The sequence below is a fragment of the Pongo pygmaeus genome, chromosome 7 (assembly GCF_028885625.2).
Source record: "Pongo pygmaeus isolate AG05252 chromosome 7, NHGRI_mPonPyg2-v2.0_pri, whole genome shotgun sequence".
Taxonomy (NCBI): domain Eukaryota; kingdom Metazoa; phylum Chordata; class Mammalia; order Primates; family Hominidae; genus Pongo; species Pongo pygmaeus.
The window spans coordinates 135,427,994-135,534,737 of NC_072380.2; the positions used below are offsets into that span (position 1 = coordinate 135,427,994).

The following is a 106,744-nucleotide window of genomic DNA, read 5'->3' on the forward strand; positions in this document are numbered from 1 at the left end:
CATGGCCAGTCATTAAAGCCAGTTTTCTCCTGCCCAAGGTGAGGTTTTTCTGATGGGCAACTTTGGCTCAGCAACTGCCCATTGGCCTGGCTAAGAAACTCTCAAGATCATGCGACAATCTTCTTTGGTTTTTTCTACCCAGTCTGGCCTGCTCTCTCTCTCTCTTCACAGGTGTCAGACCAGCATTGAGGTCTGAAGGTCTGGGCTACTCATGCTCTTTTCCCCTTTATCCTTCACAGGCATTCTTCCAACAAATCAATCCCATACCTAATTTCATCTCTGTGTCTGCTTCTTGGAAGACCCAAACTGACACAGAGTCAATCATATAAATGTGGAATTTCAGTTTGGCATGGTGAATACTGTGTGACACAAGTAGCCACAGAGAGATCTGGGAGCATAGACAAGAAGCACCTCAAACGGAATCCAGGGAAGAGGAGCTTCAGGGGACATTAGGGCATGAGACTAGGCTGCTCTGTGAAAGATGCAAGGTTCATTTCATTTGCCTCCACCTTCCTAAAAGCACTTTACACACATATGTGGAGCCTGAATTTTTGTCCCACACACCCACAAACTTATTTTATCATTGGTGGTTCAATTTTCCACACTTGAAGTCCAATTTGAAAAACAGGAATTCTAGGTGGTTCAAAATATCCCCTCTATTACTAAAAGATAGAAGGCTGAGGTTCCTTTTTTGTTTGTTTGTTTGTTTGTTTGAGATGGAGTCTCACTCTGTTCCCCAGTCTGGAGTGCAGTGGCGCAATCTCGGCTCACTGCAAGCTCCGCCTCCCAGGTTTATGCCATTCTCCTGCTTCAGCCTCCAGAGTAGCTGGGACTACAGGTGCCCGCCACCATACCCGGCTAATTTTTTGTATTTTTAGTAGAGACGGGGTTTCACCATTTTAGACAAGATGGTCTCGATCTCCTGACCTCGTGATCCACCCGCCTCAGCCTCCCAAAGTGCTGGGATTACAGGCGTGAGCCACCGCGCCCGGCCAGAAGGCTGAGGTTTCTTGTGACAGCCAAGTGAACTCTCCTCCTTGGGGATCTCCTGAGACCACTGGTGTATAGTTTATATTTTGCTTATAGAAGTCTCTGAAATGGTTTAGAACAAAGCACAGGTGGGCTAAGTAAACTAACTGGACATAACTACCCTGATGCAGGCAGTGGAATTGAATAGGGCAAGCATTCCCCGGAAGAACCAAGAGGAACATGACTTCCTGAGAATAGCACATTCCCACGAGGAAGAAAGGTAGATATGGTTGAAACATGCGCAGTCTGTGCTTCTCACAGATGCCAATCAGGTGAGTCACTCTATCTTACCTGGAGTGGAGAAAGGTCGGAAGTCAAACCGAGTTTCTTTAACACAGAAGAAAACGTAAGATGTAGGGGAGAAATGTTCTCTAACATTCTTTAGCTTTTTGCTGTCAACTCGATCATCTTTATTGTTTAGTCCATGGTCAACCTTAGTGGCCATGGTCCTCACAAGACTTCACCAAAATATGAGTCTGCATCTCCAGTACAAATTACAAATGCCACTCTTGGGACCACTAAAAGGTGGTTTAGACATTACTTCCTGAAGGCTCTGAAATGCATCAGAACAGAATCAAAATTCAAGCAATGACAGGATGACTCCAGACCTAAGGCTGCAAATTCACTCCCTAATACATCTCCCATATCACATTATGTACCACCATATTGTCCAATGTAGTGTAGCAATGAGATTCAGAAATGAGATTAAATGACAACAGTAAAATGATCCAATAATGAACTGCATGGAGACATTTACACAATAGAATGATTATAACCCAGAAACATTCCCTTGTCAAGTTCTTAAAGAAAAATATACAGTATGCCACAAAATTAAATCCTCCGAAAAGTTAAAGTCTAAAGATGTTCAAAGCTGAAGGACTAATGTCCAAAAACAATGTATTTTGTCCTTATGTATTAAAAGCTCAAAATCCACAGTCCTTAAGCGCAATTAAAGCAAATTTCTATGTGACCAGCAAATAAAAGGTGAAACTCTTAAGTTGAATTATGTTTTAATATCATCACCAAAACAGTGCATGAGAAAAATGCATATGTGCAACTAAAGTAAATATTTTGTCTGCCTGGCTAAGAAGGACTAGCTTTTTCCTAGTTAAGTAAATAGTCTAACTAATGGCTAACTGGATGGCTAAAGGGACAGTGGCAGAATTGCCAATGTTTTAAAGACTGAGAATAAAAAAAGAAAACACTTTTGCACTAAACTATACAGACTGTGATTTAATATTGAGTCAGGAGTATCTTCTGGTTGAGCCAGAAGCCGCTCTAGAATCTTGCTGTGATTAGAGAATCATCTTTGTGTCTGTGGCAATAAAAGACCCAGGAGGCAGGGATTGCAGCTGATACGCCCTATGAGCTTTTACATACTGGACTGAGAGTACAGCAAGTTCAGAAGCCTCCTCTTCTCACTTTCCATTACGCAGGGCATGTATATTTCCAGCACCTGACAGAGTGCCAGTCGCTGAAAAGATATTGAATACTATAGTGTTTCATAAATTTATGAAATTAATAGGCATTTGCTGTTAAAGAGCCAAACTAGCCAGCATCACAGCAGCATAAGAACAGTCAACTAAATGGTACATGGTATTTCTGTTTATTCTTCTCTCATTAAAGAGAATTATTCTAGGTACTGTTTCTCCTTTGATTACAACCACTAGCAAATGAAGCCAGGCTGCATGGCTCAGCTCCTGGTATATATGAGACGTGCAGGGTTATTTGGGTTGGATTCTAATTTCATAAATCTCATCACAAGCAATAAGCATGATTAAAAATTTTAGTCATCTAGAAAGCTAAAGCTACTTGTTTTTCTTTTTCTGAAGCTTCTGGGGTGGGGAAAAACAAATGTTTTATATCAACAACCAAGAAAATAAAGTCAGAAGTTTTTGCAATTGTCTGACCCACCCCTCAGGCCACTTATTCAGTTCCTGCCCTTCCCCATCTCTCTTGCCCTGTGGGTAGCTTGCTCCACACTGATTTTCTCTTCTGCCCTGGCACCTGCCAGAGAAGAAGCAGATGCTCATCTTGGCTAGCCCCGCTTGGCCACAGCAGGCATTCTGGTCTCTCTGCTGCCTGCATCCTGTGCACGTCCAGGCGTTGCATCAGAGAACTCCAAGAGCTAAAGCACAGCCTTCCCAAGTCAGTCAGATGCAGCCAGCCCTCCAAAAGATCAGTCATGACATTCTGCCACCTCTGGTCTTCTCCACCCAGGAATCCCCATTCACATTCCACACTGTCCCCTACCCTAGTGCCCTCAGATCACGATGCTCCTCCTTCATCACTTCAGGTAAGCCCTGAGATTGCGGCAACCCAGGGCCAAGGCATCTGTCTTGTGACCTCTCTGGCTGGGCTGCTTGCTTGAAGAGGGCAAGGCAAACTTGCTTGGGGAGGGAAGCTAGTGGGATCATATCCTTTCAGCCATCGCCACCAGTTCCCAGGGTCTCAGGAGCTCCACACACCCCTATAAACTCGAGTTGCCTCTCCTCCTGAACCTCTTCCTTCTCTTTCTTCTCTTGCAAGCCTCCTACCATCCTTTGCGCAGCTGTCCTACCCTCTCCTCCAATCCCAGTGCTGTCTCTACTTCCTCGATGCCCAGCCTTGACTTGGTAACTCTTCCTGATAATCCTACAATAGTTCGGACTTATGTCTTATCAGGTTCCTGCAAACTGAGATTGGGATGGAAATCCACATGCTGGAAGTTTATTGATGGGTCCTCTCAGGATCAATACCCAAAAGACCAAAGAAAGCAGGACTAGGCAGAGGGAGAAGCTGATTGTGATACAGTCACATGGAAATCTCATCCCAATCCTATGGGGAGCTATGGATCTGAGATGGCCATTCAGAGTGCCCCACTTTGAAACACAGACTGCCCTTGAGGAGAGGACATGCTCTTGGGCGAGGCTGCTTTCTTCTAACTAGGGCAATTCCTAGAGAGAAACTCAACTGAGACCCATCAGCAGCCAACACTCCCAGCAACTGGAGGACAGAATGCCTGAATTATAAAGGGAGATCTGGATAGCATGGCACAGCATCCTCTGCACACTGACAGCATTATAATGCAGAATCTTTGTTCTTTCATTTATCAAGAGGACAAAGCCCTGGAGATATATCAGCAGGCAGCTCTCACTACACTGTGAGCCTTTCAAGGACAGAAACCATCGTTTTTCTCTCTGCACCTGATATATAATGATCACACAATAAACAATTGCTGAATGAATTAATGATGCAATTGCAGAGGGCCTGATAAATAACTCTTCTTTCCCCATCCAAGTTCAAAATAACTTGAGAGACAGAAAAATCAGACCTATGGAGGCCAAAATATCACCTTTATTACTGGCAAGAGGTGCTGCTAGAGAATGTGGATTCCATTTGCGGGAATGTTTAAGAAATAAATAATAGGAAATCTCAAAGTTAGAAAGACTTTTCCACCTAGTCCTAAGAAGTACGGGAAAACCACAGACCTGCCCCAAGCACATGGGAGGGCAGAAAAGGGCCATCTTCCCTGGGACTCTAAGTAGAGGAAAAAGCTGAACTGAGAATAATGCTCAGTCTGTTCTCCCACAATTTGCTATGAGAGATAATTCACCCTCCTCCCCTGCAAAGGGAAGGGAAGGGAAAGAGCAGGGCATTAGCCTAGTGGCACCCCCTCCATGAATATGGATGCACCAGGATTAGGGAAGCTTTTTACCCCTAATAAATATGCACTGGCCAGACCCAACTGAGAGCTGTCCAGTCCCTGATTCCAGTTATTACTAAAGCCAGGTCCACCCACAACCCTGTCATTTGCCTGAGCCAATGTTGCCCTCTTGTTCCCCCTTATAGCAAGTGCTAACAGGATTCTCCCACAGCCTTGACTTCTTACCTAATATAAATGTAAGAACCTAAGAAAAAATTAAACATATTAATAGAGACTCACAGTGTAATTTAGACTTAAATCACTGGTGGTAAATTTGGAGCATGTGTGGTTACTATGGAAATAACTCTCCTCTAACTTCCTGTACTGGGTACTAAGAACATTTTCCTTGAAACTCGAGGTAATCTCTGGCATGAGGCCAGTGGCCAAATGCCAGGGAAAGCCACCTTTGGGGTAATGATAATATAATACTCTTGACTAGATTACAAGATTGGGAATTGGCAGCACTCAGATATGAGTTAAACAGAATGAATTCAGTCTATGGCAGTAAAAATAAATCAGATTTCTCCCCAGTACTGTACTGGCCACAAAAGGTGCATAACTCCAGCCCAGAAGAATGAGAAAATTAGGTTTGCATAGGAACTTAGGGCAGAGAGAGGAGGCAACATGTTTTCTGATCAAAGTTCCAAGCCTGAAAAGAATCCCAATTTATGTCCTCTTGACAATGGCTTCTCTCCTTACAATTAAGGTTGGCAAAGGTCTGGCTTAATGTTTGGGCAGACCAGATAGTTTCACAAATTGCTCACTTAAATGGCAAGCTAGAGCTTTCCTTTCCCAGAGATTTGGGAGCATTTGCATTCCTATATATTGAACTGCAGCTGGAAGAGGAACTCCAGAATCTAAACTGCTCCCTTGGCTCAAATCAAAGCAAGGACTATGAGACCTACTAGTTCAAAAGCTCCCAGTGACACACTGCTTTCTAGAGAAATATTGACAGAAGGGAAGGCTACATCCCATACCTCTGGATTGTGAGCAGATAATATTAAGATGCATATTAATGCAAATTAAGATTATTCACATATTCCTGTGCTTGCAGTAAAGGACTACAATGTTGTCTTTCCTAGGCACACCTGTCTCCCTCTGGAACCTGGTTCTAACCCCAGCTCTGTCTTGGATAAGCCCTAAGACTTGGAGTAAATTACTAGCCTATCTGGATTTCTCAATTTCATCATTTGTAGAATCATCTGACAATGATAGCTCAAGTCACTTTCTATTCTAGAATAATATGCCTACAATATGAGAATGTCTACTGCTAAGCATAACTACTTGTTAAATGAAGTAATAAATAAGTAAGAGAAAAAATGATTGATTGAAAAAATACATTAATAAGAGGAAGCTCAGAAACTTAATAGAAATATCTCTGCCCATTCGGCCATTCTCAATCAGGTTCGTGCAAGAGAATTTGCCTTAAAGCTCTAAGGCAGCCACAGTATGGAATGAATTAACTTCTCTCTATGCATCTACAATGGTACTAGCTAAGTAACAACTTTAGGAAAATTGGAAGGTCACTCAAATCATTGTTCATGTTCTGTAGTCCCCGTTGAGAATGACAGTATGTCTATTGAATAGCCAACCAATTTGTCAAGGAGCCAGAATTTGCAGAAATGTCCATGAATTAGCCAAGTCCATCAGCAAGTTCTACATGTGCTGTATGATCTGGAAACTGGTCCATTCACCATCCCCATATTATAGTACATACAGACATGTACATGTGGGCTCAAGAGACAGAAAGTCTAGAGTTCTTATCCCAATCCAATCTTGTTGTGCCACCCACAAGCATGCAGCTTCAAGCAAATTACTTCATCTCTTGGAGTTTTTATATCCACGTTGTCTTAATCTGGGATCCTCCAAGCACAGATTCTAAAATAAGGATTTTGGTACAAGTAGTTTATTTGGGAGCTGGCCCAAAAAAGCATGGGGTTTCTCAGCTTTGGTACTATTGACATTCGGGTCAGATCTTTGTTGTGGGGGACAGTTCAAGCACTGTAGAATGTTGAGCTGCATCCCTATCCTCTACAACTAGATACTAGTAGCAACCTTCCCGCTCCAGTTGTGATAACCAAGAATGTCTCCAGATATTGCCAAATGTCCTCTGGGAGAAAAAAATCGCCCCCAGTTGACAACCACTGATATGGTGGATAGTATTATCTTTGGCCCAGATTTCCTCATCAGGATATACTACCCTAGCATTTGGGAGTGTTGGATGCTGACTGATCACAAAGGAACCCCCTTCTGGAAACTGCCCTTGGTTGAAGAGACCTGCCTCACATCCCAGGTTATGCCTCTTCCCTAGGGGCAGCCTATATCCAATGACTGGTCAGTGCAAGGGACCTAAGGCCCAGCCCCCTTACCTCAAGGCAGGACAACTATGAAAGGCCATCCCAACTCTAGAGCTTGCTGGGGGATCAGCAAATCCTCTATTGCAACTGCATCCTTGTCTTGTTGCAGATCTTAGAGGAAAAGCTTTCCATTATTTCCCATTCAGTGTGATGTTAGCTGTGGGTATGAGATATGTAGCCTTTATTGTTTTGAAGTATGTTCCTTTTATAACCCAGTTTGTTGAGAGTTTTTATTGTAAAGAAATGTTGGATTTTATCAAATGCTTTTTCAGCATCCATTGATATAATCATATGGTTTTTGTTCTTGATTCTGTTCATCTGATATATCACATTTATTGATCTGCATATGTTGAACCATCCTTGTATCTCTGGGATGAGTCTCACTTGATCATGATGAATGATCTTTTTAATGTGCTGTTGAATTTGGTTTGTGTATTTTGTTGAGAATTTTTGCATCTATGCTCATCAGGGGTATTGGCCTGTAATTTGTTGTTGTTGCTGTTGTTCTTGTTGTATCCTTGTCTGGTTTTTGTGTCAAGGTAATGCTAGTGTCATAGGACAAGTTTGCCTTAATATTCCCTCATGTTCAATTTTGTTGAATAGTTTGAGTAGAATTTCTATTAGTTCTCCTTTAAACATTTGGTAGAATTCAGCAGGGAAATGGTCAGGTCCTGGAATTTTCTTTGATGGGAGATGTTTTATTATTGCTACAATCTCAGTACTTATTTTTGGTCTGTTCAGGTTTTCTATGTCTTCATGGTCCAATCTTGGTAGGTTGCATGTCTCCAGGAATTTATTCATTTCTTCTAAGTATTTCAATTTGTTGACATATGTCTTTGTTTATGATAGTCTCTAATTATCTTTTGTAATTCTGTGATATTAGTTGTAATATCTCCTTTTTGTTTCTGATTTTTATCTGTTTGGGTCTTTTCCTTTCTTAGTTTATGTAGGTAAAGCTTTGTCAATTTTGTTTATCTTTTCAAAACACAAATTTTTTATTTCATTAATCTTTTGTGTTGCATTTTTAGTCTCAACTTTATTTCTGTTTTGATCTTTATTATTTCCTTCCTTCTACTAATTTGGGGTTTGATCCATTTTTCTTTCTCTAATTCCTTAAGGTGCATCATTAGGTTGTTTATCTGAAGACTTCCTGCTTTTTAATGTAGGGTTTGTTGCTACAAACTTCTCTCTTAGTGCTGATTTTGCTGTATTGTCTTAGTATGTTGGGTTTCCATTTTCATTTGTTCAAGCAATTTTTTAATTTCCTTTTTAATTCTTCATTTATCTATTCATTGTTCAGGAACATTTTGTTTAATTCCCATGAATGTGTACCATTTTCAACATTCCTTCTGTTATTAAGTTCCAGTTTTATTCAATTGTAACCAGAAAAGATATTTGATATGATTTTGATTTTTTAAAATTTGTTGACTTGTTTGTGACCTAACATATGGTCTACCCCAGAATATGTTCCATATGTTGTTGAGAAAAAGGCATAATCTACAGCTGTTGGATCAAGTATTCTGTAAATGTCTGTTAGGTTCATTTACTCTAGAGTGCAGTTTACTCCACTGTTTCTTTGTTGATTTTCTATCAAGATAATCTGTCTATTGCGATAAGTGAGGTGTTGAAGTTTCCTACTATTAATGTATTGCAGTCAATCTCCCTTTTAGGTCTTTTCAAATGTGTTTTATATATTTGAGTGCTCCAGTATTAGACACATGCATATTTATAATTGTTATATCATCTTACTGTGTTGATCCCTTTATCATTCTATAATGGCATTCTTTGTAGCCTTTTAAAAAATTATTCTTGGTTTAAAGTCTAATTTATCTGAAATAAGTATAGCTCCTCCTGCTCTTTTTTGTTTCCATTTGAATGGACTATCTTTTGCCATCTCTTCATATTCAGTCTGTGTGTGTCTTTACAGGTGAAGTGCATTTCTTACAGACAAAATATAATTGGGACTTGTTTTTATACATTCAGCCACTCTCCCTTTTAATTGGAGAATTTAATCTATTTTCAAGAGTATTATTGATAAGGAAGGATGTATTGTTTCCATTTTGCTGCTTGTTTTCTGCTGGTTTTGTGGGTCCTTTCTTCCTTTTTTTTCCTCTCTTACTTTCTTTGTGGTAAAGTGATTTTCTCTGGTAGGATATTTGGATTTCATGCTATTTATTTTTAGCATATCTATTACTGGTTTTTGCTTTGTGATTACCATGAGGCTTATAAAAAATGTTTATAGTTGTAACAGGTTATTTTAAACTGAGAGTGGCCTAACTTTGATTGCAAAGAAAAGTAACAAAAACAAACTCTATACTTTAATACCACCCGTCCTACACATTTTGACTTATTGATGTTTCAATTTACATCTTTTTTATTGCCTAGCTCCTAATTATTGTAGCTATTATTGATTTTAATAGTTTTGCCTTTTAGTCTTCATACTTAAGATGCAAGTGGTTTACTTACCACAATTACAATAGTAAAGTATTCTGAATTTGTCTATTTTTTCACCAGTGAATTTAGTATCTTCAGATATTTTACATATAATTCTAATATTACACATTATAATCCATTTTTTCTGAATGAAGAACTCTCTTTAGCATTTCTTGTAAGACAGGTGTGGTGTTGATGAATTCCCTCAGCTTTGGTTGGTCTGGGAAAGTGTCTCTCTTGTTTAAAGGATAGCTTTCCTGGGTACAGTATTCTTGGTTGTCAATTTTTTTTTCCTTCAGCATTTTGAGTATAGCATCCCACTCTCTCCTAGTTTTCAGGGTTTCTGCTGAGAAATCTGTTAAAAGCCATGTTGGAGCTCTATTGAGTCCAATATGCATCTTTTCTTTTGCTGATTTGAGTATTCTTTTTTGGTCTTTAATTTTTGCTATTTTGGCTATAATGTGCCTTGGTTGGGTTGAATTTGGTGACCATTGAACATCCTATACCTGGATGATGTCATCTTTTTCCAGATTTGGGAAATGTTCGGCCATTATTTCCTTTAATATGCTTTCTAGGGCTTTTTATCTCTCATGTCCTTTAGGAATATTTATTGCTTGGAAGTTAGTTCACTTGATGGTATCACATAATTCTCATAAGCCATTTTTACCCTTTTTGACTCTTTTTTCTTCTTGCTTCCCTTATTGGGCAATTTCATATATTCTGTCATCAAACTTTCTAATTCTTTCCCCTGTTTGATTAAGTCTGCTGTTGATGCTTTCTAATGAGTTTTTCTTTCTTTCTTTTTTTTTTTTTTTTTTTTTTGACAGAATCTTGCTCTGTCACCCAGGCTGGAGTGCACTGGTGCAATCTTGGCTCACTGCAACCTCTTCCTCCCAAGTTCAAACAATTCCCCTGTCTCAGGCTCCCAAGTAGCTAGGACTACAGGCAAGCATCACCATGCTGGCTAATTTTTGTATTTTTAGTAGTGACAACGTTTCACCATGTTGGCCAGGCTGGTCTCAAACTCCTGACCTCAAGTAATCCACCCACCTCAGCCTCCCAAAGTGCTTGGATTACAGGTGTGACCCACAATGCCCAGCCCAGTTATTGTATTATTTCTAAGATTTCTATATGTTTTATTTTTCATTGTTTCTAATTATTTGTCAAATTTCTCCTTCTGTTCCTGAATTGTTTTCCAAACTTTATTTAGATTTTTATATGTATTTATTTTCTTGTTATTCTCTTAACTTTTATAATTATTCTCAATTATCTGTCCAACATTTCATAAATCTTCCATTTTTCTGAGTCTATTGCTAGAGCTTTGCTGGTTTCTTTTGGTGGTGTCATACTTCCCTGAATTTTCACAATTCTTGTATCTTTACACTGATACCCATGCATTTGAGGTCACAGTCATCTCTTCCACTTTTTACAGGTGTTATTTGGTGGTGTTAGACCCTTACTACCTAGTATCGGAACTTACACATTGCCCTGTTGTTTCTTCTCATTCTGGGGAGGGCTTATGTTGAGCACCAGAACTAAAACATTGCACTGGAACTAACTCACTACACTGCCATTGTTTCCCAGTCTGGGAAGGACTTATAGTGAACAAGAAAAGTTGAATGTTTCCTCAAAATTATATTGCTGTTGTGATGTCATTTCCCAGTCTGCAGAAGATTTAAGTGGGAACTGGAAATTAATCTCAAACTTTTAGTTGTTTCTGGGCCAGGGGAAGGCTCCACATTAGCACCTGGTGATACACCCAAATCTCGTTTTGAAATGTAATCCCCAGTGTTGGAGGGGGGGTCTGGTGGGAAGTGTTTGGATCATGGGGGAGGACCTCTCATGAATGGCATAGGCCATGCCCTTGGTGATAAGTGAGCTCTCACTCTGAGTTCACACAAGATCCAGTTGTTTAGAAGTGTGTGGCACCTCCCCATTCCCCACCACACCTTCTCTGTCTCTCTCTCTCTCTCTGTTTCTCCTGCTATCACCATGTGATGTGCCTGCTCTGCCATAAGTAAGTTTTCTGAGGCCACCCCAGAAGTGAAGGAGATACTGGCGTCATGCTTGTACAGCCTGCAGAACTGTGAACCAATTAAATCTCTTTTCTTTATAAATTACACAGCCTCAGGTATTTCTTTATAGCAATGCAAAAATGGCCTTACCCACCTGGGCTTTGTGAAAAGTCCATACAGAGATTTGGGCCTTCCAATAAATTGTGTCCCTGTAGCACTACAGCACCATTAGTCTCTTAAAAGTGGCATCCCCACTGATCAAAGGGCAAAGTAGCCACCAAGAGCTACATGACAGCTGCTGCTATCAGTACCCTTCTCTCTGTCCCAATTCACCCTCCTGGTAGTTCAGCCCTCCTGGTGCTCCCAATTATCCTAGTGGGATGAGATTGTAGTGGGTCTCCCATAAGATTCCCAGACCAGGGAAGAAATCAAATGTCCACTTCTAATTTCTTCCTCTCACCTTGGAAACTGTGGGTCTAGGGAAAATTTTTGTGAGTGTCATTATGCTGGTTTTGGGGAGGGAGTGGTACAATCTGAAATGACCAAGTCTCTTACTAGTCACAGCTTCTCTCAATTCTGTGGGCCCAAGGGGTTTCTCTGCTTTCTCCATGAGTTCTGGTAAAATCAGGGTGGTATTCTTATATTTGAATAGTTTCTAGTTGTATTTCATGGGAGGGTGATGCTAGAGGCTCTTCTATTCTGCCATCCTGCCAATGTCTGTCCCCTATAATGGAATTTTAGGAGCTGGATCCGCCATCAGTTGGCTGGCAATAAGTACCTCATCACTGGTGGTAGGTGGAGTACTGAGAGCTCTGGCATGTTGACATTGCAATTGTTGAAACTGTCACCTGTTCTGAACCGGATGAGATTCCTATGGAAGGAAATGCACTGGCTGGTGAATAGATAAAGCGTTAAGAGGTGCAGGGCAACTGAAGTAGTAATTAGAAGTACAGTAAAATCAGATGGCTGCTGCTAGGTGTTATAAATTCATTAGAGAAAGACAACGAAATGTTGAGGTTATTTATCATTATTAAAAGGTAAGGAAGGAAAGTCAGAGGGTTTCCTTGTCAGCAAGCAAAGAGACTCTCATCTCCTGCAGCCGGAGGACAGAAAAAACTTAATTATAAGGTCGTGGAACTCCACAGAAGGTTGACATCCAAACTGCAGCAAGGCTGCAGTGTCTAGTTAAAGCTCTGATTGGGAAGGAATGGAACCCTGATACCTGGGTGGAAACAACTGGGTCAATGCACTGAGGAACTTTGAAACATGGGATCCTCCTGAACCTCCTGGACCTGAAGGAATAGCCCATTCCTCCGTGTTACAGGCTAGCACTCCAGCCTATCCCCTACTGCTTTACTTGAAGACAGTTTGAGTGCAGAGGTCCTCAAGTGCAAGACAACAAATGATCCCCTCAGAATCTCACCCCACCTCCTCTCCTGGCCACCAGAACAATTAGGGTCGAGTTACAACATGATAAATCCAGGGAAGCGCTAGGCCTGCTATGAAAGAACCATAGGCGAAAGAAGATGCTAGTCCTCACCAAGATGCATCAACAGGAGCCAGGAAAGTCTGTATGGGACTGGATCCCAAGGGCTTGGATCAAGGGGACAGAATATAAAGTTGGATAAGAAAGCTTATTGATATGGGAAAATGATGTAACACTCTAGCAACAACCACAGGAGATGGTGTTGATATGCATCTTGGATGGCTACTGAAAGCTTGAAGAAATTGATGTCTCACCATAAGTGCGGTACAAATGCCAGAACTTCCTCCAGACAGTGGAGGAAGGGGTCAAAAGGCTCAGAGAAGGAGGTGTGTAGCATTGTTATAGTACCTGTGGTAGGCACACCATTACATGACCCTCAATGAGCCATGCCCTTGTATAATCCCTCCACTTGAGTGCAGACAGAACCTGCGACTTGCTTCTAGCCAACAGTGTCTGGCAAAGGTAATGGGATAGTCATTCTGTGGTTATGTTTCATTATACAATACTCTAGGTTGGCATCCTGGAATGAGAGATTCTCCTGCTGGCTTGAAGAAGTGAGCTGCCATGTTGTGAGAGGCCCTGCAGGAAGGAACTGCAGATCACCTCTAGGAATTGAAAGCAGCACTCAGCTGACCATCAGCAAGAAAACAGGGACCTCAGTCCTACAACCACAAGGAACTGAATGCTGCCAATTAGCCCATGAGTTTGAAAGAGGATCCTGAGCTCCAGTTAGGAGTGCAGCCTGACCAACATTTTGACTGTAGCCTTTTAAGACCCCAAACAAAGGACTTCAGGTAAGCCATGTCCAGACTTCTGACCTCCAGACACTGTGAGAAATAACTGCATGTTATTTTAAACTGCTAATTTTGCAGTAAGTTGTTATGTAGCATAGATAACTAATATAATACTTAAGGCTGGAAAACCCACCAGCCAGTAATGTCCGTGGGATGGCCCAGTGGGTGCCTCATTTACCAAAGTAATGAGAAATATGTCCCTGAGGTGGGGCACCAGCATCACTGGGATGTTCAGTGGTGGTCATCCTCTGTGGGTCACAGCTAATGCTATTGCAGACCCCCTATTAGCAAAGGGACTGATTGGGTTTCAAAATAGTGAAAGCCATGTAGCAATGTTGAAGTATCAAAAGCAAAGTTGTCATAATTACTGTAATGAGTAACAAGGTTAAAATGTCAACCATGTGCTGGGCGTGGTGGCTCACACCTGTAATCCCAGCACTTTGGGAGGCAGAGGCAGGCAGATCACGAAGTCAAGAGATTGAGACCATCCTGGCCAACATGGTGAAACTCCATCTCTACTAAAAATACAAAAATTACCTGGGCGTGGTGGCATGCACCCATAGTCCTAGCTACTCAGGAGGCTGAGGCAGGAGAATCTCTTGAACCCAGGAGGTGGAGGTTGCAGTGAGCTGAGATCATGCTGCTGCACTCCAGCCTGGCTACAGAGCAAGACTCCATCTCAAAAAAAAAAAAAAAAATGTCAGCCATGGGGCCTGATCCACAAAGTTCTAGAGGTATTTGGAGTGAGAAAAAAAAAAATGTGTGTAGTGTTTATGAGAAGATCAAATAAGAAAAATTACTGCATGAAAACTCTAGTGTTCTATGGCAGTGGTCCCCAACCTTTTTAGCACCAGGGACCAGTTTTGTGGAATACAATTTTTCCATGAACAGAGACAGGGGATGGGGGAGGAGTGGGTATGGTTTCAAGATGAGACTGTTCCTCCTCAGATCATCAGGCATTAGATTCTCATAAGGAGTGTGCAACTTAGATCCTCACATGTGCAGTTCACAATAGGATTCATGCTCCTATGAGAGCCTAATGCTGCCACTGATCTGACAGGAGGCAGAGCTCAGGTGGTAATGCTCACTCACCCGTCACTCACCTCCTGCTGGGCAACCCAGTTCCTAACAGGCCATAGACTGGTACAGGTCCATGGCCCAGGGGTTGGCAACCCCTATTCTATGGCAATTCCAGGCTATTCACAGCAAAGAACAACATACCATGCAAAAAAAAAAATCCCTCACATGCTAGTAAAGATGGAGCCTATAACCATGGACATCAAATGATCGTGCAGCCATTATGAGCTGGGCTCCCATCGTGAGCTGGATTCACATCATGAGCTGGGTTCTACCACACCCAAGAAGTCATAAGGCAAGGCAACCCTGCAGCAATCCACTGCCACATGGAGGCAGCACATTCATAATCAGGCACTGACAGGGTCAGAGGGCATAAATAAGCCACACAAGCAGTTGGCCCAGTCCCCAGCTACACAAAGGTGCATTAATAAATGGACTACAGCTGTGGGCAACTGGGGCTCAAGCTTCCTGGGTATCCCCCGAGAGCCTCTATAGAATACACCTCAGAAAGTTTCCATCAGGGGTAAAGAAACTGGGTTATTTATCCACCAATTGCCTGCTTTCTTTGTTTGAAGATTTCTCCCAGAAGTTAACTCCCTGGCACTTCAGATCTCTTCCCCAACCCCAATACATGGGCTGAGCATGATGTTTCCACCAGAGAACACTCTCAGGCAGCGAGACGAAGATGCCTGAGTTAGAATTCCCTTGGCCTGGATGAAAACTGTCCACCAAAGCTTCTGGTGACCTCCTTGGTGGATGAGTGCTGATAACCAAAAAAAAAAAAAACAACCTCTGTAAAATATTTAAGGAGGTTTATTCTGACCACGGCCTGGGAAACAGTCTCAAGAAAGCCTGAGAAAGTGTACGCAAGGTGACTGAATTTACAGTTTAGTTTTATACATTTTAGGAAAACAGAATTTACAGGCAAAGACATAAATCTATACATGTAAAGTATACATTGGTTTAGGCTGGAAAGGCAGGACATCTCGAAGAGGGGGCTTTCAGGTCATAAGTGGGAGATAGATGATAGATAGATAGATAGATAGATAGATAGATAGATAGATAGATAGACAGACAGATAGTCTCCCATATATTATATGTATATTTCCCTCTGCTGTTTTTTTTCATACGGATATATGTGAAAGGAGGGAAAGATTTTTAAATCAAGTAGCAATAGGATATTACAGTCCATAAAAGGTAAAATTTGCCAGTGTATACACTCTTTCAAAATGTTATCAAGATCGCCTCCTCACAAATATTAAAGGGGCACTTAACAAATATCAGTAGGGCAGTGTTTCTTCTTATTTACCCAACATAAATAGCACTTGCTCTTGCTACTGAGCAATCAGCTTGTTGCAAGATTGTATCATAGCAACATTCAGCCAGAGAACTTTCCAGAGCATTGAAACATCCTTCTGGGTGGCTACAGTTGTCCTAGCAGCAAGATGGAACAGAACAAAAACTCCCAGCTGAGTGATTAGTGTACTGGGCCTTAGAGACCCAAATCTGCCACAAACTGGATGCATGACCAAGTAGTTTGGACTATATCCATTCCTTCATTTATTTAACAGATATTTACTGAGCATCTCCTAGGTGTCCAGGCTCAGAGCCACTGTGCAGGGGATGATCTCCAAAGTCTTTTTCAAGTCTAACTGGAGACTCAGAATGGCACATTTGTAGAGATATGGAAACATTTATCAAAATCAGCATCTCCCAACATAGCCAAACCCTTGATCCTCTTGTAAACGACCCCCTTGCACATCATCTTTCTTTGTAAAAAGATAGCAGATGTTCTGAGTCCTCTCCTTGCCCACGGAGAAGAGTTCACAATGGAAATGGGAAAGGATGGGAGTGCGTTTGTCTGGGGCCGCTGAGTCAGCCAGACTCCTCCCAGCAACTAGTCCAGTCTCTCCTCTCTTCTCCAGAGAGGCACGCCCTCTCTGCCACTTTGTGGGCTGTGGAAGCTGATTAGCATTTTGCACACTTCAGCAAACTGAGCTTTGGAATCTCACTTGTCCCCTCAGCAAAATATCAGATGGAAGAGGAACAGATTTGAATGCAAAGGGCAATTGCATAATTTGCCTAAGTCCCAGGACAGAAACGCCACATGACTTTGCTAGTTTGCTTCTTCTCTTTTGCCCTTTTCCCCAGCAAGCCTAGAAAAGTAATCCCACAGCCTAGCAACTAATCCCACATGTGACCTTTTGGCAACTGAGGATGCTTTCTTCACATGCTGGAAAACTGCGACATGGCTCCAAATTAAAATGCCTTTTGCCTCTCATTACCATATTAAAGAGTTTGAGGTTGTGAGATGACAGTGCACTTAAATTGTCCAGGAAAAAGAAAAGGTCATTCTTTTACATTCTGTACCTGACCTACACTTCTTCATGAGCCTCATTTCACAGAGGAGCAAGGGAGAATAATAAACTCACCAACTGAAGGCCTCTCAACCTCTTCCAGTTTAAAACAGCCTCTTTCAAGCTGAGTCGCTGAGAAGCAAATGCTCAGTTTTTCAGGGTTTTTTCATGCCTGGGTGCAAAAGAAAGCTTTTATCTTGCAGTAGCTAGAGACGAGACCTCAGATGTAAGACCTCCTTCATGGAAGGCAAATCTTTCCTAGGAGGCAGCTGAGCGGGGCTGGTCCCTGGGACCCAGCACAGGTATCTTCTCTGGCACAATGAGTGCCTCCCCATCCTTTGGAGCAATAAGCTGGCACCTGCTGCTGAAATGTGTGGTTCTTGCCCTTTCTTCCAGTTGAGATGTCTCTGTACAATCGGTACTGAGCCAGGCCTCTGCTAACCCAGCAGTTATTTCAGGCTCCACATCACCTCTGCTGGATTCTTTTCCCAAGGCTGTCATAACAAATTACCACAAACTACATGGCTGAAAACAGCAGAAATGTATTCTTTCACAGTTCTGGAGGCCAGAAGTCCAAAATCAAGGTGTTGCTAGTGCACTGTTCCTCCAAAGGCCCTGGAGAAGAATCCTTCCTGGTCACTTCTATCTTTGGATAGCTCCTGGCCTTCCCGGGCAGTGGCAGCACCACTCCAATGTCTGCCTCCATCTCCACGTGGCCTTCTTCCCTGTGTCTCTGTGCCTCAAATCTCCCTCTCTCTCTCTCTTTTTTTTTTTTTCCATAAAGACACTACTGAGTGGATACAGGACCCACCCTAAATTCAGAATGATTTGTCTCTGTGCCTCAAATCTCCCTCTCTTTTTTTTCATAAAGACACTACTCATTGGATACAGGACCCACCCTAAATTCAGAATGATTTTATTTCAAGATCCTTAATTACATCTGTAAAGACTTATTTCCAAATAAGGTCACATTCACAGGTACAAAACATTAGGACTTGGACATATCTTGTGGGGGGCCGCAAGTCAACTGAGTACACCCTCCAAGGGCCATCTGGGAACTACTAATTCCATTACCCCTCTTACCCCAAGTTTGCAGGCTGTAGAGAATCAGGAGTGCTGGTTCATCAATTGAGATGTGTCCCTTAGCTATTTCTCACCCACTGCTCAGGTGCCATGGTGAGGCTGGACTTCTCTGTACATCCTGGGAAACCTGGACAAGAGTTGTTTCTGCTCTAAGACGCATTAAAATTTATCTGGAGTTTCAAGCAAACCCTCCAACTCCTTGCTTCTCTATCCTGCCTCACCCACCTTTCTCCCCTACATTCAGCCTCATCTTCCCGCTCCCTTGGAGGAATGTCCTGAAAGTAAAATGAACTCAAACTTTCAAAAGAAAACCTGAGTTTGAACTCCAGGTCAGACATTTATTAACTATCTATCCTTAAGCAAATCATTGCCCCTATTCTGAATTATTCAGTGCCGGGCTCTGACCATGACAGAGACACCCAGACCTTCAATCCCTTGGTTCAAGTCAGTAAGCCCCTTTCCACCAAGGAGAAGTCGGCTGCCACATAATATTCACCGAGCCATGGCTCCAGCTGCCCTGACAACTCCACCTAAGGGGAGACAGGCCATCCTCCAACCCTGCCTGCAAAGACCACAGCTTGTGAGCTGCCTAAAGGTGCCCCTGCCCAATTCTCATCACAGGACTAAGCAGCTTCCCAGTGGCCCCAGCTCAACACTGAGCCATAACCTTAGCTGATTATCCATCCTCTTCTAAGAGACATCCAAAGCCCTTTTCATCACACTTCACATCCTCAATTATCTCAGGCACCATAGGAAGTCCCATCATTATATGTTTTTTGCTTTTGTTTTGTAGAGATGGGGTTTCATCATGTTGCCCGGGCTTGTCTCAAACTCTTGGACTTAAGTGATCCATCCACCTCAGCCTCCCAAAGTGCTGGGATTGCGGATGTGACCCACCATACCTCCATCATCATGTGGACACTTATTTTCATACTGCTGGTGCATCTGCTAATCAAAACCATCTCCCATCCCTCATCTCCCCTCAGAACCTTTCCACAGAGCCCTCTGGACCTCATGCTTTCACCAGCAAACTCCCCTTCCTCCTCAACCTCTTCTCTGAACATTCCAGTCACCTTCCTCCACTAAGTAAAATCGAACCAGTTCCTGACGGTCCCACAGTCTTCTCAAGCAGAAATTATTATTTTTCTCCCCTAACCCTTAAGCCTCAGGGTGTGGAGGTGGGGCAGTGATACACTTTGGGTGTTGTTCCCACCCAAATCCCATATTGAAATGCTATCTCCAATGTTGGAGATGGGACCTGGTGGGAGGTGACTGGATCATGGAGGCGGGTTTCTCATGAATGGGTTAGCACCCTGCCTTTGACACTGCCCTTGTGATAGTGAGTGGATTCCCCGGCGATCTGGTCATTTAAAAGTGTGAGTCACCTCCCGCCTGACTCTTATGCTCCTGCTCTGGCCATCTCATGTGCCTGCTCCTGCCTCACCTTCCGCCATGAGTAAAAGCTCCCTGAGGCCTCCCCAGAAGCTGAGCAGATGTCAGCATCATGCTTCCTGTACAGCCTGCAGAGCTGTGAGCCACTTAAACCTCTTTTCTTTATAAATTACATAGTCTCAGATATTTCTTTAGAGCAATGAGAGAACAAACTAATACAAGCAGGTGTCCTCTTTGCTCCTTATTGTTTCTTCCAACCTATTTTTCCTCCCTGCTCCACCAAAAACAAAAACAAACAAAACCCTCACCTCCTTTGAAGTCTACTTTACCCAGTTTTATCATCACTTCCTCTCATCTTCTCATGCCCGTCTTCATAATTCACTGATGACTTCAGTGCCTGGCTGCTGGTCCGCCACTTCACAACCCCCCTTATCATTCCCAGTGAGTTTAAAATGACATAAATGACACAGCCAACATACATGTTTTCCAATTCCTTGGCTCCTTAACTCCAGCCATTTTTTTCTTCCACCCCATCCCAGCCAACTGTTCAAGTGAAATAAATAAATGGTGGGAGAAGCTCATTTAAAAATGAATTAAACAGCCAGGTATCGTGGCTCACACCCATAATCTCAGCACTTTGGGAGGCTGAGGCAGGTGGATCACCTCAGGCTGGGAGTTTGAGACCACCCTGGCCAACATGGCGAAACCTCATCTCTACTAAAAATACAAAAATTAGCTAGGTGTGTTGGCACATTCCTGTAATCCCAGCTACTTAAGAGGCTGAGGCACAAGAATGGCTTGAACCCAGGAGGCAGAGGTTGCAGTGAGCCGAGATCATGCCACTGCACTCCAGCATGGGCAACACAGAGAGACTCTGTCTCAAAAAAAAAAAAAAAGGAAGGAAGGAAGGAAGGAAAGAAAGGAAAGAAAGAAAGAAAGAAAGAAAGAAAGAAAGAAAGAAAGAAAGAAAGAAAGAAAGAAAGAAAGAAAGAAAGAAAGAAAAAGAAAGAAAGAAAGGAAAGAAAGAAAGAAAGAAAGAATTAAACAATATGGAGAGATGAAGCCTTTGCTTAAGTGAAGTTAGTGCACAGAAGTGAGGCGGAAGCAGAGTCAGGAAGACCTCTCAGAGGAGGCGCCACTAAGGAGAATTTTTCTGTATAAGCCAGAGTTAGAAACAGGCGTATGAAGGAAGGGGATTTTATTTGGAGATAGTAGATATGCAAAGACACAAAGCTGGAATGAATTATGGCAAGAGGTTTATTTGATTACAGTGGAAACTTCAAGGAAGGGAGCACTGAGAAAAGAGGCTTGGAGAAACAGGCAGGGACTAGATAATCATAGGTCTTGAATGCCAAGCCAAAGAATTTGGACGCTAGTCTGAGAATATTTGGAGCCACAAAGGTTTATTTTGGGCACATAGCTTCCAACAATGGTCACCAGTGATTCCTTCCCTCCCTGTACACATATGATGCTCTACCTATCAAGAGGTAGGATCCCTTTCCATTCCCCTTGGACCTTGCCTGGCCTCATGACTTGCCTTGTCCTGTACAGTATGACAGAAATGACACAGTGCCATTTCTGAAATGAAACTTGAAGATATCAGGCAGCTTGCTATAAAGCAGCTCAGATTCCTGAGTGATGTGACACCATGTTGGGAGAAAGGCCATGTAAAGGAGCAGTGAGGTGCCAGACATGTGTGTGAGGTCTTCCCGAACCTCTCAGCCCAGCCAAGCTGCCAGATGGATACAGCCAGATGAGTGACTCCCAGCATATACCAAGCAGAACAGAAGAACTGCCCAGCTGAGCCCTGCCTGCATTCTTGACCCACTGAATCATAAGAATGGTGAATCATTGTTGCTTTCTGGATGATTTGTTATATAGTAGCAATAGACAACTGAAACACATTTCATTTTATCTTCAAAATAGTACAAGGATATAGTATTCCCTCCATTTAGATGTGATGAAAATGAGGCTCAGCAAATCACAAAGCAATAAAGGATTCTAAGAGGCATTCAAGATTGAACTCAACCTTTACCAACTGTAGAACCCATGCTCTTTTCACTAGACATAGGGAATAAGCCTAGTATTTAGCTAAAATTTTGGATACAGTCAGCCTCTATTCTGATTGATCTGGAGTTGCTTCCAATTGCTCAGGCCCTTTTCTTTACTTGTTATTAAATATTTGGAATACTGTGATTGCCTGGGAGCACAGGATTATGAAACAAGAACCACAACCATCTTTGGAAGATGTTGGAAGTCTTTCCAGTTTATAGAAAATATCCCCCAAGTCTTGTTTTCCTGGCCTTACCAACCTGGCTTATTTTGGATACAATCAGTACCTGAGGGTGAGGCTCAGAAGTGCCATCTGGTCCTCCCGTGTCTCCATGGCATATCTCATACACAGCCAGAAATGGCTGTCAGCAGGAATGCCCTACAGGCCAAACAAAAATGCACCCAGTAATAGATGCACCTTTATTTTCTTTTCTATTTCCCACCTTTCTCTCACTTTATTTCAGAGCTTTTGCTGTCTGTTTTACTACTTGGGAAAGCCCCTTGGAGTATCATTCTAAAATAAAATTACTTCATTTAATCCAATGTATTGCTCTTGGAAAAAGGTTTTATATCCTGTACTTGAAGCTGGACAGTAAACAATAAGCTTCCATTTTTCCTAATCCTAATTTCCAACCTTTTCTTGTGTCTTCGTAGTTAAGGGAGCTAACAAATTTGTACCATGCCCCATCATTGAAGGAGATTTTGCCTAGAGCCTGGATGGAAAAACAGATATTTCTGTTCAAATTTTACTCAACACACTCCCAGAAGAAAAGGCAGTGAACCAGTTATGCTCAGGTAGTTGCCTTCACGTTTTTAGGGAGTTGTTCTTCCAGGTTGAGTGGTTCCAAGAATGAGGTACAAATTCTTTAGTTCTACAACATTTTCAGTGACTGCATCCTGCACACGAGAACTTTCCATGCAGCTTAGCAAAACAAGGTAGGCATTGACTTTGGAATCAAAAGAACATTCAGATTCTTCTCAACCCATTTCAATCAGACTTTTACCCCCACCATGTAACAAAGTCACCAATGGCCTGTCAAGGTCACTAGTGCCTGCATCTGACCAAGTCCAACAATGGATTTTAATCCTCATCTTACTCAATAGCAGCAACTGACACTGTTGATCCTTCTTTTCATGAAACACTTTTTTTACTGGGTTTCTAGGCAGTCCCACACTCTTTTTTCCCTCTTCCCAATCTGTTTCTTCCATCTTTCCCTCACTGGATTCCCCTCTTCCTCCTGACCTATATAGACTGACAGGCCCCAGGCTCACTTTCAGCCTTCTTGTTTCCTCTCTCTGCTCTCATTCTCCATGTGAGCTCATCCAGTCCATGGCTTCAAAGTCGGTCTACATGCTGAGGACGCCCACATTTTATCTTTAAATCCATTGTTTCCCTTATTAGAAATGTCCAAAATGGAATTCCTAATTTTTCCCCTTAACCCTGATCCTCCCTCAGACTTCCACAACTCAGCAAATGGTACAAATCCTTCACCAAGGTGTTCAGACCAAAACCCTGGAGTCCGTCTTAACTCTTCCATTTCTCATACCCCACATTTATTCAATCAGCAAGTCCTTTTACCACCTCAACTGTTTCCACTCTAGACCAAGCCAGCTTCATTATTTTTTATTGAGACAAGGTCTTACTCTGTCACCCAGGCGGGAGTGCAGTGGTAAGATCACAGCTCACTGCAGCCTTGAGCTCCCGGGTTCAAGTGATGCTCCTGCCTCAGCCCCACAAGTAGCTGGGACTACAGGTGTGTGCCACCATGCCTGGCTAATTTTTTTTATTATTATTATTTGTAGAGACAGGGTTTCGCCATGTTGCCCAGGCTGGTCTTGAACTCCTAAGCTCAAGTGATCCACCTGCCTTGGCCCTCAAAGTGCTAGGATTACAGACATGAGCCACTGCACCCAGCCACTGGCTTCATTTTTGCCTTATTATTGCAATAAACTCCTGTGGTTTCCAATAACTTGCTTTTCCTTCCCCACCCCACTGATACTAGGCTTACACACATGACTTGCTTTGGTCAGTGAAATGTGATGGAAATGATGTTTGTCACTTCCGGGCAGAAGAGTTCAGAAGCAGCATGTGATTCACTGTGATCTCTTTTGTCTCTTCCATGAGACCATCAATAGCTCCAGATGGAGCTGCTTCATCAACTTGGGTCCTAGAGTGAAGATAATGTGGAACAGACATGCAAAACATGGAGCATTGTTCCTTTGGCATTACTCAGCCCATCCTGATGAATACACCTACCCACTTGGCTTTCTACTTCCATGTCACCGCCCTCCCCAACATCCACCCAGTAAATTCTCCACATAGTAGTCAGAGGGATATTTTGCAAGGGTAAATTAGATCATGTCATTTCCCCACTCCAAGTCCTCCAAAGACTTCCACTTAACTTAGAATAAGATCCAGTTTTCTCATCTTGTCTATAAACCCCTTTATGGCTGAGTTCTAGCTCATCACTCTGACCACATCTCTTGTTCCCTTCCTTTTGCTCTTTTCTGAAAATAAGAAGTCCACACTGGCTTTCTCTCTGTTTCTTGAATACAAAAACCTCATTCCAACATCAGGGATCTTGCATTTGCTGAACCTCTGACTGGGATGTTTGTCCTCCAGATACTTGTATGGCTGACTCCGTCACTTCCAACAGACACCTGCTCAAATGTTGCCCATCTGAGAAGATTTCCTGCATACCTGGTTTAAAATAGTCCATTCCCTCTTCCCACCTGGCCACCTGCTATCTCCTTCCTCTGCTTTATTTTACTTAATAGCACCTGTCGCTACCAATCAATATATTTTACAATTTTTTTTTATTTGTTTTCTGTCTCTCCTTCTAGAACATAAATTTCACAAGGGCAGGAACTTTTTCTTACTTACTATTAAAATTCACAGAACTCTTAACACTGCCAGGTACGTGGTAGACTTCAAAAAATTATATTTGTTTTGAATGAATGAATGAATAAATGATGCCTGAGATTTTCACATTTACTGTCTGTGTGAATATGGGCAAATTATTTTAATTTTTGAGTTCAGTTTCCTTGTCTGTAAAATGGAGACAGCAGTCCCTGAATTTTCTACTTTACAGGGTTATTGTGAGGACCAAATCAGACTGCGACTGCAAGTATGCCTTCCAAACAACAAAGAACTATGGAAATATTGCATAGGATTATTGATACATTATCCTGTTTCAGACACCAGGCAAATTTTTGGCCAAACTCTGAGAGAGAAAACTGTCTCTGGTGGACTTTACCTCTTTTTTCTATTACTATTTCCCCAAAATGTGGTATATGCTTTTCTCCTCTTGTTTCTCCTCTTGAAAACAAGAGGCACTTCCTCTTGTTTGCAGAATAGGAAGAGTAATACAAACCTGGGTCATCTCCAAATCTGCCACAGCTGACCTTGAAGAAGTTCCTTAACCTTCTGAGGCTCAGATTCTTTGTCCATTAAATAGTGATTATGAAGAACTGATTTCATAAAGCTATTATGAGGCTGTAATGAGTCACGCATATAAAGAACTTTGAAGATTGAGTGGGATATAGTAATCTTGTAATAAGTGTTAGTTATTGTTATTTACTTAACTATTGACTGCCTGTGCAAATTATACTTCATACATTTTTGTATGCGAATCAGATGAGGGAAGGTATGCCCATTACTTAGAATTGTGCCAGAAGCCTCATAGGTGCTTAATAAATAGTTGCCATTATAAGTAGTAGCGGTGGTGGTGGTGGTGGTGGTGGTGGTGGTAGTAGTTCAGAGCAGTTGTGAATTTCAACAAAATTTTTTTAATGTTCCATGGTCTCTTGATATAATTTTGTTCTTCTCCTTTTCCAGCATTGTAGTGCTAATTAGGAGACTTTTATATAAACCTTTTCCCTAACCATTTCAGCAAGCCACAATTCATTACACCCGAAAGCATCAGTCCAAATGCTAACATAATAAATCCCATGGCTACAGGCCCTACCCAACCCCACCCCTGAAAAAGAGATCAATGATCTGTGGGTGTTGGTTGCAATGTAAAAGTCAAAACCTGACTACAGTTAAGTTTGTAGGGGCCCTGGCACTGCTACCTGCCTAGGAATTGATGATCTACGGTTTTCAAGCTCTCCTATAAATATGAACTGGGTTCTTGGCATAGAGTCTCCACAAAATCACCAGTGCACTACTTCCTAAATACAGCTATCCCTCATTCTCTTTCTCTAAGTATGAAATGGAATCCAAACTTTGGCCAAGCTTTCAAAAGACATCCTTCTCACTAATTCTTCCCAAGGATCTCTGCCTTAATCTAAAAGAATCATAGGCAGCCATGCCAACTTCCTGCATCTATTATCAATTCTGAAAATGCTGTTCCCATTTCCTTCGAGCCACATGCTAAAACATCTTCTCACCCTCACCATAAAATCATTCAATGCTGTAAGAGGATATTATAGACTTCCACTTAGAAGTGGTGGATGGAACATAAACATTATTTCTGCTCCCTCCCAGAAATTCAGATAAATATTACAGCAAAGGAATTTTTTTTTTTTTTTTGAGATGGAGTCTCACTCTGTTACCCAGGCTGGAGGGCAATGGCCCGATCTCGGCTCACTGCAACCTCCATCTCCTGGGTTCAAGTGATTCTCCCGCCTCAGCTTCTTGAGTAGTGGAGATTACAGGCACCCGCCATCATGCCTAGCTAATTTTCGTATTTTTAGAAGAGACGGGGTTTCCCTATGTTGACCAGGCTGTTCTCGAACTCCTAACTTCAGGTGATGCACCCGCCTTGGCCTCCCAAAGTGCTGGGATTACAGGTGTGAGCCACTGCGCCCGGCTGGAAAATTTTTTTAAAGCATTAAACCTCAATGAAAAAGATAACCAGAAAGAACATAAACAAATAAAATCTGGAGCTCTAGGAAGCAGATGAATCAGTGATAACTCACTTAGCAGACCTGAGGAAGCTGAACCCCAAGCTGACAATAAGAACAAGCCCGATTTTCACTGCAGAATCCCAGGGTACCACTGGACACAGGTGGGAAGTTGAGTCTGTTGACACGATGACTGGCTGGAAGTATGTTTAAGAAGTAGATAGACCCTCCCCAGACCCCTCATCCTGCCCCTTCCCCAACCCAGACAATTGAAGGCTTAATTCCTGGAAAGGATAAAGCATAGTGGGGCATATACGGCATTGTTGAGGGCAGGGACAGTGTACTGAACACAGGAAGATTAAGCAAGAGCTTACACACTGAATATGAGGACCTTAGCTCTCAGAGCATAAGAAGCCAGACTTAACACTCTGCATGCCAGAGACTGAAGCACACCTCTCTAGGAAGTCTATATACTCCAAGAAAAGATATAGCAGCACTAACAACAGAATACCCCTGGAGAAGCAGATTGGCCAAATCACCTCACAAGTAGTGAGTTCAGAGTTAACAAGTTCCACCCCCACACACTGAGTTTCTAATTTGCTTTTAAGTGTCTCATTTCCAAATGTGAGCCTCAGTCAATGACCACCAAAACTCTGAGGAAATTCGTTAACTTGAAAAATACAATTGATTCTCCAAAAACTTAACTACTAATAGCCTACTCTTGACTGGAAGACTTACCAATAACATAAACAATCACTAAACACTTTTTTATCATATATGTATTATATATTGTATTCTTACAATAAAGTAAGCTAGAGAAAAGAAAATCTTATGAAGAAAATCATAAGGAGGAAAAAACATGTATTTTTTATTGAGTGGAAGTGGATCGTCACAAAGGTCCTTACCTTAGTCATCTTCACGTTGAATAGGCTAAGGAAAAGAAGCAAGAGGAAGGGTTGGTCTTGCTGTCTCAGGGGTGGCAGAAGCAGAAGATAATCCACATATTAGCAGACGCAGGCAGTTCAAATTCATGTTGTTCAGGAGTCAACTGTAAAGGCCAAAATATTAGGGGGGAAAAATAGCAACTTATAGAAAACTCTGCAGGAAAATAAAAACTTCAAAAGGAAACTATCATCAACATCCTCAGACAAATAGGAGAAGTTATAGTAATTTATTAAATAAAAACAATATTCTGGCAAAAGGAAAACAATTGTAAAACAGGAGAGTAATTATAAATTCGAATTTGACAGCCAGAATGAAAATTTCAGTCAAATAGTTAGAAGATAAATTTAGGGAAATCTCTTAGAAAGTAGAATGAAAAAAAGATGGAAGATATGATATAAAAGATAAGTAATTAGAAAATCATTCTAGGAGTTCATCAACTGAGTAACTAAAATTTCAGAAAAAGAACTTGAAAAATAGAAGAAAAAAGACACAAGAAATAATCCAAGAAATTTATCAGTACTGAAGGGAATGAGTTTCTAGACTTAAAAGGTACAGTAAGTATTCAGTACAGTAGATAAAAATAAACTCACACTAAGTTCCATCATCTTAAACTTTCAGAACAATAGACATAAAAGAGGGAATTTTAAAACTTTTCAGAAAAAGGTAAAAATGATTGCTCAAAATACCAAAATGACTGTGAATTTCTCAACAGCCCCACTAGAAGCAAAAAGATAATGTAACAATGACTTTAGAATTCTGTAGAAAAAAATTATTTCTAGCCTAGAATTCTACACCTATCAAAGTTAACAATTAAATATTTGGGTGGGATACAAACATTTCAGACATAAGTCTCAAAACAATTACCTGCCGTGAGCCCATACTGGAGATCCTTTTGTAGTTCATAAGCATGATGATCGGGTGGTCATGTCCGAGCATGAGATGTGCCTCCCTCAAACCTTGGTGTGACGTTGGCACATTTCCCATCTGATATGAAAAAGGAAAAAAAAAAAAAAAAAAAGCTACTAGATAAGTCCAAAATTAGGAGGCAAAGCAAGAAAGAGGAAGATATGGAGTCTGGGAAATGAGAACATCAATCCAAGAAAGAGCAAAGGAAATCCCAGAGATAAAGGCAAAGGGAGATCCAAGTACAGCCATGTACTCAGCCTAGAAATAAACTAGTCCAGGCTGGAGCAGCTCTGTAGGTTACAGGAAAGATGATCGAAAGATGGCTTTGTTAGAATACCGGATGTGAGTGAGTGTATTGAGAGGAAATTTAAACAACCGAGGAGAAAGTTTGGAGTGAATTAGTGATAGAAAACAAAACAAAGGAAGAAAAAACAATGTAACTATTAACTCCAGGAAAACCTAAAGATTGTGCAAGAAAATAAAAGTAAGCACATTTCAGCTGTGAAGAGTATTTATAGGGACAGGAAAATATACACACTGAATATTAACCTAAGCAAAATTATGAAATAACAGTAGTGGGATAACGGGAGGATGGGGGTCCAGGGGTTCAGGAACCGTGCATGATGGGGCATGGTAAAAGTGGTAAAAGAGGGCTAAAATAGTGAGAGGCTAACAGTTAATGCTTAAAGCATTAGGCAAAAAAGAAGGAGCACTATAAGCATATACCAGTGACATGGAGGCAATACCAGAATAACCAGCTGCAAGAGCTGAATGTGTTGATTCTAGGAAGTAGGAAATGATGGGTCAAGAGAAGAGTCTATTGTTTTTCACTATGCCTTCTAAAATTATTTAACCCTGAAAATCATGTATGTGTATAAAGTTAATCAAAATTAAAACGAAGTTTTAAAATAATCATGCATCAACGATAAATTAAAAGGATGATTTTAATTTGGCTTCTCTTTTTCATGTGCATACATAGACACACAGTGCCATTTGGGCAATACATTTTGCAAAGCATCTAAATGCGTGAAAATATTCCAGAAAAGTGTTAATGATGGCCTAGGCCAATCTGTCTTTTGTAAATAATTTCTCAGGCAAGTATACTAATTAGAGCTAAGATAGGCAAATGATACAACAACCCACCAATCAAGAGCATTTGCTGCTCATCTATTGAATACATAGCAATAAATATTCAACATTCTGTGGGGTAAACAACCAAGTGTAAGATATGGTTTCTGGCATTATGGATTTTATGATCCAATTAAAGACATGAAACATAAACTTTTGTAAAGTTAAATGACAGTACAAAATGTATAAATAAGGTTTTATTTAAAAAGTAAAAGATGTTGCAAGATAATACATGACTTTTGCTAAGTCAATGCCACAAACTACGGAAGTGTTATTGTTTAGAACAAAGAAAAGTCAGGATGCAGGGAAGGGATCTCAGAGAAAAGAGATTAGAAATAGGTCTTGAAAAAAATGGGCTGGATTTGAATGAATGGAGGAATGGGGGAATTCCAAATGAGGATCCAGGAAAGGAAGATGTCGTCTTGGCACCGTGAAGAGATTACAGGTTTCAGAGCCTAGGCGTTTGAGTGACAGCCTGCTCACCAGAATGGGACAGCAATTAGCCTTTGGCCTGAGGAAAGCAACTTGTTCAGAATAAAGTATTTTTATTACCCACAGTGAGGCCAAGAATCCAGTCAGATGTCCTGTTGGGATGTGTATCCATCATTTTATGAGCTCAAAAAAACCCAGGAATGGCTTCGAATTCATGTTACAGGTCCGAGTTCCCTGGAAACAGCAATTACCTCTTAGCAAAATCATTAATTAGGACATTGCCTTAATTCCACTGTGAATAATAAAAATATGTGCACAGACTTCTGTACTTTGATGAAAGCATCAGGGTGTGATTTATGGGGGAAGATGCTCTCCGGGGAATATAAATATGTAAGCCTTACACACTTATAAAGTTCAAGCACATTACCTCTTCAATGGCTTTCAAAACTAAAGTGACCTCAGTTCAGTCAAATAAATAGGACAGACATGTAAATTAGCAAAAGAAGTGCTCTGACATTTATGCAAGGCTTAGATCCCACGATGAACAATATCTAGATCAGTGGGAAGTCGGAAGCATTCTATATGTAGCTATTGCCAGACAAATCTAAACACTTGGTAGGCACTCAAAAAAAATCTTGCTGATTTTAAGTAATTAAAGGGGATCTGGTGGGCAGATACAAAAAGACAGAAGTCGCAACATGAGGCAAGGCTGCGACGGGGAGTCTTTCTAGCCAGTTCCAGAAGAGCAGGTGGTTATATCCACCAGTGCCCAGAAGAGGGCAGCAAAGAGCTGCTCAAATGGAACCTTCCTGGGAAGGACACCCACTTGGCACCAGCCAGGGTAAACTGTGCTCTCCCCGGCACAGAGAACAGAATCAGCCCAGAACTGATTGGTGAAGAAGTCTGGGGAGAAAAAAATCAGGGGTGGGAAACACGGACTAAAGGTGTTCAAGACAGATGAAGAACCAGACCAAGAAGAAACATGGAGAAGCTAGAGAATGGAAAAGAAAGACAGCAGCCAGGGGTCAAAGGAACAAGGCACAGGAGTGCAGCAGCACTGACCTTGCCACTCTCCTGCTCAAAAGAGTTCAATGGCTCCCTACTGTCCATCGCACAAACTTCATAGCCTGACATTCAGGGTCCCACTCTAATCTAACCCTAACCCACCTTAAGAATCTTGGGATTTGCTAGGTTTTTAATCATACACTCAAGGTTCCAAGCAAACCAAAGTCTTTCTTGTGACTTTCTTCCTCTGTATCTTTGTTCCTCCTGTCCCTTCACTCATTGCTGTAAACAATGAGTGGCCGCCACATACTAGTAATGGGAGGAAGGGATACAGGATCAACCAGAAGAAGTGCCCACCTTCAAAGCTGCCAGGAAGAGACAGTGCCATGTACTACCGTGAGGGAAGCAAGAGTGGATGGGGTGGAGAGAGAAGTGGCTAAGTCAGGCTGTCCGGAAAGGCTTCTTGGAGGAGGTGACCATCCCCCTGAAATCACCTTGCCTTTCCTCTCCACTCATCTAAACCTTCAGCGCCTGCTGAAGGACCATCTGTTGTTTTCATCTGTCTGCCTGCCTTTTCCCACTCCTGGTAAAATATTCCATCTCCTCCTTTAGGAAACTGCTCCCTACTCCATCTGCCAGGTAGGCCAATCTGGTAATGTGGTTGATCATATTACCCCATCCTCTGATCCACAGTTGTTGGTTCAAGGAAGATCCTTCAAGACAGACTAATCAGATGTCTTCCCTGGAGTTTTCCTCTCCATTTTGGAATCGAAGGAATAGCTAGCATTCTCTTTCCCCTGGATTGGAAGCTGACAAGATAGATTCCAGAGTTGCTAATGTCATGTCCCTTGCCTCATGGAGGATTCTGAGAGAATAAACTGGAAAGAGATGGAGAGAATTGACACTATACAAATGCCAGAATTCAGTTGCCCTGAATGAGGGAAAGGCCTCTGCTCCACTGTGAGCAGCAAAAGCCCAATTCCAGAGCTTAGCCAAAGAAGTTTGTTTTTCTTGGGTAGCAGGTGTTTAAAAGGCCAGTGGACAAGCTCTGCTGCTCTGGCTCCATGATGACATCAAAGACAATTTTCCTCCGCCATCCCCAGCACATGACTCTCCTCATGCTCCAAGATGATTGCTACATCTCTGGGGTTATATCCACATTCCACACTGGAAGGGCAGAAAGCTTGTGCCCATTGAGTGTATCCCTTTTCATCAGAAAAATGATATATTCCCAGAAAACCCAACCTGTATCCTTCTGCTTACATCTCAATGTTCAGAAGTGTCACATGGCCACCCCTCACTGCAAGGAAGTCCGAAGAGCTGAGTATTTTTAACTGGCATACTGAGACAACAGAGGAAATACACATTGTGTAAGTAACTGGTGGTATCTGCTACAAGTCCTAAATGTCTTTGTTTGCCTGCATAAACCCATAAGTTCTCCTTTTTTGCTTAAGCTAGTTGGAGATGGGTGTTTGTAACTTTCAATCAAAAAGCCATGGCTAAGACACCTGCCAAATGCCACCACCACCATAAAGCCTCCCTGATCTCACTACATCAGAATAATCTTGATGTCTTCAACTTCCAACAGGTCCTTTTCCCACCAGCGACCTGAGGAAGGGAAATCACAGGGACAGGGAGATCGCACCTAGGCAGCCAAACCCCACCCCAGCAGCGAAAGCAGGCAGAAGAACCCTGCCAGCAGGATTGCTGGAATCTAGCTCTCTTCTCTCTCTCGCTTCACCTGCGAAGGGCCATGAAAGAGCGCTGTTTCAAAGCCATCAGCATCATGAACCCAGCCACTGCTATTGACCCCATACGCTGAACCCAGCAATAAGTACTATCCAGGGCTTGTTGCTGGCAAGAAAGGGGGAGACAGCAACAGCCCTGATTTGCCACTAAAACACTTAAACATAATAGGATACATCTACAGGATGAAGCACTAGAAAGGAATAAAAAGAGAATGAGGAAGCTCTGGATGCATTAATGTGAAACACTTCTAAAACTGTTACTAAGAAGAAAAAAGCTAATTGCAAAATGGTGCCCATATATATATGAGATATATAGATAGGATATACACATACACATATAAAATAATCATTTGTGATGAAAGAAAGAAAAATAATATCTGCACCAATATTTGTACCTGCAGAAAATATCTCTAGAAGGATATACAATGCAAGAGACTGGTACTTTTGGCTGCCTACAGGGTGAAGAACAGGAAGGCTACAAAATAGGAGGGCAATATTTCTCTGTACGCTCTTTAAACCTTTTGAATTTTGGACCCTAGGAGTGAACCACCTATTTGAAAAAGAATGAAAATATGTTTCTGTAAGTAAACACATTACAGTTTGTGCTGGTATGTCTGGTATGTTTTGTTTAGTTAAGGCAAAACAATAGGAAGGATGAAATTGGCAAACTGGGCTGGGAGGAGAAAAGGAAAACAGAAAAATTAGCATCCATTTAACAATAAAATAGAAATAGCGTTTTGGGTGAAGGGATGATTTTCTCATATCTTGCTTCAAGCATTTACAGACATCAGCTCATTCATCCTGTCTTTTCTACAAGCGCGGAAAAATTGATTCAATTCCTTCCAGCTTAGAGCTGAGGAAAGGCCTAAAGAGCTGAGTCTCCAACACCGCCCCATTTCCCCAACCTGGCCAGGCCACCCCATCCTTGCTCAGTCTGTTTCCTGTGTCTGGAATCGCTCCCCTTTCTACTCTCTCCATTCCAAGGAGCTGCTCCAACACCTACACAGCTTCTCCATTGAAAATAGCTGTTCCAATAAACCAGGCATTGGCCTTTTCTGAAAAGAGTCAGGTGGTAAATAGTTTAGGCTTTTTTTTCATGGCTGTTCTGTCTCTGTCATAACCAGCCAACTCTGCTGTTGTAGCATGAAAGCAGTGATAGATAATACATAAACAAATGGCTGTATTCCAATAAAACTTTATTTACAAAAACAAGCAGGCTGTAATCCAGAACACTGACAACACCAAATGCTGGCAGGGATGTGGAGCAACAGGAACTCTCATTCACGGCTGGTAGAAATGCAACATGGTACAGCCACTATGGAAGACAGCTTGGCGGTTTCTTACAACACTAAACATACTCTTGCCATATGATCCAGCAATTGCTCTCTTTGGTATTTACCCAAAACTGTTGAAAACTTATGTCCACACAAAAACCTGCACATGGATGTTTAGAGCAGCTTTATTCATAATTGCCAACACTTGGAAGCAACCAAGATGCCCTTCAGTAGGTGAATGAATAAATAAACTGTGGTCTATACAGACAATGGAATAGTATTTAGCACTAAAAAGAAATGAGCTATCAAACCATGAAAAGACATGGAGTAAACATAAATGCTATTACAAAATAAAGAAGCCAGTGTGAAAAGACTACATACAGTATGATTCCAGCTACGTGACACTCAAGAAAAGGCAAAACTATGGAGACAGTAAAAAGATCAGTGGTTGCCAGGGGTTGGTGGGGAGAAAGGGATGAAGAGGCAGAGCACAGAGGATTTTTAGGGCAGTGAAACCACTCTGATGAAACCACAATGGTGGATACACATCAGTATACATTTGTCCAAACTCATAGAATGTATACCATGAATGATCCAGAATGTAAACTATAGACTCCATGAGTGATAATGATGTGCCAATCATCAGCTGTAACAAACGTGCCCCTCTGGTGCGGGAAGTTGATAATAGGGGAGGCTGTGCATGTGTGAGGGCAAGGAATAAATGGGAAATCTCTTATTTATTTATGTTCCTCTGGCTCCCAAAAGGGGGAGCAGCTGTTCCCTTTGTCCACTCAAGGGGCCTCCGCACCCTGCAGGCATTCTCTGGGGTCCCGGGACCTAGGAGACTCTCCCCAGAGTACCAGTCCTCCCAGTCTCCCTGGAAAAATCAGTGCTGCCCAAACCTCCCACTCAGTGTTGCTGTGAACCTAAAACTCCTCTAAAAATAAAGTCTGTTAAAAAATATATATATATATAGGTGGTGGCCATATTTGGCCTGTGGGCCATTGTTTGCTGACCCTTCCTTTGGACTCCAGGGCAATTTGCCATCAGTGACCATCATTCTCTGTATTACTTTATAGTAGATGGATTTGTTGCCATTTCTTGCCCTCAGATGCAGACACTTTGAAGATAAAACCTGTCTCTTCTTATCCCATCCACTAGCCTGAATGTTGGTTGGATTAAATTGGCCTAAAGTGATGTAACCCAGCTGCCAAAGACAGAACACAGCTCACAGCTTTCTCTTTCCTGGGGCATGTCTGTCGCATCCAAGACCAGCCCTTTCACCACTTGCCCGCCATAGGCCATGAAAAACAATGTCCCTGCCTGCCCTATTACCCTGGGCACCCTGTTTCCAGAAGCTTCCAGATGAGCACAGTCGGAGTGCCTTCTCTAAGTGTTTGGTAGAGGGTGTGGATTAAATAACTTTTAAAGCAAAATTCAAAAACAACAGCATTCAAAAGCACCAAATTCCAAAGCAGCATTGCTCAACCTGGCTGCCACATCTCCTTTTCTCACACATGGCCCCACTGGTTTGCAGTTTAATCGAATATTTATGTTGCTGTTAGTTTTTTGGTCCACCTACAACATTCTAATGTAGCAAACTAGCATTTATTGAGCAGCTACTACCTGCCAGTTGCTCTGAACATTTTAAAGAGATGTCCAAGGGAGGAGAAGGGGATGTTTACTTTCCATTGTATAACTTACAGTGTGCTTTGAATTTTTTACTATGTACATTATTGTACCATGTACATAATTTCAGCTTATAGAGTAAGTGACTGGAGGATTTGACATGTCATTTCTGAAAATGTATATTTTCACATGTGAGGTCTTTCTGAAGGTGATTGCAGATTCCTAACAAAATCTAGAGAAAAATAAATAATTTTTGTTTTGTACTTGCAAATTGCCAAACTGCATTAAAGAATCTTACTAAGATTCCTTTCTGTACTCATGTAATGGTACTTCCAAAGTCAAGGACCTCTGTGTTCTGAGACTTGGAAATTCAAAAAAGATGCAGCTTTTCCTCAGCCCTTTGTCCACCCGCCTCCACCCCGGAACAGGCTGCCTTCAGCCCTGCCATGATCACCGCGGCCCGGCAGGACTGTTGTTCCTCTGGCTCCCAGGACGGGGAGCAGCTGTTCCCCTTGTCCGCTCAAGGGGCCTCCGCACCCTGCAGGCATTCTCTTGGGTCCCTGAACCTAGGAGACTCTCCCCAAAGTACCAGTCCTCCCAGTCTCCCTGGCAAAATCAATGCTGCCCAAACTTCCCCGTGCTGCTGAAAATGCAGAGACGTGAAATCCCACTGGAGACTGTGCTGGAAGCTAGCCCAGCCTCCACCATGACTACGACCAGCCCTCAATCCCTGAAACTTTGAGGAAAATAAGAGACGTGCATGTTGACACACCAAAACAATAAGCAAAGCTGCCCCCACCCCTGAGGGCCATTGGGCTTTCTCCCCTGATGATATGTGTCCCGTCTAAATCTCATGTTGAGATGTAATCCCCAGTGTTGGAGGTGGGAGCTGGTGGAAGGTGAATGGATCACGGCGGGTGGATCCCTCAAGGCTTGGTGCTGTCCTTGCACCAAGGACAATAATGAGTGAGTTCTCAATAAGATCTGGTTGTCTGAGGGTGTGGCACTCCCCTCAACATACACTGTCTCTTGCTGCCGCTCATGCTATCTGAGACGCCTGCTCCTCCTTTGCCTTCCACCATGATTGAAAGCTTCCCGAGGCCTCCCAGAAGCCAAGCAGATGCAGGCACCATGCTTCCTAAACAGCCTGCAGAACCGCGAGCGAATTAAACCTCTTTCCTTTATAAGTTACCCAGTCTTGTATGGGCACGGTGGCTCATGACTGTAGTCCTAGCACTTTGGGAGGCCGAGGCACGTGGATCACTTGAGGTCAGGAGTTCGAGACCAGTCTGACCATCAAGGCAAAACCCAGTCTCTACTAAAAATACAAAAATTAGCTTGGCGCGGTGGTGCACACCTGTAATTCCAGCTACTCGGGAGGCTGAGGCGTGAGGATCATTTGAACCTGGGAGGCAGAGGTTGCAGTGAGCCAAGATCACGCAACTGAACTCCAGCCTAGGTGACAGAGCAAGACTCTGTCTCAGAAAAAAAAAAAAACAAACAAGCAAACAAAAAAAAAACCCCAGTCTCAGTTATTTCTTTATAGTGGCGCAAGAACAGCCTAACACACCTGATTCAGTCACGTTCTGCCAGAGCTCCCTCTGCACCTTCTAGAGCCTGTGTTTGACCCTCAAAAAGTGACCAATGTGACTGAGGAACTGGCTTTTTAAACTTTTACTTTAATTAATGTAAATGTAAATTTTTAAATAGACAATTCAGTTATTGAAAAAACTTTATGTTTAGAACAATGCGGAGAGATGGCTCTATTGTTTCAATTGTAAATTTTATGAAATTGAAATACAGATCAAATATTTTCTGTGAAAATTTAGAGTTCAGATTGAGATGTGCCATAAGTGTAAAATACATACCAGATTTTGAACACTCAATATCAAAAAATGCAAAGTATCTCATTCATAATTATTTATATTGATTACATGCAGAAATGATGTTTTAGATATCTTAGGTTAAACAGAATATATTATTAAACTCAATTTCACCGGTGTCTTTTTTCTTTGTTTAATGTGGCTACTAGAAAATGTTTAATTAATGTATAGTTTACATTACATTTCTATTGGATGGCACTGTTCTAGGCCATTTCCCAGTTGTCCTTTGCATTGGGAAATGGGCCAGAAATTTTGCTGCTCCTGGCAGGCTGCCCTCCTAGAATGAACAGGATGGTATCCTCAACAGAAACTGCTCAGCTTTCTGAGGCTCGGGAGATGAAAGGAGAGAGAAAGGAGGTGCATTGGCAGGAAGAGCTGGGCCTGACTTCCTTGGAAAAGCCAGCCCTGATGCCAGTGCCCCACCCATCCCGGGATCCCTGTGGGCCCACAATGGGCCCTCTCTTGGTAATCCAGGGATGATAAACACATGGTGCAGGCTCTCCAGGGACACATGGCTCACAGAGGGCTACATGCAGAGGCAGGATGTGAAGAAGCATCTATTATAATTCACCCGAGAAGGCCGGGAGTTCTCCAAAGTTGAGGTGGCACTGAACAAGGTTGGCAGGGATTCAGACCTCTCTCCAGCTGGCCTCTGTAGTGGCTCTGCAGAGTCTAGTGGTGACTGAATCTGCTGCTAAGCCAGATGCATAAACTTGGGCATCAGAACCCCTCTCTGAGCCTTGGTTTCCACCCATAAAATGAGAGGGTTTACAGCCTCTACTTTAAAATGCAGTAACTCAACACAACTGCCTTTTTCTCTGCATAGCATTGGCAGAGTCATGGGGCTCCAATCAGGCCCAAGGCCAGGCCTTTATTTTTCTCCTAGAGAGCTCACTCAGGAGTTCATTTCCATGCCCCATGCCCAAGGCCAGGTCTCCTTGAAACGCAGCCAAAAGCCCATTAAATGTACACAGAAGGGAGGGCCACTGGGATGAGAGGGCCTGCTCTGCTCAGCATGACCAGCGCCGGGTGTGTAGCTTTCTGTGACCCATCTCCTCCGGCTGCATTTTCCCCACCTCTGGGGAGCACCTCCGTTCCAGAACGCTCCGAGTTGGAAACACACAGGATGAATTTGGGCACATGTCCTCAGTCACAAATGCCAACAGAATTGGAATATCCAGCAAAGTGCTTTCCAGCCTCCTGGTGCCCAGAGACCTGGGAAGCCAGAGACTGGAGATTCCAGGGGAGGAGGTAGAAAGAGCTGTGCAGTGGAAACCCAGAAACCCAGCTCCAACCCTGACTCAGCCAACCGCTAACTCAGTGCTGTGGACAAAAGAATAATATCGACGTGCTCATGTGCATGTGCATGTGTGTGTGTGTGCGCGCATGTGCGTATGCATGTGTGCGTGTGCGTATGCATGTGTGCGTGTGCGTGCGTGCATGTGCACACACATGCGTGCGTGCATGTGCACACACATGTGTGTGTGCATGTGCGTGTTTGTGTGTGTGCGTGCATGTGTGTGTCCCCATGTGCCAGGCCCAGAGACGAAATATCACTGTGAGTAAAGAAAGAAGCCCTTGTCCTTCTGAGGCTTCCACTCAATTATAAGACAAGATGCACAAAAGGAGTGTAGGTAAAGTGTAATGGCAAAAAGTAGATGACAGCTTTACCTCCAACTACAGGGACTGGGACTGATTTCCTAGCAAGGAGGCATTTGGGAGAACAAACAAGTGCAAAGTGCCCAGGAGGAGAGGCCAAGGAGGTTTAAAGATGTCCTCTCAGAACACCAAGTTTAGTTGACATCTACCTCCTCTCAGCAACTTTCTATAGCAGTGAGTTGACTCCTCCCTATTCTCTGAGACATAAAGCTCGTTCCAAACGGTTCAAGGCTTGACTGTTCATACTTATTGTTATTGCATTTATATTACCATCAAGAGCATTTGTGATGGTCTGCTACCAGGGTGCTTAGTGCCTGTCTTGTCTCTCTAATAGCACAGTCAGGGAATATGTCCAGTGCTTTCTCTTATTCCCTGCCAGCCTGCCATACAGTCTCTGGGTTGGAAGGAACCCTGGAAATCATGCTATCCAGTTCCCCATCTTCTCTTTCCCGGAGGCCTCTGCAAGACTGATAAGCATACCGTCTGCCTCTTTATTCTGTGTTTGTGCAAAACAGTGTGTTAAAACAGGTTCTGTTTTAGTATCAGCCGAGGCTCCAAGACACCAAGAGTGACTGCACCTCATTTCTAAGGAAAGGTGAAAGACCACAAAGACTTACACAGGAGGTAGTCAGAAACAGGTTTTAGGACCCCAATCTATCCACCACCCGAACTTTAAAGAATTTGGAGGCCGGGCGCGGTGGCTCACGCCTGTAATCCCAGCACTTTGGGAGGCCGAGGCGGGTAGATCACGAGGTCAGGAGATCGAGACCATCCTGGCTAACACAGTGAAACCCTGTCTCTACTAAAAAAAAAATACAAAAATATTAGCCGGGCATGGTGGCGGGCGTCTGTCGTCCCAGCTACTCGGGAGGCTGAGGCAGGAGAATGGCGCGAACCCGGGAGGCGGAGCTTGCAGTGAGCCGAGATCGCACCGCTGCACTCCAGACCCGGTGGCAGAGCAAGACTCTGTCTCAAAAAAAACAAACAAAAAAAAGAATTTGGAGCTGGGCTGGGATTAGACAAGAATTTGGGGAGAGAGCTGCCAATCCTTACACTCCCCACCCTCCTGGGGAGAAGCTGTTTCTTCCCACCTCAAGCCTAGGTGAAGGGGCTTCCATGAGACCTCCTGGAAGGCTCGCAGCATGTTCCCTGGATCATGGGAGACTCCATAGATTGATGTCTGGCTCACCCTGAGAAATCTAAAGGGTGAGAGATGGCGGCAGGCCAGTTGCACTGAAGGTGGAGTGAGACGAGGTGATTGTGTTGAGGGAGACTTGCTTTTCCCGAGTTTGTCAGGGCAAAGCATGTGTGAGTTTCCCATGGAGCAGAACTGGCCTGGGAGGTGTGGCATCAGATGCTAGGGGGTGAGGGAGAAGCAGTGGAGGAACAGTCAGAAGAGATGCATGCTCCCAGTCAAGCAAAGGCAGATAAGAGGCGGTTGCTGCAAATTACCCATGAAGGAACCCATGAGGTGAGTCATCTGTCAACCCCAGATGGCTGGAACACCACCAGCGGAGTGAGTCTCTTCCAACCCGCTTCGCTCCTCTCCTCCCCTCTTGCCCTGGCCAATCCTGGAGAAGCCAACGGGTGGGGGGAGTATGGAGGGAAAATGGAAGCACCAGGTGAAGCAAATAGAGGCGCACAGCCCCACAACCCCTTCTCACTGCAGGCGCCAGCCTAATGCGGCAAAGCTGGGAGAGGGAGGAAATTTTCATTTGCAATGTCGATGGGAGGATTTGGGTCCTTATCCTGGAATGGGCATATTAATTACCAATGGAGACTGGGTTTTTGTGGAAGAAGTAACTGGATCATGTTTTCTTAGATAAGAGCGACAAAAGACGTCGTAGAACTCGCCCCACTTTTATCAAGGAGCAGAATAAGCTTGACAAGACAGTGGGAGACCAAAAATACGATTTGTTTCTGTTGCATCCTACAAGTCCCTGCTTGTTCAATATGATGGTGTAATATATACACAATTTCCAAAATTGGGATCATACACTACATGGTATTCAAATCTTTTTTTTTCTCAAAGAATAATATATCATGAAGTTTTTCCCTTGGAAGAAAATATTCATCTACAAGTCGAACATACCACCATCTGGACATGCTGTAATTTATTTGCCCAATATCGTATTCAATGTTTGCTCTTGCAAATCACACTAAAATCAAATATCCTATGCATAACTCTTTGTTTGATTTGACATATTTGATTCCTTCCTAAGGATAAATTCCAAGAAGTGGAATTGCTAGACTAACGGGTAGAAACCCTTTTAAGGCTTTTTATCTCTATCATCAAAGAGGCGCAAGATCTCGAAACACGTTTTCACTAAGTAGGACTGAGTTGTCCAGAAAAGGCCTGAAGAGGCTGGATACATCCTGCAGTCTGTGTAGCCCCACTCAGGTACACAGGGAAGTACGACAGTGACTATCGAGGTTATTCCACAGCTATGTAAGGGGAGCGAGAATCGCACCTGAACAAGCCCACACTGTTTTTGCTACTATAAGACACACATACAGAATTCAAGTGATACTCACAAGAATAACACTTGTGTCGATGCATCTTTTCCTGACTTGCTCAAGGGGTTAATTTCTGGGGGAGGCAGTATGGAGAGTATGGTCAAGAGCACGAATCCTGGAGTCAGACAGCTTGGCCTTAGCTCCACCGTGGACTAAACACGTTACTGGAGCAAGTTACTTCTCTCTGTCCTGAGCTTCCTTATTCATAAACCTTCCAAATTCAATTAATTCCTGAAAATGCTTAACCAAGTGCCTGGAATTCAGTACATGCTCAATAAGTGGTGTCATTAGTTGTCATTTTCTGGTCTTATCAGAAGAACTGAAGCCAGATCAGCTAAATCTGTGGTTCTCAGTTGGGAGTGATTTTGCCACACGGGGTATATTTGGCAATGTCTGGAGACATTTTTGATTGTCACAGCATAGGAGGGAGGAGGTGCCACTGGTATCTAGTGGGTGGAGGCCGGGGACACTTCTTAACTTCCATGCACCAGACAGACCCCCACAGCAGAATGTCAGTAGTGCTGAGTTTGAGAGTCTCTGAGCTAAACCATCCCTGGTGCTCACCTGAGTGCCAGCTCTCACATGCACATGAGCACTGCATTTCTCTTTTGTGCAATGACATTTCTGTGTGGCATTTCCCTCCCACTATCTCTGAGGTCACCTGGTATACCAAACAGGCAGGACTGGCCACATCCCCTGTCTAGCACTCACAGTGTGAGAGAATAAAGAGGAATCTAGTTACCAGGGGCATTCGCAGGCTTCTGCTACAATGATGCTGTATATCAATTACAAATCTCTGAGGCACACAAAATAAGCATTTATTTGTTGCTCATAGCTTTGAGAGGTGGTTTGGACAGTTTGGCTTCAGGTGATGGGTCAAGTTCAGATCTGCCCCATCTTCATGTTCAGAATGCATCTCATTCTGGAACCCAGGCTGAAAAAGACCCCAAGACTGTGGGTTCTTCCCATGGTGAAAGTCCCAGAAGGGCAAGAAGAAACAGCAGTGCCTCCTGAGGCTCAGAACTGACACAGTCCCTTCAGCCAGAACTGGCACAGTCCCTTCAGCCATGTTCCATTAGCCACAACCCATTTGTGGCCTCTGTTACCTACAGGATAACATGCACATGCCTTAGGCTGTACTCAATCCTTTATTAAAATCAAGTAGACTGTAAATACATATACTTTTTTTTCTTTTTGTCTTTAGCAGAACATAAAAAGCAGAACAAAAAAGCCTCATTGTTCATCTCTGTCAAGTTCTGGCCAGTGATCAATAAGCAGAGATGTTTTATGGAACATGCTGAATGGCATTGTCTCAGGGACAGGACAGGTCTTCTTCCATTTCTCCTTCCTGCTGCCTGGGATCCAGATGTAGTGGCAGGAATTTTAGCAGCCATTTTGGACCTTGAGGATGGAAAGTACACATGGCGGAGCAGAAAGCGTAAGGTTCTTGGATCTCTGATAATGCATGGAGCTGCCTTAGCAGCCCTGTACTTACTACCCATCTCCAAAATATTTTATGTGAGACAACAGACTCTTGTATGTTTAAGGCTTTGGAGTCGAACCTCTCACTTATAAACAAACTTGATTTTAAAATACCTCAAGGATTTCCCGAGTTCACTGGCTGAACACGCCTTCATTTCAGCGTGTTATACATTCACTTCCCTATCAGCAATGCTGATATTCCCTACCCAGCCTAAAAGGACCGAATAAAAAACCTCTCACATCCAGGTCAGTCTTTGCATTATGGCTGCCAGTCTCTTTCTTCTGAAAACTTGGTGAGTGAGGGAGGGAGAGATAAAGTTTTACCACCAAAGAAGTCACTAACGAAGTGCCAGGAAATTTTTATACATTCAGTTACCAATCACCAGTAACAGGTGAATTCTATCATTTTTCTTCTGCGCAATATTAATATTTTACATTTTGAAACTGAAGTCCTTGAGCACAGCTGTTATCCTCCACTGCCTCTGGAAACTCCTCTCTGGTTCACACGGAAGGCTACCCTTTACCTCCCACTCCCTCCCCAAACCTTAGCGCTCACAGCCATCCTTTGTCCATTTCTGTCTATTTGATATATGCCAGTTCCTCTGGCTGCTGTCCAACTGCAGGGCTTCTGAGCTTAGCGTGAAAAGCCCCCAAATGATCCTGCCCCACCCCCTCTACCAGAGTCCATGCATCAAGTCCTTTAATCACTTACTCTAATTCCCCTTATCTACACCTGCCTCACACTAATCCAGTATCTCCGTGGAACAATGAGGCTTCCAAATAGAGGTAATTTCTTCCACTGCCCATTCTCTGCATGGCCAGTGAACTGACAGAGTCATAAAACAGGGCAGAGATTGCAGAGTGCCTCCAGGGCAGTGGTTTCCAGAGTGTTTTTATTTTAAACCTGGAACTCTTTGTTCACATGAAATCTTAGGTAAAGCCAAATATGCAAAGCGGTTAAAGGCAGAGCCCTCCAAATGGAAGGGAGATGGTGGGAGCAAGTTTGGAGGGGACCCAGCCCCACTGCTGTCCCTCAGCACTTTTGAAGGGAACCCGCAGAAACCCAAGTCTCTGAGTGGATGAATGCTCTTCCTTCTTCCGTCTGCTGTAAACGCTCCTCCCCCAGGGGTTTGCTCTGATCATTTCCTCATTCCAATCAAGTCTCTAGACAATGTCACCTTCCCTGGCCACTTATCTAAAGTAGTCCCCACTCCACATCACTCTCTATTCTTGCAGGCTACATTAGTCTGTGTCAGCTCGAGAATGGAAAAAGAAATGTAAACTTTGCTGGGTGCGGTGGCTCACACCTGTAATCTCACCACTTTGGCAGGCGGAGGTGGGTGGATCACCTGACCTCAGGAGTTCGAGACCAGCCTGGTCAACATGGTGAAACTCCGTCTCTATTAAAAACACAAAAAATTAGCCGGGCATGGTGGCAGGTGCCTGTAGTCCCAGCTACTTGGGAGGCTGAGGCAGGAGTATCTCTTGAACCCAGGAAGCAGAGGCTTCAGTGAACCGAGATCATGACACTGCACTCCAGCCTGGGCAGCAGAGTGAAACCCCATCTCAAAAAAAAAAAAAAAAAAAAATGTAAATTTTTATTAGAGGAAACACATATGAGAAAATGAAGGGAGTGAACTGGGACTGGTTGGGAGAGCTGTCAAACTGCAGCGAAGATCTGCCCCTAAGTGGAGGAGAGAGGGAAGGAAAGGAGGGCGGGAGAGATGAAGGATTTTAGACTAGAATACACTTCTACAAAAATTCCAGCAAGGCCTTCAGAGAGTACGCAAGCCAAAGTTTCCCATCAGGAAATCCCAAGTCTGCCTCAGTGTCCCTGCCACACTGGGACATTGAGGGGAACCAGTTCCAGTGCAAACACAGTGGTGCATTCCCAAATGCAGCTGCCGAGGTTCTCAGTCGCTTTCACGCTCTGCAGCATGAGATCCCAGAGGTTCGTTCTCGCGGCCACCACAATTTTCCTTCATAGTGCTTTCACTATCTGACATTATATTTAGTATTTATTTGTTTATTATTGTCCCCAAGCTAAAATGTAAACTCCATGCCAACAGGGATATGCCTGGCTTGTTCCCTACAGTATCCTCAGCTCCTAGAACAATATCTGGCAAATAAAAAGCAAATATCTGTTGGATGAATGGGCAGGTAGAGGGATGTTTTATGGGCTGCAAAGGAGTTATAAGATGAAGAAAATAGTGTAAAGATCTCATAGTTATATTGTTAATCAAAAAGGAAAACGACAGCATCTTTTCACCTTGGGAAACATCTTGGAGAAAGAACAGACTGCTGTTGAGAGGGCTTCAGGAACGCTGCTGCCCGGGGGAAGAGACAGGATTCACAAAAGTGAGGGCAATTCAGCCAAGAGCTTGAGTATATCAGGTAGTTGGTTGGTCAGGGTTGCAATTCATCCAGGCTGAGAGACTAACATTTACTTTCCTGAAGCTAAAGGGAAGCCAGTGGCCATGAAAAACTGCAAATACAATCTAATCTCCTCCTCTTTAGAAAACAGACAGAGACAGAGAGAGACTGGCCTTCTTTTGCATGTGATCATTAGTGATCTAGGTATGATGCTATCCCCATAATATCCTTCACCCCGCCCCGCACAAACCCTCCACCCTGAGAGCACTGTTCTTCCAAACTCTGAGATGTAGATCATTTGAAGACCTGATTCCACTACCTAAATTTCAGAGTCAGAAGATCTGAGAAGACTCAGACTTATGTTAACAAGTGTGTAGAAATGTGAAAGAGGAATGTCTTCTCTGTGAGTCAATATTGGAAGCTCAAGTTATTTTTTCCCCTTTATTAAGAACAAAAAAAGAAGCCAGGCACAGTGACTCATGCCTGTAATCCCAGCATTTGGGGAGGCCGAGGTGGGAGAATGGCTTGAAGCTAGGAATTTGAGACCAGCCTGAGCAACATAGTGAGACCCACCCCCCATCTCCAAAAAAAAAATTTTTTTTAATTAGCTGAGTGTGGTGGTGCACACCTGTAGTCCCAGCTACTCTGGAGGCTGAGGTGGGAGGACTGCTTGAGCCAGGAGGTGAAGGCTACAGTGAGCCATGTTAGCACCACTGCACTCTACCCTAGATGACAGAGCAAGACCCTGTCTCAAAAAAAAAAAAGAACAAAAGAGCCCAAATGCCATATAAGAATGTCTGCTCTTAGTTTACAGAGCTTTCCAAAATACAAACGCTTCTTTGGTATGAAAAATTCAACAAATTTGTGCAACAAACCATAAAATTAAATGTATATACTTGAAGGACTGGGACTGCCAAATAGATTCTTCAAAATGGGTTTGCCTTTTTGATTTGCTGTACCATTTTTAGCCAAAGCTGGTGCAGTGCTCTAAATATCCCAATAAAATTGGAATCTCATAGACCTCCAAAAGGCTAATGGTGACCTCCAACTTTTAATAAAAGAACTGAGGACCAAGGGAAGACCAAGGGGTTTGATGGATTCAAGATCATAGAAGCAGCATTAATTGTCTGCCCACTGACCCAGGGGAGGAGGTCAGAAAAGGGGCTGCAAGGATCACACCAAGAAAGGAGACAGGCCCAGCATGGATGAGGGGTACTGTAAGCACCTCATCATCCCTTCCCTTCTCTAACCAATGCACCACACTTTTATCTGACATACACGCTGGGCTTGGTAGTAAGCTTTCACATAAAGAAAAGTCTGAGTAAACAATTTGGGTAGCACTAGTCGATTCCACTGAGATGATGTAACACTTGTATCAGATTCTTCATTCCCATAAATCCTGGGGTGTTAGTCATGTAACATTCCCTGACATATTTTCCACTCCCCAACACTCAGGGGCTATCTCCAAAATGGGACAGATGTTATCTGGCACTCACCCTTTACTGGAGCTCTCAGTGGAAAAATTATGCAAAAAAAAAGCATTTCCGTGAACATTTACTGACTTCTGACTCTATGCTAGACCAGAGATTATAAGATCATCTATCCCCACAAATAACTTACAGAATAATAGAAGAGAAAGTGCACAGGCAATGTGAACATTGCTGAATGCTAAATCATTTAGAATGTGTTTTCCTGCAAGTAAGAGAATACCACCCCCTCTCCCTGCCCACACCCACACACAAAATGTGACTTAGGCATCAGGGATTATTACTATATCTCACATATCCAAAAATCTGGGGGAGAATGTTCCCAGGTTGGTTCGGCAGTTCAGGAGTGGCAGGGATCCACTTCACCACCTCTATGAGTCTCTTGGCTTTCCCCTCATAGCTTCAAGGTGGCTGCTGTAGCTCCAACCATCACATCCTCACAAAACTACATCTAATGGCAGACATGAAAAAGATCACTCCTTTGTAGTCATGGAGGAAACTTCCCCAAGAATTCCTTGGCAGATTTCCCATCTTCTCTCTTTGAGAATTAAATCACATCCCCAGACTTTAGCTAGAAGGCAGGTTGGGAAAGAGAATATCAGGTGTTTTCAGCTTCGGTTGAGAGAGGCAAATTCTGCCAGCAAGTAAGCAGGCGGAGGAATGGTTGTAGGTGAGTAATCAACATGGTCTGCCGTATATGTCAGGGACAATGACGGAGAGGCATAAAGCAGGCCATGAGAGCGTGGAGGAGGGGCACCTGTCTCATCAAGAGGAGGCTTCCTGAAGCTGGGGCACCTGTCTCATCAAGAGGAGGCTTCCTGAAGCTGGTGACACCTGAGATGAATATTAAAGAACAAATAGGATTTAGTGAGATAAAGATCATGATAGAAAGGATGGAGCGGGCCAAGGTCCCAGGTAAGGGGCCAACATGAGCCAAAGCATAGGACTGTAAAAGAACACGATGTGGGCACCAACTTCGTGTCACTACAGCATCTAATGACAGGAAACGAATATTGTGAAGTGTCAGAGGCCTGATCACAAAGGCCTCCAGGGCTGTCTGCAGGAGCTTAAACTTGCAACATAAGCCAAAGCTTGCAAACTTGGAGGCTGGAGGCCAAATCCAACCTTCAGACATGTTCTGATTGGCAGGCACTTGGGGTTTGCATTCTAAGTATGAATGACTGGAGGCAGGGCATACTCCAGGGCTGAACACTGGGTCTCCCCCTTTCTATTATCTTACACCTGGACTGCTTCCCTCAGTTATGCCATCAGCCTGCTCCCTCAAGGCTTTTGAGTTCACACTCCTGAATAGGCTCCGGAGAGCCATTGAAAGGTCTTACACAGAGCAATGGCACTACCTGTTCTGTATCTCATATCATTCCTTCTGGCAGCATCGAGTTGGAGTTATGAGATTGGAAATAGGAAGACTGAGTAGAGGTATCTTTTTCAGGACTGTTGGTTGCAAGTATCAGAAACCTTACTCAAATCTGCTTAAATTATTTAAAAAGATATGTTAGTTCCATAACTTTAGAGTCCAGGATAAGTTTAAGCCTCAAATATGGCTAGATCCAGCGGTAACATGATGACAATATGTCTCTCCATCCTGCTTTCCCATGTTTTGACTTTATTCTCAGCCAGGCTCTCTGCTAATGGAGAACATGGTCCCTGGCAGCCCCAGACTACTGTGATCCTGAAAGTCAACTGTTGCCAAGAAAGAAGAATGTCTTTCCTGATAATTCTGACAAAAGTCCCAGGTTAAATGAGATGGCATGTGGAAGAATAAATAAATTAATACATAAATAAACAAAAGTCTCATGGAAGACTTTGATTGGCCTAGCTAGGTCATGTGACCATTCATAAGCTAAAACACAATGCTCATAAAAGGAGAATGTATGGAACAGGACAAACAATCACCAGAGGATGGAACTCCAAGGATGTGAAAGGCTGAACAAAGGGAGAGAAATCTACGAAGAAAGGGTGGTCAGAGAATTAGGAATAGAATCAGAATCAAATGATATCCCAGACACAAGGAAAGAAATATTTAACACAAGTGGGCAACTCTTTCAAATTCAACTAAAGTATATTTCTTAACTTTTTTATAAAAAACTGATGTATTGGATTGGTAAAATGTTAGAATTACTTTTGGTGGAGTTGTGGGGATTTGGGGCAGGTTGAGGAGTTGGCAATGGATTGAGGCATGCATAGAAAAAGTAGAAACAAAATTGTAGATGACCTAAGAAATTTGGTTGAAAGAAACAGAAATAGAGAGGTTATAGAGAAAGAAACAGGATCAAGGTAAGATATTTTTGGCTGTAAAGTGTTTGAATTAGCAGGTGGGAAGGAAGCCTGAAAATAAAGAAAAGGGAGTTACTTTTTAATTTTTTTTATTATTTATTTAATTTTTTAGAGACAGGGTCTTGCTCTGTCACCCAGGCTGGAGTGCAGTGATGCAGTCAAAGCTCACTACAGCCCCAATCTCCCAGGCTCAAGCGATCCTCCACCTCAGCCTCTAGAGTAGCTGGGACCACAGGTGTGCACTACCACACCCAGCTAATTTTTTTTTTTTTTTAAGAGATGAGGTCTCACTATGTTGCCCAAGCTGGTCTCAAATTCCTGGGCTCAAGTGATCTTCTGCCTCAGCCTCCCAAAGTGCTGGGACTACAGGCGTGAGCCACCACACTTGGTCAACTATTTAAAAAGAAAGATTGAATTACAAATAAATATAACTACTAGAAGCATCAAGTCAAGATATATGGCAGCTGAAAATTTCTGAGGATTGTCTAAATTCCCGTTTATGATGTCTTTCACCTTTATGGTGATGGAAGAAATAGGAAGCCCTGCTAGCATCTGCTACAGCTGTTCATTCATTCATTCATTGATTCACTCAACAAATGATTATGAAGCCACCACCTGGCCAGGAACCAGTCCAGGTGTTAGTGATCCAGCAGTGAACGGAATTGACAAAAACCTGCTTCCATGGGTAATAAATGCCCCCTGACACCCGATTCCTGGCTCTCTCACCTTCCTAAAGACCTGATCTATGCACTTGGCTTCCAGCTCTTTCTGGGCCCCACAGGCAGATGTACCCAGGATACCAGGTGCCATCTCTGGCAGCTGAAAGTTTGGTTCTCTGGATTGTTCCAAACTTCATTGCTTTTGCAAGCTACTTACTCATCACCCGACAAAGGGTGAATAGTGAATACAGTCACATCTTTCTACACTCATCGTCTTTTTTCCCTTTCTTTTAGAACCTAGAGGAGGATAGAAAATAACAAAATTTTCCCCACCTGAAGCTGCCAGTAGAATTCCCAAAATAAGATTAACTTCTCTAGATGACTCACCTAAAAATCTCTCCACACTTCTCTTGTGCTGCTGAGAAAACAACCAAAACTAGCTATTATTCTGGAATGTAGGTGAAGATCAAAAGTGGACACCAAACTTGCCAGAAGCAGAGAGCAGAAAGACTTGAAAATAGAGATTCTGGACTCAGACTACCCGGGTTCCAATCCTGGTGTCCACACTTACCAGCTTTCGACACCGAAAAGGAGACACAGATGGAAATCCACCCTGCCCAAGAGGCAGCTTCCCACTGGAAAATGGTAATAAGAGTAATAATAGCAGGTGCATCAAATAGCTGTGAAAATGAGATGCAGTCATTCATTAAAGTGCTCAGCAAGGGGACCACATGGGAGGAGGGCTGAGGTGAAGGTGCATTGCCACGTGAAAGTTGGGGGCTACAGCCAGAATGCAAAAGGATAAATCCAGTGTTCACTAAATAATACTGATAAATTGTCTTACCTAATACACTCTTCTTCTGATCCACTCAGCCTGAACATAGAGAGGCAGGAAGGTAAGATTTCCCTGTCCACTTCAGAAACTGAGGTTAGTACAATTAGTTCTTCATTCTTCATGTCTGAGGCCAATTGGCTTCAAGAAAATCTATCTTTCTCTTAAAAACAACTCAGTGTAACCATTAGGTCAAAATTACAGCTAAAGATTGAGTTTCTGCAAAATGTCAAATAAAATGTCTTACCATTTGTGACAAACAGCTGTTGCCTTCTTCTCCACGATGGAATCAAAGGATCTTATTACCTTAAAGGAAAATGACTAAAGCAGAATTATTTTCCTTTTAATCTTTTTTCCTCTCCATGGAAATTTACATAAGAAGGAGCTATAATCCATTCCTTTCTGTGTGTCAGAAAATCTCCACTCTTGTGGTCTCCATGGCAACCTGAGGCAGAGGCTGTTTCACCCGCAGAGTGCATTGGACTTTTATCTGGTGAGTGCAATCAATGTAGACAAGCACATTGGATGACTCAAACTTGGGGTTATTTCTAATTTTGAATTCCGTGTGTGTTTTGGCTCTCTGTGTTGGTCAATGGTGCCAGATGAATTCAAGGCTGCCTGTTACTTTATGTTGTGGTGAAATGGCCTGATAAGCCCCCTGGCGTTTTGAATGCTGGCTCTCACTCTACACCGATGATGATGCATTTTCCAGGTTTCTAAGGGGGTGATGCAACTGACTCACTTTCTGGGTCAGTGGGGACTTGCCCCTCAAGCTGTTCTGGCAGCAGTGGGCCACTCTTTCTCAGCTTATCTTTTTGTGATGTCCTGAAACACACTCACCTGTGGCCACTGAATAGAGTTAAGCCCATGGTGGGTGAACTATTGTGAAGCTGAATTAGCACACCCAAATGGGATTTAAACCCGTGATCTGCCCTCGTGAGCGGGAACTGGTGGAGTGACCGTGTCCGACGCTCTCAAGGCCAGGTCAGGCTTTTCTGAAATGGCCATTTAAAGCCTCCATTTGTTTCGTGCTGTGAAAGACTCTGTTTAGAGGGTGAAAAGACAACCTGCAGACTGGGAGAAAATATTTGCAAACCACATATCTGACAAACATTTTGCATCTTCTAGAATATACAAAGAACTCTCAAAACTCAACAGTAAAAAAAAATCCAATTTAAAAAATGGCTGAAAGACATGAACTGATATTTCACCAAAAAGGATAGGCAGATGGCAAATAAGCAAGAAAAGTTGTTCAATATCATTAGTCATTAGGAAACTGAAAATTAAAACCACAAAAATATATGCCTACACACCACTTAGAATAGCTAAAATTTTAAATAGTGATAATATCAAGTGCTGGTAAGGATGCAGAGAAACTAGATCTCTTATACATTGCCAGTGGACATGTAAAATGGTACAGCCACCATGGAAAACAGTTTGGCAGTTTCTTACAAAATTAAACACTTACCATACAACCCAACGGTCGTACTCCTGGCATTTATCCCAGAGAAATCAAAACTCATATTTACACAAAAACTTGCATATAAATATTTGTAGTGGCTTTATTCATAATGGCAAAATACTCGAGAAAAAAAAATGTCCAATAGGCAAAAGATGGAACAAATTCTGGTACCTCCATACAATGGAAGACTACTTAGCAACAAAAGCAGATGAACTCCTGGTACATGCAACAACCTGGATGGACCTCAGGCATTATGCTTAGTGAAAAAAGCCAGTCTCAAAAGGTTACATACCTTTCGGATCTGTTTCCACTTATCCAACATTCTCAAAACGATAGAAAGAGCACAGATTAGCGGTTGCCGGGGAGCAGGAGGATGAGGGGGGAGGAATACAAACAGATAGAATGAAATTCTTTTTTTTTCAAGACACAGTCGCACTCTGTCACCCATGCTGGATGGAGTGCAGTGGCATGGTCTAGGCTCACTGCAACCTCTGCCTCCCTGGTTCAGGCGATTCTCCTACCTCAGCCTCTGGAGTAGCTGGGATATACACGTGTGTGCCACCACACCTGGCTAATTTTTGTATTTTTAGTAGAGATGGGGTCGGTCTCACCATGTTAGCCAAGCTGGTCTCAAACTCCTGACCTCAAATGGTCCACCCACCTCGGCCTCCCAAAGTGCTGGGATTTTAGGCATGAGCCACCACGCCCGGCCTGAATGGAATTCTTTGACTGTGATGGAACAGTTCTGTATCTTGATTGGGATGGTGGTTACATGAATCTATACATGGGATAACATTACATACACACAAATGAAAGCTTAAAAAATGCTGAGAACAGAATAAAATCTGCAGTGTAGTTCAACACTACCAGTGCCAACTCCCTGGTTTTCCTATTTTACCACAGCTTTATAAGATGTCACTGCTCGGGGAGGCTGAGGGGAGGGTATATGCGACCCTGTACTCATGGTCCCTTTCTGTGAGTCTATAACTATTTAAAAATAAAAAGTTACAGATGGAGGCAGTGGCTCACACCTGTAATCCCAGCACTTTGAGAGGCCGAGACAGGCAGATCACGAGGTCAAGAGATAGAGACCATCCTGGCCAACATGGTGAGACCCCGTCTCTACTAAAAATACAAAAATTAGCTGGGTGTGTTGGCACGTGCCTGTAGTCCCAGCTACTCAGGAGGCTGAGCCAGAAGAATCGCTTGAACCCGGGAGGTGGAGGTTGCAGTGAGCCGAGATCACGCCACTGCACTCCAGCCTGGCGACAGAGCAAGACCATCTCAAAAAAAAAAAGTTACCAAAACCTTCCTACTCATTATCGTCTACTCATTCCTTCATTTATTCCCTTAATTATCCATTTACGATATTAAAGGCTATCCCTGTCAAAAAAAAAAAAACTTAAACATTCAGCAGATCTTCCTTGTTTTATTCTCAAAACATTGCTGAGACCTGTCCTAGACCTGCCCGTGAGCCATCTGGACCCTTGTCTAACACTCGGTCTCCAACAGATGCATCAAAAGTGGGTGTGATTGTTCTCTGTGGGTAGGGCTGTATCAAAAGCATCTTCAAGTCTCTGACCCATCACTCTTGACCTATCACTCATGAACATATCCAAATTCTTAAAGGATTTTATATTTTCAAACAGTGCTACTTCTAAAGGTAATAAATTCCATGCTAGGTACTCAGAGTGCTAATTCTAGCACTCTGAGAAGCTGAGGCGGGAGGATTACTTGAGGCCTGGAGTTCAAGATGAGCTTAGCAACATAGTAAGACCACTGTCTGTACAAAAAAAAAATCATTTTAATTAGCCAAGTGTGATGGTACGCACCTGAAGTCCCAGCTACTTGGGAGGCTCAGACGGGAGGATTCCTTGAGCCCAGGAGTTTGAGGTTACAGTGAGTCACAATCATGCCACTGCACTCCAGCCTTGGCAACAGAGAAAGACCCTGTCTCAAAAATAAATAGATAAACGAGACAAGCCTGGCCAACATGGTGAAACCCCGTCTCTACTAAAAACAAAAATTAGCCGGGTGTGGTGGCGCACACCTGTAATCTCAGCTACTCAGGAAGCTGAGGCAGAAGAATCACTTGAACCGGGGAGGCGAAGGTTGCAGTGAGCTGAAATCGTGCCTGGGCAACAAGACCGAAACTCTGTCTCCAAAAAATAAATAAATAAATAAAGTATAGTATAGTATAGCATAGCATAGCATAGCATAGCATAGCATAGCATAGCATAGCATAGCAAATACTGGACAATAGAAACTTTTCAGCTCCATTATAATCCTATGAGACCACCGTCGAGATATGCAATCCGTTTTTGACTGAAATGTCATTATGCAGCACATGACTGTATTGTGCTACAATTGCTCTGTCATTCTCTCTTATATATTTATAGATTTTTTTCTAATTCATTTGAAAGTCAGCCACAAAATCCAGCCATGTTTCCCCCAACATTTCACCGTGCATTCTTGAATGAATATGGACATTCTCCTAAATAAGAACAACACCACCGTCATACCTAAGAAAGCTAACATTTATTCGGTTAAATGGTGCCATTTAATATGTGACTTACTTGTAAATTTTACCAATTGTCCCCAATACACCTTTTAAAGCTCTTTTTATTAAGTCCAAGATTGTGTCTCTAAAACATAAAAATTAGTTTAAATTTCATGTTTGCCACCATCGTTTAAAGCCACTTACACTTAATATTTGTACAACTTTGACCCTTTTGAAACCCCATGGGTGCCCCATTTATTTGATTCTATTGAAATTTGGTGAATAAGTTTATTTACAGGCATCTTTTCTATGCCCTTCATGAATTCATAGCATGTATTTATTTCTTCTTAAAGCTTTGGTATCTCCATGCTGGAGTCCACCTCCTTTGAGCTCATGCTCAAATGTAGGTTCCTCTTAATAATTTAGTTTGCCTCTTTCTATGTGTCCTTTATAGGTCCTTCCTTAAGCAGTGTAATGACTAAAATTGCATACATCCCTCCAAGTGCCAACCCACATAGGCTTTATACAAGATATACAGAGCCACACTTTTAGGATTTAGGACCAACGAAAAGGCTCTTTTACATGCTAACAATTTTAGGAGCTATAAATTTTCTTCCAGACTTTTTCCTTGCCTTAAACTTTTTTACCAGTTGAGAGCTGCATAAAATGAACATCAAGGGCAGAACATCAAAGGAACTAAGAGGCTATGTCCAAGAACACCAGAAAACGGGGAGAAGTGTTTCCCAGGTGCCCACAGCAGGCTGCAACAGAGACCATGGAGGGCTGAGGGTGGCAGATATTTACATAATGACATCGACATATTTTAGCTGCCAGCTGTGAGCTGTCTCCATTTCTTCTTTCAGTTGCTCCTCAAAGTGTGAGGCCCAGAATGACCCCGGTTTGTTGACACCCCCCAGGGACAACTCTGAAATGAACTGCAACTTCAGATTTTGTGTCTAATGTTTCTCTGAATAATGAGCAGGATTTTCTTGGCCTGATATGAAACACAATGGGCAAATATTTTTAGCAAGCCATCTATAGTGAATATTATGTCTCTTTTTGGATTGGCAACTGAGAGCTAGCATTTCAGTTCGATTTACTTGGATTTGTCCCCTTTCCATGTGTTTTTACACATTTGCCTTTCATGAACTTTCTCTCTCTGTGGTTTATTTACTCAGTTGTTCACTCGTTTGATGTCACTTCTCATGTGCTTATTATGGACAAGCCCTTGGGTTATGCTTTGTGGACACATCACAAACATAACTATGACATAGTCCTGGCACTCAAAAAGAGACCTGCATTCTGTTTTTGAAAGAATGCCCAGGCTGAAATGCAGTGGCGTCATCTTGGTTCACTGCAACATCTGCCTCCTGGGTTCAAGCGATTCTCCTGCCTCAGCCTCCTGAGTAGCTGGGATCACAGGCACCCAGCACCACGCCTGGCTAATGTTTGTATTTTTAATAGAGACAGGGTTTCACCATGTTGGCCAGACTGGTCTCAAACTCCTGACCTCAGGCAATCAGCCTACCTCAGCTTCCCAAACTGCTGGGATTACAGGCGTGAGCCACCATGCCTGGCCTGAGGCTTGCATTCTTTAAGTGGAGCACGTGACCCAGCACATCGCGTACTCCTGGTGACAGTGATTGGCTCACAGATTACACATGGCCAGAAACAGTCACGTCAGAGCCCAAGAAGACTCAAGTAAGCTCCATGATGACAGGAACCTCTTCTCTCTGTCCACTTCAGTATCCCCAGCATGTAGAAGAATGTCTGGTGCATACTAGGACCTCAATAAATATTTTTGCATTAATTAATTCCATGACTTTCATTTGTGTTATTGAGAAACAGGCTACCTCTTTCCTGCTGCACCAGAGAATTCAGAAGCTGAAGCTGCCATCTTGCTACCAAATGGAGTCTGAGACTGGAGTCAACAGACTGCAAAGCAAGCAGAAAGGAGAGACACGTGATTGCATCATGTGAGCCCTGAATCTTGCTATGCCTGCAGCCAGGGCTGCCTTGGTCTTGTTACATGAGCCAGGTTTGCAGTTTGTTTATGCCACATTTGATCAGGTTTGTCCCTGTTTGCTGACCAAGTCCTAACTAAGAACATTAAAAGAAGTATCCTGCCTACCCTTAAACCAGAGCATTTCAACCCCTTGACAAGGAAAACACAGGGCCCAGACACAGACAATCAGAGTTTAATGGGGCTGATTTTCATGATGGTTTGCTCCTGATAGGAAGGAAGAGCAGGCTCAGATAGTGGGGCTGTCCTTAGCCCAGCCTCCAGGGCTGATGGGCTGGGATGAAGTCATGTGGGCCAGTAGAAAGAAAGAAAATGTGAGGCCAAAAAATAGGATCTTTGGACTTAGTTTTCTATTTGAGAGCTCCATAGGCTTGAATAAGTGAGTTGACCTCTCTGGACTTCAGTTTCCTCCAGTACAAAATTAATAACTTGGTCTAAGTGATCAGTTCTACAATGGGTGTGACTGCCTATGTCTCTCTATTGGCATGGGGCTCACTGCTGCTGCAGCTGCTGCCGTTATAGTTGCCCCTGTGATAACTGTGGTGGGAGCAGTCACAATCCTGGAGGCCAGAGATCCAAGTGTTGGCAGTGTTGGTTTCTCTGAGGCCTCCTTCCTTGGCTGGTAAGATGGCTGTCCTCTCCCTGTGTCTATCCCTGGACTGCTGCAGGGATAGAGAAGGCAGGGGTGATGATAAGGCTTGCGATGGTGGTGGTGGGTCCTGTGGTGCTGGTGAGGTTCCTAATGGGAAGAATTGGGGCAATAGGGGAAGGCTTATGAGAAAAGAATATTCAGACATGGACAGTAACAAAGGAAAGACCATCTGAAGACACAGGGAGAGGACGGCCATCTACAAATCAAGGAAAGAGGCCTCAGGAGAAACCAACACTGCCAACACTTTGATCTCTAGCCTCCAGCATTGTGAGAAAATTAATTTATGTTGCTTAAGTCACCGATTCTATGGTACTTTGTTATGGCAGCCTCAATAGATGAATACAGGGTCGCGTTCATATTTCTTAACTCTTGCCAGTTTATTCTAACGTTCAGCTTCAAGAATGATTGCCTTATAAGGTAAACCTACACTGCCCAGCCCCCATTCAAGACTCTGGCCACATTCTACCTATCTAACCAGAGACCCCACTTTCCCATAAAGGTTCCCAATTGCAGTGGGATGCTTCAACCCATGACTCTTTTTTTTTTTTTTTTTTTTTTTTTTTTGAGAGGGAGTCTCGCTGTGTCACCCAGACTGGAGTGCAATGGCACAATCTCGGCTCACTACAAGCTCCGCTTCCTGGGTTCAAGCGATTCTCCTGCCTCAGCCTCTCAGCCTCCTAAGTAGCTGGGATTACAGGCACGTGCCACCACACCTAGCTAATTTTTATATTTTTAGTAGAGGCAGGGTTTCACCATGTTGGCCAGGATGGTCTCTATCTCTTGACCTCGTGATCTGCCCACCTCGGCTTCCCAAAGTGCTGGGATTACAGGCATGAGCCACCGCACCCAGCCCGCATGACTCTTAAGAATGCCATGCTAGTTTCTGACACAACTCACTCATTTGTCCCTCCTGACTTTTCTCACTCCCAAAGTCTACTTTGCCCTTCCACCAAACCAAATGCAATGCAAACCTTTTTCAAGCATTTACTAGGCAAGGTGTTTTGATGTCTAACCAAGTAACATAGTTTTAAAGAAGGGTCTGTCAAGACCATTTACTCTCGAGGAGGGAAGGGAACAGTGGTGGGGAGGTGTATTTTAGCTTCCCACCCCAGCCTTCAAGTTACTCCAACCAGGAACCTATCTAAACCACCTACTAAAAGCTTGGCTCTAAGTTTTCAGAGAGCTAGTGTGGGAATTTCCATGTTAAGGAGGGAGAAGATTCTTTCTGTGGTCCTCTGTTTGGGGGAAGTACCATGAAGGAATTGGTGAATCAAACTGGCAATCTTTTTTTATTTTTTATTTTTCTTTAGAGACAGGGTCTTGCTCTGTCACCCAGGCTAGAGTGCAATCATAGCTCACTATAACCTTGAACACTTGGGCTCACGAAATCCTCCCACCTCCACCTCCTGAGTAGCCAGGACCACAGGCGCACACCACCACACTTGGCTATTTTTTTTTTATTTGTTGTAAAGATGGGGGTCTCACCCTGTTGTGCAGGCTGCTCTCGAACTCCTAGCCTCAAGCAATCCTCCCGCCTCAGTCTCCCAAAACACTGGAATTAAAGGTGTGAGCCACCACGCCCAAACCTGGCAATCTTTAAGCTGTGTTCTCAGTTTCCATGGACAATTTTCTTTGCCACTGATTGTCCTGCTAGTCTATGAAATAATGCTAATAAAAAAATATGTTCCTTAGTGATTAAGAGCACAGATTCTGGACTTAGAAGAGCCTGGTTCAAATCTCAGCGCTTCAACCTCCTAACTGTCCAAAAGAGTATTCTAAACTTGGGAATGTGCAGAAGAGATTATTGAGTGATCTGCCAGTGCAGAGCTGGGCTTTCTACTGACTAGTCAGTTTTCATCTCCATAACGGCAGAGGTTTACTTGTAAATTTTGGTCCCACAAAGAAGCAAATAATTTAACTCTGGTAGAAGAATTAGCTCCGAGGGTTATAGTTGATAGCCCTGTTGGATATTAACTAGCTTTCTGTCTCACCCAGTAATCTTTTGGTGTTAAATTTCTTTTTTTTCTTTTCTTTTTTTTATTATTATACTTTAAGTTTTAGGGTACATGTGCACAATGTGCAGGTTAGTTACACATGTATACATGTGCCATGCTGGTGTGCCGTACCCATTAACTCATCATTTAGCATTAGGTATATCTCCTAATGCTATCCCTCCCTCCTCCCCCCACCCCACAACAGTCCCCAGAGTGTGATGTTCCCCTTCCTGTGTCCATGTGTTCCCATTGTTCAATTCCCATCTATGAGTGAGAACATGCGGTGTTTGGTTTTTTGTCCTTGCGATAGTTTACTGAGAATGATGATTTCCAATTTCATCCACGTCCCTACAAAGGACATGAACTCATCATTTTTTATGGCTGCATAGTATTCCATGGTGTATATGTGCCACATTTTCTTAATCCAGTCTATCATTGTTGGACATTTGGGTTGGTTCCAAGTCTTTGCTATTGTGAATAGTGCCGCAATAAACATACATGTGCATGTGTCTTTATAGCAGCATGATTTATAGTCCTTTGGGTATATACCCAGTAATGGGATGGCTGGGTCAATGGTATTTCTAGTTCTAGATCTCTGAGGAATCGCCACACTGAGCCAAGATGGCCAAATAGGAACAGCTCCAGTCTACAGCTCCCAGTGTGAGCGATGCAGAAGACGGGTGATTTCTGCATTTCCATCTGAGGTACCAGGTTCATCTCACTAGGGAGTGCCAGACAGTGGGCGCAGGACAGTGGGTGCAGCACACCGTGCACAAGCCGAAGCAGGGCAAGGCATTGCCTCACTCGGGAAGCGCAAGGGGTCAAGGAGTTCCCTTTCCTGATCAAGGAAAGGGGTGACAGCTGGCACCTGGAAAATCAGGTCACTCCCACCCAAATACCGCGCTTTTCCGACAGGCTTAGGAAAGGGCACACCAGGAAATTATATCCTGCACCTGGCTCGGAGGGTCCTACGCCCACGGAGTCTCGCTGATTGCTAGCACAGCAGTCTGAGATCAAACTGCAAGGCAGCAGCGAGGCTGGGGGAGGGGCGCCCGCCATTGCCAGGCTCGCTTAGGTAAACAAAGCAGCCCAGAAGCTCAAACTGGGTGGAGCCCACCACAGCTCAAGGAGGCCTGCCTGCCTCTGTAGGCTCCACCTCTGGGGGCAGGGCACAGACAAACAAAAAGACAGCAGTAACCTCTGCAGACTTAAATGTCCCTATCTGACAGCTTTGAAGAGAGCAGTGGTTCTCCCAGCACACAGCTGGAGATCTGAGAATGCACAGACTGCCTCCTCAAGTGGGTCCCTGACCCCTGGCCCCCGAGCAGCCTAACTGGGAGGCACTCCCCAGTAGGGGCAGACTGACACCTCACACGGCCGGGTACTCCTCTGAGACAAAACTTCCAGAGGAACGATCAGACAGCAGCATTCGCGGTTCCCGAAAATCCGTGGTTCTGCAGACACCACTGCTGATACCCAGGCAAACAGGGTCTGGAGTGGACCTCTAGCAAACTCCAACAGACCTGCAGCTGAGGGTCCTGTCTGTTAGAAGGAAAACTAACAAACAGAAAGGACATCCACACCAAAAACCCATCTGTACATCACCATCATCAAAGACCAAAAGTAGATAAAACCACAAAGATGGGGAAAAAACAGAGCAGAAAAACTGGAAACTCTAAAAAGCAAAGTGCCTCTCCTCCTCCAAAGGAACGCAGTTCCTCACCAGCAACGGAACAAAGCTGGATGGAGAATGACTTTGACGAGTTGAGAGAAGAAGGCATCAGATGATCAAACTACTCCGAGATATAGGAGGAAATTCAAACCAAAGGCAAACAAGTTGAAAACTTTGAAAAAAATTTAGACGAATGTATAACTAGAATAACCAATACAGAGAAGTGCTTAAAGGAGCTGATGGAGCTGAAAGCCAAGGCTCAAGAACTACATGAAGAATGCAGAAGCCTCAGGAGCTGATGTGATCAACTGGAAGAAAGGGTATCAGTGATAGAAGATGAAATGAATAAAATGAAGCGAGAAGGGAAGTTTAGAGAAAAAAGAATAAAAAGAAACAAAGCCTCCAAGAAATGTGGGACTATGTGAAAAGACCAAATCTACGTCTGATTGGTGTACCTGAAAGTGACGGGGAGAATGGAACCAAGTTGGAAAACACTCTGCAGGATTATCCAGGAGAACTTCCCCAATCTAGCAAGGCAGGCCAACATTCAGATTCAGGAAATACAGAGAACACCACAAAGATACTCCTCGAGAAGAGCAACCCCAAGACACATAATTGTCAGATTCACCAAAGTTGAAATGAAGGAAAAAATGTTAAGGGCAGCCAGAGAGAAAGGTCGGGTTACCCACAAAGGAAAGCCCATCAGACTAACAGCGGATCTCTCGGCAGAAACTCTACAAGCCAGAAGAGAGTGGGGGCCAATATTCAACATTCTTAAAGAAAAGAATTTTCAACCCAGAATTTCATATCCAGCCAAACTAAGCTTCATAAGTGAAGGAGAAATAAAATACTTTACAGACAAGCAAATGCTGAGAGATTTTGTCACCACCAGGCCTGCTCTAAAAGAGCTCCTTGAAGGAAGCACTAAACATGGAAAGGAACAACCAGTCTCAGCCACTGCAAAATCATGCCAAAATGTAAAGGCCATCGAGACTAGGAAGAAACTGCATCAACTAACGAGCAAAATAACCAGCTATCATCATAATGACAGGATTAAATTCACACATAACAATATTAACTTTAAATGTAAATGGACTAAATGCTCCAATTAAAAGACACAGACTGGCAAATTGGATAAAGACTCAAGACCCATCAGTGTGCTGTATTCAGGAAACCCATCTCACGTGCAGAGACACACATAGGCTCAAAATAAAAGGATGGAGGAAGATCTACCGAGCAAATGGAAAACAAAAAAAGGCAGGGGTTGCAATCCTAGTCTCTGATAAAACAGACTTTAAACCAACAAGATCAAAAGAGACAAAGAAGGCCATTACATAATGGTAAAGGGATCAATTCAACAAGAAGAGCTAACTATCCTAAATATATATGCACCCAATACAGGAGCACCCAGATTCATAAAGCAAGTCCTGAGTGACCTACAAAGAGACTTAGACTCCCACACAATAATAACGGGAGACTTTAACACCCCACTGTCAACACTAGACAGATCAACGAGACAGAAAGTTAACAAGGATACCCAGGAATTGAACTCAGCTCTGCACCAAGCGGACCTAATAGACATCTACAGAACTCTCCACCCCAAATCAACAGAATATACTTTTTTTCAGCACCACACCACATCTATTCCAAAATTGACCACATAGTTGGAAGTAAAGCTCTCCTCAGCAAATGTAAAAGAACAGAAATTATAACAAACTGTCTCTCAGACCACAGTGCAATCAAACTAGAACTCAGGATTAAGAAACTCACTCAAAACCACTCAATTACATGGAAACTGAACAACCTGCTCCTGAATGACTACTGGGTACATAATGAAATGAAGGCAGAAATAAAGATGTTCTTTGAAACCAACGAGAACAAAAACACAACATACCAGAATCTCTGGGACACATTCAAAGCAGTGTGTAGAGGGAAATTTATAGCACTAAATGCCCACAAGAGAAAGCAGGAAAGATCCAAAATTGACACCCTAACATCACAATTAAAAGAACTAGAAAAGCAAGAGCAAACACAGTCAAAATCTAGCAGAAGGCAAGAGATAACTTAAATCAGAGCAGAACTGAAGGAAATAGAGACAAAAAAAAAAACCCTTCAAAAAATTAATGAATTCAGGAGCTGGTTTTTTGAAAGGATCAACAAAATTGATAGACCGCTAGCAAGACTAATAAAGAAAAAAAGAGAGAAGAACCAAATAGATGCAATAAAAAATGATAAAGGGGATATCACCACTGATCCCACAGAAATACAAACTACCATCAGAGAATACTACAAACACCTCTACTCAAATAAACTAGAAAATCTAGAAGAAATGGATAAATTCCTCAACACATACACCTTCCCAAGACTAAACCAGGAAGAAATTGAATCTCTGGTGTTAAATTTCTACTGCTGATATAACAATGTAACACATTTTAGGGTGTAAAAATCATGCAAATTTATTATCTTACAGTACTAGATGTCAGAAGTTCAAAATCAATTTCACTGGGCTAAAATCAAGGTGTAAGCAGAGCCCTTTTCTTCTGGAGGTTCTAGAAAAGGATTTGTTTTCTTGTCTTTTCCAGCTTCTAGGGATAACCTACATTCCTTGGCTTATGGCCTCTTCCTCCATCTTCAAAGCACATCACTCCAACCTCCGCTTTCGTTCTTATATCTTCTCTCTCAGCTGACACTCCTGTCTCCCTCTTATAAGAATGCATGTGATTACATTGGACCTACCCAGATAATCCAGAATAATCTCCCCATCTCAAAACCCATAATTTAATCACATCTGTAAAGTCCTTTTTACTTATAAAGTAACATAAGTAACATATTCAGAAATTCCAGGGATCAGGATAGATTTTTTTTCAGAGGGAACATTATTTAGCCTATCATACTTGCCTTATTTTTTTGTGGTTAAATTGCCTGCATATATCTAAATTATCTAATGCTCTTTGAATAAGTTTAAACTTCTTATTGGTTCTCTCATTGACTATTGAGTTAAATAAAATCTTCGACATGGTATCATTTTATATTTTCCTGAGAATTGTGATTTACATTTTTGAAAATTACACTTAACATAGCTCTGTGGCCCTAAGCAAGTTGCTTAATCTCTCTAAGTTTCAGTTTACATATCTGTAAATGAGGATATTAACAATAATAATACTTAACTTTGGGGGCTGTCATTGTTGGAAACAAGTGAGACAATGCATGTAAAGAAATCAGCCCAGTGCCTTGTGCATTTGAAGCCCTCAGAAAATGTTAGATGGTGATCCTGCTGCTGATAATGGTGGTGATGCTGCTGATGATGCTGATGATGCTGATGACGATGATGCTGATGGTGCTGATGCTGCTGATGGTGCTGATGATGCTGATGGTGCTAATGCTGCTGATGATGCTGATGCTAATGCTGATGATAGTGATATTGATGCTACTGTTGATGATGAGGGTGGTGACACTGATGATGCTGATGCCGATGATCCTGATTATGGTGACAATGATGCTGATGCTGATGATGATGCTGATGAGAACAAGTGCTCTGGCCCTCAGTGCCTTAACATCCCTAAGATGAAAATATTGTGTTCAGTGCTCTCTATTTTCCTTTGTAGCTCTCTCTAGCTTTATGATCAAGGCCATCAAACATCAGGTATTTTTATTCAGTTTGCTAGATGAAAAAGGCAATGCAACCCCAACCAGAGTACTTGTCTTGGCAAAGGGATGCTCACTAGTTTGGGGTCTTGTTGGCCCAACTGGACTTCTTTGTGGCACACAAAAACAAAACAAACTCTACAGGGAGGCCCTGACTATGATTTTTAAACAAATTGATGACAGTGACGATCACTTCACACTGTTCTCTAGACAAAAGCAGAGTGATATGACAATAATCTGAAAAGAAAGGCAAAACTTGCCTTTGCATTGATTTCATGCCAAAACATGGCTAATTGCATCAGGCAATTGCTAGGAAACTTATTAGCATCAACAATCATATTCTTACACACATATACACACATGCACAGAAAACCTAATTCTGCCCAGAACAAATGGACAGTTATCATTTAACAGCCTAACTAGACAACAGTTCCTCCATGGCACATACAGTGATGGATGAGGCTCTCCATGCAAATGTTGTAACCTGCAGATATAGAAGCACTTACCACACAATTATTTGAACTCAGGGTCATGTTTACACCATAAATATGTAAACGTTCTATGTAAATATTTATTCTCACTCTATTTAAAAAAAAAAAAAAAGAGAAGATGAATGAGGCTTAAGATGACCAAAGCAGACTTGCTATTCAAAACACATTCTGAATCAACAGCATCTGAATCACCTGGGAGCTTGTCAGAAATGCAGAATCTCAGGCCCCAGCCCTGCTAAATCATAATCTGCCTATAACAAAATCCCTAGGTGATTCAAATGCACAATGAAATGTGAGGAGCATTGCACTAAGAACTTCTGAATAAGAGCAGTGGGTAGTAATATCACTTGGAATAGCTGTTCCTTTGGAAAAATCACACTATGGCAGCAAACCATAAGGAATATCAGAAAAGGGAAGTCACTGAATGGGTCTTTCAACAAACATTCATTGAGGGCCTATTATGTGCCAGATAGTATTCTAGGTGCTGGGGGTACAACAATAAGAACGAAAATGAAAGACCCCTCCCCTTGAGGATCAGATGAATAAATAAAACAGAGTATATAGATTGTCAGATGTTGGAAGCTCCTATGAAGAAAAATGAAATGGGACAGGGAGAAGGGAAATTTTGCAATTTTAGATAATATAGTTAGGAGGTGATATTGATACAGAGACTCAAAGGAAGTGAAGAGACAAGCTATGTGGATATTTCTTGGAATAGCATGACAGGTAAAGGGAACAGCAAAATCAAAGCCCTGAGAAGGAGAAATTATAGCATGTCTATATGTTGAGGAGAAGGATCCATTGAGGATTGCTTGAAGGAGAAGACAGAATTGCCAGTGATGTTCTTGACAGGTGGAAAAGGATGAGATGTAGCACACAAGAGGAGAGGCCAGCCCAGAAAAGGCGCATGGAGAGTTTGACCATTATCATGTGAGAGAAAGCAAAGCCTATGTGTCCAAATGTGAGTAAGCTGATGGATAAAGTGGTGGGAGCAACTGGAAGTCTCCTCTATTGTTTGAGATATTTCCCTGAAATAGGAATCTAGTTTATCCATTGAGGGAGAGGAGAGGATGTTTATTAAAAGTACGGGAAGAGAAGATAAGGTTTGAAATAGCTGTCTAGAAGAGGGAACAACTATCAAAACATGTGCTTGTTGGGCAGCCTTGAGTCCACCTTTGTGATATGTCAACATCCCTTTGTTTTTCTCCAGCCATGTTCACTTTCAAGTCTGGAGAAGGGGAAAGAGAGGAGAGTTGGATTTAACAAGAGTTGAGGTTTTTCCAGGCACCTACAATGAAGTAAGATAGGGGAAAATGTGTTGAGGCTGCATGCAAGGTAGTCATTTATAATGAAAGATCATGGAATTAAGGCTAGATTTTAAAAAGACATGAGGGCTCAAACAAAATAAGGGACGATGAATACATAACAGGATCATTGGATGGCAGGTCCCAGTAAAGTCAAACAAACATCGAGGTCAGGGAACTGGAAGAATTAAACTGGAAAGTTAGAAGATGACAGAGAATGGGATTCTTGAAACTGGGATTGTGAAGGTGATACAATTAGCCGTCATTCCATGATCCAGACTGCGCCATTCGTTATGGCAGCCACTAGCCACCTGAGGCTATTTAAAATTTATTAAAATTAAAGAAAGTTAAAACTCCAGTTCTCAACTGAACTAGCCGCATTTTGAGTATTCAATGGCTCCATGTGGCTAGTGGCTACTCTATTGGACAGTGGAAGTAAAGACCATTTCCATTGTCACAGAAGGTTCTACCAGGCAGTGCTATTCTAGGGTTTGACTATGGGGATTCATTGCTGAGGTAAGGTGATGAGTGAGGTCATCAGAGGGCCCTGGGTTATCTATACAGATATGGAAATCATCAAAAATTGGAACAGCAACAATTTTGGAAAGAGTGCCAGTGGTGCAGGAGCTAAAATCTTCAAGGTGTCAGGAGAGTGAGGTCAGCAGACAATTACTACTGGGATGATTTAAAACTTCATTTTTAGTGAGAATAGGGGTCCTGAGAGAGCATGTCTAGGCCTATTAGTCAATCAGGATAGTAGGTCAGGGCTACAGGGAAAATGATGTCCCCATCATTTTGATGATGATGGAAGAAGGTGAAGAGGACATTCAAAGATGGTTGAGGAAAGAAGAGATTTTGCTCATGGCTAACCATGTGTCCCAGAGTGACAGTGGAAGGGTTTGAGGAGACAGGGAACAGTGAGCAATCAGTTCATGGAAGAGGCTGTGCAGAGCTGCATGGGAAGGCGATCCAGGCGATGAGCAGTCCTGAGAAGTAGCGCTTTGTGTATAAGCTGGGGTAAACAGCAATAAAGGGCACAGGGACATGGATCCTCACAGCCCCAAAGCATGAACTAGGGAAGCTGTGAGTGTTCAAGGAGAAACAAGGCTCTTGCCAGGAGCACAAAGAATTCTAGAACACCCTCTTCATTTCCGTTCAAGGTAGCATGGAGGCTAGAAAATGACCCAGAGCTCTGGACACCGCGGCTGCCGGCAGGGGAGGATACAGGCCTGGGAGGGGTGATCTTCCCCAGAGAACGTGGAGCTCCCTCTTGACTCCTTAAACCTGCCCCAGACTAGAAATGTCTTTGTGTTGGAGTTTTCCTGGAGAAGGGGTTGCTGTAAGCCAGAAGGCAATCTTCCAAGTCTCTGCACTGGAGACCTACACGAGCTCAAAGCCTGACTCTGATATGCACTTCTCTAAGTCTCCATGCCCAGATCCTCAGGCTTTCCATGTTCTGTCACCTCTACCTAGAAGTCTCCTCTCCCTTTTCCGAGCCAAGGGAACAGTCACAGTCTGCTACTTGAAGATATTCTCTTCAAACATTCAAACAACTGATTTTGTTCATGCATTCATTCATTTGTTCAATGAATACTAATTGAATACCAAATACTAGTTATCAGTATTTATTAATACTCAAGAAATACTGATAACTAGTATTAAGAAAACAAATTTCATAAACTAGGGCTCAAAAACAAGTTGTACCACTTATCATTTGCATGAGGTCCTTACATGTTTCTTTAACGTCTCTGAGGCTATTTTCTCTCCTGCAAAATTTAGACATTGAAACCTTCCTTATAGGGCTAAGGGAGAAGTAAGTAAAATCATCAAACTAATTCATGAAAGTACTTAGTGCAATGCCCAGCACAGATAAGAATTCATTAAGTGTTTGTCATTATTAGTCATAAATGTCTTGCCAGTGATGCACTAAGTGCCAAGGATGCAAAGACTCATATTCTAGCTTAGGAGATAGGATCAAAACCAATAAATTTTCATTATAATGTGATTTCTTAAGAGCCACTCAAAAGAGAGGTATACAAATACTACTGGAGTGTCATGAAGTGAAGGATTCCCAGGAGTGATATCTGGAAAGGTCTTCCAATGACTAGGAGTCTTAATCAGCTTGGGTTGCTATCACAGAATACCATCGACTCAGTGGCTTATAAACAACAGATATTCATTTCTCACAATTCTGGAGGCTGTAAAGTCCAAGATCAAGGCACCAGCAGAATCAGTACCTGGTAAGGACCCACTTCTTGGTTCTTAGATGGTCGTCTTCTCACTGTGTCCTCACGTGGCAGAAGGGATGAGGGAGCTCTCAGGTTCCTTTTATAAGAACATTAGTCCCATTCATGAGAGCCCTGCCCTTGTGACCTAATCAACTCCCAAAGGCCCCACTTTGGGGGTTAGGATTTCAGCATATGAATTTTGGAAAACACAAGCATTCAGTCTACAGCAGAGTCGTTCTCCAGATGGAGAAGGGGAAAGCATCCCAGGTTGAAAGAAGAGTATGGTGCCTTGAAAGGGCATGGTGTGTCCACAAACCTGTGAGAAGCCATGGAGTGGAGAGTGCATAGAACAGAATAACAGGAGGTGAAGCTTGAGAAGCAAAGGGTCCCTTATGGGGCAGGGTACATTTGCTTTCCCACCCCTTCTGACTTGATCTTGTGAGCAATGGCAGTTTTTAAGCAGAAGAGCACCATGATCAGGATTTTGGCGTTAGAGTGGAAGACAGGTTGGGGGAGGAATGAGACTGGAGGCAGGGAGACTTTTAAGAGGCTGTTGAAATAATGCAGGTGAGACATGGTAAGAACCTGGACAAGGGGATTGGCAGAGGAACTAGAAAACCATGGATAGGAGAGACAGTTCTGAAGTAAAACCCACAGGACTCAGGGATGTGTTGGGCTGGATGCAGGGATAGGAAGATAAGGGAGTCATTCGCCACCAGCCTATGAACTCACATAGTTTCAGATTGCTGAGACACAACTTCAAAATGTCTTAGTGAGTGAGAGCCCCAAGTCCAAGGAAGCTTGCAAGTTACTTGGAATATATCTTGACTCCCTACTGAACACTTGAGCATTTCCTGACAATCATGTAATGATTAAGCAAATAGTCATTCTTTGTTCTCAGAAAAGACTGTAAGACTATGTATCTCTAATGCAAATATAACATTATATTGTTATAATATTAACCATTATGCAATTTGCATGCTGCAAGAAATATAAAGCAAAGAGTATGAGACTTAGCCGAAGAAAAGGTCTACTTCTTGGAGGAGCTTATCCTTGCACAAAGCCTTAAAGGATGAGCAAATTTTTGATGTATAAAAATGGGAACTCCAAGATGAGGGGGAGCTGCCTGAGCTGAGACAGGTGAGCAGGAAAGCATTTCTCAGGTGGGTTCTGAAAGCCCCTCATCTTGTAATATGCTCCAGGATGAAAGGACCCATGATCAAATAAACCCGGGATAACAACCCACTATGCAGCCCCTCCCTTGGAGCATCGCAATACTTTTGACATATTAAAGATCTTTAGAAGTCCTGTAATTAAAAGTAATTTGCCTAGTGACAAAAAGCAAATCATCAGTTGCCCAGGGCTGGAGGTGGGAATAGGAGGATTGATTGCAAAGGGGCACAAGGAAACACTCTAGGTAATGGCCATACTCTATATGATAATTGTGATGGTAGGTTACAAGGGTATATACATATGCCAAAACCCATCAAACTGTACACATAAAATATGTACATTATGCCTCATTTAACTTGATTAAAAATAATAATTTGTTTTTTATTTGACTTTGGGTAACTTTTTTTATTTTTCTCATTAGCATTCCCTCAAAAGGCCTATCTGTTGAAATAGCATCTGGAGAAACACCACTGCTTTAGTTTCCTGTTGCTGCTGTAACATATGATCACAACCTTAGTGGCTTAAAGCAACACGTATTTATTATCTTACAGCTCTGGAGGTCAGAAATCTGCAGTGGGTCTCACTTGCTAAAATCGAATGTCAAATGGGCAGTGTTCTTTCTGTAGGGGATAATCTGTTTCCTTGCCTTTTCCATCTTTCAGAGGCCACCTGCACATCTTGGCTCATGGCCTCTTCCTCCATATTCTAAGTCTGCCATCACATCACTCCAACTTTTACTCCCATCCTCCAATCTTTTTTTGTTTGTTTGTTTTTTGAGATAGAGTCTTGCTCCCCTGCCCAGGCTGGAGTACAGTAGCATGATCTCAGCTCACTGCAAACTCCACCTCCTGGGTTCAAGTGATTCTCATGCCTCAACCTTCAGAGTAGGCATTCTTGTGCCTCAGCCTCCAGATCCCAGGCCTGGGATCACAGACGTGTGCCACTATGCCCAGCTAATTTTTTTTCTTTTGTATTTTTGGCAGAGACAGGGTTTCACCATGTTAGCCAGGCTGGTCTCGAACTCCTGACCTCAAGTGATGGGCCCACCTCAGCCTCCCAACAGGCTTGAGCCACCGCACCTGGCCCTAATCTCCTTTTCTGACTCTGACTCTTCTATTTCCCTCTTTTACTTATAAGGACACTTATGATTTCACTTAGGCCCACTCAGAAAATCCAGGACAATCTCCTCATCTCAAGATCCTTAGCTTAATCACATCTGCAAAGTCCTTTTTTCTGTGTAAGGTAACACAGGTTCCAAGAATTAGGATGTGGCCATCTTTGAGGGCCATTACTCTGCTTATTACAACTATTTTTTAGTATAAAGTAAGAGAAATGAATATTAAGCCTGGAAAAGAAGACTGAGGCCATATCAAGATAAAGAACCTGGACTTTTCCAGTTAAGAAACAGGCAGAATTTATTTACTTTTGAACTGGTAAATTCACATGTCTTAACATTTGAAAGCTGTCATAAGGTATTGAGTAGAAATTTTCCCCTGTTCCCCAGCCATCCAGTTTCCCTTTCTGGAGCCAACAAATGTTACTTACCACTCTTTAGTGTATTATTTCAGACATTATTCATATCTATATACTTTTACATTTTTACACAAATGGTAGCATAGTATAAAAAATTATTTGTAACTCTCTATTTTGGCCTCAACAATATAAACTTGTAGATCATCCCACAGCAGAACGAAAAGACCTTCTTTATTCATCCCTATGGATACATAGCATTTGATTTTATAGACTACTGGTTCTCAACATGGTTGTTTATTAGAATGACGTGGGAGAATCTTGGAAAATCCCCAGGAGTTCCAGTTATCTATTTTTCTGTAATAAACCACCCCAAAACTTAGAAGCATAAAACCATAATCATTTTATTATGCTTGCAATTTTTGGAGTCAATAATTTGGTCAGGGTATAGTAGGGACAACTTGTCTCTGCTCCACAGTGACTGAAGCCCTCAGCTATGGTGGTTGAGATGGCAGGAATGGCTCAGTTAGAGCTATATATATGGGGCCCTGGTTCTACAGCAGCTGAAGTCCTTGGTGATTCTCTATATCATGTCTGCTGGGGTGCAATGTCCAAGAATGCTTCTGATATGGTTTGGCTGTGTCCCCATCCAAATCTCAACTTGAACTGTATCTCCCAGAATTCCTACATGTTGTGGAAGGGACCCAGGAAGAGATACTTGAATCATGGGGGCCAGTCTTTCCCATGCTGTTCTAGTGACAGTTAGTATGTCTCATGAGATCTGATGGGTTTATCAGGGGTTTCTGCTTTTGCTTCTTCCTCATTTTGTCTTGCCACCACCATGTAAGAAGTGCCTTTCATCTCCTGACGTGATTCTGAGGCTTCCCCAGTCATGTGGAACTGTAAGTCCTATGAAACTGTTCTTACTTCCCAGTCTTGGGTATGTATTTATCAGCAGCATGTAAACAGACTAATACAGCTTCCTTACTCACTTGCCTGCTGCCTGGACCACTGGGCTATGTGGGCTGTAACAGCTGGGGATAGATGGGTCTCTCTTTCTCTCTCTCTGTCTCTCTCTCTCTGTGTCTCTGTGTGTGTGTCTGTGTGTGTGTGTGTGTGTGTGTGTCTTCCTCTCCCTCGGCAGCTAACTTGGGCTTCCTCACAGCATGGTGGTCTCAGGGTAGTTGAATTTATTACATAGCAGCTGACTCACCCCAGAGCTAGTTTCAAGAGGCCAGTGCAGAAGCTACAAAGCTTCTTATGCCTTAGCCTTGGAGGTCCCAGACCATCTCGTCAACCACATTCTGTTAGTCAAGCAAATCCCTAAACAAGCCCAGATTCGAGGGAAAGGAAATTAGACTCCACTTCTGAATAGGAGGAAAATTTGTAATCATCTTAATGTACCACACCCAGGTGACCTGAATGTGCAGCCAGGCTTGAAAACCACAGTTATAGATCCACCATAACCTATTGTCCATCAAGCACCATTAAAGGATATGCAGGCTGCTTCAGATTTTTTGCTATTGTAAGCAACACAGCACTCAACAAGTACTCCAATCATCATTTCACACATGAGCAAGTAGGTCTGGAGGGTACATTGGGAGAAGTGAAAATGGTGGATTAAAGATTTGGTACTGGAAGTTTCTGAGCTGTAAAGTGACACAATCAGGGCTGAACTTTAGGAATTCCAATCTGTCTGCACCACCCAGGGCTGAGCAGCGGGATGGGGTGGCTGCTGGCAGAGAGACCAGGCTTCATGTTGTCAGACTAGTTGGGATAGAGATCGTAAAGTGGAAGCACAGATAGGAAGGAAGAGAGGGAAGGGATCGTCAAAATGCAGTCATCCTCATTAGCAAGTGCTGGAAGACAGAAGTTAATTTGGTGATGAACTTGATGATACTGATGATATGTATCATGACCACTGCAGTGGTCATGACAGGTTTCTTGGAAGAGGTGAGACTGGAGACGGAGCATTCAGGATGAGGAGAATTTTAATAGCAAGAAGAAAGGAAGACAGCCTTTTCATTGCCATTTCATTTGGTGCTGTTGGAAGATATGGAGAAATCTCTGTTTTGAGATAGATTATCCAACTCAAGCACATCAGGCTTAGCCAGTGCCTGTCACACAGCAAGTGCTCAAAAACAGGATGCACTATTCCTACTAATAGCAAGTAATTCCTATTAAAATTCCTTAATATATTAGAACACGACTTTTGGTGACAATTATGATTGCTTTCGTTATTTCTAAACAGATGCATGTGCCATGGGAAAAGCTTTGGCTGGGCCGTAGATTCGTCACCCATCGGCCCAATCTGGAGCAGATGGTGGTTTCTCCTGCATAATGTCCTACAGCCACCATTGGTCTCTCTCCCTTACATGGGAACATTAGAGGGAATTGATGCTGGCTGGACAGAGACATCCCTAGAATTCCATTCTTGACCTACTATCACCCTTCCAGCCCTAGTACTTGTCTCCACGTCACCCCAAAGCTGAGAACAGGAGCTGATTTTCTTTGGGGATGCATTAACAGAAGAGCCTTCAGAGCAAGTATCAAATGAGTCCTACTGTATTCTGGGCTGGAAAGACCTTAACTAATAAATTGTTTCCATTCTAGGTGATATAAAATAACAACAAAAAAACCTAATATCTGGATACTACATTATGCTATAGCTAATCCTACTCAACCTTTGGGTGTCAGTTAAAAGTCACTTCCTCCGGGAAGTCCTCCCTGACAACCCCAAGACTGTTCACGTGCCCCAGTATGCACTTTCTTACACCCTGGAGCTCCCTTGCCATAGCAATTAACACACTATTGTTATTCTTGCTTATGTGTCCACCTCTGCAGTGGAGAAACTCTAAGGTAACCCCCAGTAATTTTTGTCCCCTATTCTTCATGCCTTGATATATTCCCCCCCAGAGAGTGGAGAGGACCTGTGTCTTGATTCTAACCAATAAGGTGACGGAATGTCATCCCCAGTATTATGATATGTTAGACTCCATTTCAGGAGACTGGAGCAAGAGACCCTCCTTGCTGACTGATTGAAGTAAGTGGTCAGGTTGGAGAAGCCCATGTGGCAAGGAACTGCAGGAGGCCTCCTTGTTTCCATGGGTGGTCTCCAGGACCTGAGGGTGGAATCCAGCCAACAGCTATCCAGAAGCTGGGACCTGCAGACATACTACGGTAGGAAAGTCAATTCTGCTAACAGCCTAAATGAACATGGAAGCAGACTTTTTCCCCAGGCAAGCTTCTAGTTGAGAACTCAGCTCAGTGACAGCCTGACTACAACCCTATAAGATCCTGAACAGAGAAGCCAGCTAAGCCAGACCCAGACTCCTGCCTCACAGAAACTGTGAGACAATAGAGTGTGTTGTTTTAAGCCTCTAAGTTTGTGGTCATTTGTGATGCAGCAATAGAAAACGAACACATTCTCCCACTAGATGCATGCTCTCTGAGGTGAGACCACATCTATATTACCCCTCACTGTACTCCCAGCATGTCACACCTTGCCTGGCACATAGTGGGTGCTCAAGAAATATAATCTGGATGAATGATTGAAAGAATGAAGCTGCATCAGTCTTACAATATTTACAATCACTCCATAAGTAGGATTATTTTAATTCAAGTTTTACTAAGACTGAGAAAAAATAAGTGACATATCCAAGAATATCCAAGATTTACATAGAAAGAGAAGAGGTGGGACCTAAACTAGCATCTCCTGGGACCAAATCCCAAGTTCATTCATTAAAATCATGGCTATAAGAACAGTGTTGGCTTTCCACCTTGACAGAGCCAATAGAAGCTTACACAAATATTTGTATCTCACTCATACCCAGAACAGACATCACTAATCAATCACAATACTCTTTTAGGTGAAGTTCATCTTCTAAACTAAACCTTCTCAACTCAGGATTTCAGTAGCCACAGCAATTGACCACATCTGGCCAAGGAGAAGAAACCTACTCGTCATCCAAATGCTAACCTGCTAGTTAGAATCTATACCTCCATGTAACTGAATGTAGAATCCATTCCCAGCAATGTCTGGGAAAACTATGAAAGAAACAAGAGTCTGAGCATAGAGAGGAGTAGGATTTGGGAGAAGAAAAGTCAAGAAAAGAGGTTGGGGTAGGGAAAAACAAAACAAGAAAGAGTGTTTCTAGAACCTTCTCTGCAGAGGAAAGCCTCTCACCATTTTCAGGCAGGAAATTCCACTAATGATGCATGCTACAGCTGGATTCTCTTGTGGCTGAATTCCCTGAGTCAGCTGATGAATTCTTCCTTGTACAGTAATTGGCTACAGCAATTAGATTGCGTTTTTTATTATTCGTATTGCCGTGACATACCCCGACTTCTCTCTAAAAATCCAGCTGATGACCGTAACAAGAGTGCAATGCATTGAACATTTGCCATGAATGATATTTTCATTGTTTTGACAATTAAGGTGTATGTTTGCCTGAGGGACTACAGTTATGATATATTAAACATTAATCTCCAGAAACGAAAGCCAACTGTTTGAACAAGAAGTACGTATGCTGCCATAAAAGTGATGGAGCCTAAAAGTAAAAACAGATTGAAAAGTGAGGAAAACAGTCAATGAATTAGTTGTTTGGTTTTTACTTTCTTTATTTGTTAATAAATTGATTAAATCCATTTTTCCCTAGGCATTGCATAGACCAGAGTTATCAAACACATTGTGCTGACAGTACCATCTATCTTGGCCACGGCAGGCATTACTAATTAATCACATCTTTCTTTTCTCCCTGAGCCCCAGCTTGGTCTTGGAAACCATCCCACTATGGAGCTCCTGGCAGCCAATATCAATCTATCATTTTGGATCTCAGGGCAGAACTCCTTACCATCCAAGACTACAAACACAGCCCCAACTCACAAGTTATCAAGCAGAAAGCAGTAAAGTTTTAGGATTAAGATGGGCACAGACACTGGACCCAGAGTGCCTGGATTTGAAGCCCACTTCTGCTATTTACCAGCCCTTCCATGCCTGTGTTGTCATCTGTAAAATGGGGATACTACCAGCATCTGCATCACAGAACTACAATGATGATTAAACGAATGAAAATACAAGTGTTGGAAGAGTAGCTGGCAAACATAAGCACTGATCTTTCTTATATTTGGATAGTTTGATTTCCTTCATTCTCTGTGCAAAATCTAGCTCTCCTACGAGGCTATAAGCTCTTCAAAAGCAAGTGGCATGATTTTTCCTTCTTTGCGTCTCCACCACTTAATACACAATAGGAGCTGAGTCTCTATTTGTTAAATTGTTGAATCAGACTCTTCCAGCCAGACTGGCACACTCACTATCCCATCTCCTTTTATTGGAGATTTCTGCATCCTTCCATCACTCTCTTCCATCACTTCCCACCTCCTCCATTCCTTTAAAGCTTCACATTATCTCTTCCCCTCTTCCACTCTCCTCACCTCAATCCCATCCCACAAATATTCACCTGTTTCCTACCCATTCTTTAGAGCCTACCTGGCTGGAGTAGTCATTATTTCATTCACCAAATAGTTCCAGCTCTCTGCCTTCTAGGCACATAGCAGAATTTTACTTCCTGCTTTTTTCCCTATGGTCAGTTGAGGCCATAGGAAGAGTCTGACACATGAGTGGAGAATTTGGTTGCTGGTGAGAGGCCCTGCCAATCTCAAATCTCTCTTCTGTCACCAACAATGCTCCCATCGGCAGCTGCCCCATCAGTTTGGTTTATAGTGATAATGAATTGAGTGATATTGTTTGGCTGTGTTCCCACCCAAATCTCAAATTGTATCTCTCAGAATTCCCACATGCTGTGGGAGGGAACCAGGAAGAGGTCATTGAATCATGGAGGCCAGTTTTTCCCCTGCTAATAGTGAATAAGTTTCACAAGATCTGATGGGTTTACCAGGAGTTTCCGCTTTTGCTTCTTCCTCGTTTTCTCTTGCCACTGCCATGTAAGCAGTGCCTTTTGCCTCCCACCATGATTCTGAGGCCTCCCCAGCCATGTGGAACTGTAAGTCCAATTAAACCTCTTTTTCCTTCCCAGTCTTGGATATGTTTTTGTCAGCAGCGTGAAAGTGGACTAATACAGTAAATTGGTACCAGTAGAGTGGGGCGCTGCTGAAAAGATATCCGAAAATGTGGAAGCGACTTTGGAACCAGGTAAGAGGCAGAAGTCAGAACAGTTTGGAGGGCTCAGAAGAAATAGGAAAATGTGGGAAAGTTTCAAACCTAGAGACTTGTTGAATGGCATTGACAAAAATGCTGATAGTAATATGAAAAATAAGGTCCGGCTGAGGTGGTCTCAGATGGAGATGAGGAACTTGTTGGGAACTGGAGCAAAGGTGATTCTTGTTATGTTTTAGCCAAGAGACTGCTATTCTCGTGATAGTAAATTTCACAAGATCTGATAGATTTATCAGGGGTTTCTGCTTCTGCTTCTTCCGCATTTTCTCTTGCTGCCGCCATGTTAGAAGAGTCTTTCATCTCCCAACATGATTCTGAGGCCACCCAAGCCATGTGGAACTGTAAGTCCAATTAAACCTCTTTTTCCTTCTCAATCTGGAGTACGTCTTTATCAGCAGTGTGAAAATGGACTAATACAGTGGGGCAGAGCCACTAGTACACCAATCATGGGCTAATAGCATGAATGAGAAATAAATCTTTGTTTTTTAAGCCACAAAAGTTTGTTGTTATTGTTGTTTTTCTGCACCATCATTTAATCTATCCTGATGGATACATTACCTTTAAGCCTGTTCCAGCTACCCTGACCCACAGCAATTTCTTCCAAAGGGTAGGAAAAAAAAAATCTTAATTCACTTTTATCCCGGAATCTAACATAGAGTCTTGCATGTAGTTAGTGCTCATTAAACGACTGTTGCAGAAATGAGCAGCTGTTAAAAACTCTGAGCCTCCAGTTTCCCACCTGTAAAACAGGAAAATCAATTTCTTGCATTCCATACTTTGCAGACCTATTGTGGGAACTCAGCTGGAATTATGTGTAACAAAGTGCTCTGTGAACTATAAAATGATGGACATCTCAAACATTATTATTAGATGATAAACTACTGAGAAATATTCTCAGAATTCATTCATTTGTCATATACCTGGCACTATTCCAATTTGATAATGAATTGCCTCCATACACACAATTCTTGAACTCTGTTGCTGTTTTTAAACTCAGGAATGATGATGATAGCCAACCCCTATTGAATGGTCAATATACAGGCACTGGCCTGGGTGCTTCCCATGCCGTTATCACTTACAAGCCTCAGTCATAGTAAAAAGAAATGATTTGGATAGTTTGATTCCCTTGTTCTCTACAACAGTAACCCCTCAACATTGATTCCCTTTGTCCTCTACTACAGTAACCCTCAACATTGTCAATAGGTTCTTGGAAACTGCGACTTTAAGCAAAACAGCAAAACAGCGTATAATGAAACCAATTTCATCACAGGCTAATTGATACAAACAAGAGTTATGTTCCTATGCCATATTTCTGGAAACAGAAATCTCGCCAAACTTATAAATAAAGACCTAAAACACTTGTAATATTAAACATTGTAATAAATGTGAGCTATATGGCCAGGAGCAGTGGCTTACACCTGCAATCCCAGCACTTTGGGAGGCTGAGGCTGGCAAATTGCTTAAGCCCAGGAGCTCAAGAGCAACCTGGGCAACATAGCAAAACCCCACCCCTACAAAAAAAAAAGTATATGTATATATATACATACAAAAAAAATTAGCTGGGCGTGGTGGTGCACACCTAGAGTCCCAACTACCCAGGAGGCTGAGATGGGAGGACCACTTGAACCTGGGAGGTCAAGGCTGTAGTGAGATGTGATTGTGCCACTGCCCTCCAGCCTGGGCGATGAAGAGACCCTTTCTCAACAACAACAACAACAAAATGTGAGCTATAGATATATTTAAGAAGCTTAATAAAAACAAGTAAGATAATTGTTTGGCCAGTTGTTCCAGCTCAGAGTCACCAGTAGGAGTTGAGGGCACAAGACAGGAACCAGGCCTGGACAGGGCACCATTCCCTCACAGGGTACAGTCACACCCACACCCAAACCCACTCATACTGGGACCATATACTCACACCAGTTCACCTCATGTGCACATCTTTAGGATGTGGAAGGAAACCCTAGTACCTGGAGAAAACCCACATAGACATGGGGAAAATATGCAAATTCCACACAAACTGTGCCCCCAGCCAGGAATTGATTTTTTTTCCTCATCAATGTTATAACAAAACAACGTTGCACGAATGAAACGAAGTTATTGGAGGACCTGCTGTATGCGGCTATTTTACAGACAACAAAACCAAGGTTTAAAAGTGCTAAGTTGCCGGGCGTGGTGGCTTACGCTTGTAATCCCAGCACTGTGGGGAGGCCAAGGCAGGTGGATCACTTGAGAACAGGAGTTCAAGAGCAACCTGGCCAACATGGTGAAACCCCATCTCTACCAAAAACACAATAATTAGCTGGGCCTGGTGGTGCGCACCTGTAGTCCCAACTACTCAGGAGGCTGAGGCAGGAGAATCGCTTGAATACAGGAGGCAGAGGCTTGTGAGCTGAGATTGCACCACTGCAGTCCAGCCTGGGTGACAGAGCAAGACTTGTCTCAAAATAAATGAATAAATAAATAAATAAGTGCTAAGTACTTTGCCCAATGGCAAATGGCTAGAAAGTGGTAGAGACAGGAGCTTGGTAAACAAATCTAAGCATTTTGATTCCTTGGAATGGAAGCCCTTAGCTACAGCACTGTTCTACCTCCCAAGGAAAGTGTAAACCAAACACTTCTCAAACTGGGCATGGTGGAGCAGTGCAAGCTCAGGTGCCCTCAGCAGAACCACTGAAGGGATAGGGAACACTGTGTAAAGTAGACTGCCGGGACACTCACTGTCCCTGAATCATATGGGCTGAGCTGGTGCCAGGTGTTTTCAAATGCACATCCATGCAGATGAGTCCACTCCCAATTTAAGAAACTCAATATAGAGAGTCACAAAAAAAACAAAGTAAGCATCTACTTTTCACTTTGGAAAAATTCATGCCATAAAAAGCATTGAATGAGCGTCAGCTTCCTGGACATTCAACCAGGGCAGCCACGTGGGGTCCGAGCCCAGAATGCCTCATGCTTAGGTTGTAAGGCTCTGCAGTCGCCATCTTGAAATTCTCAAATTTTATCTTGGAGTTTATGTTTTGGAAGTAAAGTCCGATAGGACAATGTAGCATGCTTTGGAAGCCAAGAGCCTTAGTTCATACAGTCTTAACTCCTGGCATCTCCCTACTTCCCAAGGGAGGACACTCAGTTACCTGAGCCCCCACCCCTGTGCTCATGCCCCTCCTTCCATCTTCTCACCTGAGCACAGGCATGGGGAAAGTCTGGGGAGATTGCTGGCATTTAAATCCCCTCTCCTACATTTGCCAGCTGTATCATTTTGGACATAGTTAACCTCTCTAAGCCTCCATTTCCTTATCTGTCCAATGAGGATAAGAATGATATCTGTTTCGTGAGGTGGTTGTGAGGATTAAATTTGAAAACCCCTATAAAGCATTTAGCATGGTGCCTGCCACGTAGCAACAGCTCAATAAATGGCAGGTATTACATTTCTTACAACCATCCATGAGGTTGATATTGTGATCCCACTTCACAGATGAGAAACTGAGGCCCCAGAAGATTAGGTTATACCCCCAGGAGGCTCCCAAGTGGAAGATCCCAGGTGCAAACCTAGAGCTGCTGGACTCTAAAACCCATGCGCTTTGCCACCCTGTCACACTGCCACTCTCATGGAAGAGGGCCTCGAGGCCTGCTTCTGAAGTCTTTAAACCACAGCCCTCTAAACTTGGGATCTGACAGGGCCTTGTGGCTCTCAGAGCCCTAGTGGGGAACAACATAACCCTACCAGGTGACAACTGTGGCCACCATTGTGGACGAGCCCCAAGAAACCACTCATGTCTATTTAACTTCCCTGTCACAGAGCGTCATACAGTGCCAGTCCCAGACAGACACTTAATATATCCCTGTGATGAAAATCTATGTAGCTGTTAAGGCTGGGAAAGTATTCATTTTTCCTGCACCTACCTAATATTTGATGCCGACACTGAGCCGGTTGGAGGCAAGCAACAAGAATGATTTAATAAAAGTGCAATTGAAACGAAAGGCAAAGGAGAGAAAGTGAGAAAGGCAGGCCAGGCAGCATCTAAATGTTTGAAACCAAGGCTTTTATGTCTTTGAAACAGAATCCAGGAAAATTGCTGCACCCTCTGTAGATGGCTGGAGTGCTTTTTCCTCTGGATGGTTGCTTCGTTTGGGAGCCTCCAATCTCTTGTCTCACAGGTTGGGAGTGTAGCCCTGAAGTCTCTGTGCAGCAGGGTGTGTGTGAATCAGTCTTGGGAGCTGGCACGGCCCTGGGCCTCGTGTGGAGTCCAGGCCAGGCTCTGACACACTGGGGAGAGTTGAAACGAGAGTGGGTGTTTGCTGACAAGCAGCTTCATGGGAACGCTCGCCTTGGCATTTCTCAGTGCTGAATCAGGGAGAAAAGTTGGGCAGAGTGCCTGTGAGGCTCAACACACACACACACACACACACACACACACACACACACACACACAGAGAGAGAGAGAGAGAGAGAAAGAGAGAGGAGGGAAGGCAGGACAGAGGGAGGAAGAACCAAGTGAGAGTTAGGAGAGCAAACACCACACAATGCAGTAATGGCAGTAGCAAAATTATCACTTCCTGAGGGCCTCCTGGGTGCTTTCAGTGAACTCTCCCTGGGTGTCCTGGGGAAAGCTTTATGCATCAAGAAACCCCTGGGGAAACTTTATATACATATATATGTGTATATAAAGTTTATATGGCACATGAAAAAACTCACACCTCTAATCCCAGCACTGTGGGAGGCTGAGGCAGGTGAATCACCTGAGGAAGGAGTTCAAGACCAGCCTGGCCAACATAGCGAAACCCTGTCTCTACTAAAAATACAAAAATTAGCTGGGCGTGGTGGTGGGAAGCTGAGGCAGGAGAATCGCTTGAACCTGGAAAGCAGAGGTTGCAGTGAGCCGAGATCGCATCACCGTACTCCAACCTGGGTGACAGAGCGAGACTCCGTCTCAAAAAAAAAAAGAAAGAAAGATTCAGAGCTGCTCAGCTACCTGGTGGCTGAAACAGAATTCAAGTGAAAATCTAACAGCAAAGCTTGATGCTGCTACAGGTCTAAACCTTTATCCTACCCCACCTTGTATGACCCTCATCCTCCCCTCTCCTTCTTCTTCCCACAAAGGTTAGCGGAAGCCAACCAAATGGGAAATAAAGCAGATGTTTTGAGTGGCTTTCACCTCCTCAGACAAACTGGGCGGAAGTGAGCAGCCTCCAAACACAGGAGTCCAGGTGGGCCTTGGTCAGCACTGCATGGGGCAATCCTACGCCTGACTCTAATGGAGACAGAAGAATCCAGATTTCCCTATTCTTCCCCATTTGTTTCATCTGGAGCAGTGCTGTCCCATAAAAATATAGCACAAGTCACATATTGTAATTATGACTTTCTAGTAACCACATTTTTAAAAGGAAGAGGAAAAAGGTGAAATTAATTTTAATAATACGTTTCATTTAATCTAATATATTCAAAATAGTATATTTTCATTATTTAAAGTGCATTTAGAAGTATTATTATTTAAAAGTGTCATTTTATTTATTTAAAAGTATCATTATTTAAAAATTAATGAGCTATTTTACGTTCTTTTTTCATTCTAAGTCTTCAAAATCCAGTATCCACTTTGCAATTAGAATACACCTCAGTTCAGACTAGCCTAAGTACATGTGGCTAGTGGCTACTGTGTTGGACAGGGCAGGTCTAGGGAATACCAAAATATCCAGATGAACATAAGGGCAAATCACATAACCACAAAGGATTCTGCATAACCAACAAAGGACTCCACATAATCAACAAACGACTCTACATAATGAAAACGGTTTTTAAATTACCATGTAGGAAAATTGACATATTGATGTATAGTTCTATGAATTTTAATACATGTAGATTCATATAACCTCCATCATAATCAGGATACCCCAAAGAATTCTCTTGTGCTATCTTTTTACAGTCAAACCTTCCACCTTCCCCTAATCCCCTCATCCCCTAATGTCTAATCCCTGATCTGTTCCATACAAATGGGATCATACACTATGCCACGTTTTGAGGCAGGCTTCCTTCACTCAGCATATGCTTTTGATATTCCTGCAAGTTTATTGTGGGCATCAATAGTTCATTCCTTTTTATTACTGAGTAGCATTACTTGGTGTACAGACCACAGTTTATCCACTCACCTGCTGGAGGACATTTAAATTGCTTGGGATGATTATAAGTAGAGTTGCTATGAATATGTGTACAGGTTTTTCTGTGAACATAAGTATTCATTTCTTTAGGGTACATACCCAGGAGTAGGATTGCTGGGTCATATGGCAAATGTATGTTTTACTTTATAAGAAATTATCAAATTGTCTTCCAGAGCAATTGACCTATTTTTTATTCCCACCAGTAACATGTGAGAGTTTCATCTGCTCTGTATCCTTGTTAGCACTTGGTATTATCAGTATTATTTATTTTAGCCATTCTGATAGGTAGGTGTTTGTATCTCATTACGGCTTTAAATCACTTTTCCCTAATAACTAATGATTTTAAGCATCTTTAATATGCTTTTTTTGTCCCCTATATGTTCTCTTTGATTATATCTCTAAATCTTTCACTTATTTTTAATTAGGTTATATATTTTCTGAGTTTTGAAAGTGTTTTGATATTCTAGATAGAAGTCCTTTGTTAGCTATATGATGTGCAAATATTTTCTCCTAGTCTGTAGCTTGATTTTTATTCTCTTAACATTGTCTCTCACAGAGCATAAGTTTTTATTTTGATTATGTCCAATATATTGATTTTTTTCTTTTATGGATTGTGCTTTTGTTATTATGTGTAAGAACTCTTTTGTCTAACCTCACACCATGGATGTTTTCTTATGTTTTTGAACAATAAATCACATGTGTAAAAACCAAGGGGTTCTAAATATCTAAAGAAATTCAACTGTGGGTTTTAGTTGTAAAAATCCACATTGTCATGAGGATTCATTAATTTTCCACATAGATATGGAAAATAAGTAAAAAGTAATCACTAGTAAAATAAAGATGAATAAGATATGGCCCAGCATAGCGGCCGCCATCAGTTGAACGTCTAGGGCTAATGGCTACATAAACATCATCAATAACCTTCAGCCTGGCATTTCTATCCCCATTTTACAAGAGAGGAACATGAAGCTTGCAGAGGTTAAGTAATTTTCCACAGCCAGGAAGTAGTAAAGTCAGGATCAACACTGCCAGGAAGTAGTAGAGTCAGGATCAACTAACTCCGAAGCCCTCACACATGGGAAGGTTCTTTGATTTCTAGAAACAGAAAACAGCTCTACCTTCCTAAGGATGGGGAAATAAAGCAGTACTCCACAGATATTTTGTGGAAGCAGCCCAACAACTGAACCACCAGATGTTGACAGGGAAAAAAATCAAAGAAGTTCAAGGATCCTGGAAGCAGGGGAAAAAAATAGATACTGTCTTCCAGACATCCCTTTTGAATGAAGCATCTTCAACTCTTTTCAGCCCTTGTGTTTCTCCTGCTGGTTCCCTAGAGCAATCACCTGACTGACCTATCATGAGTCATGTGATCATCTTTTGACCAAGGAACAACAGAACACCATGATTGACAGTCCAATCAAGACTGCGGAATGAGGAACACAGGCTTCTTTCCTTGTTGAAAGGAATACTGAGGTGCTGTTACCAGAGGGAAAGGGAAGAATGGATTCTGGGATTTAAAAAAACACAGAGACCCACCAAAGCAGTGGCTTCCAAATTTTTTGACCGTGTTGCACGTTAAGAAATATATTTCACCAAATGTGAGCATCTATACACACAATTGAAATGAAATTTTCATATAACAATATGTACCTTGCAATGTGTAATACAGTCTGACACACATCCATTTCCTTTCATTTTTAGTAAGTGGATTTTTAAATCCACAGTGGGTCACAACCTGCAGATTGGAAAGCACTGCCCTCAACTGTGAAAGATGTATGTTCAACAATGAAGACACATATAAGGTGGGGAACTCTGTAATGTATCCCCTCAGAGAACACTGGCAGGTCCATCTCACAAGGCAGATGTATGAAGAGAGATGCAAAAACCCCTGAGTAAGTAAAGGCTGATGAAAGGTGGGTATTTTCCCATAGAGGTGGACCCTAAGACAAAGATTTGAGTCCAAGTAGCTTATTTTCAAGGTGATACCAGGATGCACAGGAAGCAGGGAATGAGGCAGGGGACAGAGGAAAGCCAGCAAAAGGGCACGTGGATGTGCTATCACTGGGCATCTAGGGCTTGGCCACATAGAAGATCTCTGAGAAACTGCGTGGAACATGCCTCAGGACTGTCCCTCTAAGAAACAAGTAAGTCGGGTGTTCATCCACTGTGATGGTTAATATTGACCATCAACTTGATTGAATTGAAGGATGCAAAGTATGGTTCCTGGGTGTGTCTACGAGGGTGTTGCCAAGGGAGATTAACATTTGAGTCAGTGGACTGGGAAAGGCAGACCCACCCTCAATCTGGGTGGGCACAATCTAATCAGCTGCCAGCGCAGCCAGAATAAAAGCAGGCGGAAGAACGTGGGAAGACGAGACTGGTTTATTCTTCTGGCCTACATCTTTCTCCCATGCTGGATACATTCTGCCCTCGAACACTGGACTCCAAGTTCTTCAGCTTTGGGACTCAGACTGGCTTCCTTGCTCCTCAGCTTACAGATGGGCTATTGTCGGACCTTGTGATCATGTGAGTCAATACTCCTTAATAAACTCCCCCTTATATATGCATCTATCCTATTAGTTCTGCCCCTATAGAGAACCCCGGCTAATACATCCACCCACTGTCATCCCTCCATAATGAAGGTAGAAACAAACCCATTAACTTCCTGATACTTCCAGCCTGCCCCATGTGAGGGCCAAATGCCCATGGCCACAGAACACCCTCAGGCAGAGAGACACCAGAAGCTTTGGGTTGGAAGGGAATTGTCTGCAGATAACCTCTGGGCTGGGCTAAGAGGATATAGTTCAAAGGTCTCCTGCAAGATGTAACTAGGAGGCAGAAGGAGTAGCTCATTGTCAGCCATTTCAGGAACTGATCTCAGCCCTAAACACCTGTCTCCCTTCCCAGACCACACCTCATGGTCTGGCATACCCTAGCTGTCCATTGCACATTGGAATCACCAATTCCCTGATTTCTAAATTTACCAAGTGCTTTTCAGCCTGTTTTCCTGCCTCAGCATTGCTGAAAGAAGACAGGAAATCTGGCCAACTGGCTCACTGGTCCTACCTGGGCCCTCTGGTTCTCCACCAGTGTGCCAGAGAACATCTCATTCTGCGCCAAAGATCTCTGCCACAACATTTCAGTAAATCTTTATTCATCCTTTCCCTCCTCTTAGAGAAGATGGCCCTACTCTTGTCAAGGTGCCAAGGAAAACAAATATCCAGGCAGAGGGAAGGGATCTGGTGCACCTACTGTTTGTCCGATTGAAATACAGAAGATAGATTGACTTTGGGAATCAAATCCAAGGGGATGGGAATAGAAACAGTGTTGAGAGTAGAGGAGCAAACCCTTAATCAGCAATCCCCAAGGGCAGTGTGTCTTAGCCCAGGCTGCACAGGGTCATCTGAGGAGCTTTTAAAGAGGGCCAGTTCCTAGCAGGTGATGAGGCAGATCCCAGGCATCAGTACATTTTTAAGTTCTCCAAATGCTAATGTGCAGGAGCTATAAGATGGGACAGGAAGGAAGAAATAGCATTTCTTGTGCGTGTGTCTTGTTTTCTGTGTGTTTAGATAAGCTTTGTATCTCATCCAATTCTGTCAACAATGCTGTATGTTAGATTTTACTGTACCCATCTCAAAGGCAAGAAAACAGGATAACCAAAGAACTGGCCTAAGTTCTCATTGTCATGAGCAAAGGAGCCAAGATTTCCATTGAAGACTGCCTGAGTCCAAAGACAATGACTCTTTCTACCCTCATCATACTATCCCCCAAGTAAAATTTTAATAAGATTGAAGATAAGAGAAAGGGGAAAGAAAAAAAATCTAAAAACAGGGTGTCACTGGATAAGACAAGGCTGGTCTGGGTAAGACATGATAGGAGAGGGCTCTGTAGGCAGCAAGAAACCCTAGATATCCCAAGCTGTTCGTGGCACCAAGAAAAATGGGGCAAAACCACCAAAGGGGGGTGGAGTGTCATCTAACCCTGTCAATGTTTCCTGAGCCTAGTCCTGCTCTCAAGGATGTCTCACATCCAAAGTTAACTCAATGGGCCATATTCCTATCAGACACTGAACTGTGACTTGGAACATCATGCCCATCAGCTCAGGTTTGAGAGCCTCTCAGCGTGGTTAATCTTCATCTTCTTTCTGGCTTCCAGACTGACTATATTCAGCTGTGAGAATAAACTGACATCACAGTAACCAGCCTTTCCTTATTTCCGCAAGTCATTTCTCTCTTCTCTGTGACTGCTTGGCTCTCTAAGCTCGGCAGCCCATCTGGTTGAAGGGATATCCTGCTGTTTACAGCCTCCTCTGGGACTGCTCAAAGACAAGAGAAACCCTATCCATTTATACTCCCCTGTGTTTGCTCCATGGAACTGAATTTTATTTAAGCATCACATTTGTAGAAGGAAAAGGCATTTTTGTGTTTTCTTTCTTGATTGTATTTTTCAGCAACAACATGCCCAATAAACTAAAGCAATCCTCAGAAGGAAAACTTCAAAACCAAAATCTCCCAAGCACCGTGTGCTCCCAAAGTCATAGAGTGTCTTTTAATGACTATTGGAAAATAGGAGAGCTGGAAGAGGCCCTAGGAATCATCTCTTAGAAGGGGAAGCTGAAGCCCAAAATGGGGGATTGACTTGCCCCATGTCATGGCACAAGGCAGTGCTAGAAGTGGGACCAGAATATGGGTGCTTTGGCCTCATGTCCCCAGACGGTGTTTTGCTGGGCAGGGGCTGCATGCTGAGGAAAGACAGAAGAACATCACATTGAAGGTTGAAGGTGGCTTTCATGGGCCTGGAAGAAAGTAAAACTGGTGCCAAAGAAAACAGCGTATTTAAAACTGCAGGCTTAGCTTCAACAGTGATGAAAACAAAGTGATCTTTGCTATTTACCAACCCATCTCTCCCAAGCTGACTAATGCAAGGACCACCATATTGCACAACTCTAGGAGGCTCAACTCATACTGTCCTGTTAACCCGTGTTTTAGAAAAGCAGAAGAATAAAAGCTCAACAAATATTAGCTATCCTTTTTCTTGTTTCGTATTAACAGCTAGAACCAAAGGCAATTATTGACAAGTACAGTATTCACTAAAATCAAACAGTCACCTAAGAACAACCCAGGCTGGGCGCAGTGGCTCAGGCCTGTAATCCCAGCACTTTGGGAGGCCAAGATGGGTGGATCACTGGAGGTCAGAAGTTCAAGACCAGCCTGGCCAACATGATGAAACCCTGTCTCTATAAAAATACAAAAAAAATTAGCTGGGCATGATGGTGGGTGCCTGTAATCTCAGCTACTTGGGAGGCTGAGGCAGGAGAATTGCTTGAACCCAGGAAGCGGAGGTTGCAGTGAGCTGAGATCGTGCCATTGCACTCCAGCCTGGGCAATAGAGCAAGACTCTATCTCAAAAAAAAAAAAAAGGAAAGAAAAGAAAAGAAAAAGAACAACCCAAGAAATTTGGCTCTCAAGATTCAAAAGAATGAATCTATAAAATTGAGTAGATCACAAAGATGTCTAAAAGAGGACATTCAGCAAGACTGATTAAGCACTCACAGGTGTTAGCTATGTAGTAGGTAGCATTTTTCTAAGTATTTTACACGTGTTCATCCTCATAACTCGATGACAGAGGTACTGTTGTTAAGGCCCATTTTACAGATGAGGAAACTGAGATAAGGAGTCATCCAGTAACTGGCAAGTCACATGGCCAATAAGTGGCAAAGGGTGATTCAAAGGCAGCAATCGCCTCTCAACACTGCATCCTTGACTACTTGCGGCATGGCTCTTTATGTTATTTGCTCCTGAGAGTTGGGGGACAGTTGAGTCCTGCTCCATTTCCCTCAAATCACTGCAGTTGACCTACACGAAGTTTGTAATGGGGCTGACAGTGAGGAAGGGATCTGGCTCAAGCATAGGAGGATCCTTAAGGGGAGGCAGACCACTACAACTCTGGGAAATCTAGGAAGGATTGGTGGCATCCTTAAGGAAGCACAGGCCAGAGCCCCTCAACATCACAGTGGGCATTCATAGGGAGGCCCTGGGCCTCTGGGAGCTCTACACTTACCCCCACATCCATCCCTGCTTCAGGCATACAGAGTTAAAAAAAAAAGAAAAGAAAAGAAAATTAAGCTTCTCCCCAAGAGGCCAACAGAAAATATTCAAAGTAACTGAAAACCTCCTCCAGCCTTTCTGAACCGAGTAGAGATAGGAGATATTTTTAATTCACCCCACTCTGTAACCTTGAGCAATTTACCTAATCTCTTGAGCTTTAGTTTCTTCATCTCTACAAAATAAAGTTCACACTTACCATATGTGTATATATATATGTGTGTGTGTGTGTATGTGTGTGTGCATGTGTGTTAGAAATTAAATTTGACATAATTGGTGAAAAAGGCTTAGCACAATGCTTGCCAACTGGTAGAAGACCAATAAATAATAGCTTTCATCTACGCTTTTGGGACAGAAAAGGACGCTGTTAGGTTCCTACAAAACATTTATTTTTCATTATTTACCAATAAGCCCTTAATTTCAGGGCTACAATATGCCCAGAAAACAAGATCACCTCCCCAGACATCTTCGCAGTTAGGGTGGGCACATTTCAGTTCTGGCAGATGAGATGTAAGGAGAAGACTATTTGGGAAGCAGAGGGGTATCTTCCAGGAAATCCGTTGCTTCCCTAAAAATAGGAGGAACAGACTCAGCTAGCATTTCCTTTGACCTATGACCCCTTCCTCTTCTTCCTATTTGAAGGTGCAGCGGCCATCTTGCCACCATGAGGACAAAACCACAGGCTGATCACAGGAATAGAGAAGGATCTTGGGTCCTAAATAACATCCTCTGATTATTACACTAATTCTACATTTCCTGCATCTTGACTAGTTGAGTTAGAAAAATAGACCCCTAACAGGTTTTCCACTATTTGTAGCTGAACACATTCCTAACTGATATTTACCAATCCCAGTTTTATATATTGAAATAGAAAAAAGTATAGAAATTCTGGGTTGTTCGTCCAAGGTCACATAATGAATTGATTGGTGGCAAAGTCATTCCTGCTGAGTATCCGAGTCTTAAATTTCCAACCCCAAAACTCTCCAAATAGATTACATTTCCACAATAATTGTATCTATGTCAAGAATCAGAATGATCAATGTTATAAAGCATTTCGGTGCAAGACAATTGTGCTAGTATATAAGAAGCTTTCTTCTGGAAATTTAAGTAGTCAAAATATATTTTTGAAAATCATGGAATTCATTTAATCTGTGCAAGCGGGCTTTTCAATCTGGGGGCAAATCACACATGAAGCTTACAAGAGGAACTGTTAATCTATGGAACCCAGCTCCATCTCTCCGGAAACACAAGGAAGCACCTTTGAACCATCCAAAGAACATCATGCTGTGAAATCAACAAATAGAGCTGCCTGCCCTCGTATCTATCCTAAAGAAGATATTGGATTTGAAATAGACTCGTCTTTGAACTGCTAATAAATATTTTACAATCCTGATCTTTTAGGAAGTCAGGATTGACTAGCACTATCTCATAAATACAAGCTTTGCACAGTACAGTTGTTTGGGCTTAAATATATTGTCTGCCTTGTGTTGTTATAATTTAATGAAAGCTATTTGCTGAACTCAAAAAATGTAATTAATAAAACTATATCCAAATTCCCTGGCTGAGAATTTGTATCTGCAACAAAGCTGCTGGATATGAGTTTGGTCAGAATCTCTGGAACTTTGGGATCCTTGGGAGAAGAAAATCTACTCCTTTGCTTTAGAAATAGATGCATCCTTGGAACTGTCCAGGTGGGTGTAGGTAGTGGTGCTTAGAACTCATCCCACCACCAAGCAATAGACCCTGAGTAGGATGGCTTCATAGTGATTCCCCCAGTGGCCTTGGTTATACTCATGAACCCGTACCCCTGGCCAGGTTCAATTGGCCCAGCATAAAAATATGTGACCCAAGTTGTGGCATATTCTCTATCATGGAAAGTTAAGACTTGAACAAGGAGATATAGTGATGGGAAGTCTTTAGAATTGACTCAGCTGGCTTGCTACAACCTAGAAAGTGAGCCCACAAACTACTACCAGTGAAGTCCCGGGACCTCGTTTAGTTCCTGCCCTTCCTGAGATCCTCTAATTCTCTGAGCTCACCCAGTAAGGCACTAAGGAACACCTCCTTTAAAACTTGAGCTACACTGAGTCAGTTTGTTTCTTAAGACCAACAGGATCCTAGTGAATACACCTGACACTATTGTGCACCAATTTGTAGGGTCACAGAGCCAGAAGGAAACACAAGAGTTCTCCTGGTTCCTTTCTACATTTAAGCAGGAATAAGCAGTCCCAATCTTGGGCAAACAGGTGGCAGGGAATCTCCACCTTATTGTCTTTAAGCCTCTAAGGAAAGTAGTTTCAACATTCGGCCCTCAAACTCTACACCAAGAACCTTTTCTTCCCATGTTCTTTATTGGCACCTGCTGCGGTGCCAGCAGTGTGATAGGTGGTTTTTGGTATGGGCTGTGGAGCTAGGCTCCCAGGGTTGGAATCTGATGCTGTTGCTTTCTAGTTGTATGACTTAGGGTATTGTTCATCCTCTCCGTGCCTCAGCTTTCCCTCCTAGAAAGGGAATAAAATCATACTGTTTGCCTCATGGAGGTGTTGTGAGAATTAAGTGAGTTAACCCATACAAAGTTCTAAGAACAGCACTTCATCCCTACTTCCCCTACTGTCTCCTCTTTTGTATTTCAGGCATGCCAGCTAATACATGCTCTTTCCTGCCTAGAGTCTTAGGGGGGGTCTTTGTACATTCTGTTCTTTCTGCCTGGGAGCCGTCCTCTACTCCCCACAGCCACTCAGTGGTAAATGGCAAAACTGGCCCCAGTTCACCACCCCTTCCTATAATCACACTCCTTGCTATGTGATTTTACAGATGCTCCCATCAGCAAGTGGAGTCTATACTCCTAACCCCTTAAATCTGTACTAGTCATGTGAACTGCCTTGGCCAATAGTTGAGTAGAAGTGGCATTGTACTAGTTTCGATCCTGGACCTCAACAGATATTGCATATTTCCATTCTCTCTCTCAGACTTCTTCCAGCTACAAGCCTAAGCTAGCCTGCTAGATGAGAAACACGTGGACCAGTCTCCACCCATTACCCCAGCCCACAACTAACCAATCCCTTGAAGCAGAATCACCTAGCTGACCAGCATCTGACCATTGAGTTATAGTGGTCTCACCACACCAGCTGAGACCAGAAGAACCACCCAGCTGAACCCAGCCCAAATTGCCAACTCACTGCATTACAAACTAAATAAGTAACTATTGTTTCAAGCCACTAAATTTGAAGGATGATTTGCTACATTGTGAAAGCTAACTGATATACACCCTCTCTAAGCCTCAGTTTCTTCAATGATAAGACAGAAATAATAAAAATAGGAATAATAAAGCCTACCTCAGAAAAATAAGTGTAAAGACTGGAAGAGATAAAGCTTCTCAAGTGCCTATGTGATAGTATTACATAGCTATAAACTACCACACACATTGTAATGATAATACTGAATTATTTACATTGCCTCTTATCTGTATATTTGAAAGTAATTATATCTAATGAATAGGTTGTTGTGATAAATTGAGAAAATATGTGAGATGCTTAGCACCGTGTCAGATACAAACAGAACATCAATAAGTAGTTATACTTAATGAGCTGCTGTTGTCAAGTATTACTACAGAGTCTCGGCTTCTTTATTCTCTCCCCTGGCCATTACACACAATCCTCCACTGCCACCCCCTCCTATCTTACCTTCAGCCCTCAGAGTTCCATCACCTTGATGATTAGACGTTGGCTCCCAGCCTTCACCCTGACACTAGGGCACCTCCAGCCTGCACAGCCCACTTCCTGGGAGAAAGCATTGGAACGCCCGGGACTCCTTGAACGTCCGTCCGGTCGTGAACTTCAGCCACTAGGGGGCAGCCTCACCCTCCAGCCTTGGGAAGCTGAGCCTGTCCTTTGGGGTTTTTTCCCTCTTCTGATCCTGCAGTCTGAGGGCCCAGGATTTGGGAAGTCCCCGCTGGTCCCACTGTCTATGGGTCACACCCCCACTGTGACTACTCCCCTGTTCATATTCCCCCTTCCCTCCTGAGTGGGGAGCAACCCATCCCCCAACCACTTTGAGCAGACACTGGTGGCGGCACCTCCCCAGCTCAGGGCAACCTCTCAACCTGCGTGAGTGGTTTCATAATTCATGCCTGCCCATCAGCGGACAGATTTAGCCTGCTGCCTGCTGAGTCTGAAAATACTGAATATTAAAATATCCCAGACGTTCGCCCTTCTGACGCCCTCGCCTCTCTTGGATTCACATGTAGTTGGCTGCACAAATAATTCCAGGGACACACATCAATTTGTCGATTAAGTAGGGTTTGAGCACCCATATGTGTAACTTTCATCAAAACAGGGAAAGGCATATTCAGGGCTATGTGCTCGGTGTGTGACCTTGAAGAAGTCTTAGTCTTCTGGCTTCAGAGCCAGTATATTTTTTTCTACATCACATTGCTACTTAAACTTTCAGAGCCCTTTTTGTAGCACTATTTGTGATTAAGAGAAATGGGAATCCAATTTGAAGGATTTCACTGAGCAAAGTAGAGCAAAAGACCTGCAGAAACAATCTCTGCCCACCCAGGACAGCAGTAGAGAGGTTCCCAGGAATTAAAGCCTGCCGGTAATGAGGATGAGGAAGCAGAGGACTCTCATATTTGGTAAAGAAAGGGGTGTGCACGTGTGTACATGTGTGTATCTCACACCCCTTTCAAGTCTATCTGACACACCTGTTATGTACATCAAAGACTGCCACATATTTCCTGCCTTCGATGGTGAGTTTTGTTTTGTTTTGTTTTGAGACGGAGTCTCGCTCTGTTGCCCAGGCTGGAGGGCAGCGGCGTGATCTCGGCTCACCACAACCTCTGCCTCCCGGGTTCAAGTGATTCTCGTGCCTCAGCCTCCCGAGTATCTGGGACTACAGGCATGCACCACCATGCCCGGCTAATTTTTGTATTTTTAGTAGAGACGGGGTTTCACTATGTTGGCCAGGCTGGTCTTGAACTCCTGACCTCGAGTGATCTGCCTGCCTCGGTCTCCCAAAGTGCTGGGATTACAGGCATGAGCCACTGCACCTGGCCGATGGTGAATTTTAAAACTTCTACTCGAAGAACTTCTGGGCCTTTGCTAAGGTACACACCTTTGCTGATATCCAGTAATGACATGACCAGCAGCAAATGTAGCTAAAAACAACAGAAATTTATCCTCTCACAATCCTGGAGGCAGAAGTCTGAAATCAAGGAGTCAGCAGAGCCTTGCACCCTCCAGGGTTCTAGAGCAGATAATTCCCTGCCTCTTCCAGCTTCTGGAGGCTCCTGGCATTTCTTGGCTTGTGGCAGCATCTCTCTAATTTCTGCCTCCATCTGCACAGGGCCTTCCTCCCTCTCCCTGTGTGTGTCTTCTCCTCTTCATCTAAGGACCCTCGCCTTGAGTAACCTTAAACCACCCTAATCCAGCATGATCTCCTCTCAATCTTTATCTTAATTATATCTGAAAGATCCCATTTCCAAATGTCTTAGTCTGTTCAGGCTGCTATAACAAAATACCTTCTATTGGGTAATTTATACCAAATAGAGCAACAGGAATTTGTTGCTCACAGTTCTGAAGGCAAGGCTCCAGTCAATTTGGCACCTGATGAGGCTAGCTCCCTGCTTCTATTATGGCACCTGCTTGCTGGGTCCTCACATGGCTGAAGTGGTGAAAAAGCTTCCCCAGGCCTCTTTTATAAGGGAAATGATTCCATTCACGAGGGTTCCACCTTCACGTCCTAGTCACCTCCAAAGGCCTTACCCCTTAAAGCCAACACATTGGGGATTCGATTTCAACACATGCATTTTAGAGAAACATAAATATTCAGACCAGAGCATCAAATAAGGTCACAATCTGAAGTTCAAGGTGGGCATGAATGTTAGAGTGTCACTATTCAGCCCACAACACCCACTTTATCTCTATCTTGGGTTCATACGAGGGTTTGCTTCTTCTTTGCAGTACTGGAATGTGGTTGAAGGCAATATTATTAGTTTAACTCCCTGTTGTTACCTTAAGAGGCTCTTTCCACAAGACCTTTCTATGGGTTCACTAATGAGGCTGAAGGAATTTGTTCCCCAGTACCTAGCACATACACAGCAAATCACACTTTACAAAGCTCCACATCCTACTTACTCTCTATGTTAGCTCTGTAAGGTAAATAGTTTTACCCCTCCCTTTGCAGAGGAGAAAACAGGCTCTAGGTGTGAAGTGACTGTCTCAGATCTCACCAACCACAAGAGGCAGGACCTTCAATCCAGGCTTTCTGATTCCAACCTGGTGCCTCCATCAACTGCACCCCACCTGTGTCTCCTATAAGCTGAAGACATCCCTCGTAAGGAAGAGTAACCAGATATCTGGCTTGTGCCTGCTGTCCCAGTATACGCATTATTAGCTCTCCCCTTCATTCCCAGAAGTGTCCCACTTGGACAGTAAGTTATATGATTACCTTCTCAGCAGTCTTGGCCACAGAGCTCCCTGCCTCTGCCCTAGGTCCTGACCTCACTGTGTTAGGCTATGGGACAAAATAGTATTTTTCTCCTTCTGTTTTTCTTTTCTTGCACATGAGCTTTATGACAAAGAGGCATGAAGCTTTGCAAAGGTTGGGAGTGGTATATTACATTCTTCAAGGGAGCCAGGATGGTCTTTAAATCTCTCCATACCTTTCTGTCCTTGGGAAAGATTGGGCTGGGTCAAGATCCAAAGCAGAATCAGGAATGAGCTTTGCTCCCAACATACACCACAATGCAGAGACTTCACAATCCAAACCTTATCTGCCTGGCCTCAGAGAGCTCCAAAAGGCTGGATGTGCCAAAAATCCCACAGCAGCTGGCACAAAGGCTCTGCAGCAGGGTCACAAGACAGAAACAAGTGGAGATTTAAAGGGAAGAAAGATCTTTATGGAACAGAACCTGACATTACACATCAAAAGCTTGAAGCAATATTTATGTGTGTGTGTAGGGCATGTGGGGTTTGTGTACAAGGATGCTTGGCTGAATCTAGAAAAGTTTTGAAGGGATACCCAACAGAAAGTTACCAGTGCTCCAGGGATGGCTTGGAGAGGCAGAGAGAGTAAGGGGACTGTCACTATAGAAATCATGCATGCCTACTTTTTTTATCCTTTTTTAAGTACAATTTTCTTAGTTAAGAGTTTTTATTGTGTAACTCTTTTTATTCATCTATTTCAATGCAGGAATTTAAGTTGAAGAAAGAATTAAGCCCATGCACAAAGGCTGAGCTGACAGGGACTTGCATGAAAGCTTTGCTTTCTAACAATAAAACCTCAGTCCTGAACTCATCGTCCAGTAATAGGGTATAGTCATAATAGAGAATTCCACTCAGCTGTTAAATAACTTTCAAATGAATATTTATGGACCAAAAGAAAGGTGATTGTCATACATTATATAGAAATAAAGCAACTTTCACAAGTGAGTATAATCCAACACCATGTTTTAAATCTCCATCTACATGTAGAAATATACAGATATTATTCTTAACAATCTTGGCTGTATTATCATTGTTTATTTTACTCTAGCTTTGAATTTTCACATTTCTGCGATGAATAGAAACAAGGAGAAAGTTGATTTGACAGAGTGCCAAGAGGCGTGGCCAGGGCGCCCTCTGAAATCTCATCAGGTGAGTGTGACACCCTGTGAATTCCTGCCACTGCTCAAGAAGGTAGTTTGGTTCCTGTTGTCCCTTGGGGCAATTCCTGCACAAGAAGTTTCAGGAGGAAACTGGAATGGAAAAAATGGAATATGTGGGGCCCACAAGCCCCTGCCTAGCCTGCCAGTTGCCATGGAGAGAAATGATTGAGGAGGGAGAATTGTGAGAGGCCACACCTGGGCTGATTTGGGAAAGGCAGGTTTTCACGTGGTTCTGGCCAGTCTCCCATGTCTTCCACCTACACCTCTCAATCACCTAACAGAAGCGATTGTGTGAGAATCTTCAGGGGTAATGTTACAAATCACTCAGCCTGGTGCCCGGCACACTGGAGGATGCAATGGGTGAATGGCCATATCAAAAGTTGGGGCTGGAAGGGAAGGGGTGGTGGAAGAAAAATGTGAGCATCTCCCATGAGCTACCTTTATGATCCTTCACAACAAGAACGTGGCACATGCCTTGTGGTTACTCCCATTTTACAGATGAGAAAACTGAGGCTTAAAGAAAGTGAGGGATTGGCCCAACATCATTCAGGCAATTAGTGGCTGAGCCAACATGCAAACCCTAATCTGCCTGTCTTCAAACCCACTTCTTTTCCCTCCCAGGAGACTTTGCACTTGGGCTTTCTATACGGAGGAGGCACTGGGACCAGCAAAGATGTGAACCCACAACACACACAGCCTGTGGTAGCGCATAGACTTCAGCAAGGCCTCTTTAGCCCTGAAGCATGTGGCACATGGAGAAACTTGAGGCCCACACCCCCTCAGAAAGAGTCCCTTTGGAAATCACATTTTTAGCCATGCGCTAAAATGTACACATCCTGTTTATAATCCCATTTGTTCCAACAAGAATTCTGAAGGGAAGGTGAAACGGGGGTTTTGTCACTTTACAGAGAAGGAAATTGTCTTGCTGTGTGACCCTGAGCTAGTCCACCTCCCCTTTCTGTATCTCAACATCCCTACCTATAAAACAAGGAGGTTGAACCGTAGTTACCCCAAGTTCTTTTCCATTCATGAGCCATTCAATTTGTCACCAAATAGTAAATGATGTTAAAATAAACACCTGATTTTTCATGTCTTTGCCAATTTCTCTCCCTTCAAACAGAACTAATCCCATCTGCCTTCATCTTCTCTTGGTACCCAGTTCCCACCTCTACTCCTGAACTTACCACGTGCTCCTGCCACTGGCTCACATAGAAGCCACTAGAAGAAAAAGGCCATGTCTTCCCCTCCAGAACTGCCCTGTCCAGTATGGAAGCCACTGGTTTCTGTGACTGCCCTGCCCAGCACTTAGAGTGTGGTGAGTCCAAATTGAGATGTGCTGGAAGTGTAACATACACACTGGATTTCAAAGACTTAGGGAGAAAAAAAAAAGAATGTAAAAACTCATTAATTATGTTTACAGTGATTATACATTGAAATGATAATATTTGGCTATGATGGATTCAATGAAATGAATTATTAAAATTAATTTCACCTGTTTATTTTTACTCATTTAATGTAGCTGCTAGAACATTTAAAAGTATGTGTGTGTCCTTGTATTATATTTCTATTGGACAGAGCTGTCTAGAATGCTGAAGCTTAGACGGATGTTTTCAGAGAAGTGATTTGTTAAATGTTTAATAATGGATGAGCAGGCTCTCAAGTTCTTCCTTAGCAATTTGACTGTGGCCCTGAGTTTAAAATTATCACTATCGCCATGGCTTTGTCATATTTACACAACTCTTAACATTTTGTATCAGGGAGACTAATTGCAAATTGCCATTGAAGGCAGCCAAGAAGAGAAAGAAAAGCACTGTGGTTAGTCCAACAAATATTTATTGAGCATATGCTATTGCCAGGCACCTCTAGAAACTTGGGATCAGGGAACAAAGTGGACATAGACCTTGTCCTTGAGGAAAGCAGGGCAGGGGTAAAAATGGCAAGTTAATGACATTGTATATTAGAAGGCGATAAATGCTAAAGCAAAAGAGAGAACAAAATGAGGGTTAGGGAGGACAAGGTTGCAATATTAAATGCGTCGTCTCAGTAGGTCTCGTTGAAAAGGGCAGATTTCAAGCAAAGATTTGAAGGAAGTAGGGAGTGTTCAAGTGACTCCCTGGAATAAATGCATTTTTAGGCAACAGGAATAGCTAAAGAGATGGGCCTCTGGCGAGGCTGTGTAAGTTAAAGGAGTCAGGAGATCCAGGCTCGTGTCTCTAAGCCTCAGTTTCCCCACGTCATATGGGTCTCTTCTGTTTAGGTCCTGCACAGCTCAGGCACTCACAGCTTCACCACCTACATCCTCAGAACTGTCAGTGCCCGTCCACACGCCCTCCCTCCCCCACCACCCCCAGCAGAGGCTTCAGGCCGTCTCTCTGGTTATCTGAATTCTAGAAAGAAAAGGCTGCACCTGAAGCAATGGGGGAGGGGGTGAACGGAGACAGATACAACTTATTTATAGATCAGGACAGTCTGTGGGCTGCTTTGGAAACCTGGCGAAGCAAATCTGTATGAAGAACAGCCAGTTGCTGAAAAAATAATCCCAGGGGAGCCACTCAGCTCACTTGCCAGCAGGCCTGGATTCCTCTCCACTGCGGTGGTTAGGAAAATGGCAGAGTGGAGGCAAAGCCCATTGCAATTGCGTGCTAATTGGGTTCCCTGCCACCTCCCCGCTCTCCACTCTGCCATGCGGGTCTGAGCATGTCATTTCTGTGCTTCACATTGTGCCATCCGATGCCTCCAAGTACAAAGTTCTAAGCAGGATAAATGAAGTCCATCACAGCCTGGCCTCACCAAATGCTGCAGCTTCGAATCTTTTTTCTATCTAGACCCTTCCTGACACATCCCACTTTTCCCTCCAAGCCCCTGTGCAAGACCCACTGCCCCAACAAGCTCCTCCATCAGCCCAAGATGTCCCTCTTTCCTTGTACACCCGGCAGACCCCACACACTGCTCACCAAGGCATCAGCACAAATGTGTCCTTCTTTAAGATTATAGATCCTGGAGTCGGACTCCAAATCCCAGCTCATCCACTTCGTACCACATGTCTAGGGAGAGTTGCTTACCCCTCCTAAGCTTTGGTTTCCTCACCCATCAGATAGGATAAAATAGTATACACCCAGTGGAGTTCTAAAGTACAGTGGGCCAGCGGATGTGAAGAGCTTATCATTGTGCCTAGCACGCAGGAAGCACACAGTAAGTGGTGATGCTGTTACTGCCTTGTAAATATTATTACCATTATTATTTTAACAATGACTGCTGCCACGACTACCACTGCTCACAAAGACAGAATGGCTCCTCCCTCCACTGTGTTCCCATATGTCTTCGTTTGAGTTCCATAAACTTGGTGTTGGTTCCCTCAAGATCAGACTCTGTAATAAGGATTTGGATACAAAGAGTTTATTTGGGAAGTCATCCCAGGAAGACAAATGAGGAAATGCAAGAAGTGAGACAGGGAGGTAAAAACACCAAGCAAGGGTGTGCTAATGAGAGAGTTATCTCTGTGGGTAACTGAAGTTCAAACAACTGGGCGCCCCTTCAGGAGGCATCTTACTTATCAATTAGGCAATGAAATGCTGAAAACCCACTACTGCCCAGGCATGGCATATTTCAAGGAAATGGGCCACTGCTGAAGGGAACTACTGCACAGCTGGATGTCAAATATCTGTCACAAAACCTCCAGAGTTTGCAAATGCTTTGACTTAGCAATTCCACTTGGGAGAAATTATCCTAGGTGAATAATCATAGATGTACACAAAAATACCACTAAAGAATTTTTATTTCCAGAATTTTTTAAAAATAGTGAAAAACTGGACACAATCTAAAGGCCCAACAACAGAAGAGTAGATAATTAAATCATCTTTCATCTCCACTGTGGAATACTCAGCAGCCACTGAAAATGATTTTGTGCAAGAATATTTAATGTCACAGAAAACTGATTGTAATGTATTGTGAAGTCATTTTTAAAAGCGGGTACATACACACACAAACTAATGTATGTGACATGACCTAATAAGAGTTTGAATAATAGTTTAATGTAATACTTACATGCACACGCACGCAGGCACGTATGTGTACACTCACAAAGACCTGGAAAGATAATGACTAAAAATGATGCCAGTGGTACTAATTCAGTGGTTGAATTACATTTTAATTTTCTTGGTTTTTTTTTCTTATCTGTAATTTCAAAACGTTCTACAGTATTCATGTGTTATGGGGATGCTCTGACAGCACCCAAGCTGCCGACTGAGAGAGGCGATGAGACGGTTGAGCATCACCCAAATTGCTGCCTGTGCAAACGGGTTTGTATTTTTCCCTAATAGGAAAGGTCATAGATCCAGCAACTCCAGGAGCCTGGCTTGCCTCCAGTCATAAAGGAGCCCATCTGGGACATGTGGCTCTCTGAAAACACACGGGCTCTTCCCAAGAGCCCACAATCAGAAAAAGATGTCAAATATTTTTTGGGTTTTTTCCTCAGTAAATTTCTCTGTCTCCAAATTTTAATCATGGAACCAGGGCAACCTGCTGGTTTATGTTGCTTAAAGGCTGATTAAAACGATTTGATTCTATGAAGTTACCAGTAGATTTTAAAAGGAAAAAACTGCAATATTTCTACTAGTCTTTCTAATTTCTGGTCCTCAGGCCCTTTGCTGCAATATTTCTACTAGTCTTTCTAATTTCTGGTCCTTAGGCCCTTTGCTGCAATGTTTCTACTGGTCTTTCTAATTTCTGGTCCTCAGGCCCTTTGGAGATCTTATTTCAATTCTCCTTTGAGGAGTGACTATCCTTTAAGGAGGGAATACAGGATATGCATAAGGAAAGGAGGAGACTGCATGGGGAATCTTTCCATTCACTGGGAAATTTTTCTCTGGTTTGAGGAGAGGAGGAGGAGGAGAGCCTCCTGCCCTTCTCTGATTTTTCTCTCCTACAATAGGATTGGAGGAACTTTCATCACTTCTAGTACCTCTGTCGACTCTCTTGACAGCCGCCTCCTAAGAGAAGGAGGCAAGCTCCTGTGACTGACCAGAGCCTGGAATGATCATCAGACTGTGTTTTACTGGCAGGTGGAGCTACCGCACCCCTTCACTTTCTGCATCGGCACACACAGACCTCTTCCCAAAGGAAGCCTTCTCTCTGTACCTGATTCTCTGCCCATTACTGGGTTTGACATGCAACCTGGCCATCCCTACCCATGAAGCTGGTTGGGTAAGTGGACTTAGAGATGGCACTGCATGGCCAGCCAGTCTAGACTTGAGGAACAGAGAAAAGGTGGCCCCATTTTCTTCAGATCTAAGGCTCTGATCTACTATCTAGCTTTTATCCAAAAACACCTTCATTTGGGGGTTTTATGGTACTGGCAAATCATTGTGAAAGCTCATACTTTGTTCTTCATTTGACTGCTGTTCCTTATATACAACTTGGCCGGGAACCCATAGGGTAGCAGGGATGAGTGGGAGGATTTACTGTCATTCTGACCAGCCTTTAAATCTGGACATCTGCTATATGGCTGGCATTGTGTGGGTGCTGAATACACAAGGAAGACACTGCCCTTGCCCTTGAGGGGCTCATAGCCTGTGGGAGGAGGCAGAAATGTAAGCAAATAAGTGTGACAATAGGTACAATATAGTGTGATAAATACTATAATACAAGAATGTACAAAGTGCCAGGAGAGCACAGAGAAGGAGAAAATTCATTCAGCTGCGACAGAGGGATTGGAAAAGAGCCTGGGAAGGCTTCAAAGAGGAAGTGACATTTAAGCTCCATCTTAAAGAGTAAACAAGAGAGAAGCAAGACAAGGAGATTCCAAGCAGAAGAGACAGTATGTGCAAAAAAAGAAAGAAAAAAGGGGAGGCAGAGCTCTGTGCGCACTTTACAGGAGGGTAAGGCATAGACTACTGGGGTCATAGTGATTTTCTTATTATGTTAATCTGTATAAGCTCTTTATAAATTGAAGCAGTCATTCCTTTGTATATTGGTGTTGTTAATCAGAGACTTTATCTGCAGTAGTGTATGAAGGAGGTTACAGTGGGGAAAGCCTGGAGAGAAGGCTGTTGGTCCTCTCAGAAGCAATGTAGAACCGGAGCAGGTAGGGGCAACAAGGGTGCATGCCAAGTGAAGGGGCAAAAGTGGAAGTCAAACCAGAAGGTGAATCTGCTGCATCCTAGTGGAGTGTTCTTTGTTCTGCCTCATACAGGGTGCAGCCTAGAAGGGTCCTCAGGCAATGAAAGGATTGGTTGCCTATGGAGTTTTTAGGGGAGAGATATAGACATTTTGAAAAGAAATATCTCCTTCATCATTTCCATAAAGCCCTACTCTTCTGGTGGAATTCCACTTACTCAAATTTCAGTTGAGAAAGCCCTTGGTAATGAGAAAATTAGTCAATGTTTTATTATGTGCTGGACCATTAACAAGGGCTTCATGGAGAAGATGAGATTGAATTTGGTCTTGAAGAACGTAGGATTTGGGTGCGTGGGGAAGAGATGAGCACAGCAATCCCAAGAGAATATTCCTTCATGCTTCTACTAACCACTGTCTTGGCTTAGCACCCTTTCTTAGATAAGTTGTTTTTGGTTTCAAGTTAACAAAAATCAGCTGAGTCTAGCTCAGTGAAAAGAGGAGGAAGTGTGGGAGAGATAATGGGTGTCTCACAAACTGTCACCTCAGTTCCAACCACTTGCAAAGACTTTGCTCAAGGTCTCCCTCTTTCTATCCTAGTTCTCAGAAACAGATCTGATTGGCCCACCTGGAGTCACAGGTTCAATCCCAGCTAGTCAACTCTTGCTAAAGGCCTGCATCTCATGGAATAAACCTTGCTGCTTGGGGCAAAAAAAGTCAGCATAAGCAAATTCACTGTAACCAAATTCAGTTCTTTCAGGAGGAGAGAGAATATATCCTTGAGGTTCCTTCTGTCCTGGAGCTAAAGATGCAGCTGAAACTTATGACCAATTAGAAACCTTAATTTGGTGTGGAAAATAGGGTTGCCAGAATCAGCAAATAAAAATACCAGATGCCCAATAAAATTTGAATACTTAACCTATAAGCGCTTAGTAAAAGTATGTTCTATGCAATATTTGAGACATACTAAAAAAATTTTTCATTGTTTATATGAAATTAAAATTTAACTGGGCATCCTGCATTTTATCTGCCAACCCTAGTGGAAAGGCGATACTTTTGCAGGACTCTGAATTCTTGACATTTCCAAAATAATGATCACAACTCTGGGAATGTAAATGCCTGAGACAGATGTAGGGGTTTGCAATATGCCAAATTGAGGACACCGAGAGTGAAGCTGGCACCCTGAGAGCGAGAGGTGGATCTGCATAATTATCAGTGAATTAAATTGCTTTGTTGCAGAGAGTCAGCTCATTAAATATGCATTTCAATTTTGGAGTGGTTGGCTGAAGAATTTGAGTATCAACAGATGGGAAATCCCTTGCTGTAGGAGCGACCTTTACCTGTCATGCTGGTTCACAGGACCACATGCAAGAAGACATGGTTATTATTCTCCCAAGTGTCATTCTCCAGAGGCTTTGGACAGGGAGCATGAGGCTCCCATTGGGCAGGCTGGGCTGGGAATGTGGCAAGCCACATGGCTACCTAGATGGGCACATGGCCTTGTTGGCTTATGCTAATCTTCTCATATGACTTGGCTCTTCCCTCTCTGTGAAAACAACACTGTTCTTAGTGTTTAACAAACTTGAGTCCTGGTCCTGCCACTGTCTCTCACAAGCTTTATGAGCTGGAGCAAATCATAAAACCTCTCTGAGCCTCAGTTTCCTCAGTTGTTAATTGGGGATAATATTACCCATCTAACAAGGTAATTGGCTAGAGTCAATGGCTCCCTGCCTATGTAATTGTACCAGTCCCTCAAACTTGCCCTAGTCTCTCTCCTCCTATTGTCTGTGTTCCCAAGGTGAGCCATTTTAATAGTGTCCTCCTAGCCACATTAAAAAGCATGCTTTGTTAAGCTCTAACTGTAGAGATTTATTATTCCACTGTCTCCAACTCTGACCCACCCAGCTTGCTGGCATCAAATCATGAAACAGATCCATGTTAGCCAGCCCCAGCAGGGCTCTCCCTGAGCTCAATCATCCTTTTACTCTTTTCCAACAGGACCATAGCTCAGAGCTTTTTATGGCTAAAACACAATGTGAGGTTTTGTTTGCACATTGCACACATGACCAGGAAGAGGAATAGGTTCATGGGATCTTGCCCTGGAAGCCTTATCTAATCCCTAAGAAGAGAAGTGCTTCAAGAGGAGATGAGAAGACTGCCTTGATGAGGGATTTTCTGAGGCATGGGGGCCCTCATGGCACTGCTTTGGAGCCTAGGTGACAAATTGTCACTAAGTGTGTGATAGACACTAAGATACACCAGGATCCAGTTCCCAGTCCCCTTGCACTTGAGTGAGTGAGATGCTGTGTGTCATTCCCATACACTTAATTGACCATACAAACCCCTCCAAAATCCTCTTTCCCGGAGAATATCTACAGAGAGGCTAAGCGTTCCAGATAGTGCTGCTCCAGGCCAGTAGAGGCTCTGTGACTCTGGCTTGCAAAGTTGTCGCTGAGTTACACGGGATCCACAGCAGGCGTTGCAATCCACACACAGATGTAGGTCTGAAAGTGTCATCAAACTAAAGTTTCCAAAATGCACAGTTTACCTTTATTATATTCATTGTGCTTTAAGGTTTTCTATTCTATTTCATTTTGCTTTTTTTTATATTCAGGTCAACTCCACTCAGTAGATTTCATGATATGTGTTGGGACTTCAGACTCCCACTCTGCTACTCTCTCTAACAGCACTGACCTGCATTCTGCTGGTCACCCTCTGTAATTTCAGATCAGTTTATGTTCAATTGTTCAGTGTCTGCTTGTCTATTAGGCTGTGATCTCCACGAGGGCAAGGACCAGGCCTGTGTTATTTGCTCCTCAGACCCAGCACTGACACTAAATGAGCCCTCCTAAAACCTTGATTGACAGGTTAAAATATATATATCAATGATATTGCTGCAGTGTCTGTGAATGTATTAGTTAGGGTTCTCCAGAAAAACAAGAGAGCGAGAGAGAGAGGAGATTGCAAGGAATTGACTTATGTGACTATGTAAGCTGAAAAATCCCAAGATCTGCAGCCAATAAGCCAGAGATCCAAGAGAGCCGATGATGTAAGCTCCAGTCCAAGGGCAGGAGAAGATC

At 43.0% G+C, this 106,744-nt stretch overlaps 1 long non-coding RNA gene and 1 other non-coding gene across 4 annotated transcripts; one reads left to right on the forward strand and one right to left on the reverse strand.

Moving 5' to 3' along the window:
* Positions 1-27,538: 27,538 nt before the first annotated feature.
* Positions 27,539-93,668, reverse strand: LOC129042695 (uncharacterized). 3 transcript variants are annotated; one of them, XR_008504190.2, is made up of 4 exons: positions 51,110-51,325; positions 50,602-50,710; positions 28,418-28,537; positions 27,539-27,656 (listed from the first exon to the last, which is right to left on the reverse strand). It is a non-coding gene; the product is annotated as an uncharacterized LOC129042695 (long non-coding RNA). The 3 variants fall into 3 exon arrangements; XR_010127120.1 differs by lacking the exons at positions 50,602-50,710; positions 51,110-51,325 and adding an exon at positions 93,589-93,668 and having other exon boundaries at positions 27,566-27,656; XR_010127121.1 differs by lacking the exons at positions 50,602-50,710; positions 51,110-51,325 and adding an exon at positions 50,875-50,986 and having other exon boundaries at positions 27,566-27,656.
* Positions 28,440-28,543, forward strand: LOC129043330 (small nucleolar RNA U13). The gene has a single exon (XR_008504421.2). It is a non-coding gene; the product is annotated as a small nucleolar RNA U13 (small nucleolar RNA).
* Positions 93,669-106,744: the final 13,076 nt, after the last annotated feature.